At 39.2% G+C, this 139,536-nt stretch overlaps 1 protein-coding gene across 2 annotated transcripts; it reads right to left on the bottom strand.

The window, feature by feature from the left end:
* Positions 1 to 6,020: 6,020 nt before the first annotated feature.
* LOC101941277 (sodium channel protein type 2 subunit alpha-like) lies at positions 6,021 to 120,206 on the bottom strand. Of its 2 annotated transcripts, XM_065561782.1 has the most exons (28): positions 119,960 to 120,168; positions 113,204 to 113,279; positions 99,922 to 100,238; positions 93,744 to 93,862; positions 91,577 to 91,666; positions 89,829 to 89,957; positions 89,028 to 89,119; positions 87,876 to 88,148; positions 87,547 to 87,610; positions 84,862 to 85,003; positions 82,832 to 83,038; positions 78,883 to 79,182; positions 71,567 to 71,914; positions 69,083 to 69,215; positions 65,503 to 65,741; positions 55,341 to 55,514; positions 52,296 to 52,652; positions 48,878 to 49,363; positions 33,516 to 33,636; positions 32,340 to 32,494; positions 30,493 to 30,666; positions 22,383 to 22,505; positions 18,577 to 18,858; positions 15,384 to 15,437; positions 13,534 to 13,671; positions 10,700 to 10,804; positions 8,539 to 8,809; positions 6,021 to 7,345 (listed from the first exon to the last, which is right to left on the bottom strand). In XM_065561782.1, exons 3-28 carry the CDS (start codon positions 100,186 to 100,188, stop codon positions 6,156 to 6,158), a joined length of 6,033 nt encoding a protein of 2,010 aa, XP_065417854.1. In that variant the 5' UTR covers positions 100,189 to 100,238; positions 113,204 to 113,279; positions 119,960 to 120,168; the 3' UTR covers positions 6,021 to 6,155. The 2 variants fall into 2 exon arrangements, with proteins under 2 accessions (XP_065417854.1, XP_065417852.1); XM_065561780.1 differs by lacking the exon at positions 113,204 to 113,279 and having other exon boundaries at positions 91,577 to 91,657; positions 93,731 to 93,862; positions 119,960 to 120,206.
* Positions 120,207 to 139,536: the final 19,330 nt, after the last annotated feature.

Consider the following 139,536-nt stretch of genomic DNA (forward strand, 5'->3'; position numbering starts at 1 on the left):
TTTCAATCTACAGTGAAGATTTTAAAAACATATTGGGCTTCATTGTGCACTAATTACCTGCCAAATTTTGTTTTATACAAATTTTGTGTATGAGCAATGAAGTGCTGAAGAGTATCTGAAACTATCTTATAAAAGATTTCAGAGTGGCAGCCGTGTTAGTCTGTATCCGCAAAAAGAACAGGAGTACTTGTGGCACCTTAGAGACTAACAAATTTATTAGAGCATAAGCTTTCGTGGGCTACAGCCCACTTCATCGGATGCGTAGAATGGAACACACAGAAAGAAGATATTTATACATACAGAGAACATGAAAAGGTGGGAGTAGCCATACCAACTGTAAGAGGCCAATCAATTGAGATGAGCTATCATCAGCAGGAAAGAGAAAAAAACCTTTGAAGTGATAATCGAGATGACCCATAGAAGGTGTGAGGATGTTTTAACATATTTTAACATGAGGCAATAGATTCAATTAGTGTAATGACCCAACCATTCCCAGTCTCTGTTCAAACCTAAGTTACCTTATAAAATAATTTCAAATATCACTGTACATTAAGGGTGTCTTCCCTCTAAGGCTTAGTGCAGTATTGTTCTCCCTTGCTATTTATATTTGTCAAATGCAGTTCATTACTGACCTTAGGATCCAAAGCCCTTAACAATTATAAAACCCTCAGTTCAAGCCACAGGGGCTCATCCAGCCAAAATTACACATAAGCAACTTTTGAAGAAATCGTAAAAGTCAGTTTCATTCTACAAATTACCATCATTCCTCTGGCTTCTGAATTTGAAGCAATACAGCTTTAAAATTTAGATCTCCTTCCAGCTTTTGGAGCAGGAATTCCTTTTGTATATTCATGTGGGCTTTTCTATTCTATTCAGTCTATTCTAGCAACTTCCTCACCTCCATTGACCAACAATTAGGAACTTCCATGTGTCTATAGATCTTGTGCCATCTGAAGTTCTTGAGATGCATTTGCAGTTTATTTCTTCTATTCTGTTATTACTTGTCTCTAGGTTTGGCCAGTCCTTCTTGAAGTCTTTCCCTGACAATGACGATTGATGATATTTGATAGAAGGTGTCCTAAAGGGAAAGAAGGTGTCAGTTTTTGCTCTGTTTATATGATTGGTTCCTACTAGCTCCCTCTCAAGATATGGCCCTCTTATGTTCCAATATCTAGCCCAAAAATTCATGATTTTCTCACTTGGATTATCTTGTATACCATCTTTGAGTAGTATTTGATATCTCAGCAGGAAAGGCTGGCGTTCCCTTCCAAAGATGTGATATACATCATTAATCAAATTAGCTGCTTCTGTTCACTCGCAGCTGCATGCCAAAGGGATTCTGTTGATTTTTTGTTTGTTTGTTTGAAAAATTATCACTCCAGGCCATCTCAGATATTGCTTATTCTCATCATATTGGAAAACTTTAGGTTAGCCACACAACACCTCTAATGAACCAGAGTACCACCTTCTCCAAGGTGATCTTTGGACACTCAGACATATTATATTTGGCTTAAATAAAGACATAAGGGTTTGATATCCACTCATGAGGAAAATCACTGACTTTTCTGCGCTTTGCTTGGAGGCTACTAACAACATTCTACTACTGCCAGTGCGAATTTTCAAATCAGGCTAGGGAATGGGACAGAAATGGTGACGATGATAGGTTACCTCCTTCTGTAAGGATATCCATCACAATAGTAAAAATGCTATATGAGTTAGGGGGTATTATTTATTGTTGACCTCTCAGCAGCTTTTGAAGCCTTTGATCATTTGGTGCTGCTGGCTTGTAGGTATAGGGAGAACATTTTTTAGATGGCTTCTCTCACAAGTACTAAATTCATTACATTTTTGAAATCCTTCAGAGTGGAGGAAGTTCACTATATAGTTTAAAATCCCTCTTCTGTTCAAGATCAGGCCTTCTGAGCTAAGGTTCTGAGATGCCTCATTAGAGGAACTTTGTAAAATAAAGTTTATTTGTATGCCTAAGACCTTGCCAGAAATTGTAGGTTAGATATCTTTGCTTCTGCCGTGTTTGGCTGCTGCAGTATAGATTATGACTTTATAAACACCTCCTTTTTGGGTGATCAGATGATGAGATCTCACCAGTTCCAAGTTCATAGTGGCTAAGAGTGCGGAAAGAAGAATGTATTAACTGCTAATGATTATTCTGTATCTCAGCTTTGTCAATATATACCGATCCACCCTAAGGATTACACTACAGGCTTTGTTCAGTTACATTAAAAGCATTTTTAAATTGCACTTTCATTTGCCTGTTTGTTAGTCTTGCTGTCATGGGAACTTGTTCTCCGGAAATAAGGCTTTAAGTGGAGAAGAGGGAAGCATCCAGAAATTAAAAACATCCAAAGATAGGTAAGAATGCTTGATCTGGAATGTAGGAACATCACTACCAGGTAGCAAACTCTACCCTCTATATTCCTATTTGTGAGAAATAAAAAAAAAAAAAATCAGTGAGTGATTTCATTTAAACAATGATAATTATAACTTATCTGTAGAGATTTCTTGTATTTGATATAAAGCAGGGTAATACATGTTTTTATTTTAATAAATTAGGGATGACCTTGCAGGATTTGTATTTTCACTCTTGAGTTATGCCTCATTCTAGTTGGCAGAGAGAACCTACTACTCTGCACTGTCATTTCCATATAAATGCATAAGGTATAGACAAATACAAAGCATGTTTATACTGATTAGATAATGCCAGAAGCAGGGTATTATGGACACATCCACATTGATGGGGTACTAAGTGTATTATAGGCAGGTAATTATACCTTTGCCAAACGTAATTGTTGAACTTAAAATTTTCTAACTTAGGTCTCTTCCTTGTGTTGTTTTGGGTTTTTTAAAGTTTCAGCAAAAGCAGTCCAGCCATCTCCATGAATGAAGTTAGGGAAAAAACAGGTAATTTTGCCAATTAAAAAATATTTCTTTGAACCATTTTAACACCGCCGTACTTTGAAATAGGTACTTGAAATGTGGCAGAAAGAAGACTGTGGGGTGAAGTAGGTGCTTTGTGCTGTCCCTGTTAAATCTGTTGGCTATCAAATAGTGGAGGTCCACAGAGCTTCAGCAATGTAGCAGCCATAGAGGGTAACTTATTTAATGGTGAACACTGCATTAAACTCTCTTTAAATATACACTTGTTTGATTTACTACTTATGCATAATATTTTTATGACGTGTGAAGATGGACGCATTCCTTGTCAATATGAATCCCTCTCTTTTCTTTCTTTAAACAATAAAAGCACAGAGACAAAGAAAGTAAATACAATAAAAAATGAAATCTTTATTTTTTGGCTCGATTATAACGTAGTTTACGTTCTTTATGGTAACAGCAATTTCCTGCATGCAGTTCACCAACACATTACAAGTCAAAAGCTTTAGTAAAAGAGTCTACCTTTAACTTTAGCTTGTGTATGAAACACAAAATGTCCTGATCTAGATTATACAAGTGTGCCATTTTATTCCCGGAAAATATTGTGGGTCCCATATTGTATTTAGAAGAGTTCTAGCGCAGCATGAATCAAAAAGATTAAGTATAATCTATGTCAGGGGTCGGCAACCTTTCAGAAGTGGGGTGCCAAGTCTTCATTTATTCACTGTAATTTAAGGTTTCGCATGCCAGCAATACATTTTAACGTTTTTAGAAGGTCTCTCTCTCTAAGTCTATATTATATAACTAAACTATTATTGTATGTAAAGTAAATAATAGTGCAGCAAGGTGAGTGGGGCTGGCGGCCAGTATCCCAGGCCAGCAGCAGGCTGAGAGGGGCCGGTGGCCAGGATCCCGGCTGACACGGGGCTGGTGGCCGGAACCCCAGACCGGCTGTGGGCTGAACGGTGCAGGTGGCCAGGACCCCAGCTGGCATGGGGCCGGTGGCTGGAACCCCAGACCGGCTGTTGGCTGAGCGGGGCCAGTGGCCAGGACCCCGGCTGGCAGGGGGCCGGTGGCCGGAATCCCAGACCAGCAGTGGGCTGAGCAAGGCCGGCGGCCGGGACCCCGGCTGGCAAAGGGCCGGCGGCCAGAACCCCAGACCATCAGCGGGCTGAGCAGGGCCAGTGGACAGAATCCACAGGGCTTAGCCCGCTGCTGGTCTGGGGTTCCGGCCACTGGCTCCTGCCAGCTGAGGTCCCGGCCGCCGGCCCCACTCAGTCCGCTGCCGGCTGAGGGTTCCGTTCATCCAGGCTGAGCGGGGCCGGCGGCCGGGACTCTGGCTGGCAGCAGAGTGCCACTAAAAATCGGCTTGCGTGCCGCAGGTTGCCAACCCCTGAGCTATGTAAACAAACAGTGGAAAAATAGCAAGGATTCCATGAACAATAAGACTATCTCAAAACTTCTGATGCAAGCAGTGCTAGAAATTCAAACATCCCCCCGCCACTTCCACTTACTAGCTATAACTATTTGGAACCAAATAAACTTGGTTTCCAGTTTTACACAAAATATTTCACATTGAAATGTTTGCAATATTAAAACAAAGTAGCCTACAAATACTCACTATTTTCTTTATTTCTTTCATTGTGAAGTTCTCCATTGAAAATTAACATGGATAGAAAATAAACAAGTGACTGTGGAAAATAACTTAAGAAACAATTACATGAATCTGATGACAGTTTTCTTATGTACAAAAATGCTGCCAAGTAATATGATTTATTTTTACATTATTTATATATGCTAACCACATTTTCAACAGGTTAAACAGTTTGTAGGAGGCCCTATACAGTCTGGCTTTACACCAAATAGTAACCATTTAAAATGCAAAACTAAAGAAGCTGGTAAATAACTGCAAACTATTGCTTAATGATATGAAGGAATGAGGTCTGGTTGAACAATTTAATTCACTTTACCACTGACATATGGCTTCCTACAGTGAAGAACTCTGAACAGTAGACCGAGCAAAATACAGCAGCAAAGGCAATATTAACATGCATCAGTGATACCCTCCAAACTATCTATAATGGTACAGAATACAATAGATTACCTGTTGAAAGCTTGCAAACTAAATATACTGTGGTACTTATTTGATACAAAGTACTGTGGCATGACCACTTATTTGTATGCTCAAATAGGCACAACAGTGTAAAATAAGTATTTACATAACAGAGGGCATTTTATTGACCTATTAGATGTCAGTCTAACTGAGAGAAGAACATACGAAACAATACCTCAAGATAAAGTAGAATTTCTAAACAAGTGACTTGTTTTGGTGAAGTCACTTTTCAAGGGCAGATTCCATATGATATTTTTTTCCTGTGGAACATTTAACAAAAACAAAGATTATGTGACTGGAATTTGGGATGAAGTTTGCACTTCCTGATATTTAACAATTTGCATTAAAATAATCCATTTCTAAATTCTTGTAAATTACAGGAGACTTTGCAGGCACATAAAGATTTGTCTGGATGCGACAACATAACTAGTTAAAACACCTCAAATTTTAGAGCCACCCTGAAATGTGGAAGTAATTAAAACTCTGTTACTTTGTCTGATGTCATTTTTTTCCATGCGTGATCTAGAAGTGCAGCATGCCTTCATGCAAATCACTGCTGTCTGTACATTATAGAGAATTAGAGAGCAGAACACCTGGTCCTCGAACCCTCTTCCCCAACATAAAACCCATTTACAAAAATAGTCACATATAATAGTAAACAACCTGTGAATTAAAAAAACAATAAATTCACCAAAACCAATTTTGTAAAAATATGGCAAATGTGGCAGTTGAATTACAAACAGTGGATACAGTTACTGTACTAAATATTTTGCAGTATGTTAAAACCCACAAAAATTATAGCTTTGCACACCTTTCATAGTCCCTAGAGACTGTAGCCACTGTGTGTCTCCTCTTCAGCAGTGTCAGCTGTAGTGAAAACAGAAACCTCTTGTCAAGGTTGTTACCCTGTTTTACAGAGTCACAGGTTGATGACAAGAGATCACTGTCTTGTTATAGGCACTGACCTTGAGTGTGTGTATATATATATGTATAATATGTATATACACACATATATATATATATATATATATATATATATATATGTAAAAACTGTCAGTTTGGCATAAACCTCCTTCAGGAGTCCTGTTGACACAAATACATCTTTCAAAGGCTGTAAACAATTTGTCACACAAACAGAATTCTTAGTTTTTTATTTTTTACTTTCCCTAACATTTTTACCTTTATAGTCTTTCTCTATTTTATCTTTTTCATATTTCTCTTTGTCTGGCTTTGTAACACTATCATAGGAAGGTGGAGAGGTTGTAGAGGAGCTCTCATATGTTTTTTCTGGAGTGGAGTTTTCATTGAGTTTATCAATAATCATATCTTTGACAGGTAAGCCATCCCCTTCGGTTTTATCTTTGTTATACATACAGGAGACTTTTTTAACTTTTTGCTTTAAAATGTAACATCTGTAAGCACGCTGAATAACAGTAGCAGATACCTCTTCTTGTTTTCTTTTTAATGTAGTTGTAATTGGCTCATAGGAGACTTTAGAAGGATTTGCTGCCATAAACCGGTCTTCCATCTGTATTCGAAGTGCATCCATCTCATCACTGTCCCCCAAAACACGCTTTGTAAAAGCAAACAAGATGTCAAGGCAGTGAATTCTGTCACCACTCACCATGGGCAGATCCATTGCAATAAGCTGAACTTTGTTTGGTTTTGCTATAAGAAGAGGAGGATCCAGTGAAGCTGCAAAATCAGACAGTTTACTGTATTCTATGAACTGGGTGGCGTCTGGATCAAACTTTTCCCAAACCTCATAGAACATCTCAAAGTCGTCCTCACTCAAGGGCTCGGCACTTTCTTCTGTAGCAACACTGAAGTTCTCCAAAATAACAGCAATATACATGTTTACTACAACTAGAAATGAGATGATAATATAACTGACAAAAAAGAAAATCCCAACTGAAGGGTTACCACAGTCTCCTTTAACCGAGCTTCCTGGGTGATCTTTGTAAGGGTCACAGTCTGGCTCTCCACTGTTAAGAATTGGCGCTAACAAACCATCCCAACCAGCTGACGTGGTAATTTGAAATAGGCAGATCATACTGTTGCCAAAAGTTTCAAAGTTGAACATATCATCAATCCCAACTTCTCTCTTAACGTAGGCAAAGTTGGACATTCCAAATATAGCATAGATAAACATGACCAGGAAAAGCAGGAGACCAATGTTAAACAAAGCAGGAAGAGACATCATCAAAGCAAAAAGCAAAGTACGGATCCCTTTAGCTCCCTTAATGAGACGTAGGATTCGGCCGATTCTGGCGAGTCGGATAACTCTGAACAAGGTGGGGGACACAAAATATTTTTCAATCACCTTAGCTAGAAACATACCTGTTAAAACAAAAAATTCACACTGTAAAGTAAATAATACAATAGCAGCTCTTAAAGTATATTAACTCATTATTTGTGGAAATATTTATCGCTGCGTCAGAAAAAATCAGAACAGTAAGTTCTTTATTTTAAATGCTGAAAGTTAATATCAACCTTCACTGAAAAGAAGATAATAGCTTTCACGTCACATGGACTGTTTTATTTAATTGTAAAAATGTTACATTGGAGGCTGTGACACTGTGGTTTCCTTCTGTACAGATTATACCAAGTAAAGATACCCTCCAGGAAAAGGGAAATGAGTGAGAGAAAGAAGGTTGCTTACAGCAAAGATAGCTCGTTCCTATCTAAACTTTGCATCAACTCATAAGGAAGCCTAGAAACAGACATTTCTTTCTGAGTGCATTAGTTCTTGCAACTCAGTCTCCTACAAGCCTTTTATATCAAACAGTAATAATTAGATGAAAAGTAGGGTGAGCTCATGCAAGTTGTTGGAATTTGTACCTCAGGCTCTGCAGAGTGCTCCACAAAGCCACTATGGGTATGTCTACACTGCAATTAGACACCCACTGCTGGCCCATGCCAGCTGACTCAGGCTAAGAGGCTGTCTAATTGCGGTGTAGATGTTTGGCTCAGGCTGCAGCCCGGGCTCTAGGATTTTGTGAGGTGGGAAGGTCCTAGAGTTTGGGATGGAGCCCGAGCCCAAACGTCTACACCACAATTAAATAATCCCCTTAGGCCGAGCCCAGCTCAGGATTTTTCATTGCAGTGAAGACATACCCTATGAGGTCCATCAGAACATCTGCAAAAACAATTCCACATCACCTTGAAGTGTCGTGAACTGTCACAAATTGCACCATTGAGATTCATTGCCTTTTCGCTAACTGAACTCTAAATATTTAGCCTACATGATGATTAAAAAAATCCCTCCCTGTTCACATACTCAGTTTTGCTCCTGAATACAGATTCTGACATTTCAAATTACAATAAACCAAATCAGATTGGTAAAAATGCTCTTACATGCATCATTTTATGCACATTGTACTATAAAAATGAAAACTGAAGAATTGCTATCTAAATTGAATTGTAGGCCATATAGCAAATGACAAAGCTATATATAAAGCATCATAAAATCATTAAAGGAAATGTTCACTTTCTGCTCACATAGCCCCTTGATAAAAGTGAACTGTTCTTACCCACAATGGAGAGAATGACAACCACAAAATCAAAAATGTTCCAGCCTATGGTGAAGTAGTAATAACGGAGTGAAATCAATTTCAGGACACATTCTCCAGTGAAAAGGACAATGAATACCAGGTTTATCCTGTGTAAAATAGTTTCCATCTCATCACTCTGGTCATCTGTTTCTATCATCATGGTGACCATGTTAAGGCAGATAAGAATCATGATGCTGATGTCAAATACTTGTTTTGTTACAAAATCAAAGACCAGGCCTTGGAATTTGTTCTGCAAAAACAAAAACAAATACTATTTAAAGTTTGAAAATATGTTTTTCCTTACAAATTGCAAATTCGGGGAGAGCAATTCTCTGTAGCTTGGCAGGAATTAGCTTTGTAGAAGAGGAGTTGGTAAACTGATCCACCTTCACAGCCCAGAGGGTAACTTATCCTTTCCCCCCTTTTGACTTGTGGCTGAACAAGTTGTCAGAGGTGAGCAAGAAGGGAATCACTATTGGCTGGAGGGTTGATGGCAATGCTGTGAGGAATAAAGATTAGGAAAGTCAAAGGCCACCTTTTTCACCAGTCTGTGCTCCAGGAACAGGAAATGTTATCTCCCAGCCTCTATTCTGTGTAACTGCCCTTCACTGATTGTGCTCACTGACTTAGTTGAATGGTTAAAGTTATATCCCTTACTTACTGGTTCCATCACCCCAGGTTATGCATTACTTAGTTTGATGACTACATACGTCCTTCCAGTTTGACTATTATTTAATTTGCTGTAGTGGATAGCTTCTGCAAGAAGTATTATTTTCCAAAAGTTGTAGGGGTTGAGTGGAACAGTTCATCAAACAATACAGTATCTGGTTCACCACATCAGGTAGCTCACATAAAGATTTAGCCTCGTGGAAATTGAACATCTATGAACACAGTTTCATCTCTTCCCACACTTCCTGACAGGCCCTCCTTAGTTGTCTTTGAGGTCGGGGGTAATTAGGGTCTGCTCCCCTCTGTCTTTGTCTTCAAAGCCCACCAAGTTGCCACTATCACTCTCCCTTATTGCAGGTCTTTATGGAACTCCCAGTAAGGGCCAGTGCATCCCCATTTCCTGCAAAGGTCTTCTGGAGTGAGAAGACCAGGAAGTCAAGGTTAGGAAAGATCCCCTCTCCCTCCAGGTTAGCAAAAGCAATAAGCAGCCAGAATTGACTGCAGCTGCCCTGGTACTCAGCTAAATTACATAGTGCATCATGAAACTTAGCACAGGTATCTAGGGAATTCCCCATTTCATATGTCCAATGTATATGTTCTTAAAGAAAATATGAGAACAGCCCTAGTTATTCAAGTAAGCTAACTCTCAAAAAAATAGGGGCAAGGAGAAAATTCTACCTCTTTAATGAAAATAATGGAAAAAACTGGTTCCCTCTACCACATATATACTGTACTTTGAACTGCTGTGGGAAAGTTGCATGGATCAGGCCATTCATGCTCTGTGGAAACCAGTGTCCAGAGTGGCAGAGATCCAACCTGGCACTGGCTACTGAGAGCCAGCTGACACCAGGAAGCCAGTGAGGCTGGTAGCAGCCAGGAAAAGACTCTGCCCCACCCAGGGGTTAAGTAAGGGGACCCTTTTTTGTTTAAGCTAGCTAACATTCACAGCACTGCAGCACTCATCTCTGGACTCCTCCTCAGCATACCATCTACATGGGAAGTGCTAGGGAGGGAGGTGGGGGGTGGGAAGAGTTGTGAATGTTGCGAGGTAGGAAATTAATTGATTTGTTAATGTTTAGTACCTACTAGTTAACCCTAATCCTTTCATCCCCAGTTCTTATTTTCCTGTTTCCAGTAAAGTCCCCCTTTGTTACACAGTTATTTTTGGGTGCGTCATTCCTTTGCTGAACTTTGAGTTGTTATATATTGTTTCTTGTGCATTGGGTTTTATACTCCTTGTCTGTTAGTAGCATTATTCATTTTCCCAAGGGACTGCACTGCTTGTGTCTCAGACACAATGTGGTGTCACTTTGGGTAGAGGCACTAGGTGTCAGAAAAAGAACCCAAGATCCAACCCATGTGAGGAGAGGGGAGAAGCCACTAAAAGGAGTAAGCATCAGGGTGGAGGCTTGGGCCACTACTTTAAAATGGGTATTTAATGCAGGAGGCATGAAAATAAAGGCACTCTTACCGCTGGCCTAGGTATAGGTTTTTGTGGTTTCTTGGACCCCAGTTTTTTCATTGCATTGTAGTATTTCTTCTGTTCTTCTGTCATAAATATGTCTTGACCTCCAAAGTAAGGAAATGAGATCAAAACTGGTTACAACCATGTTTACAGACATAACCTCTAACTATTGTATGTCACCATATAGTTTAGTGATGTACATTTGAGTTTACATTTGATTTATATACTAAAAGGGCAATTTTCAGGTATCATACGAGTGTTATTGAACAGCTGTCAGCACAAAGTATATCCCAATGATCACTTCCACTGGTAGTGGGACGATTCCTCCAGTGTTTGCAAAACCACCTCTCCCTACTCCCCAGTAACATAAGACCACTACAGCAGTTTCTGCTCTTACCTGTTCCCAGTCCCTGACACTGAGCACGTGTCTGCAGGAAAGGGGCATGGCTAGAGCATTTCTGTGCCCTCACAGTCTCAGACTGCTGGAATGATTCTTCAGGTGACAGTGAGCCAGATATAAATTAGGGCATCTCACTAGCCCAGGAGTTCTGCACTAGCACTAGCCCAGGGGTTCTCAAGCTGGGGGTTACGACCCCTCAGGGAGTCACGAGGTTATTACATGGGGGGTCACGAGCTGTCACCTTCCACACCTAGGGGGTCTCACTCAGAGGCTTGCTGTGTGAAAGCAGTCACCAGTACGAAAGTTTGAGAACCACTGCACTAGCCTCTTCCTGGCTAGCTCCAGGATTGGGGGGCTTAATGGTGGCACAAAACCACCTTAGAACCATCCTCTGCCTCATTCCTGAACTGTTCCAAACACAGCGTGGATGCGGGTCACCATTGGGATCATAGTCTATACAGTTAGTTTACGAAACAAGCAAAATGGAGTGATACTCTGGGGGATCACGGAGCATTCTGTCATAGGAAGACATGAATTAAAAAAAATCCAAACAAACTGGAGCCCCTATCCATTTTAAGGGTTTTATCTAGACTAGGAGTGCTTTACTTGTATAAGAATACTGTAATCTATACCAGAAAAGTGCTTCTAGTGTGATGCACCTATACCAGTAAAGCTGTGCTTTATACTGGTATGGCAAAACTAGTGCCCTGGAATGAAACAAGTTACTCCAGTAAAAGTTCAGTTTTGCTGGTGTAACTGAGTCTGTACAAAGGACTTCTGCCAGCACAGCTTTGTTGGTTAGGGATCACCTCTTCACATCCTCGACTAGGGTGACCAGACCCCCATCCCTGTCCCGATTTTTCACACTTGCTATCTGGTCACCCCATCCTCGACTGACATAGCTATATTTGTAGAAGTCTTTAGTGTAGACAAAGCCTAAGACTTTCGGGGCCTGTTATTTGTTTTTCACATTAGCCTCCATTTTGCAGGTACAAATGCTACCAGTCAAATATCTGACTATTTGATTTGTGGGTGCTTTCAGCATTCTAACATTTGTGTTAGTTGATTATGGACACAATTCAATGGAAGTCCAGTGTTAAATTTAGAGGCTGTCAGTGTCTATTAAACTGGAAACTTAAGCCTCAAGTCTTGGCATTTGCCCCTTGAAGCATCCGAAGAAGCTGCAGGTTGGTCTGCAGTTATTCTGAAGAGAAATCCTGACTGTTTAAAGATGTTCATTCACAGCCGAGTTTTGCCTTAGACTCAGCTGGGAGTAGAATGGAAACGTTTTATCTCATTAATTGATTAGAGTGGCCACAGCTGAAGCCAAAGGATTTTCACAGCAAACACAGACATTTAAGATGATACTCAGGCTGCTAGTTCCATCAGACATCTGAAGAATTACCGTACTAAGGATCCTAGGGTCTCCAATTATTTTTAAGTAAATTATTTTAAAATTACTTGAAAGTTCAACAGATTCAGAGAAAAAAAGAAAATTTCCCATTGTTTTCTTATCTTTTTTCCATCTTTCCAATGAACTATAAATTAAAGGAGGGTTAAATATGGTTTACAAATTCCTCCCATTTCCTATAATTGAACAGGTCAGAATCATGTGGCTCATTCCTACAGATCCTTAATAAGCTTTACTCCTGTGATAAATCCTGTTGGAATTAATGGGACTTATTCTTATAAAGGCTTGTAGAATTGGATTTGTAGTTGCTTACTTGTTTTTTTTCTATTTTATTTATGTTATATACACTTTATTTATGTTATGTCTACACTGGAGCTGGAAAGTGTAATTTTCAGCCTGAGGAGGCATACCCACGCTAGCTCTGATCGAGCTAGCACACTAAAAATAGAAGTATAGTCCCAGTGGTGCGAGTAGTGGGGACAGGTGCCAAGTACGTGCCTAGGATCGTGGATGGGATTGTACTTGGGGTGGCTAGTCCCTCCCGCCACTTGTGGCTATACTTCATTGAATGATAATTATTTAAGTAGTAAGCACATCTGATTAATTTTAAAGAGGGACTTTTTCCAAGAGGCTAACTTTCCTGCTAATCAGAGTGATAACACACATGTTCCTCTTTTGCTTATTTATTGTAAATTTTCTTGCACAATTTGCAAATTTCTGTGAACATATTTGTACAAAAATATTGTTGCCTGCTTTCTCTTGTCTTCTTGCAGTGAAGTCAAAGTGCTGAAATTATGATGTTGCAGTCATATCCATGGCAGCAAATTTTTTCATTACAAAAACAGGACCAGGCAGAAGGTGAATTTATTTAGATACTTGAAAATAAATTGTGTGTTCATCATCTTTACAGAGAACAAGTCATTGGTTCTCTTTAAGGAATGTTTAAAAGGGAAATAGACTTGGGGATTCATAGCTTTTATTATATCTTGTTCACTTTTAAAGTAGTAAATAAATACTTGAAATACTTATCTTCTTTTTTTGTTGATTGAAGTTGTCTATGATGACACCAATAAAAAGGTTCAGGGTGAAGAATGATCCGAAGATGATAAAGATGACAAAGTAAAGATACATGTACAGGTTGTCCTCATACTTAGGCTGATCTAGTAGCTATAAAACATTATACATTTATATATTATCTGCATGAACACTGAGAATCAAAAATTGCATTTAATTCATAAAGCAGCAACTCATGGCAAGAGGCGATAGATAGATACAGATACCATAGTATAGGTAGATAGTATACTTAACTACTTTATATTAGCAATATATTTTATTTGCCTAGCAAAGTGAAGCTTGCACTCAACTAGATGGGATTTCTCTCTGTCTCTCAGTCTCTGTTTGTGGGGAGGGGGAAATGGGGACACCCAATTCCCAGCATAGGGGAAGAATGGGGGACCCTGGTACATGGGGAGGAGGAAGTGGGGGCCGGCACACACATCAGCTTTAACTAGGTCTGTGATTGACGGCAACCATTAACAACTTCCAGTGTAACAACTAGGGCTGTCAAACAATAAAAAAAAAAAAATTGCAATTAATCACGAAATTAGAAAAAAATAGTCTCAATTAATCGCAGTTTTAATCACCCTGTTACACAATAGTAGAATACCAATTTAAATTTATTATAAATATTTTTGGATGTTTTTCTACATTTTCAAATATATTGATTTCAATTACAACACAGAATACAAAGTGCACAGTGCTCACTTTACATTATTATTTTTTATTACAAATATTTGCACTGTAAAAAAGATAAAATAGTATTTTTCAATTCACCTCATACAAGTCCACTCAGTCCTACTTTTTGTTCAGCCAATGGCTAAGACAAACAAGTTTGGTTACATTTACGGGAGATAATGCTGCCCGCTTCTAATTTACAATGTCACATGAAAATGAGAACAGGCGTTCGCATGGCATGGTTGTAGCTGGTGTTGCAAGTTATTTACATGCCAGATATGCTAAACATTTGTATGCCCCTTCATGCTTCAACTTGTAGGCTCTAAAGTTTTACATTGTTTTGTTTTTGAGTGCTGTTATGTAAAAATAAATTCTACATTTGTAAGTTGTACGTTCACGATAGAGATTTCTTTACAGTACTTGTATGAGGTGAATTGAAAAATACTATTTCTATCCCCCTTGGATACCTTCTCAACCCTGAAAAGTGATTTGCATCGAATAAGTTGGGCAACATACAGTGCCCAGTCTACATGAGCAATGAAGTGTGTGACCTTCTAATTATCAATTTTGAAACAAGGTTGCATGTTCCTCTATATTCAATGTATGCGTTTCCTGAATATCACTTTTTTTTTAACAATTCACACAGATGATTATCAAAGGCTGTGTTTAATCCATCACCATTTGGCATCTTTAAATTGAGGCTAGATGGTTTTCTAAAAAATAATCTAAACAGACTAATTCAACTACAATAGGGTTACCATATTCAAACATTTAAAAAAGAGGATACTCCACGGGGCCCCGGCCCCACCCCCGCCCCCGCCCCAACTCTGCCCCTTCCCCGCCCCGCGGGAAATCCGGATGTATGGTAACCCTAAACTACAAATTATCGGGCTTAATAGAAATAAGGAAGATTAATTCCCTCGATTGCAGGAATTGCTTTGTGAAATTCTATAGCCTATGTTATGTAGGAAATATCATTAGTTGATTAAAATTGTAGTTTTGGCTTTATAATCAGTGAATCGATGTCATTACTGTTCAATATTTACAATACAATTCAATATAGCTATTAAAATTTCATTACATATGCGGAATGTCAGAATATATTCAACAAATATAAATGGTCTTAAAAGTTATATTCTACTTACATCTCGTGAATCAACAGCTGCATACATAATATCCATCCATCCTTTAAATGTAGCCTGGAAATGGAACACAAGTGTTTATTTACCTGTAAAAATCCAGGCCCTACAAAATTACTAGAGCACATCTCTTAATAATCTTTTTTTGAAAACACAAATTCCTGCCAGCACAGTTTATACCACAATAAAAACACTCATATAATACAATTACACCTCTATCCCGATATAACGCGACCCGATATAACACGAATTCGGATATAACGCGGTAAAGCAGTGCTCTGGGGGGGTGGGGCTGCGCACTCCAGTGGATCAAAGCAAGTTTGATATAACACGGTTTCACCTATAATGCGGTAAGATTTTTTGGCTCCTGAGGGCAGCGTTATATCGAGGTAGAGGTGTATATGTATCTAGTATTAGTTTCCTACACTTTTTCATAAATAGTTATCAGCTATACTAAAAATGTTCCGATCATATGTATGCTACCACTTCATCCCTTCACCATGCACCATATGTGGCCCTTAATTTTTGCTAAAAAGCTTCAGTGATATCATTAGGAGGTTTTTTTGTATGGAATAAGTGGCAATTATTGCCCATTTTAAGTAACAGTATTGGGTAAAATGAGTATAACCAGGCAGTACCTTAAAATGTGATTTCTAATACTTCACTATTCATTTAATATATGGTAACTCCTCGCTTAATGTTGTACACCTCTACCCCAATATAACGCAACCCGATATAACACGAATTCGGATATAATGCAGTAAAGCAACACTCCAGGGGGGTGGGGCTGTGTGCTTCAGCGGATCAAAGCAAGCTCAGTATAATGCGTTTTCACCTATAATGGGGTAAGATTTTTTGGCTCCCGAGGACAGCGTTATATCGGGGTAGAGGCGTAGTTATGTTCCTGAAAAATGCGACTTTAAGCAAAACGATGTTAAGTGAATCCAATTTCCCCATAAGAATTAATGTAAATGTGGGGGTTAGGTTCCAGGGAAATTTTTTATTCTAAAAACTATATCTACATATAGCATACACACAGTATACGTTTTAAACAATTTAATACTGTTCACAGCTATAATGATTGTGAAGCTTGGTTGAGGTAGTGAAGTTAGAGGGTGGAAGAGGGTGGGATATTTCCCAGGGAATGCCTTACTGCTAAATGATGAACCAGCACTTGGCTGAGCCCTCAAGGGTTAACACATTGTTGTTAATGTAGCCTCTCGCACTCTACAAGGCAGCAGGAATGGAGGGAAGAGGAGACAGCATAGCAGACAGAAACAGACACACACCTTGTGTGGGGGGGAGAGCGAGAAATGCACACTGCCCCTTTAAGTAGGCTGACCCCTCTTAAGTGCATTGTCTTGTAAGTGGATCAGGAAGTTGAGACAGCAGCTGCTGCCCCAAGCTCTCTGTCTCTCTCCGTCCTTGTCCCCACCCTGCTCTATATGGAGAAAGGGTAAGCAGGGTGTAGGAGTAGGGGGGAGTGGGACACCCTGACATTAGCTCTCCCCTCCCTCCCCCTGCACAGCAAGCAGGAGGCTCGGGGAGCAGCTCCAAGGCAGAGGGCAGGAGCAGCACATGGCAGTGGGGGGAGGGGCAGTTGAACTGCCCGGCAATTGATAGCCTGCTGGGTGGCTGCCGCACAGGGAACTTAGAGGAGCGGGGAGCTGATGGGGGGGGGTCCACCCTGGTTACAAGCCCCCACCAGATAGCTCCACCGGGCTGCTCTTCCTGCAAGCGGTGGACAAAGCAGGAGGCTGCCAAACGATGTTATAAGGGAGCATTGCACAACTTTAAACGAGCATGTTCCCTAATTGAACAGCAACGTAACAACAAAACAACGTAAACCAGGATGACTTTAAGTGAGGAGTTACTGTACTGTGTAGAGCTGTATTATACATATTAATCCAATAGGAAAGTTATGAGTCTTTAGTACATTTGTCCTCCTTAAAACATTTTTAGAATGATCCTATTTACCTAATTAATGTTAGTGTAGTTTCCCTTGCTTTAATTATTTGTAAATGACAATTGTATAGATTTTTTAGTGGCAACCACTGTTTGTCCCAGCCATGCAGGAAGAAAGACAAGGCCCAAGGGATGTGATTTAAGTGGGCCACACATTTATTAATGTAACTCATCTAGGGACTATCCTGCAATAACTTGTCCAGAGCAGGTCATCCTTCCTTCCTTCCATGATTTGTTCACCTAGTGGAGGTTAGGTCTCCACAACTGGTTCCTGCCTGATGCTGGGATCTTACCACCCTCCATGTGTACAAAGATTAAGGGGCTACAGAAAAGTGGGTTCTCTTCTTGTTGAATCAGACATTAGGAGCTCCATCCCGATTCCCCATCTTCTTTAGGAGAGGCCGTCCCCTAACTCCACTTCCAATTACTGTCTACCAGGGAACTCGACTCCCATCCCATTGAATGAGTATCTGCACTGGACAACTGCCAAGTTATCAGTTTGAACTGTATCTCCTGACCTAACCACCAGATCCCTGAGCTGCTGTGGGGAAGACTAAAAAACCCGCCCTGCCCCTGCCAATCTGGCAGTGAGGGGAAAATTCCTTCCCTCTCCCAAACAGGTGACCAGCACGATGCCCACAGAAAACCTGTTCTTACTATAATCCCAGGGATGGGAGGGTGGGATTTGTTATTCTGGACATATAATGGCACCCTGGCCAGGAGAAAGGGCACACGTGCCCTCCCTTTGGGTGCATGGGGTGCCAGTGGGTTCTGGGGCACCCCTCCTCAGACCAGCCAATCAGCTAGGATGCCTGCCCTCTTCTCAGCTCCATTTCCCCCCTCCCAAACCCACAAGGAACTGAACTCGCATGAGGAGGGGGGAGAGGGACAAGGGAGGGAGGGGGACCCTTAAAAAAGCCACAGAGCCCTCTTTTTTGTGCCAGCCTAGACTAAGTCCCACTCCCCAGGCTGCAGGGGGTGCAATTGTTTTGTGCATCATCAAAACGCCTCCTTTTACCTTTTTAACATTCGGGACTATCAATACAAGAAGGAATTCCCTATGTTAGAGTGGGGAATCCCTCTTGTACCACTACTATCTTAATTGCAGTAATATGAATCTTTTTAAGGGTTCTGACTATATATGAAGAAATTAACCTGCTCTTTGATGAAAGTTGCCCATTTCACTTATACTTTTTTTCAAATACAGCAATATAAAATACAGAAATTCACTTACTACTTGAAGCAGTGCAAGATACCCAGCGCCTACATTATCGAAGTTTACTTTCACATTTTTCCATCGCGCACTTTCATTCTTTTTTATGAGGTCCTCGCACTGAGTATAATTGTCAACATCGCTGATATCAAACATCTCACCAGTTGTTGTGTTAACACAGTGGTAGAACTTGCCAGCAAACAGATTTACTCCCATGATGCTGAAGATTAGCCAGAATATCAGACAAACCAGTAGCACATTCATGATGGATGGAATTGCTCCTATCAGGGCATTAACAACCACCTAGCATACAAATTAAAGACAAAAAAGCCTCAATGTATCTTTTATAATTAAAGAATCACACAATGTTCTATTAATATTTCTATAAAACTAACACTTAGATTTTTTTTTCTGCCTATGTTTTATAATGAAATATTTTAGCAAATATTGAAAGAAAATAATATCTTTAATGAAACTGAAAAAAGCAAGAAATAAAAACCTACATGGAAAGCCAGACAATGAAAAAGTATGAAAAGAAATTAAAGAAAACCTGGTAGTGGTTAGATGGAGCCTTAGAATTTGTGTGCTCTAGAAAAAAGAGAGAAAGAAATGTTAAATATTAAGAACATAAATCAAAATCTATAAACAGTGCAACAAAATATATTTTTAAATAAATGTAAAGAATGACTGATGATGGAAGACTGAGCAAAAGAATTTTACACATAGAGTCGGCAGTACTGATGACTTGATTCTCAGACTGAATTAAAACATTAGGAATTATACACATGATATTCTAATTTTCACATAGAAAAGTTAGGCAACTCTGTACCATGCCTTTGCTTTTGTCATCACATAATTAATTTTAAACCTTGGTCTAAAATAATCTTTATATTCATTGGACTTACTGAGTGCAAAGAAATTCACACTTCTGTTAATTTGTTTTTCTTGGCTATGTTTAATTTATATACAATTAAGCAATTCTACAGGGAAAAAGTGACTGCAAAAGATCAGACCAAGTGCAACTGAGCAAAAGGTTATTTGAATTATGTATAATGATTCTATTTTACTCTGAAAAGAAGATTCAACAGCTGAGGAAACAGCAAAGAATCTGTCTGCGGTGAAGGTTTTAGGTGGTTAATTTTGTATCCAAAGACCACTAAAATCAAGAGGAGTCTTTCCATTTACTTCACTAGGCTTTTGTTTGGGGCCTATGGGGTGTGGGGAACGAGCTAATATTTTATCTAGTTGCCAGGCACAAAGGATCCAGCTTTTTTGCCACCCCAAGTGGCGAAGAGAAAAACAAACAAAAAAGCCACGATCAGCGTCACTTCAGCGGCTGCTCTACCGTGCCGTTTCATTCTTCGGCAGCAATTCGGTGGCCGGTCCTTCCCTCCGAGAGGGACTGAGGGATCCGCCGCTGAATTGCCGCCGAAGACCCGGATGTGCCGCCCCCTTCCATGGGCCGCCCCAAGCACCAGCTTGCTGCGCCAGTGCCTAGAGCCAGCCCTGGTGATGGGGTGTATCAGCCCCACACTGGTACAGCAGGGGTTAACCCTTCTCTTTTAGCCGAGGAGGCCACACACCCCCAGCTTTGCTGGGCATGCTCCAGCTGGAAGCAGGATATAAAAGCCAGCAGAGCAGCTCAGTCTGGGCTGACCGTGGAGGTGTGTCACCAACTCCTGAGGGAGGACCGCCTGCACTCCAAGATGCGGAGGCCAGCCCTGTGGAGATGGACCCCGACACAGGACATCAGAGAGAGGGGAGAGACCGGAGAATCCCAGAGACAGAGAACTCTAGAGACTCGGGTAGGAAGTGACTGAGGGAGGTTTTGTGGGGAAATGGTAACAGAACCAGGCCAAGGCTCAGCGTGTTTCGGTCGGACCTCACCTTGCCAGTAGTACTGGCTCTGGTCGTTGTGCCACACTGCCCCAACAACAGGGGCTATAGTATTGTCTCTGGCCATTGAGCTGCACTGCCCTGACAGCAGGGGCTGTAATATTGATTCTGGCCATTACACCACACTGCTCTGCTATCAAGGGCCGCATTAAGGACTGAGGCCCCTGAGCTGCGCAGCTCCGAGACCTGGGGCACCCCTTCAAACTCGATGTGATGCACCTCTCCCCTGCCCCCACAGGGTGACGGGGTGTATCAACCCCGCGACAATTGGAAAGAAACAGTACTGTTTGTATGTGAGCTTAAAGTATACAGATAGATTATAAAGGGAGTTTTGTAGAAGCTGAGTTTTCCAAGGTGAAGGTTAACATATGAATGTTATCCATTTTGTTACAAATCAGTTTTTTCAGCATTAGCATCATCTGTCACTGCAACAGAGATAACTGCTGTTATATTTAGGCAGATTGGCAAGATATGGAAATCTGAATAATTTTCTAAACAGGAAAGAATTGGAAGGCTGTGTGGGAAGAGAGGCAAGGTGGTGGAGTCACACAGGCTCATCAAAATTGCTTTGGTCCTTAGGAGAAACATACACAATAAAATTCAAAGTTGAGGGGCAGTAGCTAAAAGAACTCTGCTCCCATCTCTGTCTTCCATTTTTACCCCATCCTTCCCACTACCATTTATTGAGAGAGCCCTCCCCTCACTTCCTATCCTGTGTGGGTGCCTCTCAGAAATACAGAAATGTGTGTTCCCCCCCCCCCACCCCCATTCCAGCCAGCAGGGAATCTCATGCTCCTGACACACCTTACATCCCACTGCTGCCATCCTCTTCACCACCATGTTGCTTTGTGTCCCATGCCAGTTCTGATACGTGAGGCAGGGGATGGAGGCTGGCAGCAGAAGCAGGTGGAATTAGCATCCCAGGAAGACTGGAGGAGGAACTGGAGTTTCTCAGTTCTAAGGACAGTTTCTCCCCACTCAGGTCCCTAAATCCAATGGGAATTATAACAGCTCCAGGGCTGGAAGAACTCACCTCTGTAGTCATGAGTAGAGTGGGTACACTCTAAGTCTGACCTGCAAGAAGTAAACTACATGCGTGTAAAATCTGTGCAGATACCTTTCCCTCACACACTTTCATATACTCCATCATAGGAGTATTGTAGTAAGCCCCAGTATCATTATTTAAAACCTGATTGCCATACATAGTAGAAAGATAGCAACCACAGTTCTTCAAGCTAAGTGGCCACAATTTTTTTAGACTTTTTTTTTCTTAGCAGGAGGGAAATACAGAAATTATGGTTCTTTCACTCATCATGTGCTTGGAATTAACAATGCATCCATGGCATCCTGATAATTCCTTAATGTTTTACACAAAACCTCTGTAATTAGCTAGGCGGTAAATAACCTAAAAATATGTGTGATTGCTTGTAAATACTAATGCTTGCAAAGGGATATAAGTTTTAGTTATGTAATAAAGCAGAGGTAGGCAACCTATGGCACGCGTGCCAAAGTAGGCACGCGAGCTGATTTTCAGTGGCACTCACACTGGCCGGTTCCTGGCCACCGGTCCGGGGGGTTCTGCTCTTTAATTTAATTTTAAATGAAGCTTCTTAAACATTTTAAATACCTTATTTACTTTACATACAACAATAGTTTAGTTATATATTATAGACTTATAGAAAAAGGCCTTCTAAAAACGTTAAAATGTATTACTGGCACGCAAAACCTTAAATTAGAGTGAATAAATGAAGACTCGGCACACCACTTCTGAAAGGTTGCTGACCCCTGTAATAAAGCATCCTACTGTAGATACTGGTATGCAATAGAAAAGAGGATAGTGCAATATTTCTGCATGGATTTGTCATTCCTCATTTTGCAAATATGGTTTCTGTTTATGCATGGATTATTTCAGGTTCTTTCATTTGTCTCACCCGCATCCCTTCAAATCGTGACAAGGCTCTTAGAGGTCTCAAAGCTCTTAGTGTCCTAAGCGATTTAATGGCACCAAGTTCGGAATAGCCCAAGGCATTGGCTACTAGACTAACCAACGACACCTAGAGAAAAACAGAAAAACAATAATTATTCATTTCCTGAACCTGTTGATATTAGGATATAATATGTGTTATGTGGGTTTCTTAAGACTGGTTGGACCTCTTTCTACAGTATTCCTTTTTTAGCCCTAGGAAATATTTAAAAAAATAATTGAGGAAGGGAAAATTCTTATAGGACACCTGTTTATGGAACCTTTGTTGACATAAAAAAGTCCTTAAATTTTCACATATTTTGTTGGAGGGGCAAGGAACCATAATGGACCTAAAGAGGGCCTGTTTTTTAAAAAAAGAGTATACATTAGTCTGTACTGCTTGACAATTTGTCTTATCTTTATCTCTTCTTATCTGGTTAGAGTTCAATATCTAGACATAGCTCACTGTTCTCAAAGGATATAGTTTTCAAAAGCGCCTACGTATCTTAAGGGCCTGAGTTCTACTGACTTTCAATAGGTTTTAGTCGCTTTCAAAAATTTTACCCATGGTCTTTAATAAGGATACTTTTTACCTTTTTCTGAGGTTTTTAAGTACTTTACAGATGTGGCTAAGTGTTATTTATTATCCTCATTTTACAAAGGCACAGAGAGGTTATGTAACTTGCCCAGGGTCAAGCAGTGGCGAGTTAATAGAACAGGTAGGACTAGGATCTAGTTCTCCTAACTTCTGGTTCACTGCTCTAACCAGCACATCATGAGCCTTCCCTACAGACTTGATCATTTGGTCAGACTTAAAGGGCACGGATCCAGTCTTAGCTCCATGCCATACATGGAGCAACGTATGATAGCCATATAAAATAATAGTTCCTGTAAGCCACCATATCTACCTTAGAATCCAGGAACTAGTAGATAGAACACCTGGAGTGCAAAAATTTTTGGCAAAAAGTGGGCAGACACCCCAGTAATTGGTGCAGATTCCACAACACTCTTATTTATTCTTCCGCTTACCAACAAGTTTGGTAGGTTTCAGTGGCAGCAGTTCACCTGTGAAAGGCTGATGATTGCTGTGATAACTCAGCATGGACATCTTCCCATGGCCTGTTGTCAGGAAGACTTCATGAACCTTAGATATTAATAATACAGTCGCTGTTCCACACCCAGACATAAAAACATAGTGACTAATATCTGTGAAATTAGTATTGGTGGAGCTGCCATATTCCTACTTTCTTGACTATCTTCTTCCAAAGGGGAGATTTGAGAAGGATGATTAACAATATCACTAAGGTCCAAAAATGACTTATTGAGCAAAAGCCTAACCACAACCCATTTAAAGGCACATTCTTGTACATTATAAGTGTTATGAAAGTAAAGATAGCAGGATTTGAACTACAGTGATTGCCATTTAAAAGGCATTGTTTACCAACAGATGAGCAATTGAGGTTCCCAACTTATTTCCTGTTCTAAATACAGGAAAGTACGGTGCTACCTCAAATACTTGTGTGACAGCTATTGGCGAATTTCAGCTTTTTATTGACCACGACTGTATATTTACAAAGACACACGGGCAATGAAATCATATTGGTACTATATCAGAAAAGATTGCTCAATGTAAATTACTCCACCTTGAGAGAGGATTAACTTTTATGTCTGAAATGAAGCTAATTTAAGCAGTCTTTAAGTGGAAGAATTTGCCACAGTTGTGTTTCTCTTGATTAAACTACCTATTCCATTCCACCACCAGAAGTATAGAAGACATGTATACCTGAATATATGCATATTTCTTTCCAGTACTTGAAAGAATCCTGAAGACCTTCACTTAATCCCACAGAATTTATAAAATAAGTAACTTTTCAGATATAAGTATTCACTGATATGACAATAAGGAATACCCCTTATGTGCTATAATAGCACCCCTGTTTTATTATATATATAAACAAAAATGACTTGAACCACAAATATGGGAGTATGCATCTAGAAATGACAATCTGAGAGCAGATAGTAATAAAACACCTGATTAATTCTATTTTGCTATATAGAGTAATCTGACAGAAAGTAATTTTGTAATTAATTCACTCAACATACCTTTCAAATGGATTATGTCTAAGGAAGAATGCATTTTTACCAAAGGAAAGGCTTATATTATTTTATTAGTGCCATAATGGATAAGGTTGTAATGGAATTTACTGTGCCTTAGCACGGTATTAGCAAGAAAAATCTTACTGATGACTGTTCAGTAATAAGAGAAAATATTAATATTTCTGTCCTTACAAGGCAGATTTAAAATAATCTATTTTCTTTCTAAATCTATAATGAAAAAGTATTTTTTTATACTGTGGCATGATTAATATATTCTAGAGGTGACAAAATGTGGAGTGCATTGTATTGTGAACAAAATATTTATAATTCATTCCTGTCAACAAGAGATAACCAGGCCCAGATGAGGGATAATACATAGTATTGAAAACACCACATTCTGTGTATGGATTCAAGAATCAACTATAAACTATAACAATATTAAACACATCCACAGTTAGGAGGACAAAACACCTCCTTTGAAACCGTTTACATACTAATGGCAGATTCATGAGCTACTCCTCTCCCACATTGGCCCCACTTTTAGGATGCTCTCAGCCCCCTCTCTCAATTAAACAGGACTCTTTGGGCAAAATCTTCAGCTTGTGTAAATAGATGCAGCTCCATTAAGTTCAGTAGAATTGTGCCAATTTACAAAAGTGAGGTCGTGGCTGTTAAGGTCATTTCTCAACCCACTTTGTCTGTAAGGTTCTTTGTGCTACTTATAGAGTCCTCAGCATCACTGTAGCACTCTTACTTTCATGCCTTATTAGTTTCTTCATAAAAAATATTGAACTTACTGTAAATTACAACTGTATGACTGAACTAGTCAAGAAAAGATGGACAAAGTAAGAGGACATAATTTGTTTGTAATCATTAGGATTAGTTTTATAGTATATGTAGTGTGGATACTTATTGTAATCCATACACTCTACTGCTTCAGTATCCTTAGTTTGAATTTTGGCACCAACTCTTTTACTGCTTAGGTAAGAAAATAACTTATCTTTTAATACCTTAGCAATCAGAAACTGTTGTTTTTTTTATATTAATACATTTATGTGTATAGATGCAGTAATGAAGAGTGGATCTTAACAATAAACTTTTAAACTCATCCTAAAAATGTTAGCAGAAAAGTGAGGGTCAGGGATGTGTGACTGAATTTAGGAATAGGGATCTCCCAATACAAGTCTAATATTTTGAAAAAGTTTTTAAAACTTTTTGGAGGGATTTAATACCCACAAGTAGCTCTTCTCAGGATGACCTTATGCCTCCAAGACTCCATTGCAGGTGAAGTCTGAGAGGAAACCTAGATCTTCCACACTATAACAGCAGGAGAGAATGTGGAAGAAGGACCGGGAATACAGAGGGGGCATGTTCAACCACTTTCACAGCCCAAAACTATCAGAGGGAAGTACTGCAGGAAGGGGCAGGCACGTCCGCTATAAGCGGCAGGTGAGAACTGGTAAGAGGGAAGGAGAGGGAAACCTGCCCTGCTGAAAGGGAAGAGGAAAGAAGAGCTAGAGAGCGGGTAACAGGCAGGACAGAACTGGTGGGAAGAAAAGGGAGTGTATTCTTCCAGCTCAGGCCAAAGAGAAAGTGTTTTCTGGGACCACAGCACAAGACTGAGCACCGTATCAGAGAGTCCCAAAGTTACCTATATTCTACACAAATGTGGTGTCCCTTTACTTTTGTTGTTGAAAATTATTTATATCAGAAATGCAGAATCATGAAACTGAGGTGATATGAGGGAGTTATAATGAAGCTAAAGCTTCAGGGTGGGATTTTCAAAAACACTCACCATTAGCCCAACTCTGTTACCATTAAAGTGAGTGCATTTGAAAATCTGACCGAGAGCTGTGAGAATAATTCATTACATTCATTAGGAGATGAATTTCACTTCTGTCTATTTGCAAATTGTCCACAAATAGATTGTGATTTTCTCAAGTTTGTTTTTCTAAATAATTCACTCAGTACTTTTTGTGAATAATTACTGGTCTATAGTTTGTTCCTTGCAAGTATTCAGAATTTAATTTGATTAGACACATAATTCACAAACTGTATTTCTGTTCCCTGACTGGTTGAGCAAAACTGTTAGGATTAGGTTTACTGTGTAAAGAGTCATAATTATGAATCAGAAATTCACTTTCAGCAACTGTTTTGCAATACCTATCTTAAAATGGGCTCTACCATAGATTTCCTATGTGGGCACGTCACTTAATCTTTCTCTACCACTAATTCCCAACTATAAATGGAGATAAAACTTCCTTTCTCTGGCCCTTTTCCTGTTTTGTCTATTTAGATTGTAAGCTCTTTAGGGCAGGGATTGTCTACTGCTCCGTGTACATATAGTACTAGACACTATTGTACTACAAATAATAATTAATAATACTTTTGGAGAACATTCCTGCTGGGAAATTAATTTTCATAGACAGCTAAGAGTCGTGTGTATAGTCAAAGTGAATTAATTTAAATATTTGAACAAATAACCATGGAACATTTTTAGGTATGTTCACCCAGATCTATTAATAATATATAAGTCAGCAGTATGACCTATCTTTCTCATGGAGCATCTATTAAGCTTTTTTTTTTTTTTTTTTTGCTTAGTTTAATTGTTCTTTTGGAATTTAAACCTATATGAGTTGTTGAGATGCTGGGATACAGGAAGGTCAAATCAGTGATTGTATCCCAATTATAGATATACTAGTGCCCAGTAGTATTCAGCAAATATGTTATTTGTTTAATATGATTATATCTTATTATATTCAGATTTTATATACTACAGTTTAAAAAATTGGCACACTCAATAAAGTTCTAAAGATACATATAATAAAATCAACAGACTCCAGAAATTGCCCAAGATAACACTGCCCCAGCAGCAACTTAGATAAGCACAAATGTAATAGCTAACAAAATCATCCAAGTGTTCCCCAACTTCACTCACCTTTTAGCTCACTATGGGCCAAGAAGAAGGTATGGGCCTGCCAGCCTGCCATAAAGGCTACAAATTCAGGCTGTTCTGGACCAAAGGGGGAGAACACATTTTGAAGGTTCAGGACCATCAGAGAGTCCTGCCAGACGTCCCTTTACTTTTATACCCATAAAGCTCTGGTTTGGGCACTTCCACTTCTGGTTTGGGCACTTCCAGTTGTGGCAGTTTTTCCCAGGGAGAGAGGCCATATCCTACATAGGTTAAAACCTTTGAGGAATGTCCCTGTTCATCCTTAAAACAATTTAGCTGATAGTTGTTTAGGCAATCAAGCAATTTTTATTAGGTGCAAATTTCAGTCCTTTACAATGGGAAAAGAGGTTGTAGGGAGAGAAGCATAAACCCCATAAATGGGAGAATGTAAACATAGCTTCTGTGTCACAGTCTGAATCTGTCTCTATTACTTTCCCTCGTACTCTCAAGTGAGTTCATAAGTTTTTTTTTGGAAGTGCTGATTTGCAGTGCTCAAGAGGGAACTGCTGAATTAGCCTTAGGCACAGTAAAACATTTGTTGACTGCATTCCAGAACATGGAATATATTTTTTCTAGGAAGGCGGGATGTTCAGCTGTTGTCTGGTCATTCTTATTTTTATAAAATTAAGGAAAATGGGGAAATTTTAAATTAGATTGCAAAATATTTATCACTTCTGAGGACCTCATTCTGAGATTCTTTTCTTAGGCAACGCTATTGCTGAAAAAGCACCAAAAACTCTACATCAAGTATGCTCTTTAAAAAAAATAAATCAATTGGAGCCTTCATTATAAAAACAGAGCAACTGAAACATGATCTATGGCTCATCTATAAAGGTGTGAGTACGTTTCTTCTTTAAAATTCCCAGATAGAAGCCCCTGAATTCTGCATTACCATCCTCTTATTGAAACCACACATTGAGACTACCACATAATGGCACTGGCGCTTCACCATGGTGTGGCATACATTATGTCATCCAGGTGAAAATTATGTTTTTCTCCACTTCCTAGCTGCATGGTAGACCAACTAAGCCAGTTTGTCATGTGAGACTCCTGAACCTGACAAATTTCTAGAGCAGGGGTAGTCAATAGGCGGACCGTGGGCCAAATCTGGACTTCCAGATGCTTTTGAATGGACCCAAAATCTTTTTATTTACTTATTATTATTGTTATTGGGTTTTTTTTAATTTTCTCTGAAGTCTGGACCTTCACTATACCTTGACTAATAAATTTGGACCCTGACAAAAAATAATTGACTACCCCTGTTCTAGAGCATACTAACAGAAACATTACAGTCAAGGGACCCAAATTTGGACTGCCTAGTGAAGCAATACAATAACTTAGTGGCAACAATCATAAGCACCTTTGCCTCCAAGGTACTCATTCTCATTTGAACGCACACATCACTTTGGCTCACTAAAGAACTGAGTCAGATAATATGAGAAGGCAGGAGACCAAAATATTCTGGGAGCACTGATCCCTTAAGACAATGAACATAAGAACATAAGTATCAGAGGGGTAGCCGTGTTAGTCTGGATCTGTAAATGCAGCAAAAATGCTGCATCCGACAAAGTGGGTATTCACCCACGAAAGCTCATGCTCCAATACGTCTGTTAGTCTATAAGGTGCCATAAGAACATAAGAACAGCCATACAGGGTCAGACAATCACCGTCCTGCACTTTAAGAAAGTGGGGGGGTTATCTGGCTGGACTGGGTAGGAATTTTTCCCTTACCATCATATTGGCCAGGTGCAGTTGGGTTTTTTTTGCCTTCCTCGCAGCAGGTTCAGGTGGGCTCTGTTCATGCAGAGCATGACGGGCTGTAGGCCATATGTTGCAACTCTTTATTTAAGTGTATAACGGATGTTCAGTGCAGGTACTCCAAAAATTAAGGTACAAAAGAATGGATAAATGGCTTGGGAAAGGAATTAAGGAGAGGTGCTTGGTAATTGAGCAAGCCGGGGGCAGTTGGGGACTCCTATGATTGGTACAGCAGGGAGCCAACCCCCCATCATTATAGTCTATGTTAACCCATCCTACGAGGGCGGGTGGTCAGTAAGGTCCCAGCAAGGGAATTGTTGGAGGGACCTGGAGGGGGGAGCTGGTGGAAGGCCCCCCCTCCCTGGAATTGGTTGGAATTGGAGGGTCCCAGCAGTGGGTCTGCTGGAGGGACATGAACGGAAAGGTGTGTGTGTGTATGTGGGGGGAGGAGGGCGGAAGGGGAAGGAGGGGCTGAAAAAAAGCATTCACCCCGCCCCTCGGTGAATTGTGGGGGTTTTCACCTGCACTGCACATTTTATCCACCGGGTTAATCCCAGACATCTAATAATGAAGTTGCGGCCTGATTAAACCCATATCTAATGTCTCCTGTCATTTTTTCGGCATAGCCAGACAAAGGTCCATCTAGCCCAGTATCCTGTCTTTCTACAATGGCCAATGCCAGGTGCCCCATAGGGAATGAACAGAACAGGTAATCATCAAGTGATCCATCCCCTGCAAGGACTTTGTACATATATGCCATGGCTGGGAAGGAAGCCAAGAAAGCTTCTCTCCTCTTCCATCATAAACCCTCCCAAATCATAGCTGACTTATTTATTACAAATTGTCAAACTGCTAATAAAGCTTTGACAGCATTTGGACCAAACATAATTTCTTAGATGCAAAGTTTGGATGGCTGTAGAAAAATTCCATGATAATATAATGTATTATTTGAGAAACAACATGTGATCATATAATAAGACTGTGTCATAATGTATATGCACAAATTGTGGACTTTTGCATGGGACCTTAACTTTGGTATGTCCTGGCTTTAGTTTAGTAAGTAATGTTCTGTTAGTTACAGATTTTTCTTTTGAATATAAATGTATGTTTAGTAACACCATCGGATAACAACAGGCTGTTAGTAAAATTTTCATTATTTTTTGCTGAAAGTACTGTGTTCATTAGAAATCTATTTCACAATAGTGAGCTTTGTAACTTTGTTGATAGGAAAATCAGTCAAAAAAGACTCGAAGAATAAAGAACTTACATCAACAATCAAGAAGTCCAGCCAGCACCAGGCATTAGTGAAATACATTTGAAAACCATAGGCAACCCATTTCAGAAGCATTTCCAGAATGAAGATGTAAGTGAAAACCTTGTCAGCATATTCCAGCATGGTCTTGATAGTCTTGCGCTGCTCTATATATATGTCTTCAAAAGCCTGTGAACACAAAGTTTGCAAGTATTCATAACACTTCCTGGTTCAGAAAGATCAATTAGATAAATGAAAAAAGTGGCGGGATTTAAGTTGTTGTCTCTTCTTTGTGCACCATTTTCAACTCTTATGTTACTTAGCTCCCATTTCACTACATCTGCTTCAATGGAATCCAACTTTGAGAGAGGCAGTCTTGTTTTGTGCTTTCTCCAATAGAATACGGAGAATATGTTTTGAATACGAATCCTTTTCTTAAGCAAAAGGAAAAGTCTAGTCTCTTTTATTTTGAGAAACAAGAAATATAGGGACTCCACATGTAATTCTGTGTACTGTTTGTGTGACCCTCAATTGGCTGTGACTTTTTTTGACAATTGAGGTTTTACAAAATCAAAGTAAATAATTCCAGGCCAAATCTTGAGGCCCTTAGTCAGATTTTTACTCAACCTTTAAATAAACCCTCACAGAAGTTAGTGAGAAATTTGCCTGGGTAAGAATTATTGCCTGTAGAGACTTCAGGATTTGCAATCCTATTTTATTGCTGAATCAAGAAATAAATACAAAGAATGATGTTCTGCCAAAATTTTAATATGGGGCTTAACCCAAAAAAATCCTCCTGTTCCAGATACGTATATTCTCTCAGAGAGGAGTAGTGAGGAAGATTTTATTTACTTCCCCATTTAAATAAAACCTTTTTCCTATCAGCATAATCAAGAAAAAAAGACAGTGTTAATTGGCAAGAAAATATATATTTAAGTGTATTTATGGAAATGTTTGTAATTCGTTTTTGGAAAGTATACTATGCCCATTGATAGGGTTGCAAGTGCAGAGCTTATGTAATTTGAAATGGGATAGTGGTGAAGAGTGACGAGCTTTTTAGAAACAATTGCCATTTTGTGAAATCTTATACATTCCAAAGATGACAAAAAATTTAGAAAATCATAATAGTAAGACAACAATGAGCCAGGGTGGAGCATGAAGGGGATGATTTAAGCAGAATGAGAGCTTCACCAGATAGTTCAAATGGCCCCAAATCCTAAAGTAAAATAATTTGAAGCCATAAATGTGTACATGTTTTCATGTCAAAACCATGATTTGCATATGATTTTGATGTGCACTCATACATCGGCCCAGGTCCTCTCAGAAGTAGAGATGGGCTCACAATTTAAAATTTTGGTCCAAATCCAAACAGTAACAAAAGTCAGTAGTATTCAGGTCCAAAACTTCTGCAATGAGTAACCACTATAAATTCTGGGTAACTCCACTGGCTTTAATAAAGTTACTCCAGATTTACACCAGTCTAATTAAAAGCAGAGTTTAGCCCAGTGGTTTTGGTTTTGGTTTTGGTCCATCTCTAATCAAAACATATGTGAATTTTAGCAAGCCTTCCAACCTTGGTCCACATTTCAAAACTGTAATGAAACATGAAATGCAGGAAGTTTTAGAGTGATTTTGGGTTTCAGCATGAACATTTTGCACAGCTGCGATTAAAATACATCTATCAATACTTCTTTATCTTGCACATTATAACGTGAGTGTTTGCTTCTGCTGATTCCCAAATATTTCTTAAATTGAATAGATTTTCTTACTGATCAAAAACTATCCTGTATGCAAACATACTTTTAATAAATCACCCTTCTAAAAACTTATTTTTCAGAATATGTCATAATTGTTTCACTCACCAGAGCGCCACTGCTCAGAAGAATCATGAAGACAATGAATGTCTCAAACCAGTTGTGTTCAACTATGCTGTAGCAGGTTTTCCTAAGATTCCACCAGTTTTTGCCTTTGCCATCTTCTATACTTACTTGACAACATGTGAACTTCTGCACACAACCTGTAAACATATTAAATAACTAGAAATTGGAATAAAATAGCAACTTATTTTGAAGTAGTTAATCACTCTGGCATCCAAATTATTATAAAAATTCTTAGTTTGATAGCCACTCTCTTTATGAGATACTTATAAAATCTGATACTGGAATCCCCTGCTTGCCGTTACAAGGTTCTGAATATCTGAATAGTGATAGTAAATAGATTTAAACTACATTTAGGAGTGAAACCATGGAGAGAAATTGACAGTGATTTGCATTTACAACTAAGTATGAAATTGACTTTAAAAATATCTGTCTATATTACACACAATCTATGAACTACAGTAGAACCTCAGAGTTACGAACACCTCGGGAATGGAGGTTGTTCGTAACTCTGAAATGTTCATAACTCTGAACAAAACATTATGGTTCTTTCAAAAGTTTACAACTGAACATTGACTTAATACAGCTTTGAAACTTTACTATGCAGAAGAAAACTGCTCCTTTCCCTTTTATTTTTTTTTAGTAGTTTACATTTAACATAGCACTGTATTTACTTTTTTTTGTCTCTGCTGCTGCCTGATTGGTACTTCCAGTTCCAAATGAGGTGTATGGTTGACTGGTCAGTTCGTAACTCTGGTGTTCATAACTCTGAGGTTCTACTGCATATCCAAAACACAGTAGTGTTTGTGGCTGTTGGCCCATGTCAGTTCTGTTTCTCTCAGAAAAACAGAGTTGCTCCAAATTCTAAGGGCCTTCTCTATTGACTACAAAACACAATTATAGGATTGGAAAAATTAATACTGCAAGTACCTTAATATTGAGATATAATAGCGATTGAGCAGGGAGGAGAGTTAGCCACCTTCCAGAGAATTCCTACTTTGACAGTTGATTGTTATCACTGAGAAGGGAGTAGCTTCTCTTGGCTAGTGAAACCAGGAAGGCCCATGGTGTTTCAAGAGCCAACTGTTGTAGAAGCAAATTGTGATTGAATCAAGCCCCAGTTTGCTAACGCAATCTTTAGGCAATATTGTGTTTTGTTACCTTCTGTAAAACAGGCTATTGGTTCAAGAGCTTCTTCAGGTTCAATCTCAGCTTGTTCGCCCTCTCCAGGAGGGGCAATATCAACTGTGCTGCCTTCAGATGAGCTGGATGCATTTAGCTTCTGAAAATAAAATCCCACAGGAAATTTTTTTTTCTCACTAAGTATATATTATTCATAGAAGACATTGAAATATGTCAGTGCTCCACAACTTTTAAATAAGATTATCAGTAAATATATATTGATAATATGCATTACCATAAGTAAAATCGTAGTATTAAAATCTATGTAGTGTGGTTTTGATGTCTAGAATATCTTCTTATAGGAAATTCTAAAAAATAATTTGTCCACTAACCTGATCCATGTGTAAGAATTCTGAAATTAAGGTTCAATAATATTAAAATTGGTCAATTTGCATATGCCATACTGTTAGTTATTTCACTCCCTATTATATTGGATTAAACTGTGAATGTCACTTAATCTTTCCAGCACAATGACCAAACCAATAGAAATCAGCATATCTTCATGTCCACTACAAATGGTATTTTCTCTAAAATATACAGTGTATGGATTGAAATGTTGAAAATTAGATCTTTTTTCCGGTAGCAATCCTTATGACAGTACACATGACCTGTAGTATAAGTATCTTACTGTAATGTCAGTTGAGAGGAGCAGCAAGTTAACTTTAGGACAAGCCACTATTTTGCATTATCTTCCACTATGCATGTATTATCTTTATACATAGTCAAATCATGCAGTCCTTACTCAGGCAAAACTCCTACTGACTTCAGTGGAAGTTTTGCTGAGGACTGAAGAGTGCATGATTCAGGGACTGATCCAAATGCTCCTGAACTCAATGGAAGCCTCTCCACTGACTTTAGTGGACTTTGAATCAGGCCACTGGTCTATTGGCAGTTTAAGGCTATCTATTATTCTGGCACCTGTATTTGCTTTTAAATTTGCAAGTAAAACTATTTTTAAATGCATTTATTTCTGAGCACAACTAAAGTGAAAACAAGTACTCATCAAAGAGTTTGTAACATATTTTTAGCTGTTCATAGTTTGTTGATTTGTGTCTTGAATTACTTCAATCAGCAATACATTCTTATTCAGTTTTAAATAGGTAATGTAACCAAGTCTTCAGCCCTAAAGAAAGCACCGTAGTGAAATACATCATTATAGACCATGCAGCCGTAGAAGTAATATGCTACATCACTGTAATTTAGATTATAGTATGGGTAAGAAACTGTTAGTGTTATTGCCATATAATTTATAATGTCAGGAATGGCTACATACTCTACAGTTAATTTTACAGATTTATATAGGAATTGATGTAAGTACATCGAGTACACTACATACATGAAACATTAATACTGATAACTGGATGTTGATTGGGAGCATTATTTAAAGATTGATCCTGTATTGTATTAGAATACAGAATAACTTAGAGGCATTATTTATATTGAAAATTTGAGTCTGATTCCTGATCATGAAATAATAATCCTAGTTTAGGCTAAAGTACTTGGATGCTGATGTGCCTTATCCTGAGATGTTGTGTAAATCTGTGTAGCTCCATTGACTTCCAATCAAGGGGAGCATGACCTCCGTTAAGCTACACAAATTTACACCACCCTGAGGATCTAGCCTGACACCTTTATCAGCCCAGGATATGGATACTACTGAATCAATAGGCACCACTCTCAGGTAGTTGTTACCCTGCTGAAATATCTAATGAACAAATATTTAATTGAATAAAATGATAAACAAAATGATTGATTAAATGTGGACATGACAGCTCCCGAATCTCATGTTTGTGAACATATAGACATCAAATTCTGAGGATATCAATCAGAATGCTGAGACTTGCACAATGTATGGAAAACTATAATATGGTTGAAAGGCAGTGACTGTATCTGAGCTCTGACTGGCTGTGACAGTCTGTTTCAGTATAAACCTTGAGAAAATGTTACTTTATGATTTCTTGTGGCTTTTTTGGAATTTTGTGTAGCTTTTGTAAAGGAGATGAACAGTTGTGAAAACTACATTTTCTATTGATCTTTAGTTAAGGACTGATATTACATCCTTGCCTTCCATTAACTCAGGAGACAGCTTGCAGGATCAGGCCTTAAATTATTTGGAAACAAAGGACATGATCCATACATAATTGAAATTGATGTGACTCTTTCCATTGACTGCACTGGGCTTCTGTTATCTTGAAAGACATCAATTTAAATGTTTCATCTGATAGGTGTTGATGCAGCAGAATTTAAAATTTTCATTTGATAGTTGGTGATTGTAGCATTAATGAACATGATTTCTGATTGGAAGATCACATCTCTTTAGTGCTTTGACCTACAAGAGACCAGTTTGTCCACAAGTATTGCTTTTGAAAAGAACACTGGATAATGTATTTACTATTTCCAACTAGTGGCTGATTTTATTTTATTTTATTTTTTTTACTGGTACCTAAAAATCAGTCATTGAACAAACTGCTTGACTCACACTGGAGTAAAACACAACTTTTAAAAGGGGTGTTTTCTTGTTCTCTCTCTTTCTCTCTCTCTCTCTCTTTTCTGATAAAGAATGCTGTAAATTAAAACAACTTATTTGTAATGTATTAAAAAGTGTTCCATAAAGAAAAAGATATTGGAAGATAAGGAAATGATTTGGTTTTATGGTAGATCACATGGACCAGGCTGATCTCTTAATCAGGTTTAGGTGAGCAATGCCTCTCTCCCCAGATAAGATGGATCGTTTTAAGCATTTTTGTAAGAATTTCCAACTTCGTTGATAGAAAATTGCAGGATTACGTTTCGATATCCAGCCCTGCCCAAAGACACTGTTTCAGTGAATTAAAGTCACCTGTGCTACATAATGATTAGTTTAGCCACCTTTGACATCACAGTTGTATTGCATAACTATGATTGTAATGAAATAAAAATCAAATTTATATATAGGATTTGTCCTGAAATAGAAAAATCTCTAACAAATAGAACAATCCAAAAAATTCCATATAAAGTTATTTTTAGAAACCATCTTTCTCTTGTAAAATATTGTGTGAGCCATCATATACATGAAACATACAAGCAAGGTGTGAGGAGGGTAAGATAATTACCTCAGGATTTGGATAACATTGCAAACTATTCTAGCTTTACTTGGCTACCAGGATATCCTCACACCTCCCTCCTCATTCCCCCCATCCTGATGTGCATTCTTTTAGTTTACAGGAGGAATAACTAAGTATCAAGCATGCATGTATGTATATATTCTTAATTAGGCATAATTGAGCTCATTGTTTATTTTATATATATACTATATATGTATTATAAAACACAAAAAGTGCATGTATGTGGTGTAACACACACACACACATATATATATATAATCTCTCACACACTTTCTGGTTAATATTTTGCCATAAATCCAGTTTAACTCAGTTTTCATAATAGGCTTTAATAATAATATTAATTCAATGATTTCCAAAATTAAAATATGTTAAATAATTATGTGAGAATTGCCTCTAAATTGGTAACATTTATGAATAATTTAATTACTAATCTTCAATATCAGAACATGAGGAAGATCATAAGCATAAAAATATTGAAAGTAGATATATTTAAACCAAAGAAAGAATACGTTTTGTAAATAAGTAGACAAAGACATGTAAAACAAAAACAAAAAAATAATGTAGATTATATTGACATATTTTAGGATTTTGCTTTCATCATTTCATTGTGGATATCATCTATGTACCAAAGGAAGAAAAAATTGACAGTTACTAGCACATAACCTAAATGGAGGTGGAGGGGAAAGAAAAGGGGGGGAGGTGTCCCTTTAAAAAAGGAAAAGTAAGATTTGGGAACTCATACTCTAATTTTATATCTGTTTATTTACTAAGAAATAATTATAAGCCTGAATTTCTTCCTGTCACTGGAAATATGAGAAGTTCCTTCTTTAAATGATGAAAAGCTGTACATGGTCAGAATAAAAATATGATATATTTAAACTAGGTAGAATAGAACTCATTTGTGGCCTCATCCTTCACCACTGAAATCAGTAAGAGCTTAGTCACTGACATCAAGGGCCAAAGAATAAAGGCTGGTAACTATCAATCATTAATACTTCCAGTGATTGTCAATGAAAAGTAAAGTCAGTTCTTTAACTCTTCTTGCCCAACACAGGACTCTGTTGCCACTATTCCACACATCACAATTGTTACATTTGTTAAACAGCAAATTAGAGAAGTGTAGATTATTTTCATTAATATAACAAAGGGTGCAATTCCTTAGCATGCTCTTCATTTATTTTTCAGGCAATCTCAAGCAATCTCAAGTGTCGAAAATCAAGTGAAGTAAATTACAAACCCCCCTAAAATTAAGAAAGAATGTTTGTAGTTTAGAAAAGGCTTTAATGCTGATTTTTCTAATAGTAATATCAATAAAAATATCAAGAAAGGTCAAGGTATTGTATGAATTACAAAATAATTCTTTGTCAAATTGATCAGTACCTGCAGAGAGGTGTCTTATTCTATACAGGGATACATTTGAAACTATTTGTTTATGATGTAGCATTCTCAAGGCCTGTATCAGCAAAACAACCTGCTTAAATTAGAGCAGAACCTCCTCTCCACCCCCCAGAGTATCAAGGAAAAACTACTTCTATGAGCGTAGTGTTGTTCTGAAAAAATATATAATTATACACATTATTGTATAGAATGTGACAAATAGACATACATAGTAATGGTTTAGTAACAACCAGAATATTTGAGTAACTACATTCATTAGAGTGTATAGTGAGCCTACGCACTCTTCTTTTAAAAGTAGTTTATTTTCTGATTTCAACAGCTTAAATCATCAAAACAAACCTTGACCAACAGCATGTTGTTGGGCCCATTTCCATCAGAATGCATTCACTTAAGACCCATTCTTGCTCCCATTTAATTTTGCTCTAGATTTCAATGGGAGCAAGAGCAGGCTGCTAAAATTTTAAGCTTTACAAAGTGCTTCATGATTCAAAGTGACAATAATATAAATAAAGGGACTCAGCCATTACAAATTGCCTTTAATAGTCAGCTATTCATTTCAAACTTTGAGTTTTGACTGTTACAAATTGCTGTATAATTTGGTTGACAAAATATAATATAAATAAAGGAATTCCCTATTCAAAACCATTAATCTCAAATATCATGAAGTTTGCATGTATACTACAAAAATAACTTTGCTAACTACATCTCTTAGAGCTTTATTCTGGTCTTTTGGATTAGCTCGAGCATATCTTGATTTATATCATTATGATATTTGCCCTGAGACTGAAACAGGGTGTATGCCACACAGTACTGTGAATTTGTATGAGCCCATAAGGTCCAGTAAGGGAGATTTTAGTTATTGCCCAGTTAAGATCAATTAAAAATATAGACGTAAAATGTCTAACCCGTACATAATTTTAACAGTGAAGGCTGAGTTATGTCTCCCATGAGGCAAAATCTTATGAGCGGGTGCATGGTGGCATTTTTCTTTTGAAAGACATATTGTGCCATAATACCTCCTGGGTATGTGGGGAGGACAGCACAGAGTTAATCTTGCTAAACCTTTAACAAGATGGATCAAATGCTCCCCCCAGCACAGCCATCTTGTTACATAGGAGGATGGAAGGCATCCCTGTGACTTCTCTTTTCTGTAGTCCACTCAAAATTTTGGTAGTAACCCTGCAGTTGGATTCTTATCTGTGCAGATTCCCTTTGAAGCCAGTGGGGCTCCATGTGGGCACAACATTTTGTCCCTATGGGTCCAGTTGCAGGATTGGAGCCTTAGTCCTTACAAGGTCCCTAAACTGCTGCAATCATGTCAAATTCTACTCAGAGCTACACTGATGTAAGTCCATAGCAATCCCATTCAAGTAAGTAGAGTTGCTCCTGATTTACACTGGCATTAGAACAAAAATAGGTGCATAACTTTTATAAATGTTATAAACTTTTATAAAACTTTTATCAATTTTTGCATCATATTTGCTTTTATCTGTCCGTGAAAGTTCTGTCAGTTATGCTGCAATGTAGAGTACATTTGCCTTTTATTAAAAACAAACACTGTAACTGCAACTTTTTAAAAAGAAATGTTGATTGCTTAAATTACTGTGATTTACATTGAGTAATGTGAGTCCCAGGTTTGAAACACAGACTCAGGTATCATAACATGTGCATTCTAAAATAATTGTATTTGATGGAAGAATGTTATTATGCAAATGTTTTTTAGTTTCTTTGGTTTTTGGAAGAGAATGTTTGTAAAGGCTTTTTTTTGGCAGTTCTGTTCTCTCTTCTCTTCTGTGAAGTGTTTTTTGTCTATTTGCTTCTGCTGAATATTACTTTTGGCATAAATTATGTGTCCTGTTCATATGCAGTTTATGAAAATTCAAGATATGTGGGTGCCCAAATGAATACAGAATATTGCTCTTAGTACCTAGCAAGTTTGCATTAAACATTTCAAAATATAAATAAATGTAAATATTTTTGTGACATGAGTAGATTTTGAAATGTTCCAATTATATTCATTAAGGAATTTAAATGTGACAATAAGCATTACATAAATCATCTAGAACTTCCTTTAGTAAAACAATACATTTATAAGGGCTGAATCAAAAAGGGTTGTTTTTATATTTTTAAAAACTATGCATGCTCCCTTTTTTCTTTGTTCTTTTAAAAGTTGAACATTCCTTTAATGGTTTGATCCATATTACCAAAACCTGAAGAGCATGCAGTTATTGTTAAAGTACTTCATCAAAAATATCTAGAAGAGTCATTAGCAGAGTCAAATGTATGTTGGGGTTGCCAGTCTTGCCTGACCATGCTGTGATGTGAGTCACATGACTCAGCAGAGAGCAGCTGTGCATGTTTCTACTATCTTGCAATGGATGGGGAAGGAACATAGCTTAGTTGCATGCAGGCCAGTCAATAGCCATTAAAAAAGTGATACGTATAACTTGCTTAGGTAACCTGTGTAAAAGTGGTGATACGTTGCTCTACCTGGTTAAAAAGCACCAGAGCTGCGTTCTTGATTGCTCCAGCTTGGTTTTACCCCTGTGAGAAGTAAGAACGGTAGGCAGTGAAGTTCAAGATTATAGTACCTCTACTTTTCTTCTCTTTGGAAACTCTAATTCAAACATGGCTTCAAAACAGTAAAAATATATTTACTAAATATTTTATCAGTTGGCAAAAAGGAGGATACATATTGGCTGACAAAAGAGTTCAACAAACATTCCTAAGGATTGACTGTAAGTTTATATCTAGTATCATCAGATTCATATAAAATACAGGAGCTGAAGCTAATAACTGTTCTGCAAAATTGTGGCTCACAATTAAGAAACAAAAATGAACTAACTACATAATAATATGGCTAGCACAGATTTTGAAAGTATATGATAGCTTTAAAGATAAATCTTAACAAACATTATTTTAACGCTTGGCAGAATATTCTTCGAATTTTCACACTTAAATTGTTTACTCTTCATTTAATTGACCGTGTGCATATTTTATCGTTCTAAACTGAATGCATACAATAAACAAAATACTTTGAGGTTTTCTGTTTTATAGTTCCTGCTTCCATCCTTTTAACAATGGTAGAATTTACATGTAGAAATACCTCACAAAACAGTGAATTCTCCTTGAATTTCTATCCAAATTAGATATTGTGAGGTACTGTATTATGTAAAAAACTATTTTAACATTATTATTTTATGACTATTTGGCTTTCTAAAGTTTCTTGATCCATTTGGGAAGGAATGGGCCAGCTGGATGGTTGGACCTGGCCCATCAGTGGCATTTGAGACAGTGGGCTGACACGTTACAGATCCAACCTATCAGGCACTCTAAAGAAGCTGATACTTTGGATGGTGTAGTGCCATTTGGGAAGGAACTGGTCCTTTGAATTGGCCAGGTGGTAGGGAAGGGGAATTCAGACTATTGGTTTGCAAAGCTGTGAACACATTGATCAGGTCAGTACAGGTGATGATATACGATGATATCATAGTCATTCACAGCTGTAGGAAGGGGCAACACCTTCTCTTTTTCTACTATTTACTGATCTTGGGTGAAATCCTGGACCCATCAAAGTCAACGAGAGGCCAGGATTTCAATCTTTGTTCTGAGGATTAGGGGGCATCGATGTTAAAGAATCATTTTAATGTTGCTAACCTGAACTATTTATTGCTGATTTCAGATATTAACTTGAGACTTATTCCTCCAATTTTATGTTGATTCATATAAAATATATATATGCAGTGAATTCTGCTTAATAGCAATCCATATATTAACAACTTCTGGTTAGTAGCAACATTTTGGTGGGAACCAGTCCTGTCCAATTGACCTTAGTGTAAATGGGATTTGGATATTGGCAACAGCATGACGCTTATTAAGAAAGGCCCAGGTGCAGGTTTGCAAGGCTGCAGCCAGGGCAGGAAGTGTTGGGATGTGCTTTCTCTGCCTGCAGTCTCACAAACCTGCCTGCAGCCGGGTGCTCAGCCCATTCCAGTGGTTCTGGTGCTGCAGGGGCTGTGGAAAGGACAGTAGCAGGGAAGGAGGGTGCCACCTGGAAGCTGGAGCTGCACTGTCTCTCTCTATGCATTCTCCAGGATGTGCCCTGCTGAGGCGCTGCACCGCAGGAAGGAAGCACTGGCATATGCTGAGCCCCAATCACCTGAAAGTGCAAGGAGAGGTACTGTGCAGCTCCGTGAGCCCCCAGTGCCTTCACTTCCTGTAGAAAGTCCTGGCATCTGGGTTGCTGCTCCCCTTCCCGCTGCTGCCCTGTGCACAGGCTGGTTTACAGGGCTGAAGCCAGGGAAGACATGTCCCAGCACTTCCTTCCCTGGCTGCACCCTCACAAACTTGACTTCCACTTATTGGCAACTGCCAGATAATGGCAACTCTTTGCTGGCAATTGAGGGTTGCTAATAAGAAGAATCTTCAAAATAAGCATCACCTGTGGTCAGGAATCTTGGAATTCTGATTGATTCAGTCCTTTTCTTCAGATAGTCATGAATCTGCAGTTGCAAAGTCAGCTTTCCACTAACTGGAAAAATATCTAGAACTCAGTTCTTCTTCTCTGATGCACCAAATACTAATTCTGACTTATGATCTCCCAGATTGTTTACTTAATAGTCTTCTTGCTGGCAGGGCTGCCCAGAGGATTGAGGGGGCCTGGGGCAAAGCAATGTCAGGGGCCCCTTCCATAAAAAAAAGTTGCAATACTATAGAATACTATATTCTCGAGGGAGCCCCGGGGCAAATTGCCCCATTTGCCCCCCCCCCCGCCCCCCGGGCGGCCCAGCTTGCTGGCATTTTAATCCACTTAATATTTGCTAACTGGTACAGAATACAATAGCTAGGATTCTGATGTGTGCGAAGGTTAACCCACTCCATACATTGTATTGATCAGCCATATTTTATACTCCACAAAGTGGCACTACGATAGTTCCACCTATGTTCAGGGTCTTCTATGTTCACATAGGGGTTGGGGGAGGGCATTCCCAGTGTTATTGGAAAGTGATTTGTGATGTCTCAAGGCACTGTAAAAATTGTAGCTGCTTTCATTGTTGTAAATGAAACAATTTCCAACTAGGCAGTTTTATTGTTTAAATGAAGACCTGAAATTCACAGGCAAAAATGTGTGTGCAGCTGCCCAGAGTGCATGTATAAGTATATATAGGGGTATTTTAGGGTCCACACGGGAAAGGTATGCCAGGTGCACTAAGTAAATACTACCAGGGAATCTGTCGGAGATATAGATGGGTAGTGACAAAAGAACTGCTATATTTTCAAGTACATGTAAAAGAGAAACATATAGCTGTCTAAATGTTTCAGAGTAAATAACGATCATATTCATTTAAAAGTACAAGTATATCTCCAATATGTCAGCTGTCGAGACTTTTCTTAGGAAGACGTGACGAGCCTGTGGGAGACAGTCATGTACCAGCCAAGCTGGTATTATCTCCTCCTATGCGCAATGTTTAATTGAACCTATGAAGAGATAACCACACAAAATGCCTCTTTTGAAGGTATCAACTGATAAAGAGCTAGCAGACTTCTAAAAAAAGTGGTGTGTGTTATGACTAGGAGGAACTTAGATACTGTTTTGAAGTCAAATGGGACATGTCTCTGGAAGGTCTATGAGTGCAATATCATGAAACAGTTGTAAAATACAGGGACGATACAGAATAGACAACTTCATTTTTCCAAAGTCCATTGCTGATTGTACTGAATATTTAGACTACATCTAGCATAGCACTGAGTACTCTGATACTCCGTCAATAAACTGTATTATGAAGAGACAGTTGCCTCTCCAAAGTTAAGATTGTAATTTAGTTTCCATTCTAATACCTCTTACCCTAATATCCTACAAATGTCATTTTTCCTTTAATATTTGGCAAATGTAGGCCAGGGAAACTTTTTTAACCAAATCTGAGATGATTTGGATAAGTTACTTTTGGAATATGGGACTCAGAAACAATAAGTATTTTTTGAAAGAATGTCAAATGATTTTGCCACATTTTATCTAAAACACAAATTGTCCTAGAAATTTCTAATGAGATTTATTTGAATGATTTTGGTGAGATCTCTAGAGGACACAACCCTTTTAAGACAGGGAAAGGCACATTTGGTAAGTTATTTATTCACTGGCAAATTAGTCACACCTTTCTGTCTTTCTCGTTCTTTCTTCTTAAAGTAAATCTCTAGCCTGTTTCCTGTGGAGACAGCCTTCAAAAATAAAACTGATTGCTAGAGGGTTTTTGCACTCTGATTTATTTGGGTGCAAAACCAGGAAAACTGAAGTCCATTCTCTCAACTACCAGCAGCTGTAATTTCCAACTCAATTACTTGCTCCTGTCATCTTCCTCAGCTTCCTCCACCCCACTTCTGTTATGTCTTGTCAATGGAGACAGATAATCAAATAAATGTTTCTAGTGCTCTCCCCTAAAGTACTGCTCTTAGAATCAGTGGCTATGCCACCAATGACACTGGAAAAAAATTGTTAATACTTTAGTACCTGAGCCAACATAGCTTTCCACAACTCCTTCCTGGTAAAATGAAGTTCTATTGACGGAGGTGTCTTCTGAGGGCATTCTGATGTGCTAAGAGTACTCTAAGAACCCTGTGATGTTTGGGGGAAGGGAAATGCTGTCTCATCCCTTACCCCTGGTTCTGAGGTACCAGACCTTCTCCAAGCAGGAGTTATGTTTTAATGGAATCCCTTGAGAGAGAGTAAGTGGAGCGGATGATATTGTGTGTCTCCAGAGGTCTAATTTTTAAACACTGGGATAGAAGGTATGTGTAATCTTCAGCCTCCTGTGTACGAAAGACAGCGAGTAGCAGAATCGTCAATATGCATGGGTTAGGCTGGTGGCAACAGAATCTTCACAACTTGCTCATCAAGCATCAGAATTGTTTCTCACATACTCCCAGCAAAGGGCAGGCAACAGCATTTCTACACATACAAAAGAGGTACAGATAGTGACATCTTCCCCCACAGTAAGAGACAGAGCTAGTCCAGTAGGGAAGAATGGAAAGTAATGGGGCTTGAGATAAAAATAAACATGGAACTCCTAACTACCATGGTACCATTCCTTAACTACCCAACACTCATTTATACACACTGTAAATGTGCATATTTGAATGTTAGGTAGCTAACCGCTGCCAGTAATAGTGCACGAGCAGAGACCAGCACAAGCAGCTGGACTCCAATTTCTCTTGCTACAGTGATTACTACAGCCCTATGGAAATCAAATTTCCAGGGCCATCCTGCCCCCGATGCAGAGTGCTTGCAGAGCTCTTAAGCTCCACATGCTTGTGCTGATGAATTTTGCAGCCTTCACCAGCCAGCTTCCATCCAGCCAAAGTCATCTGACCACTTCTCTCTTAGGTTCCTTGTATTGACTCTTGCTTGCAATGCCAGGTTTTCCTTCCTGAAGACTTAATGATTCATCAAAAGCCTGCATGAGGACTCTGGCTCATGTGGATATACTAAGGTCTTGGGGACTATAGAATAGCTGAAGGGAGAAAAAGCTTTGATGGAGAGATGAAATGGAAGTATGGAGCCTGAAGAAGCAAACAGAGGCTGGAGAATATGGAGTAGCTAATGTGTAGAAGTCAACTGGGAAGTCAAAATCCATATAGAACTTCTAGGCAGCTTTACTCTATCCCATTCCCTGACTCCAAGTGCCCTACAGAACTTATGAGCCTCCCTAGTTCCTAATGCATATCATAAACATTTTAAAAAAAAATTCTAAGGAATTTCTCAGAAAAATAACTTTGCTAGATTGGAGAAAAGCACATATCATTGTATTTATCAAACACAACCATTAAAAAAGCAGAACATTTAGAAGTAAATGAAAACATACGGACAATGTCACACAAACAATATTAAATGTGTGTGTGGGGGGAGCTCTCAGGCGACCTTGTCCATTCATACCAAAAATGTTGACCACAAAAACCACAATGGCTTATTCTTAATCTTCAAATGGGTATGCTGACAGGCTTTCTTTAAAACTATGTGTAATTAATAAATAAAGGCATACACTTCACATTCCTGATTAGACATATAGCATATATAATTATGGGAATACCATCTTTCCATAAATCATATCTGATATTGGCTGTTGAAATATATGGCATTCTTTGAAAATATGGGAGCTGTATGACACACTGAGCGAAACTGGTCTATCATTTAACATATAAGCAAGGGCATTCAGAGACTCTCTGCAGGCAATGGAAAGATTGTAATTTAGCTTGGAATACAGAGGTAGCTACATATTTAAGGACAAGCATCAGCAGGGGAGAAATTCTGAGTGTGTATATGCAAGTCCAAAGGAGCATTAGAAATAATGTATCTCAGAGACAGAAGTTGGTAAAGAAGGTAACATACAATATGGAATAAAATTGGAACACAGAATGGACATCGTGCTGGAGGCCAAGTTAGTGACACAGATGCTGGACTTGATCAAACTTATCATCAATATGCTAATGAAAAAGATTACTTCAGGGCTAGAATTCTAATGCAGGTAACTCACCCCTTGACTTCAAAGACTCTCCAGGGTATAAGGGAAATGAAGGAAAGGAGGAGTGAGGTTCTAGGGAGAGAAACAAGGAAGTTCCTCTGAAAGACTCAAGGTCACAGAACCAGTGACTAGAACTTTGGTATGCCAGAGTGAGAAGAAAAAGGGGTTGAGAAACTAATTGACACAGCTTGCTAATGCTGTGACCATCATAATTTCTTTAAACTGAAACGATTAGGCCTGCCTAGTTGAGTGTATGGAAGCCTTAGATCTAAGTGTGTGTTTGATACCATTTAGATTTATTCTCCTCTCAGTTTTTAGTACATTTTATTGTATTTGACATTTTTGAATCTCAGACTGTTTCTGAGATAATCTACAGTTCATCCTGTTGAGAGGTCCTTCAGCTCCTGAAGGAAGTTAATGATAGGGGATTGTGCCTAAACCCTATTTGGATTCTTATTCAAAAGTGCCAACCAAGGTGTTTTGATACTAAGGCCTGGTCTACACTGGGGGAGGGGTGGGGAGGGGGAAATCGATCTTAGTTACGTAACTTCAGCTACGTGAATAACATAGCTGAAGTCGACGTACTTAGATCTACTTACTGCAGTGTCTTCACTGTGGTAGGTCGATTGCTGACACTCCCCCGTTGACTCTGCCTACGCTTCTCACTCCAGTGGAGTACTGGAGTCAACAGGAGAGTTCTCAGCGGTCAATTTATCGCATCTTCACTAGACACGATAAATCGACCCCTGCTGGATCGATCGCTCCGGAGGTAAGTGTAGACATGCCCTAAGTAAGCCATAAGGTACAGTTGGTTCTCTGGCTGTGGTGAGCCTGAACCATAGGAAGAGGCTGAATACCACAGACAAGAGACAAGTTTGAGGGGCCAAGGTGACACATAATAAAGAATTATTCCTCACAGTTCAGTACGGTTCCAGGTGCCATCTATTATATGTGCATCATTAAACAAAAAATAACAGACTACCCCTCCATATGCAGTCATGAACGTGTAGCTCCTAGATAGAAAAAACAAAACATACTATAATGATGAAGCATCACTCATATTGTATACTTTCTGCACTCCACCCACAAGCCGTACAAGAACCAGGTCCATTCTAAATTGAGGATGCTTATAGCCATAGATTGTAGACATCTTAAAGCCCAAATTCCTGGATTTCTAATATTTTTCAAAATAATTATGTCCTTGAAAATTTGTTTTGAATTTACTTACCCTTAACTTATAATATGTACTCTGAGTACTCCACTGTACAAAGTTTTTCTTTGTCTGAGAATCAAGTATCAGAGAGGTAGCCGTGCTTTAGTCTGTATCCACAAAAACAGTGAGGAGTCCGGTGGCACCTTAAAGACTAACAGATTTATTTGGGCATAAGCTTTCGTGGGTAAAAAGCCCACTTCTTCAGATGCATGGAAGAAGTGGGTTTTTTAGCCATGAAAGCTTATGCCCAAATAAATCTGTTAGTCTTTAAGGTGCCACCAAACTCCTCGTTGTTTTTGTCTGAGAATATTATCTATACCCATTAATCTCCAGGGCATCAGCCATGTCTATTTTGAGGAAGCTGTTGGTTTTTTGGTTCGGTTAAAAAAAATCTTTTGTCTGCTTTTGCACAATAACAAACACTTAGTTACATTAATAATAGTATCATTTTTTCATGTAAGCTACTGCTACAGTGCTATACAATATAATGGTTAGTCTGTACTCCTGCACAGTTTTAAGGTACTGGTCTAAATGACACTTCAGCTGGTCTAAAAATTGCTTCATTGGTCTATTTATTCTATGATGTCTTAGTATTCATCTTTAGTAATTACCCACATATATATTTTTACTTTTCATATATATATATATATATATAATAAAAAATTAGCTTAGGTATGTGCAGAGAGATACCCTTGAGTCATCAATTATAATATTCGTGGGCCTTCATCAATACTCAGATTTCACAAGCTCTGATCATTGTTATAATTACTACTGAAATGATGTCTTATGAAATTTGCATCATCTCCTAAAACTTCACATAATAAAATCTGAAAGAAATGCTGTATTTATAAATCACACAACTGCTGTAATAAGTAAGCTAATAAGTAGACTATTACTTTTTCTTTTTTCCAGACTGACAGTGAAAATGCAGCATCTAAGGAATCCTGATGCATAATTAGGTAGATCAGTGCCAAATTATCATACACATTACTCTGAATGTATAGTATATTTATACAATACAGTAAGAGATTTATTAAACAATACTGAAAATCAAATTAAATAATGAATAAATATGTGCATAATTACTTATTTTTCATATATAAAAAGTCCTACCTCTTTGCTTTCTTCCATATCCGACTCACTGCTAAACTCTTCTGTGTTTAAATTTTCAAAATCTGATTCTCCAATAGCAATAGGTACTGTCACAGTAAGGCCCGGATTGTTTATGAATGACATATAGTCATTTTCATCAATTACATATTTTTCCACACTGCTGCCTGTTCCTACACCACTGGTCGTTCCATTCCCATCTCTGAGACAATTAAGATCTTTGCTTATTTCAACGACAGTATGGTTGGAAATGCAGCTGTCTTTCTTGTTGTTTAGATCTTCAAGTGCTTTGATTTCCTCTAATGCTTTTTGCTTTCTAACAAAGGCTTTTTGCACGAATTCCCGTAATTTTTTTTTCACATAATCTATTCCCTTCTGAATCCTTGCAACAGCAATCTGGAGATTGTTCATTTCATTATCATCATCTGTAGCAGCAAGGTTATCTGAACTAAATGAGCTCAGTAGCAAGGCCAGAAACAGGTTCAATACCTAAAAGATGAGAAAACATAGCTGTATAATATATATGTGTATATAAGAAATTAGTATTTTTAAAGGACACTATCTAATTAAAAATTATACACACTATTTGTTTTTAAAAAGAAACGTATTTAATTTATTTTGGATAATCAAATAACAAACAACAATAAATATGAAAGAGTTTTACAAAACTTTACCCACACAATGAAAATAAATCAGTTTAGCTTCCAAAATTCTCACATACTAACATATTACTGCTGGTGTTGGATTCTAAATATCTCAAGACAATGTTTATTCATTTAAAAATAGCTTTAAAAAGTTCTGTGTGACTGTATCAACCAGAGTGTTGAGAGAACACTGTCCAAGCCCTTTTGAAAGATCTGGTAGAATTTAACAAGGATAGAATTGGATTATATAGAAACTATTGTAAAAAACTACATAATTTAATGGTAAAATTATGTCCTCCTTAGATTGTCTAACCACTCGTAAGACATTTATAGCAGGAATGTAATTTTCAGCCAAATCCTATAGGATGGCTTAACAACTATATAGAAAGGTTAACAATCTTTATTAAATCCTACAGTACTCCCATAAGGAGTATTTAAAAATACTTTTTAAACACCACTGCTTAGAATACTACTTAGCAAACAAAAAATAAAATTATTATAATTTTCAGTTTTGCTTATCTTTCCATTTAGCACACAATGATTTCCTCTGGGTTTTTTTCGGAATTTGATATTACAATGGCCTTCTTTGTTTGTTCGTCAGAAACATTAATGAGGCTAGTATCAATACTGCTCTGAGAATATGGTTTATTATTTATACTGTAGGCTAGAAGATAGTACACAAAAGAACAAACCATTTTTATTATTTTATTTTACCAAAGTCTTCCATAAACTCGGGCTATTTTCTTTTAAATCTTCATAGCAATAGACAATTATACAGCTATATGTCTATATCTAGATAGATATATACAAGATTGATATATATCAAACAATCTGGTGTAAACTTCCTCACTAGAGTACTCTTTTTAAAGTAGTGGTCTGGATAGTTTAAAGGTCATGGGATATTCACACTTTCACATCTTGGAGTAGAAGCTGTCATCTGATGGCTGACTAGTTGTAATCTCAGTCAGTCTATTTCCTAATGAACATGTGTCCACAAAAATTTAAGAAAAACACAGGGCTCTCAGTCAGAGTGTAAATCCAGGACAGATGTCAAACAAACAAAAAAACCAATCACTGTACTTTTGGGGTGATCATACTTTCCACATGTGCAAGTGTGCCAGACATCTCCTTTCTGTTCTACTAAAGGGCCAATTCTGCAGACCTTGCACATTCAAACCTTCACTGAAGTCACAGAAATATGTGGGCACAAAGAAATGCAGGATCAGGCTCAAATATTATGCCTGAGGAAAAAGAATATTGTTGAAATGCAGAGCCGGTTTCTGCTGCCTAGCAAGCCATCTAGAGCTCTGCACACTTCTGCTGACTTCATTGATGGCCTAATGACGAGGTTGCTAAGTCAGAGAAATGAATGGCAGTAGCCATGTTGATTGCTGTAGAATCTCTCTCTCTCTCTAATATATGCAATAAAATATATGTCCAAAAGAGGATGAAATATCAACAAAAAAGGACATTTTCTTTTCAATCAACTCAAAGTATGTTACAAAAATGGACAATAAAAAAAAAAACCTTAAAACTAAAATAAAAGAACAGGAGACTCTTATCTTAAACACTACTTCCCAGTTAGAAACATATTTTTTCAAAAGTTCTAAATTGGCCAATTTAATTTACATTGGGCACAAACTTGGCACTCTAGCTGTCAGCTTGGATGCAAATTCTGTTCTGAAAATACAGCTAATCAGTATGTCATTCTTATTCTTCTAGTTTGTCATGAAAATAGTTTAAAGCAATTTTAGAGGACTCCACAAATGGTGTAATTTTAAAATAGAAGTTTTACAGGCACATGGTGGGTGCAAATGCATATTGCTCTGGAAGTTTGTTTTATAATATATACAGGTATCTTGAAAAAGTAACAATAGCCAAACTTTGAAAACTTATACACCTAGTTAGGTAGATAAAGTTGGGCATCTGAATCCAACATGTACTACATAATTAAGCACAACTGAATGATTTATGAAATTTAATTGTGAGTTTAGTTTTTTATTAATTTAAGCTAAAATCACAGTTGTTGACCATTAAAGACCTTATACAATCCATGCAAGAGTCTTGTGTTTATAAGGACACCCCAGTATTCTTTGGAGCATATATTTTCTAGTACAGGGACAAAAAGGGGATAACAGCTGACAGAGTCACAGAGGGCTAGATTTTGTCTTCATACACAACTCTAAGCAAGGGATAGTGCAGCATACACAGCACGAAACCAGATTAATAGATTCCAAGGCCAGAAGGAACCATTGTGATCATCTAGTCTGACCTCCTGTATAACACGGGCCATATACTCTTCCCCAAATTATTCCTAGAGCATATCTCTTAGAAAATTATCAAGTATTGATTTTAAAATGGCCAGTGAGAGAGAATACACCTAAACCCTGGGTAAATTAACCCAGTGGTTAATTATCCCCACTGTTAAAAATGTACACCTTATTACCAGTCTAAATTTGTCTAGCTTCTACTTTGTGGGAGACACTCTGACTCAGACAACACCTCTGAGTTAATTATTTGCTGCTCACTCACTCCATGCATGGGAATAAGTAGATGTGCAGTATCTGCTTACTCCTGCACACCTGGACGCAAGCTTAGGGTACCCTACACTGCAGTGTAAGGGTGGGGTGGGGAGCTGTTCCTCCCTCTCTCTCCTCTGGTGGGAATGTAGTCCGAGCCATACAGAGGTTTTTACAAAGTAAGCATGGAAAACCTTTATTTGTTAAGTGTTATATATACTTTTTTGTTGGAAAATGAATATCTGAAAAATTACATACCACAAGGTTTCCAATGACCATGACCAGCATGAAAACAATAAGGCACATGGCTTGGCCTGCAACCTCCATACAATCCCACATAGTCTCTATCCATTCTCCACATAGCACTCGGAATACAATCAAGAAAGAGTGGAAAAAGTCATGCATGTGCCAGCGTGGAAGTACGCAGTCTGTAGCAATCTTGCAGACACAGTCTTTGTAGCTTTTACCAAACAGCTGCATACCAACCACAGCAAAAATGAAGACAATGATGGCCAGCACCAACGTCAAATTTCCCAAAGCCCCCACTGAGTTACCAATAATCTTTATCAGCATATTCAGTGTTGGCCAAGATTTTGCCAACTTAAATACTCGGAGCTGAAAAACAAGAGCAAAGGAGCATTTTAGTACTAATTACAATGAAGGTGTGTCTTGCATCTCCATTTATAAAAAGTTCTGTATTGTAAAATATTTCATTTTATAAATTTAGATGCCATTTTCTGTGGATGCAGTCTACACTATATTTGTAATGCAGAACCTGTAGGGCCTGTTCCCAATTAAAGTTTAGAAAATATAAAAATGTCTTTTAAAATGAACTAAAGAAACTAGGATGTGAGAATATGGCTTGTAATAATACTGGTAAGAGAGCTAGAAATGGATATTTTTAATGTGTAAATAATACATCAGCTGATAAATGTTGAGATAGTTAAAATTTTCACAAAGATTTAGGAAAGTTTAATGGATTATCTGGGGATTGAGAAAGACACAGGGGAGTGAATGGGGAGGAAAATTCCATATTTAATGCAAAAAAATTGAATTGGGGTTGCATTTGGTTAGTTTGCTGCAGTGCATCCTCCATGTGGCTACACATGAAAAGAACCCAGAAGCTTAAACTATTGCGTAATGCATTAGCTCATCTCTAATGGAGTCTGAGTCATTTTGAATTTACAGCACTGTTACTCCATGGACTACACTGACAACCTTTCCCCTTTTGATGCCATTCAAGGGATTGGTAAGCCCTAAATGGACTTGGATCCACTACAGTACACTAGATAACATTTCCTGTCTGATCATAGGTTTAAATAATCCAAGCCAATCCAAGCTAAAAATGTTCTTAGCAGAAGCTTCCTACCTCTATTCTCCCTACAGGTCTTTGAGAGTGGTTTTTTTGATGAACTTCCATCCTGGGGGTGATCTCGAAACAATCATTCTGAGAGGTGTGACCTATGCTGTTCAGTTTACTAAAGTGTCAGTTTAGAAACCCAATTATGCTAATTTAAAGGTTCACATTGTAAACTAATCACTGCTCTTGAAAGCATGTGGAAAGATAGAGGAAGGATCATAATATTAAAATCTTTACAGTCTGTTGCAAGTGACAGCTCATTGTGGTACCAGCTCAGTGTGTGGGGGGAGGGTATGGTAGATAATCAGCACTTTCTCCTCTCTCTCAATCAAGCCCAAGGAGCCTAGTAGAGCCTTGCAAGGCATGTGAGCCCCACCAAGAGAAGTCAAATCAGTGAGCACACACAATCCTATTTTTAATATCTGCACAAACTGCTGTGGGCAGTTTTGGCAATTCACACAGGAGTGTGGTAGGGCCTTTTGGTTGGGAGTGTGGAGCTGTTTTCCATTTGAACTCCTGAACGGAGAGGAATATGCTACAGTCCTTAGAGGTGCATAGTAGTTTGCACTTCCCCACATCAGATGCAGTGCTCAACCTGCAGCAGCTCCACCCTGTCCTCAGTGCGCTGTCCTGCAAGTAGGGTCTTAAAGGAATGATCTAGTCTTAATTAACAGTGGACAAATTTTAAAGCAATATTTTGATAATGATAAAGTGACCCAGTATGGCCGTTCTTATGTTCTTATGATCTCCATTTAAAAAACAAATCAAAACATTTTCTGTCCATAAACATAATATGGTATTTGAAGTTGCTAGATGCCACAGCAATGGATGCCATAGAAAAACCTAAGCTAGTTAGTTATATTTCCTAGTCTTAGTATTGGGAAGTATTACAGTTTTTGAGAAACTACATGTGGTATCAACTGATAAAAGTTGACTTTTTAATAGTGCATATTGTGGCTCCAGTAACTATATGTACATTGGCCTGTAAAAACATGACGTTTGGATATAGGGTGATAAAAAAGCAAACATTTACAATGGTACCATATAAATATTTCACTGAAACATACATTCTTAATTTAGGTGATGCCACGGTAAAGTCAATACTTTGATATGGTACTGTGTTACCTCTAATGGAAATCACTGTAATTATTGCTACATTTTGTCCTCTCTTGCTCCATCCTTTTTCCATTGAAGCAAATATATTACAAATGGTGAATGGAGGTGAGGAAATAGAGAGAAGGCAAAATGTTTGGAAGGCTGGGGTCAGGTCAGGACTTAACTGATGATTTTGTGTATTTTTTATGGTTGTATTAGTAATTATGTGCTTGCACGACCTTAACTAGCTTTTAATAAATGTATTGGATTGGGGGAAGACAGATGGATAAGGTACATTAATAAACATATATGTATATATTGTATGTACGTATATTAATATGATATATGATACTGCCTTATAATTTACATGCCATATTTTACATTCTGATCATATCTTTAATAATATCTTTTATCACTCCATCATTTGCTGTATTGTTGATAAAAAGACTTGAAAAGTACCATGTTTTGCTCCCTCCCTTGATAAATTAGATTAAATTATTGACAAAAAATTGAAAATGTGATCGTATATCTCACGCTTAATTAATCAAAGTTATCCATCAGTGGATTTTAATGAGAAAATATAAAAATGAGATTAAAATATAAGGGGTTTGTACATGTCACCTGAACCTTGTGTTAAAAAAACAGATTTATTACTATTGGACCTGATTTTAAAAATTAAGCATTCACAATCATTCTTCCACCAGTATTATTCCACATCACATTGTGCATGCAGTGAAAATAGAAGTTTTTTGAATGAGCCATATAAACATACTGTGTCTGAATTATAAGTATAATTAGGACCTGTAAATAAAAATCCCCACGTAAATGTTATTTATTAATATATTTACCAATCTGAATGAGCGGAGAACTGATAATCCTTCAACATTTGCAAGACCAAGTTCCATTAAACTAAGGCTGACAATAATACCATCAAAAATATTCCAGCCTTCTTGGAAATAATAATAAGGATCCATGGCAATTATCTTTAAAACCATTTCTGCTGTGAAGATCCCAGTAAATACCTAAATGCAAAATGTAATCAATTAGTCTATTTTACTAGAAGTTTGTTTATAAATGTATTTGAGCAAATTTCTACAATCCAACTGTAGACTCATAGACTTTAAGTCAGAAGGAACCATCACGATCATCTAGTCTGACCTCCTGCACATTGCAGGCCACAGAACCTCACCCACCCATTCGTGTAATAGACCCCTAACCTCTGGCTGAGTTACTGAAGTCTTCAAATCATGATTTAAAAAATTCAAGATACAGAGAATCCACCATTTACACTAGTTTAGACCTGCAAGTGACACGTGCCCAGTGCTGCAAAAGAAGGCAAAACTTTCCCAGGATCTCTGTCAGTCTGACTGAGAGTAAAATTCCTTCCAGACCCCAAATATGTCACTCAGGCCCTGAGCATGTGGGCAAGGCCCACCAGCCAGTCATCCATAGGCTTAGGGTTACCATTCGTCCGGATTTACCCGGACATGTCCTCCTTTTTGTTCTAAAAATAGCGTCCGGGGGGAATTTGTAAAGCACTCAAAATGTCCGGGATTTCCCCCCTCCCCCGGCAGAGCAGAGCGAGCAGCTGGGAGGGCTGCAGGAAAGTCCCGGGCTGGACTCCGGAGCAGCTGTAGAGGAGCCGGATCCGCCCTACATTCTGAGCCGGCAGCTCTCCCCTGCAGCCCGGTCCAGCAGCACTGTGCAGGGCCAGGGACCGGGTTTTGTTGCGCTGGGGAGCGCAGCCACGTGTCCGGCTCGGCTCGCACAGAGCCCAACACCCTGTTCTGAGCAGCAGGGTAAGGGGGCCAGGGGGCAGGAGAAGGGGCAGGGAGGTTCTGGAGGGGGCAGTCAAGAAACGGGGGGGGGCTTTTTGGGGGGAGTGGAGAAAGTTTTGGGCAGTCAGGGAACAGGTAGGGGGTAGGGTCCTGGGGGGCAGTTGGGGGGGGTCTTAGGAGGGGGCAGTTAGGGGACAAGGACAATGGCTCTCTTAATGGCTCTCCATGCGTCTCTGGACCCTCTCAGCTGTTGGGCTTGGACGGAAACATTGCCTGAGGGTAGTGAGAGAATGGGTTATCGGTGAGGTGGGGGTGGGCGTGAGCCCGGTCAATAGGGGCAACCCCTACCAAGATCTGAGCCTTTTCTCACACGCCCGTTAGAGCTCGACATTATGCTGTTTGGGACCCCTCTTTGAGGAAAGCCTCTGGATTGCAAGTCCAACCGCTACCTCCTCGTGGTGAGAGTCGGTAACTGGCTTGGATAGCCAGGCGGATTGCGGAGGATGAACCCACATCCCACATTCAGTGGGGTGTGGGACGGGGTTGGGCAGCCCCATATGGTGCCACATGGATGCCCCCCTGGTAAGGGTAGCCTCCCCCAGGTACGGGTTGACTCCCCCTGGTAAGGGTTAGATTCCCCCTGGTAAGGGTAGTCTCCCCCAGGCACGGGTTAGTTTCCCCCTGGAAAGGGTAAGTTTCCCCCAGGTACGGGTTAGTTTCCCCCTGGAAAGGGTTAGTTTCCCCCTGAGAAGGGTAAATCTTTTAGCTATGGAAAAAAGTAATTTATATTTTTATACCGGATTGGCGCTGGACCGGGTTAATAACGCCCCCGCTGTTGGCTTTGATGCCCCGGCTGACAGTGTTAAATATATTAGGGGTGTGATCAGGGTCGCTGGACCAATGGATAAAATGGTGTGGACTATAATGAAGTCTCATGAGAATGAGAGTGAGAATCAAATCCTCCCAGTGGAGCATGGAGAGGAGGTAGAGGAGAATGTTTGTGATGATCATGGTGAGGAGATTTTATCTATCTTACCGATGGTTTTTACAAGGGACACTTTTAATGATTTAACTATGGACAGTTTTAATCCAGATTTTAAGTATTTAAGTACATTTGATGATCCATATGTTAGGGAATCAAGTACTGATTTTAATAGGGATCGTAATAAGGATCTTAACAGTATTGGTAGTAATATAAATATATTAGAAAGTAGTTCGTGGAAGGATGGGGTTTTTTATTTAGAGTATCCCGTTGATAGTTTTAATTGTCCAATATGTCCCCAGATATTACCAACATTTGGTAAATGGGCCAAACACATTAATGTGGTTCATAAAAGTAAAGCCATACGAGTTGTATGTAGTAAATGTGGAAAATCTTCTCAATATCATAATATAGCTTGCCACTACCCCAAGTGCATACCCAAGAAGGCGGATACCCAAATGAAGAGCCATACGTGCTCGGTCTGTGGGCTTGGTTTTCATACTAGATCTGGATTGAGCCAACACTGTAGACATAGACACCCTGCTGTGAGGAATGAGCAAAGAAAAGAAGATATGGCTGCTAAAAGTAAGATCAAAGAGGGATCGACTAGATCTCGTATATGGACTAAAGATGAGGTTGCGCAGCTTATACAGTTGGAAAGGAAATATATTGGGAAAAGGAATATAAATAAATGTATTGAGAGCGAGATGAGGACCAAAACGAATAAACAAATATCAGATAAAAGACGAGAATTAGCAAAGAAGAAGTTAGTGGTAACAGGAGATAGGGAGGAAGTGACTGAGGTAGAGGACATTAGAGTAAATATATTAGAAATTCCGCCCCCAAGAGAGAGGATTTTCCCACTAAAAGGACATCCAGAAGTGGATTTAGTGGAGAAAATATGTAAACGGGGAAAACAAAGTAGGGAGGGAAGAGAAATAATAAATAGTTTAGGGGAAATTGAAGGATTATTAAAGGAGGATCTAACAAAAGCTCTCGGATGGGCAATGTTGGAAAAATTATGTTATTCATTAGTAGAGGGACAGGACCCTAGAAATGAAAGTCAAATAGAGTTGAGGAATAAAGGAAAAGGGAAGATTAGAAAGGAGGGGAGAAGGAAGCAATTTAATGCAATTAGGAGATATGCTACAAAGAAAGCTAAGTATAAATTCTATCAACAATTATTTGATAAGGATAGAAGAAGATTGACTCGCATTATAATGGGAGAGCCAGATAAGGCTAAGTGTGCTATCCCTATGAAAGAAATTGAGGAATACTATGTAAATATTTTGGGAACAATTGGACATGGTAATATGATAGGGTGGCCATCATCCACAGAGAATGCGGATAATGATATATTAATGAGTCCGATCTCTGTGGATGAGATTAGAATAGCTTTAACAGAAATAAGAAAAGATAGTGCTCCTGGCCCAGATAAAGTAAAAGTGAGCAATTTGTGGGATATTTTTAATTTAGACTCCTTAATACTTACAAAAATTTTTAATATATGGTTTCTAAATAGACAGGTACCAGATGAATTTAAGAAAAATAGAACGATTTTAATACCAAAGACACAAGATGAGGAGGAAATGAAGAAGTTAACATCTTGGAGACCATTGACAATTGGGTCAGTTTGGATTAGAATCTATACCAAAATATTAGCAAAAAGACTGGTGGAAACAGTTAAGATATGTAGTAGACAAAAAGGGTTTATATCCGCCCCTGGGTGTGAGGAAAATATTGCTATATTAGATAATTTGATTAAAGGGGCTAAACGAAATGGGAATGAAATTGCAATAGTGTTCGTAGATCTGGCTAAAGCATTTGATTCTGTGGGACACGGACATATAATAGCCGGGTTGAGAAGATTTGGTATAGATGAACATTTTATAGATATTATTAGGGACCTTTATGATAATTGCACAACTAGGGTATGGGTGGGTGATGAAGCTACTGAGTCTATTTTAATTAGGAGGGGGGTCAAGCAGGGTGACCCGTTGTCCCCAATTTTGTTTAATATTGCTATGGATCCCCTTTTAACTAGATTAGAAGTAGAAGGAAGTGGTTTTTATGTTAAGGGTAATAGTGTCACGTCATTGGCTTTTGCCGATGATGTGGCAATTTTAAGTAGCTCATATAAAGGAATGATCAAAAATTTGGGTATCTTAGAGGAGTTTTGTAAAAATACTAATCTCTCTGTTAATGTGAAGAAAACGAAAGGCTTTCATATTTTAACTAAACATAAAACCTATGTAGTTAATCCTAAGGATAATTGGCAGATAGGGTCAGAGAAGATTGAATATGTTCAACCAGGGGATTTTGAAAAATATTTAGGGGCTAGAATAGATCCCTGGATAGGTGTAGGGGGACCGGTACTTAAAGAAAAATTGAAAGATTGGAGTGAGAATTTAATTAAGGCCCCATTAAAACCGGCCCAAAAAATATTAATTTTACAGACATACATCTTACCGAAGCTATTTTATAATCTTCTTTTAATAGAACCCCCTTTTAATCTTTTAGACGATCTTGATGTGTTAGTTAGAAAAATAGTTAAAGAGATTTTACATTTACCTCAGTGTACCACAGATGGGATATTTTATTCTAGAGGTAGGGATGGTGGTTTAGCTCTCACTAAGTTTAGTGTGCAAATCCCAAATATGTTAATTCGTAAATGGAGGAGACATATTGTCTCGAGAGATGATTGGATGGACCTATCTTATCTATATGCAGGAGAAAATCTTGTGGATAAAATATTGTCATTTAGTGCAGTAACATCTCATCCCAAGAAATGGAGGGAAGAGGAATTTTTAAGATGGTCGGAACTGAGATGTCAGGGAATAGGGATAAAATATTTTAAAAATGATTTAATTAGTAATTCGATTTTTAGAAACTCTAGTAAAGTTAAATCGTCAGCGTATATCGCAGCATTGCAGCTTAGGGCAAATATTTATCCTACTAGGGAGACATTAGCAAGAAGAAGAGGAGGTGTGAATGCTCTTTGTAGATGGTGCGGTAAAGTGCGGGAGACTGTTCCCCATATCTCAGGACAATGTTATAAGACTAAGAATGCTAGGATAAAAAGGCATAATAGAGTAGTGTCTGCAGTTGTAGATAAGGTTGGTAAATTAGGGTGGAAGGCAATGATAGAGCCCCATTTGAGAAATAGTAAGGGTGAGTTAAGAAAGCCGGATATTATATTTATAAAAGGAGATACAGCAGTGGTGGTTGATGTTACAGTGCGATGGGAGGATAATGCCGGAAGTTTGGAACAAGCCCACAGTGAGAAGGTGGCTTATTATCTTGAGTTAGAGGAAGAAATTAAAAACTTAACGGGAGGTAAAAATATCCACTTCTTTGGTTTTGTGCTTGGGGCGCGTGGCAAGTGGAGTGAAGGTAATAATGATTTGTTACAATTATTGGGAATGGACAGAAGTAAAAATTTTAAGGAGAGTATATGTAGACTTGTTTTATATTCCACTATTGGTATGATGGCTATATTCAGTGACAGGTAAAGATCCCGGAGTTTCCATTCCGTGTATCTTGCCAAAACTAAATTTTAGCTATTTTGGTTTCCATGCTCTAAATTTTCAAATTTTTAATATTGTTTTGAACATTAACATATTTAGTGTTATTTAATATCTGCCCTTCAATAGAATGGTTTTAACTATATAATAAATACTTATTAATGGATGAAATTCCAATTTAAATTATTAGTTTATTTATTTATTTATTTTAGCTACTGGATGTGGATGCGGACTGGCCGCGTATAGTAACCAGGAAAGGGCAGGTAGTCACGCCTGTACATAAATAGGGGGTGGGGTTCTGGAGGGCAGTTAGGAGCAGGGGTTCCAGGAGGGGGCAGTCAGGGGACAAGGAGCGGGGGGGTGGGGGGCTGGGAGTTCTGGGGGGGAGCTGTCAGGGGGCAGGAGTGGGGAGAGGGATCGGAGCAGTCAGGGGACAGGGAGCAGAGGGGTTTAGATGGGTTGCGAGTTCTGGGGGGGGCTGTCAGGGGGCAGGAGTGCGGAGAGGGATCGGAGCAGTCAGGGGACAGGGAGCAGAGGGGTTTAGATGGGTTGGGAGTTCTGGGGGGGGCTGTCAGGGAGCAGGAGTGCGGAGAGGGATTGGAGCAGTCAGGGGACAGGGAGCAGAGGGGTTTAGATGGGTTGCGAGTTCTGGGGGGGGCTGTCAGGGGGCAGGAGTGCGGAGAGGGATCGGAGCAGTCAGGGGACAGGGAGCAGAGGGGTTTAGATGGGTTGGGAGTTCTGGGGGGGGCTGTCAGGGGGTGGGGAGTGGTTGGATGGGGCGTGGGAGTCCCAGGGGTCTGTCTGAGGGTGGGGGTGTGGATAAGGGTTGGGGCAGTCAGGGGACAAGAGGCAGGGAGGCTTAGATAGGGAGTGGAGTCCTGGGGGGCAGTTAGGGGCAGGGGTCCCAGGAGGGGGCAGTCAGGGGACAAGGAACGGGGGGAGGATTGGGGATTCTGGGGGGGCGGGAAGTGGGAGGGGCAGGGGCGGGGCTAGGGCGGGGCTCCTCCCGTCCTCTTTTTTGCTTGCTGAAATATGGTAACCCTAATAGGCTATAACTGTTACATATAACAGCTTGTTATATATCTTCATAGTTCCTTAATATTTTCACACAGTTATATTCAGTAATTAAAATCAGTGACTGAAAGACTTTACCTTCTGGCATTTATCTAGTAACTTATGTTTTATGAGTTGGTGCTTTCAGTCCAGTTCCTACAGGATACATCAAATAAAAATAACACAAGAATTGACAGTAATTTGCATCCTTGCTGGCAGTCTCAGAAGAGAGTCTGAGATAACTTCCCCCTAATGGTGGTTCCTTCAGGTCAGAACTGAAGTATGGAGGTGGAATAGTACAGAGAAGCTTGCTCTGTCTGGGCTGTTCCTGTTCTGTGGATAAAGAGAGGGTTCGATCCTTCAATGCTGCCAATCTAGCACCTTCCGAGAGCTCCACATTCATATGGAAAAATGTGGTTCAAAATATTTGAAGGGACCAAGGGTAAATGGCAAAACCCCATTGATTTTAGTGGGGCCAGGGATTTCACCCCGAGATTTCTTCTGCACTACATACTGATAAGCAGCATGTAAAGCCCTAGTGATTCTGAAACAATTATGTAGTGCCAGATACATCCCAGTGTTCTGCAATACCACAGAAGTGTGTCCAGGATTTTCCTAGTTATCTGCTGAAGCAGGAATTGTGCATTCTGCCACCACACTGTGATTGTGCAGTTCCTTCATCCCACTTGCTCTCAGCCCCACAATAGTTAATTCTGTGGCAGCAGGACTGACTTTTTCAAACCACTATGCAAGTGTGATGCTGTGGGTGACTGGACCTAAATCTGGGAATTTCAGAATTGGGAGTACAGTACCTGAAACACCATTAAAACATTAATCACTGTCAAATGGTACAAATCAATATTTTTTACAAGTATTACTTTTCAGAAATAACAAAACTATACAGTTAGACAAGATTTAAGGGAGATTACAGCATAATCAGAGGAAAAGAGACAACTCTGCAGAACAGTTACAATTGGGGTCAAGGGATTTAGGTAGTAAATGAAACACAAATTTTAAAAAGTCTTTCTTCCCGAACACACATGCCCATCACCCACAAATAATTTTTCTTGAGCTTTTGCTGCACCATCAAAACCAATGGAAATAGAACATCTTAGCTGAAATTAATCTACCTTTTCTGATTATTACTGGTCGTTCTTAATCTGAAATGACTAATAAATTGTGTAGAAAGTAAATCATTCCATTTCATAACTATTTCTTCCTTCTCATCACAATACTGCAAGAGCACAATCTTCTGTTTGCCATATCATAATCAATCCCCTAACAATAGAATATGATATCAACAAATAATAAAACATTCTTTGGATGCAAACCACCAAATGAGGAACTGAGGATTTAATTGAAACCAGTAGAGAGGACATTCTCTGCATGCACATACCCTTAATTAAGGTTAATGAATTATTAGAATGGATAGTGCAAAGCCTACTTCTTGTTAACATGCAGAGAAAGGAAATCAGGAATTCAAAATGGGGGATGGGCGAGAAGGTGGAAAGCAGGACCTTGGATTGGCAAATGGCTGGAGTGAGAGGGGTCTAAATTAATCTTTTGCAAGACAGACTATAATGTCTTGCGGAAGAATAATCTGGAATGTGTAATGAATACAAGGAAAATATGAGTGATTTCAGTTGTTGCATGAGGAAGGAAACCCTAATTTATAGAAGAGCATCTCAGATTGTCATTTTAATTTTCTCTGTTTTTATATTTTATTAATGTACTATTTTAAAGGGTCATTGCCAAAATGTAAAGGCTACAGAAAATGGTTCTGTTCTTTAAAACATCTTCTTACAGAGCTATATGTCAGACCTCCTGAAATCAGTGTTCAAAATGAATAGAAGCTAGACTTCTCAACATCCAGCAATGATAATTAGGGCACTTGGTTGATTTTGGTTCTCAGGCATGCATATGACGAGTCTGTGTGTCTCATTCCATCCCTCTCCTATCCATACTTTCTGCAATCTTGTGCACTGGCAAGGGATTAAAATTTTATAAGAATCCTGTTCTCAGACAAAGAATTCTTGCAACTAAACATGAAAATGGCAAGTGGAGTGAATGAGACAGTGTATATATATCTATAGATATAGATATAGATATATATTCAGAGAGAGAGCGAGAGAGTATATATATATACACACACATACACACACACACACACTCACAAACAACAAAGTTGGCAGGTCTTACTATCCAGAAAGGCAAGCGTGCATAGCCGCAAGCCTATGGGTGAGGTTTTAACAGAGTGTGTAGATAAATATGTAAAATTGACACAACACTTCTGCACACACAACTGTCAAATGTACTTAGCTATTCTTTATGGTGGGATTTGTTCAATACAGTATTAGTATCAATGCTACAATACCATACCACATTTCATTTGGATTACAAAAATGACAGCAAAATTCATAGGAATTTTTTTTAATGGAAAATGCCATTTTTGTCTAAATCAGAACATTTAGGAAAATGTGTTTACTTTTATGAACATTTGCACAAAAATTTCCATTTTGAGACTTCTGAAAATGTTTCAGAATTCCAAAATGTTATGTTAAATGTTTTTCATTTTTATTTTATATTATTTCATACTATGTCAGCACTATGACTGCTATTGACAATGCACAAAATAATGGTGGACATATTCTATTCTATTGTTTTATTTTTATTTTAAACATCATTAAGGGCAGCTGCTACTTAGTACTGATTGGAGTGACCCTTTGATGTAGAAAAGATAAAATGTTTTATCAGTAGTAAGTAGAAGCTGCCCTAAATGACTTTGAAAATTAAAAAAAATAGAATATTTCAATGATTATGTCATGTTATGACATGTCAGTTAGCACACAATGTTATGAAATAATGTAAAATATAAAAATTGGAGAAGAGAGAATAAAATAACATTCTAAATAAAATTTCAGAATTTCAAAATGAAGATTTTCTGAAACTGATTTTTTTTTCTTGGAAATTCCAGTTCATGAGAAATTTAAAAAATATTTGTTTTTTGTTCTGAAATTCCAAGTTTCAAATTCCAACTTTAAATGGCACCCAGTTTTTCTAGTGATATTGTTGGTAAATTTACAAACACTTGAGCACTTTCTGATACGCATTAAAATATAACCTTCTAGTTTGGCGAGTATTTTTCCAGTTACCTAAAGTGGCACTGGCATGTTAGTAGCAAAAGGAATGCCATTCCAGTATTACTACTTTCATATAAAAGTAACTGAAGACAATTCAAAGAGCTATTCTGATAGTGGAATATTTTATTAGATTTCTGACATTAAAAAAATATTTTCTATGCAAAGAGTGTCAGCACCAACGGGAGAGAATTAAATCATCATCTAGCAGCTAAAAAAGACAAAATCTAAGATAGGCTTCAAAGAATCTGTCAAGCAATTTACCTAAACTGAAGATTATGCTGTCAAACAATATTCAATGATTTCATTACAACTCAAGATTATTGGTCTGATCATGCTCCTGTAAAAATCAGCTGCAACGCTGGCCTCAATGGAAGAGGCCATTCTTATCTGTGAGAGTCCAATGTACACTTTCTAACCTGCTTATAAAAGGCTGTCTGGAATGAAGTTAAAACAAGTTTTTATCTATCTAATGAACACTTTCTTTTAGGAAAATGCATTTTTATCCACTACATGGTACATTAGAACCCACTTACCAGGTTTCCCACAGTAAGCACACTGCTGAACTGTTCTGTCATTGGGTAGTGTTCCATGGCCATAAACAATGTGTTTAGAACAATGCAGATAGTAATAGCAAGATCAACAAATGGATCCATCACAACCAAATTGACTATATGTTTTACTTTTAACCATGGGCTCCAGCAGTCCCAGATCAAGAAAGTGTTTGCAAATCTGTACCAGCATGGTGGACATTTTTGTCTGGATTCTTCAAGTTCTGGGGGGAAAAATGTTTAACATTAACTTATAAAACCAACAATTTTCCTAACAGAGACACTAGTAGTTCTTAGTTTAAAATTAAAAAAATATCCCAGAGGTTTATGTGCGGCTAAAATATAGTATATGAAAGAATTAGCCATATGCAATTTGTACACTAAACACACACATTTCCAAATGAGTGTTTATATCTTTATAAGTATAATGATACTGCTGCTTTCACATTAACTGTGTAGTACATGATTTTCTCAACTAAAACATATTCACTATTACAATAAACAATAAACAATACTGAACCACTACTTTCACATACTGCAATGTGAGGGATACTCTCATTCTTTACTCAAATCAGTAGCGGATTACCATTTTGTGGGGCCCTGGACTAGAGTAAGTGGGGGCCCCTCCCCACCTCTTCTGCCTGCAGTCCCCTCTCCGGGCACTCCTCGGCAAGCCCCCATACCACAACCCTGCTCCCTGGCAGGAGCATCAGGCAGGCAGAGTGGGGCAAGCCCCTGTGCCCCAACCCTGCTCCCCAGCAGGAGCACCAGGCAGAGCAGGTTGGGGCACAAGGGCACCCTTTTTCTGGGGGCCCCCAATTGGCCGGGGCCCCTGGGCATGGGGCCCATTGGCCCAGTGGCTAATCCACCACTGACTCAAATCACTGTTGTTGTTTTTTAAAACAACAGCAACATGCAGTATGTGGGTTAAGACAAACACAACCCTTCCCCCACTCAGTTTTAATAGGAAAAGTTGTCTTCTCATGTACTTACAATAAATCTATCAATTAAGAAGCAGATCTATTATGAAAGCCTGTGTCCTCTGTTGGGAATATTTGATTCCTATTTTTCCTTACATTTGACATCATCATAAAGGTCAGATTTCCAGAAGCCAAATTGCCTCTAAATAGTGTTTAATTACAAGGATGAACATCCAGTGTGAGAAATCAGACCTTAATGGGATGTTTGGGGATGGGGCAGAAGGAAGATGGAGATATTCTGGTTTAAGTGAAAAGAAGTTAGCCTAGTGAAAAGCACCCCACTCCCCCTTTTCCCTCCTTCCCCCCCAAAATGTCATGGCACTGTTTAGTAGAAGTTGAGTCTGAGTGTGTGCATTGCAAAGGGCATCAGTAGGTGATGAGCAGTTTCCAAAATTCTATATAAATATTAGTAGTGAAGATCTTCCTGCAGTAAGATAGAACAGGTTGATTGGGTGGAATAACCAAATTTCTGAATGTTTAGCTAGTCAGAATGCTGACGGGGGAGGATTATTGTTAGGAATCAGGGCCTGCAGCAGAGCCAGTCTTCAGGTAACTTAACGAGTGCAGCTGGCCTGTAGTAGTCTGCATAATTGGCTATACCACATGATCAGTTGGAGGAGTCAGCAGACCAGTTCTTAAGCTGAGCACCAATTCCGTGACTGTTCAAAACATTTGCCCCTGGTTGCGTTAGTTCCTGCCCACCCCCCATTCTAGGTAACCCAATTCTTACACTTGACTCCGGTTCCTGACTTTGACTCTGAACTTTGGTTCCATCTCCTGGCTCCTGACCCTTGACTCTGACCTCTTACTGACCCTGGGCTGCAATTCCTGGCTACTGATACCTACTCAAACCACTAGCCCCAAATGACCACATCTCGGTTACTGACAGTGATCCTGAACTGGGATGGAAAATGGGCTTTCAGAGAGAATGATTGGGAGGACAAGGAAGACAGGGTTTCCCTAGCCATATTCCAGAGGCTGAAAAAACACTGCCTTTGAGGCTACAAAGGAGCTATCAGGATGGTATAAGCTCAAATCTTCTGATTTTTCTGCCTGTCCTTGCTAGTAAAGGAAGAGGGAGAGAAAGGTAAACAGTGAGAATCTTCTTCAGCTGAAGGAAGAGGTGACAGAGGTGAGAGCAGAACTTGCCCAGAATTTTGCATAATGGGAAGCAAACTGGCCCATCTACACATAGTGCTTCATTTAGAGACATTGGAAAATTTGTACTAACTTCTTGTATTAATCAGTCAAATTTGTATGGACTCAACTGACATCAAATCTAGTAGAAAGGAAGACTCTATTGTGATCTGAGATTTGTAAAAACGCATTGGAAATATTTTTACAGGAGGATAGGTAATGTACACCTTCATCTCTGATTATAATTAAGCTTGGATTGATTTGCTTCTCTGAGAAATGAGAAAGTGACTTAGGAACTCATTTTAAAAAATGTGTTGAAATTTTGACTTTTCACAAATGAATTTGAAGAGTACTTTGTAAATTTTGTTTATACATGTTCTTTAACTTTGAGATAGAAGACACATTACAAAGGAAATTAAATAGGCTTTGTCTGACTTTTTAGAATTGCTGTTAAAATTTTTCCTACCCATATTAATCAGTAATACTGTGCCAAAAGGTATCATGATAGATCTTTAGAGCAAGTCAAAATGTTATGTTATTTGAATGAAGTTCCAGTATATTCAGTTTTCATCATGTTTCCAAATCACCTTTCATTCTTCTAGTTTTTGTGAATAAATATTTTATAGGAGGAACTTGCAATATATGAGGTTTTTATACTTTTGTATAAAATGTTATTTATATTTTTGTCTGCACCCCTCAAGTGTAACTCAAGAGAAGAAGTGGATGTCTAGGGTTGGAGGGACCCAATTTATTTTTATATGTTTTTTTTTTAATCAAAAGACATCAATTGTTGTTCACTTTCCATACTTGTCTGTCTTTGGACTTTAAGGTAAGGACTTTGGGTAAGGACCATGCATAGCACGTCTCTGGGACTACCATAAACAAATTATTAATATGTAATGAGAGTTTCTGTGAAGGTTTGCTTTAATCTCCTATTGATCTGATGTTTTAGAAAGAAATCTCGTTCTGCGATATTAGCTCTCTCTTTGACCTCTACCACTTCATCATAAATGCTAGTATCATGGAATAGTCTTTCTCCTTCTGCGGTTAAAAAAAAAAGACATAATTAGTCATCTGCCCTTGGATGGCTGTTACCCTTCAGACCTGATCGCCCTTTCAGTGGCTGCACTAAGAGAAATTATCTTTCTTTCTCCTCACAGGGGAATATTTCCCTAACAGTGTTTATTTTGTTTCTCCTACTCTGTTCTAGACTGGAGCTAATATATAAAAATATATAGATTGGGACTAATATCATAGGAGGTTTAAGATAAATCAGGGTAAATGATTAAGAACATGTGCTGGAAATGTTCATTATGTACTTCCAATGCCATACAGACTTCACCTGTCCAATTATACAATTACAAGTGAAATTGTGTACATCTTGTCTTAAATGCAGCAACTAACACAAATGGAGTGAAATGTGTATAAAAATGAAATTCGTCACATACCTTCCATTGTGTTTGTGAGTATGCTAGCTATACTCATTGCTCTTTGCCTTGCAGCAGAATCTTCCAACATTTCCATGGAAATTTGATAAGAACTCAATCTTCTTTTTCTTATTTCTGTTTCTGTAGTGGTGCACTGCAAATGAAATGCTGGTGAATTAAACCATTTTCAGCAACTTATTAACAACACAATATACAAATCCTATCATGACTTTCAAGTAAAGTCTGCTATGAATAGCTTCTTATCCAATATATTAGACTTTCCTTACATACTGCAAGTTTCTGTCTCCACTAAGATTATCTTTGCTGTTTCCTAGATGTCTGGTGGGAATTTCAAACTGCCCAATAAGCAGTGAGCTAATCGGAAGTGGGTATATGCAAATACACGCAGTGTGATTAGATAGAGGAAAAGGAGGATTTTAGGTTCTAGCAGAGATTCAGGTTCTCTCATTGAAGGGGTTGTTTGAGAAAGTATTTGCAAGATGACTCAATTTGGAGAGCAAATTGCCAAGCAGTGCTAGGAAGTTGGGGACCAATGGTTAATTTAAATAAATGCTGTGAGTAAACTAAAATTTGCTGCCAGGTATCTTTTTGCTAAATGCTTATTAATCTCTTAAGAAATTAACCGCACTTGTAGCCTATTACCCAAAGTTCCTGACAGATGTGCATATTTGCCAGTCATAAGGTAGCAATGGCAAAAAAGCTAGTATTTAAAAGGGTAATATTGGTGCATGAAATACAGTAGTAAGGAATTAATGATGACTGTGCTATTAAATGTTGCATTCCCATCCTGCTAAGAAATCTCACAATTTCTATAAAAGCATTTCTGATGATGGAAAAATCAAGTTATAATCATTGCTTTTTCATCCACCTAAATCTCACTGTTTCAAAAGGGTTGCAATAAATATGGAAGTCACCACATATTTTCCTAGTCCATTCAAGTTTATAAATGTTTAGGATATATAATATGATGGTCTTGGACTTTTGCCTTCTGTTTTATATGATCTCAAGTTACCTTTATAAAGCAATAAATATTAAACTCTGAGTTAAACATTCCTTAGCAGGCTACTGCTTCTGAGCCTGTGTATATTTTTTACAATTTTTTCTTTTCCTCTTGCTTGAGACATGGTGCACTGGTCTGAACATAGGAGTGGGAGTAAGGAATTCGTGAATCCCAATTCCTGCTCTCTCTCACCAAATCACTGTATGGCTTTGGCAAGTCACTTAGGGCAGTACATAGTGCAGTGATCTGCATCATATGGAGTGTAAATTCTAAAGCACAGCAGCATGTTATGCACTAACTAGCCAGTGTTGACCCTCCTGGCGGTTACTAAAAGTCCCCTAGTGTGTGTTAATGTAGTACTGCTTGAAATAGGATGACATTAACGTGCAGTAGGGAGCTTTTAATGTGCATCAGCAGGGTCCACATGGGCCAGTTAGTGCACAAAACGCTGGTGCATATGAGTATTTACCTCCCATTCCCAATTGGTGCGGACTAATGTACTGTGTAGACAAGCCCTTACTTTCTCTGCCTTAGTTCTACCACCTGTAAAATGGGGATAATAACTCTTGCTTACTTCACAAGGGGGTTGCAGTGATTAATTGGTTAATGTTGGTTTAGCATGAAGATAAAAAGCTCTGTACAAGTGAGGACAATTATCATTCCTGAAAAGGAGACTCGACATAAACAGGCTGAATCTCTTTTAGATGAAAAGATCTATCAAATATGCACAAGCAAACATGTACCAACTGGCAGTTTCCTTAGTTAATTTTTTGAATTTCTGGTCCAAAGACCTATTTCAGGATAGGAAATAAACATAGAAACAAAACAAGAAATATATGGTGGTAGTGAAATTTAAATACTGCATTGTAAAGAAGATGTTTGTGATTAAATTCAGTATCATTAAAAGCTAGCCAGTGTCATTGCCAATACATTTTGTATAATATTATACTGTATATACCATCATTTTTTGTAAATATTTTAAATATCTCATTTGGGATTCCAGAATTTTACAACATCAGCTGAAATTAATGCAATTGGATGGGTGTATAATAAACACATTTTCTCATTAATATTATGTATCTGGTCTTCCTCCCATTGAAGTTCTTGGTATCACCCCTTATCTTGTTAGTTCTATGTGTTTGCAAGTACTGTACTTTTACTTAGTTGTGGACTGAAGGAAGTTTATCTATTTCAATCTGTTTTGTTGGGGCAAAACTTAGATCCAGATGAAAACATTCAATTAAGATATTTTTCTCTCCATATCCTATATGCAGATCTCCCATTGAAGACAGTGCATGTAGGAACAGCAGAATATTTCAGTTCAGTTCTGCAATATGTATCTGAAATTCCCCCGCCCCTTTACTGTGTTAAAAGAATTACAAGATATAGATGAATTTGCAGCTGTAGAAACACCTGCCTGAACTATTTCAAACTTGATTATATGACCTTGAAGTTACTATGATCAGTGGTTTGTCTATGATCACCTCTGGGAGAAGTTGTCCAGTAGGCGAAGTGAGAGCTGAAGGTCCTCCAACCAAAGAAACCACCCCATTGCAATCTACAGTGCTGTGCATCTTCCCATTTGGTGGAAGCGCTGGTACCATCCTGGATGACGTACTGGCTTCACTAATGTTACTGTTGCGTCTTTCACCATGTCTGTTTGGAGCAAAGAAAGACTCTCTTCTGCTCTCGTTGTCTTCAAGAGTGCTGTGCTCATCATCAGCGAAGTCATTTTCTGATCCTATATCTTTTGCTCGACCTCTGAAGCTGAAAATGCTCGTTCTGCTGTTGCGCCTTGGGGAAAACAGGGAGCCACGAATACTCAGCAAAGACTGTAGAAAACCCCGCCCCCCACAAAGAACAGCATTAGTAAATGAAACACTTTAAAATACAATATCTTGTTTTCTCATGATAAGTAGTTACCACGCTCTAGAGAGAGAATATTTATTTGTTTTTAAGCACCAACAATGTGCTCACAGGGCCACGTTATCTACGGAGGGGGGGGAGTGATTGTTTTCAAAGTGTTATGGAGGCTGTAGTCAGAAAGAGGGAGGGGAATGAAGTCCAGCCACTGGTATCAAAGTGTTTGGTTGGGCGGGGAGGGAAACAGGAAAGTTTAGCAGTTAGGAGCATTGGCAAAAAGAAAAGGGACTGAGGTGGTGTCCACCATTTTCTGGGTTCTGGAGAGAGGCATGCTTCCCACCTACACCCTGACTGTTTATGTGCTCTACTTTTTTCTGTCTCCCACAAGATTGCAGGGATGAGGGGTCCTTGTACATTTTTCTTTCCATTCCTTGTGGGAAACAGGGACTCTAAATCACAAGGCTCATTACTCACAGGGCTGGCTCCAGGCACCAGCTTAACAAGCAGTTGCATGGGGCGGCCAAGGGAGAGGGGCGGCACCTGCGGCAATTCGGGGGTGGCAGGTCCCTCACTCCCTCTAGGAGTGAAGGACCTGCCGCTGAACTGCTGCTGCCGATCGCGGCTTTTTTTTTTTTTTTTCCCCAAATGCAGAAATGCTGGAGCTGGCCCTGATTACTCATCGCATCTCACTCTACTTTCCTGAGGGATGAGTGTTCTAATGATCAGTGCTAAAGTCACTCTGGATAAGCCTGGGCTGTACACCAGTCTGTAGTCTTCACCAGCAGGCCCCGTGTTGTGGGGGCCGCATAAGCAGCACTCTCAAACTACCACCCAGTGAAAAGTTTGGAGAAGACGTGCTGGAAACTGTATTGGCACATGCCCGCCCTCACTGTGCTGTGAGGGAATGGCTGCAGAGCCCTCGTAGACTGCACAGAGTTCCCAGAAGGCTGCCACTTATGCATTACGGTTCTAAAGGTGGGTTTTGCATATAGTTGAAATTACTTTTAATAAAATTTTAGGGCCATGAGTTCTAATTCTGCCCTTAAATGTGAATGTGGGACTTGGAAGGAGCTTGCATGAGTGTCCCAGGCAGGATTTGACTCAAAGCAAGTATACAGAGATCAGCACTGAGAAAAAGCAAATCAAACTTTGTTGGTAATTCTTCTATTTAATTACAGTACAAGAAACTGCTTCATAGAACCTTTGTCTTCCTTTCTGCATATTTCATTAGCAGCATTCATGAATAAATAAAACTAGTAACAGTCTTGGAGAAAACAAACCCTGCATTAAGCTTTCTTCAAGCTTCCCTTTTTACCAGTCATGTCTTGGTATATTAAGTCTCAATTCAGCCACTATTTTTTCAGGAAAAAATGAGTATTTACGTGCATAAAATAATAGCATTTACATTCAGATTTTATTGTGAGTGCAAGAAAGAATATGAAAAGCAAAGGCTCCTTTAAAAAAATATTTATCCCTACATCTGTACTAAGAACCTGAGCACAAAATACTGTTGGAAATATATATATATTATATGTGGGACTGGTAGCACTGCCTTTTATTAAGGCTACCCAACACTTCCAGTTATAAGACCCAGACTTATAACTTTGCCAGACTTTAACCATTTGGGTTGAAAACTTCCATGCCAGCTATCTGCCTCAGTCTAAATGTTTTTGGAAAATTCTGCTTAAAGTTGCAGAGCCATTTCCAAGAATGAGGCTAAGAAAATATGTTGTTTTGCCCATGTTAAAAAATTCTGGTGTCCTTTCCTTTGAAAAGCTCTAGTGTCGTGTGTCCCTCCTCTGCTCCCCCCCCCCCCCGCTTTGGGGCATAGACTTAAAGTTTGGCATGGGGGTGGTCTTCCTTCCAAGGATGTTTCTTTTGCTATCCCCATGAAAATCTGCCCAAATTTGGTAACATTATAAAAATCACAGATCACACATCTCAGTAGAGACTTCTTAGGTTTTAGCAGCTAAATTCCCTGAAGAGTCTGTCTACCTGGAGCATGCTCCAGCCTGGAGCTGAGCAGGACTTTCCCTGCAATTGAAGCTCTTGAAGCTGTGGGCTATGCTGGGTCCACTTGAACTGACACTTGAATTGAGAGCAGGGAAGCTCTCTGTCCTGTGCTCTCAATGCTTCCCCTGCTGTGTTCAGGAGGAGGAAGCTGACAGATTCCAATGTGATGGAGAGAAGAGCCAGACCTGCAGAGAACTTGGGAGAAATTGATTGGGACAAGGAGCCTGGGGTGGCAACTAGGAACAGGGGTTGATGGAGGTGGGATGAGGAAAGTGAGAAGAGGGTAAATGCAAATGGAAGTTGGGGTGGGCAGGACACTGGGACTGGCTGGGTAAGATGATTGGGATTCAGTGCTGGGGAGGGAATGTTGAAGGCAGGGGAACTGGGAGCCCAGGGGTGGGGGAGATGACTGAGATTGTCTGAGGAGCCAGGTGGAGAGACTGCAACTATCTGGGCAAGGAGACTGGAACTGGAATAGGTAGTCTATAAGGGTGAGACTAGGACTGATCTGAGAAGCTCCTGCTGAATGACCCATGGGGTATCAATATGGTGCCAAATGATGGAATTTCTGTTTTTTCTGTTTGCTTTTTTAAAAACCAAGTAAATGACACATAAACTACGTTAGAAGAACAATATTAAGGTTGCGAAGTCAAGCACTCAAAAGGTAGGAAATGCCAGAATTAAGGTTGTCTGTATAACCTTCATTCAGCCCCCTTGAGTGTGTGCATTAAGATACAATTGTGACTTACACAATCATATTCTATTTTTATCATCATTGAGTGAATAGAATGGATGGTGCTCACTTAAGTGAGCAGCTATTTTGTTTTTTCCTCGTTCAGAGTGTGGCTCCATGCTTATTTCCTGCACACTATTCAAACCCTACTGTGAAGACAGAATTATTAATTTCCTCCTGGGCTTTTCTGTGGCATTCCTCACTGTAATATATCCAAGTACTATACAAATGGTTATGAATTTATTTCACAAAACTCCTGTGAGGTGAGGGATTGAAATTATTCCCATTTTACAGATGGGGAATTGAAACACAGAGAGATTGAGGTCAAAATTGTCCACTAATTTTGGTGTCCAATTTGAGACCTCTAGGACCTGATTTTCAGAGTACTTATTATATATAGTGCTTTATATGTTCAACACATATCTCCCATTGACTTCATTTGCAGCTGTGAGTGCTCAGCACTTCTGCAAATGAGACTGAAGGTCTCCAGTCAGACACCCAGAAAATTAGGAATGCACAGTTAGTGACAACCCATGAAAAGTTTGCTTTAAGTAACATAATGTATCCTTTATCACATAGCAACTCTGTGGCAAAGGCAGGGATAGAATCCAATTCCCCAGGGCAGCATTCAGCTGCCTACATCAGGAGATCCTGCCTCATTCACTACCTACCGTTCACCTCCTGTAACATATGAAGCACATATCCTACAGACAACAGTCTCCTTCACTACATAACCCTGAATCATGCCCAAAGAAGATCCATCCTGTGCACTGAATGAAGCAGGGGTCCTGTGGAAAAAACAGTATGTGGTCATGTAATTGTATCATAATGCGTACACACAAAGAAGCTGAAATAAAGTTGGTGTATTTCTGGCATTTAGTAACTTTTGAAAGCTTGACATTGCAAATGCTCTTATAACAGTTTGTGTGTGTAATTGTATATATAACTTCTTTCCTGCATTGCATCCACTAAAAAAGGTTTTCATTTCTGTATGTTTTTAAGGTATACCAAACTTTTGTGACTATTGTGTGTGTGTGTGTGTGTGTGTGTCCCTTTTTAGGAAGTTATAGCAATTAGATAGAGGTGCTCTCTTTGACTAATTTTGATCTTTCTTGGCAATTAATTATATTTAATTTTGTATTTTTCATAACTCAATTATACATCATTTATATTCTGCAGTTATACCTTAGTACTTTGTATAGTTACATATCTACCAAAATGAATTGTTACAGTTATTTACTTGGTGGCACTGTAATTTGTTTGATAAATAGTATAACAAAGACTGCAGTGCATTCATCTTTAATTTAAGTTATACAACTCAAAACCTGAGATAATCAATTTTTGTAATAATTTCTAAGGCCTAACTCTGCAATCCTTCCATATGCTGGGCTCCCGTTGATTCTGAGCCCTAGGTTGAGCCCTAAGGGAGTAACTCCAGAGGGAAAAGTGCACAGTTGGTTTGAAAGAGCTGTGTGCTTCTCAGACACACATGCTCAAAAGATACATTCAGAAGAAATAGACCCCTCACTCCAAATCTGTAGCAGTTGCTGTGCATGCAGGGGGACACATGGGATACACGAGCTAATCCAGCTCCCATTGAAATGAATGGAGACCTCCCCAGGGGAGCTGGAGCAGATCCATAGTGAATAGGGTGTGAGAGGAGATCTGTGGATGAAGACTGCTGCTCCTCACTCATATGCACACACATGGAGTCTTGAGCCAGTGGATCAGAGCAGCACACAGACCCAGGGCCGCCCAGAGGGGGGGGGGCAAGTGGCGCAATTTGCCCCAGGCCCAGGGCCCAACAGGGGCCCCCACAAGAATATAGTATTCTATAGTATTGCAACTTTTTTTTATGGAAGGGGCCCCCGAAATTGCTTTGCCCCAGGCCCTCTGAATTCTCTGGGCAGCCCTGCACAGACCTATTCGCCATGTTTTCTCTGATCTTTCAGCCTGTTCATCATGTTAACCATCGCTACTCACACTATAATGTACAATCACTAGGGAATTCTCTGTGTGGCACGAGGCACAGAGTATTTCCAACACAGACTCTTCCCATCTCCCTTCATTGCACAACAGACAGATGGCATTTCCATTGCATTTTGGCCATTCCCTGGATATGCAGAGGGGCAAGATTTGCCCCGAAGTACTGATATTGCATCACAAAAAGTGACCAAGTTAGCTAGTTAAATTGGTGATTTGATACTCTTTAGATCACTAGCTCCCTTGATAAGTTCAGTGGTGAAAAGTTTTACTTTAGGTGGTTGTTCTTCTGGCTACTTTATCCCTGCTTGTGTAAGTCGTGGCCAGTTAAGAAAAGCCATTTCCCTTTTTTTTACTGTACCTTTCCCTTATTTAACCTGAAACCTAAAATGTACCATGTTTGTTTCTATCTGATGGGTTTTCATTTTTCATTTTACATGATGAATTATCATTTTGTTCAGTGTTCTGGAAAGTATTTAAAGAGCCTTGAGATTTTTAAGCTTGCTAAGGTTCTATAGTAGTTTCTTAGCTCTTGCTGATGGGGGACTTGGTGGTAAAAGGCAAGAAGGCTTTCAGAGAGGTGAATAAAATATGATGGACTAGTCCATGCCAATGATACTTTACTGTTAGAAAATAAATCCACATCAAGTATTTCCCATACCATCTCTGTCCTGTAAGTATACAAGAGAGTTGCAGGGCATGGGGTTAACTATGGGAGGGTGTGTGATTTAGTAGATAGAGCTCAGGACTAGGATTCAGAAGTTTATGGTTCTACTGGCTCTGTCACTGACCCTTCTGTGTGACCTAAGCAAGTCATTTAGTATCCCCACCTGTGAAACAGGGATGATAATATGTATCAAACTCAGACGGATAGATGAAAGGCATTTTATGGGCCTGATCCAAAGCCCATTGCAATGAATGGTAAGACACTCATCAACTGTAATGGGCTTTGGATCAGACCCAAAATACATAAGTTCAAAGTACTATTGTTATATCAAATCAAATTATAGCTACCCAAGAATTTTTATCTCTAGACATTAAATGGGCACCTAAATGCATACAGTATCTGGGAATTTGAATTGAGTTATATAAGCAAAGTTATCCCAGTGTGATAGAAGGGATACCTTGACTTAGGACTTGTCTACATAGGGAGGTTAGTGTGCAGCAAGCCAAGGGGTAAATCTACAGCACACTAGTTTAACACACAGTAGTTCACTGTGTGGACCCTGCTACAGCGCACTAAGTTTGTAGTGCGCTTTGTCATCCTACTGTTTCAAACATCAGAGCACACTATTGAATTTTTAGTGTGCTGTAGCAGGATCCACAGTGTGAGTTAGTGGATGTCAAGGTAGCGGACTATAGATTCACATCCTGGCTTGCCATCCGCTAACTTGCCATGAAGACAAGCCCTTATTGTGGTGGAATATAATGATGCTCTCATATAGAATGAATTAATTTAAAATGAACAGTATGTCTAAATTACTTATTGGTATAAGCTTAAATGTTCCCCTGTCCCATTCTCATTATTTTGGAAACTCAGAAATATTTTTCTCATTTGCCACCATTTAAAAATGCATCTGAAGAAGTGAGGGTTTTTTTAATCCATGAAAATGTATGCCCAAATAAATCTGTTAGTCTTTAAGATGCCACCAGACTCCGTGTTGTTTTTGTGGATACAGACTAACATGGCTACCCCCTGACATTTAAAAATGGGTTCAGTAACACAAACAACAAAAGTTAAGGGTGGTCTGGTATTCCTAAAATACAGAGAATACATGGGGATGTTGTCTCCTACAAAGGTTTTATTGTTTGGGGCTTGAGCTGATTTAGGAGTGGACAACCAATGAGTGACTTATGTAAGTTTTCCTAATGAGTTCCAATCAAAAACTTTTTAACACTCCACATCATCAAGTGGTCTGTGTATGCACGATATTTTATGGAAATACATTTTTAGAAGTGTTTTAGCAAAGTTTTGGGTAAGTAAGCCCATGTTAGATGATTTAACAGAAACATCCAGCTAACTGTTTGAAACACTGCTGATTATAATGATTACAAAAACTAAATTTAACAGAAGCTCTTTTCCCCACATTTTCCTTTTCTTCTCTCTTCATATAGTCATAGTCTTCTACCTGTAACATTGCTGGAATTTCCATGATAAACAGATCATGGTAGTAGAAGAACATAAATTATTTAGTAAGAGCACTGTACCTGGTGGGGGGAAGTGAACCTCTTTTCATATGTCAGTCGACTTGCTTCCATCGAGAATCGGAAACTTTTCCTTCTGATACTGTCCTCTGATTCAGATTTGGGGAACTTTTCAACATCTCCCTTGTCTTCTGCTTCAGACAGTTCCTTCTGTCTTCTTTTCTTCCTTCTGTTTCTCCTTTCTTTAGCACTCTTTGAGCTCAACTTCGATGCTTCTGAGGAACTTTCCAAGAGCTCCCCTAGTCCCCCTACTCCACTCAAATCTCTTGACGCAACAGACGCTGCTACTACTGCTGCCGTTGCCTGTTGGTTTACAAGGTGTGCTATTTTTAGAATGTAGATAGCTAACAATTTTATATACTTGTACTGATTTTTATTATTATCAGTATAATCAGTTGCAATTTGTGAGCAACATTTCAATCAGGCAAACAGTCTCAAAAAAATAAATTCAAGACAATTTTGTTCAGAGAAATATTTAGTTCCCTATTATATAGAGCATAAGACAACAAAAGAACTAATTTAAGTAGTACCATAACAGCATAGCTCCCCAAAGACAAAGGTAGAGTACATTAGCTTAAAATCAACGTAGTACAAGAAATCATGAGCATTGCATCCTCCATGCACTTCAGATCTATGTGCTTCTCCATCTCTCACGAGAAAGGCAATACATCCTACTCCAGAACAACTCAGCTGGTCCCCTCTGCCTGTTCACAGTGAGAACTACTGGTTGTTCTTCCTGTATGGAGATATGTAACTCATACCATGTGACTTGATCCATTAGAATAGGTAGGGGGATTGATTGACTTAACCATCAGGGCAAAGAGACATTTAGGGCAGATCCACGCCCTTTTCCCGGGTGACTGTAAACTGTTCTGAAATGCTGTGGTGGAGGATATGTTGGGGAAGCTGCCAGACCTCCACAGGTTGACAAGGTCAGAAGATGTGTGACTCCAGAAATGGCTAATTTTCTGTGTGAAAGGGGGATCAGTAATTGTCCACCAAAATAACATCATATTTGGTACCAGAGTTATTCAGGGTAGATGTGGTGTACCTCTCTGACAGGGGAATGGCTATATTTTTGGCTGATGTTAGAGAGGGAATTGTTAAGCTATCTGAGAACCTGGCTTCAGGTGAGGGGAGGCAGCCAAGCTGTTTGCTGGCTTTTCCTTGTGACATGTGTTCAGTGTAAGTACTCGTTTGATAGGGGAGCTGGTTCCCTGATAAACTGGAATTAGAAGCAGACTTAAGGGAAGGCATCCCCAGAGAAGCTGGGGAATGGGGTTGTGGCTCCTAATGTACACCTAATGTGGTGTAGCAAGGAGAAAATCTACTTTCCCAGTCCATTTACCTTCACACAAGAAAAGGGCATTGGAGTCCTAGCCACGGGCTTGGATCAGATGCCGTGGGGCTGGGGGGGGGGGGGCTGATGACATCCCTCAAACAGGTGGAAAGGAGTGATGATCCACGCTATATGAGTTGTTGCTGAATAGTTCCCAATGAGTACATTAATAAAGTTGTGGCCTAAATAAACCATATTGCAAGATGTTGCATCTTGTCTTTCTTCCTGTGTGTTTGGGACAAAAGTTCTACATCCTGCTCTAAAAGTACTCAGCTGGTTCTTTTTGGCTATTCATAGTGAGGATTAATTGTTGTTCTTTCTATATGGGGTTAGGAAACTCACAATATACAACCTGATCCATTAGAATAGGTTAAAATTAACTAGTTTAGATCTTCATTAACGTTTGCAGACTATGTAATGTTAAAAAGAATCTCAAGCAGATAGTTTATTGAGAAGAACGTAACAGCCAAAATGTTGTCACAAAGGTTTAAGATTATCCCACTCAATTGCCTACAATAAGAATGTGGGGCCAGATTCTTGGTTCCCCATCTGGCTACTTTTTTGCTCTTCAGGAAGTAGAATGATTCACTAACAAGACAGATGGGGATTCTCCTGACACAGCGAAATTCCTAGGTGGTGTAAAGATGATATAAGGTTCTATGCCACTTGCTCTTATCCTCTTCCTCAACCTCAGAGTAAAGAGGGGTCAGAGACAAGGGGGGATGCGGCCAGAATCCCTTGAGCTTTGGTGATACCCAGGTGGTGCCTACCAAACCATTCCAGTTTTTGCAACTTTGAACAAGCTGAGGGCTGCTTTAAGTTTTGTTTGGGGATGAATTAATCACTGAAGGAGTGAAAATGTGACTTTCTACCCTTTTCCACCTCCAGCCTTGCATTGATCACAACTCAACTGGATCCAGTGACCTGCCCTGAAATGGGTGAATCCTTCCCACTTTCTCATACACACAAAGAAACATGGCAACATCACCCCTATTGTCAGATTACTCCACTGACTCCCCATTCATTTAAACAATAATTTTGCATAGACTTTATCCAGCTTTTGTTTCTCTCTGTTCCCCCCAGTGCTTGCTCATCTAGCATCAGTCTCTGTTGCTTCATGCAAATGCACAAGTACAGTGGCAGCTGTCTGGAATAGCCTCCAGATATCCTTCAATTTAATTAATCTCCGTCAGCTTTCAGATATTGCCTGAAACCTTATCTTATCCCCCCCACTTGCCTATAGAGCTTTGTTTTTAACTTTGTAGCTGCATTTTTTAATATAATGTATGAAAAGTACTAGAGAAAGTAAAGTCTATATTAAATGTTAATAAACACAACGGCTAAATTTTTGAACAATTCCATATCAATGACAATAAATATCAATACCAAATGTGAAAAAAGGATGTACCATTGCTAATGTACATTTTTATTCTCCACAATTCTGGTCCTTTCTGAATGATTTGAAGTGACAGTGTTTAATGGCTAATATATATATATATGCTAATTCAGATAGTGAAGAAATCTTTCTTTTCAAGTTAAAGATAGAGGGGCCTGATTATCCATTGCCTTGCATCTTATGGAGTCATTTATACCTGGTCAAAGTATGTGTAAAATAATACGAGTGTAAATTACTAGAGGATTCTGATTTGCTTGCATTTTATACCCATTTTGTACTTCTGATTTGCAAGGCAGTGGAAATGCAAGCCCAGAAATTAGATGTTGGGTTCTCACAGATAACACCTTCTCAGACCATTTGTCTTTGGATAATAAACCCTCATACAACAGGTGTATATTAAAAATTACATTTTCTTGTAACATTATTTACAATGTCTGCTTTTCCCAGTAAACAAGATTGTTATAAGAGATTATCCAAGAAGTAATTCCATCCATCAAGCCTTTGTTACTTAAAGGATTTATATCCTTTTCTAAGGCCCTAATAGACTTCAGTGTGGTTACAAGTAGGTATGTGCTTAAATACTTTGCTGGAACGAGGCCTATGAGAATATGCTAGTACTAATACCTTTCCTTCAGTCAATGTTTGAGAGGGATTATTAAATAGAGCAGCTCTGAACATTCTCTCACAGACTGTAAACCAGAAGCAACTTTTTTTAATGCCACCCAACTTTTTCACAACTATTATGAGATCTGTAACCCCAGGATGTCATCGATATCATGCATTGTAATTCTCCATTATTTCTGTAACATTGTAATCCCCAATCTTTTACCTGTAGAATCCTATGGTGAACTTAAGGCTTGTCTACATTACCCACTGGATCGATGGGCAGTGATCGATCCAGCAAGGGTCGATTTATCGCGTCTAGTCTAGACGCGATAAATCGACTGTTGAGCACTCTCCCATCGACTCCGGTACTCCACCAGGGTGAGAGGCATAAGCAGAGTCGATGGGAGAGTGTCAGCCATCGACTTACCGCAGTGAGATTATAAATTGTTGATTCACTTTAGGTGATAAACAAGGATTCTTGTTTTTCAGTTCACTGTTAAGTATATTAAATACTATTACACGTACTAATTTCTGAGAGTAATTTATAATTTTAGGCATAAGAATAAGGATGTGCAGAAACAGACAAAGTACATTTTCTTCACAAAAAATACCTGAGCGTCTTCTTGTTGTTTTTTTAGCTGTTCAAGCATCTGCTGAAATTCTGCCTCTTTCTGCTCTGCTTCTTCCAGTGTTGCTTGATTCTGTTCTTCATAGGCCATGGCGACCACAGCCAGGATCAAATTCACCAGATAGAAAGAGCCCAAAAAAATCACCAGAACAAAAAATATCATGTATGTTTTGCCAGCAGCTCGTAGTGTCTGGGGGAAAACAATTCCATATAAATGTGTAGTGTCACTGCTAGTCTGATAGTATGTTAGTGATGCAATTCATGCTCTGATAAGTAGTAGTTTAAAGAGTTTTGTCACAACTAGGGCTGTCAAGCAATTAAAAAAATTAATCACAATTATTTGCGCAATTAATCGTGCTGCTAAACAATAATGGAATACCATTTATTTAATATTTTTTTATTTCAATAACAACACAGAATACAAAGTGCACAGTGCTCACTTTATATTTATTTTTATTACAAATATTTGCACTGTAAAAAACCAAAGAAATAATATTTCTTCATTCACCTCATAGTAGTGTAGTGCAATCTTTTTATCATAAACGTTGAACTTACAAATGTAGAATTTTATACAAAAAAATAACTGCATTAAAAAATAAAACAATGTAAAACTTTAGAGCCTACAAGTCCATTCAGTCCTATTCAACCAATCACCCAGACAAAGTTTGGTTACAATTTACAGGAGATAATGCCCGCTTCTTGTTTACAATGTCAGCTGAAAGTGAGAACAGGCATTCGCATGGCACCATTGTAGCCGGCATCACAAGATATTTACATGCCAGATGTGCTAAAGATTCATATGTCCCTTCATGCGTCAACCACCATTCCAGGGAACATGTGTCCATGCTGATGACAGGTTCTGCTCGATAACTATCCAAAGCAGAGCGGACCGACGCATGTTCATTTTCATCATCTGAGTCAGATGCCACCAGCAGAAGGTTGAGTTTCTTTTTTGGTTTTTCGGAGTCTGTAGTTTCCACATCGGAGTGTTGCTCTTTTAAGACTTCTGAAAGCATGCTCCTCACCTCATCCCTCTCAGATTTTGGATGGCACTTCAGATTCTTAAACCTTGGGTCGAGTGCTCTAGTTATCTTTAGAAATCTCACATTGGTACCCTCTTTGCGTTTTGTCAAATCTGCTGTGAAAGTGTTCTTAAAATGAACATGTGCTGGATCATCATCCAAGACTGTTATAACATGAAATATATGGCAGAGTGTAGGTAAAACAGAACAGGAGACATACAATTCTCCCCCAAGGAGTTCAGTCACAAATTTAATTAATGCATTATTTTTTTAACGAGCATCATCAACATGGAAGCATGTCCTCTGGAATGGTGGCCAAAGCATGAAGGGGCATATAAATATTTAGCATATCTAGCACGCAAATACCTTGCAACACCGGCTACAAAAGTGCCATGTGAATGCCTGTTCTCACTTTCAGGTGACATTGTAAATAAAAAGCAGGCAGCAGTATCTCCCGTAAATGCAAACAAATTTGTTTGTCTTAGCGATTGGCTGAACAAGAAGTAGGACTGAGTGGACTTGTAGGCGCTAAAGTTTTACATTGCTTTGTTTTTGAGTGAAGTTATGTAAGAAAAAAAATTTGTATTTGTAAGTTATACTTTCACAATAAAGAGATTGTACTTCAGTACTTGTAGGAGGTGAATTGAAAAATACTATTTCTTTTGTTTATAATTTTTACAGTGCATATATTTTTAATCAAAATATTAATATAAAGCAAGCACTGTACACTTTATATTCTGGGTTGTAATAGAAATCAATATATTTGAAAATGTAGAAAAGCATCCAAAAATATTGAATACATTGCTATTAGTATTCTATTGTTTAACAGTGCAATTAATCGCAATTTAAAAAATTAATCACGATTAATTTTTTTTAATCACGTGAGTTAACTGCAATAAATCGACAGCCCTAGTCACAACTGAATATGTCCATTCATACAATTTTACCATATCTAATAATACTTAGCACTTGATTCACACAAGGTTCTTACCAACTGGTAAAGATTTTCCCAGAAGTCCTGAGTCATCAGCCGAAAGAGTGACAAGAATGCCCAGCTGAATGTGTCAAAGCTCGTGTAGCCATAATTGGGGTTTCTACCAGCTTTCACACATATATATCCTTCTGGACATTGACTGTGTGAAGACAGAATATGAGGTGTTATAGTTACTTTCAGTCCACTCTGACTCTGTGTTATGTTTCAGAACAAAATGCATTGTTTTCATTTGCCATATCATCTATTATTTTTGGACAGTTGTTCTTTAGGAAACTCTTGTCAATTAAAATTTTGTGTTTTAAGACAACTCCAGAAAGCTCCCAAAAACCTAGCTAAGATAAACATAAATGATAAATGCCCCTTTAGTTTGTATTTTGTTGCTAAATAGCACTTGCTTGTTTTCCGTAATGAAAACCCGTCAAACTATTCCATTCAGAATTTCACTGGGCACATTTTTCAACAATAATCTCCAATCCAAACTAGTAATTCCCAGACAAAAAATATTTGCTAAAATGGAGGTTGTAAATAAAGCTGGGTGAATAACTGATTTTTTGGTTCACTGGCAGATCTGGAAAAAATACTGGTTTGGGTCAAACCAAATCTAAAAACTATAAATTGAAAAAAATCTGTTTCTGGTTGAATGAAACCTGGGGTTGGACACAGACATTCAGGCCAGTGGCACTCATGTGGGTTGTGAGAGACCCTGGCTGAGTTCCCCGACCTGCCTGTTATGGAAAAGTAATTTGAACTTCAATCTCCCACATCAGAGGGAGACTGCCTTAGCCACTGTTCTATAGGTTAGTCTAAGGCAGGGCACTCTAAGTCTCTCTTATTGGAGCTGTTCCATTTTGTATAAAGAATTAGGGTTGTCAACTTTGTTTGGATGAATTCCTGGAGGTTTCATCACATGACATTACCTTTAATTAAAGATTAAATCTTTAATTCCTGGAGACTCCAGGACAATCCTGGAGGGTTGGTAACCCTATGAAGAATTCATTGGAGCAGCAGCTTGAACTTGGATCTCCCACATCATACATGAATGCTCTAACCATCAGGCTATACCGTCATTCTCATGGTCTTTCCAAGGCCTAATTATGAATGACTGTGAATTGCCACTATGAATGATAGTGTGTCAGGAAAAGAGAATAAGGATGCAATAAGGATGCAAATTCAAGTTCCTTTTTGCATCCCAGGCAAGTGCACTAACCACTGGGTAAAAGTTATAATGGAGGTTATAACCTCAGCTTCCAGGCATAGGCCTCTATTATTTATTTGTTTTGTTACTGTTGTTATTAGTGGCCAAAAATATTTGGCAAATTCACAAATAGTTTCAGCTTAACCAAAATGGCAATTTCTAGTGAATAAATTACTTGTTTGAAAATTTTCACTCAGCTCTAGTTGTAAATATCCAGTAATTTAGAACATTAGACAAATGTGGCTTTAAGTCAGGAAGTCCACAGCTAAGATTAAGAAACAAATGTTTTCTATAAATTGTTTCACTCTACACATTCAGTTTCTGGAGCTTAACTGGCAAGTAAATTCCTTCAACTCTGCCCATTTGATTGGCAAAGTTGGCCACTCTGCAAGACCTATTTAGAAGCCTGTAAATTGCTGAGACCTTGTGGAGTTTTCAAAGGTTCAAATACTTGTATAAAACAAGTGTTGAATTAACCAGCCAGACTTCCAAAAAAGTATTAAGCTGTTCTAGCTCATGCTCAGGAAAATAAATTACAACTTCTAGACCAATCTGGACCAACCTAGTTTGACTCTTAAGATTCAGTTGGAGAGTGGAGTGCCATATAGCTGTTCTCCGCGAGGCAAATGCACCAGGAAGAAACTGTGAGACACAGAGGGTGGAATAATTTACTACACCTTTTTTATGATGTAACTATTACACCCGTGTGTTCAGCCCAATCTGCTGGCTAGTGCATGCAGGAGGTTCTTTGTGAATGGTGAATAACAGGCAAACAACCTCTGCTGTCCCCTCAGTGCCTTGCTCCATAATCCAAAAAGGTCCTAGGTGACTGCATAGGAGATAAGTTCTCCCCCTTATCTCCTTGTGCAGTCAAGCAGGATCACGATGCAGCAAACCCCTAGATGATGAAGCACAAACTTTGTACAGAACTTGTTTTTTGGTAGAAGTTCACACACAAAACCATTGCAGCAAAAAGAATTTTGGGGAAAGTTAAGCAGCAGACAGAATCAGGGTTGAAATGGAAGTAAGGTACATCCTTGAACTATGCAGTCACCACTGTGCCTTAATTATATTAATAATTTTGTATTTTATCTTAATCATATTTTGTATTTTCTCTTTCTTGACTTTATTCTTCTCAGCTCACACCTTTCATTCAATGTTACTTGTCTCTAAAGGGACTATACCAAAGTGGATATTTTTACCATGAATATAACATCACTTTTCAAGCAGGCAGGAACAAACGTTGATAGTGAGCATTTCATATGACCAGAAATTAGACTACCTTGACCAGAGAAGTTGAGTCAGTTCTTGTGGTAACTTAAGTCCAATGTCAAATTACTACAAAAACTTTTCCAATGTTACAAAATACGGAATCGTAAATGTTCTAATTAAGTTAGACAGACACCTGATTTTATTTTGGGTTTCATCTCCAGTTACTGCATCCTGTTTCAACAAAACACAACAGAACATTTTTGAAAGTGTCTTACCCTGCATCAGAGCTATTACCACAAAGTAGGGCATCTCGTTGTCCCTCCAAAACGTAAAAATGAGCTGTTGAGAAATAATTTTTAAAAGTATCTGAATAAATGAAAAAAATATTAAGTCAAAGTACAAATAAATATAATGTATAATCAAGTCAAAACTGTTCAGATGCTGAGTGCTCCCCAGTTTATGTAGGAACTTTTCTATTTATCATATCTGAATTACTTTTGACCACTGTATGTCATACCATATCAGTATACAAGAAAATATATCCCTTTCTGTATTTGCGTCTGTTTTGTTGATCTTTTAGTCACAGTTTAATAGTAGTTCTTACTTTCATCCTCAATGTACTCCTTCCAGTTAAACGTGCTCACAGTTGTATTAACAAAGGTACCATTTACGTCCATTGTGCTATTCAAGTAGGAAGTAATGTTTACTTCAAAAGTGGAATTGTCTGGAGGCCACTGCAAGCATTTATGCCTCAAGTTGCCCATGAACAGCTGCAGTCCTATTAGTGCAAATACACTCAGACAAAACACAGTCAGGATCATTACATCTGAGAGCTTCTTCACAGACTGAATTAGGGCTCCTACAATAGTCTTCAAGCCTGCAAACGCAAAGGAATTCAAAGATGTATTAAAAAGTATCACATGTGCTGCCTGTACATTTAAAATTTCATGCAGAAGCCCAAAATAATAATTTTCTTATTTATAAAAAAGTAAAGCTTCATGAACAGCCTCATAGCTTGTGAAGATGAATGAACAGCAAAAAATTCTTGTTTATGTATATACAATGTACGTATGTTCCAAATACACTTAATGCATTATTTTATTCGCAAACAGGGAAGTTTATCAGTCATGGGTTACCCGAATACATGAACAACATGTAAAGAAAAATCTTCCTATTTTTTAATTTTATTTATTTATTTATTTTTAATGTTCTACCATTGCCTCCATTCCAAACCATTATTAAATAGGAATCCACAGCAATATGTAAAACTAGAGTTGAGAGAATTCAAATTTCCAAAGGTAATTACTGTAATTCTCACATGCAGTGCCCGTGCTAATTTTTTGACAAATCAAACTCCCTTTTTCTCTGTTTGGCGATCAGTTTTTTAAAACTGATTTCTTTTTTCAATGATTGCAATAAATGGTAACATTCAAATCAATAAGAAAGCCACAGCACTAAACCTTTGACAATGTGAAAGAGAAAACTTGTCATAATAAAATGCAAAAGAAAAAAAAGTGTCCTAACAATCCACAGGCTATATATTTTGTAGATGTTTCATGCAAGAATTTGTTAAACTCAAAGGCTGATTTTGCAAAGAAAAAAGCTAATGTTAAAAAGGCAAAGAATCATATTGCTGTCTGATGATTCCTGACTTTTTATATAATATGAGTGGTGAGTAAAGAGGCTTATACTAAAAAGAAGTGAATTCAACTTCAATGGAACTAAAGTCAGCCTCAGTGTTTAACCTAGCTCTCACCTGGAATAACTGATATTGTTTTCAATGCTCGGAGAACTCTGAACGTTCTCAACGCTGAGACATTGCCCAGGTCCACAAACTCTGTCACATATCTGTAATAGGGGAGTTCACACACAAACACAATGACAGCACACAGATAACAGTTGGAGATACAAGGGGCCTAACACCTTACACCAATTACTTCTTACCTGGGATTACAGAAATAGTTTTCAAAGCTCTCAATACTCTGAAAGTTCGAAGAGCTGAAACATTGCCTAGGTTTACAAATTCTGTTACATACCTGTAGGATTAAATCACAGTTATTCAGAATTTAGGCAGTGTTTTTGCTACTTACTTGGGTCTTTCGTCAAGACCTCTTTGGTGATTTTAGCAAATAAATTAAGTCAGCAATTTACCTTTCTCTGTAGTTCATCTCGCTTTATTACACGCGTATTGTCATCAAGTACATTTAAATTTCATTGAAGTGAAACTCACTAATTTTATATTTGAAAAGCTAATAAAGCTAAATCAGTTTAGTGATAGTAGTACGGTGGCATGAAGTCAAAGGGATGGCTTTCATTCTGGTGAGCAGAAAGAATGCAGGACATGAAATTAGTGTCCCTTAGTGACGGACATGCCATGCTGGCTCCTGCATTATTTTACGTCGAACTATGAATGCTAAAATGAGTGATACATACAATAAGTAAACATTACTAGCTGGAGGAATTCTATACATTTAAATCAGAGCATGCCTGATAATATGCTATTTGCTGCCACTAATTTCATGCCCTCATAAGCTTAAAAAATGGTTAAACCACTTACGCCATCAAAATGACACTGAAGTCAAGCCAATTCCATGGGTCACGAAGGAAAGTAAAACCTTCTAAACAGAAGCCCCTTGCAAGAATTTTTATAAGCGATTCAAAGGTATAAATTCCAGTGAATGTGTACCTGAGGAAAAGTATCGAACAAGAATTACAGACACATGGTCTTGGTATGTCTGTTGCTATATACAGTATCGTTTTTACAATAGGTTTATATTTTCTATAATGAAAAAAACAAGAAAATTCTTTTGAATTGAATGGAGAAACCTATAAATTTCATGTGTCTACAAAATTATATGAAGGCAATAATTGTAAAGTAAATGAAATTAGACTTCAAAGTGTATATATTGTGCTGATTTTCTACAGGCTTGATTCAGCCTTCAGTTTGTGCCCACATATTTACACCTGCAAATAATTACAGGCACAAATATTTATAGGTACATTTTCTAGCACTTACATGGCTGGTTACCTGTTTGCATTCACAAATCATGTAGGTAAATGTCTATGTACTATAAAAAGTGCACAGAATTGTTTGCAGTGTCAAAATCAGAGCCCTCTTCTGAAAAACTGGTCTTGTAACTTACTATATTAATCACTATAGTATATATACATTTCATAAATAAGTAGAATTTTATCATAATAAAGAATGCCTAGATCTTGTATTGTTCAAGAACAGTCTGAGACCATGTTACCATAAAAGGGATGTGATTTAGTTCATGGATCTCCTGAGATATGGCGAGCTCTTGAAGGATCCACAAGATCATGTATTGTGTGGAGGCCCTTCTGCTCTGTTGTCAGGCTCCAATCAGCCACAAAGACCATGGCCCCTGATGGATATGTCCTTGTAGAGATCCCCTACTACATCTGTCCCTGGAAGTCCCCAAATGGGGATTCCACAGCGTGGTGAGGCCAGCCAACATGAGTCAATATAGAGATAAATGGGGAGTGAGGAAGGAACTGAAAGTGGTTAAAACATTATTTAGAGTCTAATAATATATTTTAAAAGAATAATTCATAGCTGTATTTTTGTTAGCACAATTGGACTAAATTCTGTCTACACAACCATGAGCCTGTGCAGCAAAGAGAAGCAGACATGCTTCCTGGTGTCTTCACTTCACTAGGAGTCCTGCTAACACAGGGCAGCATTCCAAATGTCAGGTCAGAACAATGTATTGCTTCGCTGCTCTTTGAAATCAGGAGCTCATTGCTTATTGTTTTGTGTCTGGTTTCTGGTTTTCCGCTTAATGTTGTTTTGGGGGAGAGAGGGAGTTTGCCTATTTGATGGCAGTTTGTGACTTCATGAGGGTGAGAGTCAACCCATACATTTTTTGCCTGACAGCCATATACTCTCAAGCCAGGGGAATGTCCACATGCACTAAGATGCACTCTGGAGACACAACGACTGGCCTCTCAAATTAAGCACACGAGTGTTTGCATGCATGTTTGCGGCTATCTAGGCTTCTTTTCCTTCTTGTAAATCAGTGCCACTAAGGACAAGATTTAGTCTGTAATATCTCACAGGAAAGCTTCAGCTGTTCATCAGACAGAAGGTTGAAGAACAAGGTACTATTTTTAAATCACTTAAATAATTTAAGAGAAAAGGCCAGAAAGATATTGATGATCTCATGGAATCTAATCTCTTATGAGTGTAGAAAAGCAAGTTTTCAAGTAAACCTTCTATTAGTGCTTCTTGAATGGATCTACATCAAACTAAAATTGTTGTTCCAATAAGTATGTTTAACTTACTCTACATTCTTTGTCCATTCCGGAGGGTTACTCATGGTCATAAACACACAGTTGGTCAAAATAGTGCACATAATAAGCATGCTGAACAATGTAGACAGAAGTCAAGGAATGTAAGCCATTCGTGTATTATATCATCGAAAAGACACAACAGTATTTTAATACCTGGATTAGTAAAATAGATAGTGTATAAATATATATACACGTAATATAACTTATACTAAATAAAACTTTAAAAGTTTGCATGTAATTTCATCTATCTTAATTAACACACCACCCAGCACAGTGGTTCTGTATTGTGAAACAATGTATTTATCTTTCAACTCTATTAGGCTGTGGATTTAAATGAAATCCACAACATCCTTAGGTATGAAAAAATATGAAATAAGTATAGTTTTTCTCTTGATCTAAACACAATACAGACTGGGACAGGATGTTATCTTTATCTTCCCATATGTTTGTATAGCACCTAAAACAATATGGACTAATCCTGATTTAGACTTCAGATGCTAATGTAATATATGAACTTCATACCCACATATCTCAATGCCTGTACTTTGACCCATCAACCTTTTACCCCCAATCGGGGATATTGCAAATTATGTATTCCTTATGCCACTTGATCTTAAACCAAACTTTGCACCCTCGATAATCTGTATGTTATTCCTTGATAACCAGAAACTTCTATGCTCAAACTCTGTTCACTATTTTTTTTAACATCATCTTAATAAATTTTTTAAAACAATAAAATAACAACAACAACAACAACAAAATAACAAAATAAGGATTACTGATGAGATCTACTCACATGAGTTAGGACTCACATGAAACTAGCTACTTGCATGTATATTAGTTGTGGTTTTCTTCAACATTTGCACTGTTGTTCAGTTGAAGTCAGAGATATCAATAGGGCTGCATGGAAGCTCATTGCAGGATTGGAGCATGAATTTTAATTGCATAAATATACTGCTTAATATAATATTTCAGTGGCTTGCACTTTCTTAACTGGATTAAAGTGAATTTGCAGTCATAAAAAAGAATTTATAATACTCTATGGACTATGGTTATTTTACACTCCCCTAATATTACAAGGCTCTGAGTGATCTGAGACATTTGTAAAATTGGGTTGTAAGTGTGCATGCTTTATTTGTATTTTACCATTCCATTTTCTGATGCTGACTATTTTCTTACAGTGTAAATGACCAATGACTGATGTCAGGTACTATAAACATACTGTAGCTGCAAACATGAACCTGGCCTTTAGTTTATTGTTTAAAGCTGCAGTTCTGCATTAAGTTACATTAATGTTGAGCCTTATGTGTGTGTGGAGCCAGTGGGACTCTGCACAGGCCCAGGGGTCAAAGCTAGCAGATCATGATGCAGGAGGATGTGTAGAGCCTAAGTTGTTACTCTAATAATTGACAGGTTTCAGAGTGGTAGCCGTGTTAGTCTGTATCAGCAAAAACAACGAGGAGTCCTTGTGGCACCTCAGAGACTAACAAATTTATTTGGGCATAAGCTTTTGTGGGCTAGAACCCACTTCATCAGATGCATGGAGTGGAAAATACAGGAGCAGGTATAAATACATGAAAAGATGTGAGTTGCCTTACCAAGTGTGAGGTCACCTCTATTTTCCACTCCATGCATCTGATGAGGTGGTCTAATAATTGAAAATGTCTTCCTTTTCTCTGATTCTGATCACTTATGCAGCACCTTCTCACCTAATGAAAAAAACAATACCAATGTGCCCATACAAATAGCTCTTTACTTATGTAAGTATTCCTCTAAAGTGAATTAGTGTCATCAGATTTAATGGGAGTATTTGCATGAGTAACAGGATCAGACTCAGTTATTTCTTATTAATGAAGTCACTGGGGCTCTGCATGGATGCAGGAGTTTCCCCACATAGAGCTCATTGAAGGACCTAAATTTGTATCTAAAACCAAATATTTAAAATCTGACAGTAGTGGGTGATTCAGTGATTAATTCTGTGGTTTGGGATGAGCTGCAGTTGTGACACTGATGCTTTTTAAGAGTGATTGAAGTATGTTCAGTGAATGTATATACAGACACAAGGGCATTTATTTGTATATTTAAATGAAAAATGTTATTTCAGTAATGATACTTTTTAAAACAGTCACATTTAAAATTAACCACTTGAAAAGGATATGAATGTACCAAAATCTTAATAGCAATTTTTCTAACGGGGTTGACAGGAGTTAAAATGTACAAGGCAGATGTGGCACTGAATCGGAAAATTGTCTTTCCTTTATTCAGTACTATGAAAGTCTGGAAAAAAAAGAATATACAATGAAAGTACAGTGCACATAGCATTTTCAACTCTGGCACTTTGTTCCCCCCCTTGGATTTCAATGGAAGACAAAGGAACTGTCCACCTTGTAGAACTGAGCCTTTAGAAATGAAAGTCCTATTCTGTTCATCACCTGTGGCAAGTAAATGTCAGATTTCTAAGGAAACCGCTGATTTAAGTTATCCATTGTTAATTTTCTAATGTTCTAAAATTTGTGTTATAGAAATTTTAATGGGATCAGGATTCAACGCATATAGTATCAATGGGAATTTTTGTCATCAATGTTAATGGCAGCAGAATATGGCCTTTCATCACTAAAATAAACATGTATTTTTATTTCATTTATATTACACATTTTCAGACATATAAAGACAATTTATAACAATAAAATCAAGTATTTAAGTAAAATCAAGGTTACAAATAAAATCAAATACATTATATTGCACTCAAACATGAACAACATCTAAATCAGCGGTAGGCAACCTGTGGCATGCATGCCGAAGGCGGCACGCGTGCCGAAGGCGGCACGCAAGCTGATTTTCAGTGGCACTCACACTGCCTGGGTCCTGGCCACCGGTCCGGGGGACTCTGCATTTTAATTTAATTTTAAATGAAGCTTCTTAAACATTTTAAAAACCTTATTTACTTTAAATACAACAATAGTTTAATTATATATTATAGACTTATAGAAAGAGACCTTCTAAAAATGTTAACATGTATTACTGGCATGCAAAACCTTAAATTAGAGTGAATAAATGAAGACTCGGCTTCTGACCACTTCTGAAAGGTTGCCGACCCCTGATCTAAATGCTAAGGGCAAATTCTAATATACTAACTGTAGCTTAGCAGTATCTTCCTCCACAAATGGGGCTACTTGTAAAGTACTGTATTCATTGTGACTAAAGGTATGAGAATCTGACCCTAAATAATTTAAATATAATTAGAAAATCACTGTATTTTGAGTTCAGACTTTAAATAACAGTAGTATCAATTATATGAATTTCCTGAATTGGTATGTCCATAGGCAAATGAAGGGAATAACAAAAATGCCAGCTGATATCAGTCCCAGCAGCCTGAGACCATGAAAGAGATCCAAAAGGACGAACTCTGTTCTCAGCTATGGCAGTGCTACCTTACTGACTTTGTCTGTGAACATTCAGTTTTGTGTATTTATTGTCATTTACATGTTGGCTTAAAGGACACGCAGTCAGTGTTTTCCAAATGGTGCCTTTCCTGTAGGTGGTTCTCTTCTAGATTTTTGTCATTTCTATTCTAAATGTGTATGTGTTTGGGATTCACTTTGATCTTTGGTCCTTCCTGAAACTTCTTCAGGGCATTACTACAGTTCCTTTCAGTCTTTGTCAAATCTCTTTACTCTGCTCTGTAATATCACAATAGAGTCTCTGTTATGCTCTCAGCAGAGCTATCTAATATCACTGCTTTCTAAGTTGCTTTGCACTCTGTAAAAACTAGCATGTGATTAGAGATGCTGCCATCTCCTTAACTTCCTCACTCCCACAAGGTCTCTTATCTGGTGGGAGGTAAACTGGACTCCACTTTGGTGGGGGAGAAACCAAGGAAGCTGCCCTTTCCCCAAGGTCAATGGTCTGGTACATATAGTGGGGAAATCAGGCTGTGAAAGACCACCCACATGATGTGTCTGTTGTTAGGAGGGAGTCATGCTAACACAGACTGCCTCCCACTCCCAGGATTGACTTTCTGTCAGTGGTGGTGCGAAAATACTGCTCATCTTAAGGTCATTGCTGCAGCAGAGTCAGTTACCGATTCCAATTCATACACAATTTTCTCCTGATTGCAACAACCTCTATAATTAAAAGTACTTTCTGCTAATTAGATAAGTGATAGCAACAGGAAAAGGGATGAGTAATTCTAATTAGTCACTTATGATGTCCATTCTTCTTTTGTTCAAAGAATCAAGCTGCTAGACATTTAAGAACAGATGCCATTTGTAGTAAACAGAGTCTGAAGTTTACTCATTACTGCTAATGGGTTAGCTAGTCCCTGACTAGTTTGTCTTTTTTAACCTTTGTATCCTACATCTTTGTCCCCACATGATGTTTTGAGTTCACTAATGATCAAAAATTAGCTTTAAGTTTGTTGAGGATGTCCTCTACTAGCTTTTAGCTATGTACTCTCTTTCCACATTAATTAACTACACAAGTGCAATTTATTTCATCTTCATTAGTAAGTGATGGGTTTTGTAATCACAGATTGGAATCTACTTTACTTTCCACTCAAGTTAATTTTTAATATTGAACTTGGAGCTGTAATTTAAAAAAAAATACCAATGCTGCTAAGGAAAGCAACTCTAACTACAGTAGACCAGCAATGTTAGTATCATGTGATTATTCCAATGAACAATATAAGGGGCTGTTTACCTTTTCATTTCCTCCTCCTGTTACAGGTCTGTGAAGTTCAGACCTCCCACAATCACCAAAGACCAATTTAGTATGATGCCCCTGCTGGAAGAGTCACATATAGTCCAAAGCCTTCTCTAGAGGTTCTCTTCCAACAATTTTTCTCCTATACTCATATTTTTGTAAATTCCTCTTTTTTGCTATTCAACTTATAATATGGTACAATATAGAAAAAAGGTGACTTATCTTACCTCTGTGAACTATCTACAGTTTTGCCAACTTCAAGCATTTAAAAATCAAATTCAAATTGCCATAAAAACATATTGGCTTAAAATTCATAAGTATTTTTTAGATATTTAGATCATTTGTAGTGTTTCCTTTATCTGCCATCTGATTTTTTTAGTGGGAAGCTGCCCACTGCTCCCCAGCCTATTGTATGGCTGTGCAAAAAGAATGACAGGAGACATTAGATATGGATTTAATCAGTCCGCAACTTTATTATTAGACAGATGTCTGGGACTAACCCAGTGGATAAAATGTGTGCAGTGCAGGTGCAAAATTTATGTCCCTCCAGCAGATTCACTGCTGAGACCTTACCAATTCCAGCCAATTTTGAGGCAGAAGGGCTTCCACAGCCCGCCCCCCATCCCGTTTTCATCCAGGTCCCTCCAGCAATTCCCTTGCCGGGACCTTACCGACCATGCCTCCTCATAGGAGGGGTTAAGGTGGACTATAATGATGGGGGGGTTGGCTCCCTGCTGTACCAACCATAGGAGTCCCCAACTGCCCCCGGCTTGCTCAATTACCAAGCACCTCTCCTTAATTCCTTTTCCAAGCCATTTTTTTGTTCTTTTGTGCCTTAATTTATGGAGTACCTGCACTGAACATCCGCTATACAGTTAAATAAAGAGTTGTGACATATGGCCTACCGCCAGTCATGCTATGCATGAACAGAGCCCACCTGAACCTGCTGTGAGGAAGGCGAACACCCTCCCCCTTACCTGGCCAATATGGTGGTAAGGGAAAAATTCCTTCCCAGCCCCCCTTAGTGGAGCAGCTAGCGTAATGCCCACAGCAGATATAGCTAAACACCCAGCATATTTGTGACCTAATTAGAGAGGGCGGGTGGGTGCTGCCCAGCCTGTTCAGAGTAAAGAAGGGAGGGGCCAGGCCCAGCTGACCTTTTTAAACCCCTCATTCCTAGGTGGTGAGTCATCCACCACGCTGACTGCTCTTCCAGCAGCTTTACGTCTTCCCTCCTCCCCAAAGCCAGAAAGCATTACCTTCTCCCAGCCAGCCAGCCAGCCAGCCAAACTCCTCCCTGCTCAAGTGCAGGGTGGCGATTAGTCAGTCACCTTCCTGTATCCATTGCTGCCAACTCTTGCAAGTTTATCTTACAGGTCTTACAGTATTGTTTGTTTGTGGGTTTTTTAAGTTTCGAATAATTTCACAGTACTTGGCTTCACACTCAGCAAATTTCCTGTATACAAAGTGGCCACCACTCGAGTTGGGCAAAAATTTTTGGACGATTCATTTTTTTCACTTCAGCAGGTTACATAGGCTGCTTGAACACTATTTCATTTAATTCAAATGATTGTAATAGATTATAGTAGATGTTAGCCTTAATATAGTCATACATTCAAATTTAGTTTTAAATAGATTTATTTTAGAAAGAAAAATGTATTTTATTTAAAAAATCAGATTTTTTAATTTAAATCTGATTTTTAATTATCAGTTTTTATCTACCCTGAAAGCAGCAGATGCTGCATTGTACCCTTCTCCTTACTTGCAGGTATGCGGTCAGAAAGGAAATGTTGGATGGAGCAGTAGTGGGGCAGGGAGGAGTCAGGCGTAGAAAAGCCAGTGTGTAGGATCGTAAGAGAACAGAGTACCAGCCTGTGGAGAGAAGTTGGTTAGGGCAGAAGCAAGGCTTGTTTGTGAAGGAGAGGTTCAGTCATACCATGGAAGGACAGAGCTGTGGGGGAAGTGGAAAAGCAGGGTAGAGGGTTTACAGGAAGGGAGTGCAAAAAAAAAAAAAGTCTAAGCGGGAGGGACAGCAGAAAAGAAAGAGACAACTTGGGATCAGAGGGAGAAATGAAGAGGACAGAGGCAATAGTGAAGAGAAACAGAATGAGGAGGGAATGGGAAAGAGAAAAGAAAGGAGAGCAGAGAAAGAAAACAGAAAATGCTGAAGATAAAAACAGACTGGCTGGATCAAAACGTGTCTTTTAGAAAGAGAGAGCTTAAAAGAACAAATAAAAATGAAAACCCTGAAAATAAATTTAAGAGAAAAAAAGGACACTGAAAAAAGTTGATGTTTCATGGCTTGAGAATATAATAAGACAAAGGAAAGGTGAAAAAACATAGTCACACCAAGGTGATTGTTTGCTTACTTGTCCATTTCTCCCACATACATCTTTGTACCTGTTGCACATGGTCCCTTATGCATGGCACACCCTTACTAAACTAGTCTTCAAAGCCACAAAACTCTTCTTCAAATTTTTCCTCAAGACTCAACTTCACTGTGATGCCTATAAGAGGTTTCCTCCATTCAGTATTTTGATTCTGTTCTTTAATGGTTGTTGGCTATTTACAATCAAAATTCAGAAGTTTTCCCAGACTTTTAGCCAGCTGAATCAGTCCCCTCTTTTACTGAGTGGTGTTTGTTATCAAAAGCAGAGTCAAAGTGGAGCTATCAGGATCCTTTGGAGATGGTCAGGATATTCATTTACCAGATCTTAGGATGTATGGTGCTACATAAGGTAAAGTGTATAGTAAGTTAAAGGGATGGCTTGCATGAGTAAGGGGTTGCAGAATCAGATCTTAGGTGAAGATGGAGAAAATAATAGGAGGAGATGACAACACAGGAAGGAGTCAGAGAAGGGTACTGTCAGGGTGAGGACAATATGATTATGCAGTTGGTTGGGGCTGGAGTGTGCTTCTTGTGGGTTACAAACTCTTTTTCAAATATAAATACATTATGTGGTACGGAACTACTACTTTATATCCACAGCCTTATCCGCTTATTTGTCCACTTCTCCCACAAGCATATTTGAACCCTTTGCACACTGCCTCTTATGCATAGAACTCCCTTCCTGAACTAGTCTTCAAAGCCATAAAACTCTCCTGCATATCTCAACTTTACTATGATGTCTACCACAAACTGCCAGTTGAAGATTGGCTGGCACAACCCTATAACCTACAACCTTCTCCATCCCAGACTCTGTTTTCAACAATCTTCAGGCCAATTTTGTGCCACTTACCTGGTGTCAATCAGGCATAACTCAGTTATACCCTGTGGGGTTACAGCAGTATAGAAGTGGCATAAATCAGATTGGAGTCAGGCCAATAGGCTTTCAGTATAGTGTTGTGGTTTGATTGCTCTAAAAATACAGTGATTAAACTTTAACCTCTATCATTAATAGTTGATAGAATAATGCTACTCTGTGTAGAAGTTTACTCTCCAGTAATTTTTCCAAGTATTAAATACTGAAAGGTACAATTAGATTAAAGGATCAGATATAGTATAATGAAAATAACATAATGCATTTACTTTCACAGAGGGAGAGAGAGAATAGGGAAAAAAATTCAATTGCTCTAGAGAATTTTACCCGACTGTCAACAGAGGCATCCAAACAGCAGTCTTAATAAACACTCACTTTTTTATTGATATAATATGGGTCCAGGTCCTCCAAGGGCTCGGACACCATTCCTGGAGGTATGTCACCATAAATAAATGGCAGTGTCTTTCCTGCTTCCAAGTCACTATTTGGCTTTGGGCCATCTTCATCATCATTGTCTGTATGATCTTGTTTGGGTTTTTTAGCTTTTTCTTCTGCAGCACGCTTTTCAATAGCTGCGAGAGATTCTCTAGTAAAATAGCAGAAGCTGTCAGGTCCTGGTGGTACCAGCAATGCCTGTGCCATCTTTTCATCCTGCAAATTTAATTACGTTTAGCCTCTTGCATAAGAATGTCCTACAAAAGAAAATGCAGACAAGTTAGGAAAAATAGTGAAGGAAAAAAACCCACTACATCTGGTTATTTAATACCACACCTAGCAAATACAAATTTATGCTCACTATAACAATAAATGCTGATAATTTAAATGCCCAAGTAGTTACATCTCATATATTTTACCAAACTGATACCACTCTGTGAACCAAACCTCTGAGCCTTTTAGATGAGAGAAAATAGGAATTTTGATCAGGGCCAGCCAGGAGCAGAATGGTGCTCCTAACTTCTGGTCTGGGAGTTGCTGCAGCATTAACTAATTTTAAAAAGACTTTGAAGATCTTCTTATTTGCTAAAGATTGGGGAAATTTTTAATAGTTATTTTTAACAGAGGGAAAAGAGAATGATTATACATATTTAGTTTTTACTGTTTGGTATATTTTAATAGACATCATATAAATGTGAAATATTATTTTAAACATTGAGTGAATTTTAGTGCTAGAAAAGAGGACAAAAGACTCCATTATCTGTCCATCCACAAAAGGCGCACATCTAACAAGGTGGAAAAAGCTACTGGATTGCCAACACAAGTACTCCTCACATTTGGTGTGGTTACAATGCATAGCAAAACAAAGCAAGAGGTACCATCAATATTACATCGGGTATAATGCAAAAAACAGAATGGGGACTCCTGGTGAGAAGCTGCAGCAGATGGTAGAGTAATATAAAAATGGAGAGAACTTTTCTCAAGGAAAAGCCTGGACAACCATGAAAGGTAAAGTAACAGCGGAGCCACAGAGATTCTGGAGAGGGCAGAAGACATTGATACCGGGGGGAAATGGTTAAGGCAGACTGTGAATTCAGCAAGCAACCCAATAACATGCAGCTATGCTGAAACTTTTATTCTTTTAAGATTTTTTCATGCTGGAATACAAGGATGTGGCCTTTGCTGATATCTGCTAGAAACAGCCTGACCAAGACACCTGCTTCATATTAATATACCCAGCAATAATAAGGATCCTGTAGTCAAATCCACACCTTATTTCCATTCAAAAGGGGAATCTGAAAATTACTTTAACAGGCTTTCTCTGGAGACTGAGAATTGAGCTGCCACATTTGCCCAGATAGCTGTTTGAGACTCCCCTGGGCCTTGCTGGCTGAGCAACACTTTTCTGCCACACCTTATAGGTTTGAGCACTTGTCACTTGAATCTGTTGACCTAGGTGCCTTTTCCTTATAATTGGTCTTAAAAAAAAACATGGTTCTTCTTAGGATCGTTATTGGAACAATAAATGATTGTTTATTTGATTAGGTTGTTTTCATTTTAAAACACTGTCATTGTTAACATTATGCTTATAGTGCCTTGTCTACATTGGGAAAAATGTGTACCCCATATTATAGCAACTACCACCCAGGGCAAAGCTAAACCAGTGGTAGGAACAGTGTGAGGTTAGCATAGACAGGGCTCAAGCATTTTCACCACCATAGCATAAAAACATGCTCTGAAAAAGTTTTTATGACAAAGTGGCAAAATTTCCTGAGCCCTCTCTCCAGTAGAGATGTAGAAGCAATGCAGCTGCATTGTTGATAACTAGTGCTGTAATATAGATACCATAGGTGTTTTGTAATCAATATTACACTATGTTCTTTAATTATTTTGTGAATCACTCTAAGACCAAGGCATCATTTTCCCTACATCAGTCCAGCTGGTACAAAGAGGCTGTTGGACAAGTATAATCTCCTCCACCTCTGTAAATACTCCAGCTGCAGGGACCTCTATTCCAGGGACAGAGCTAGCTCCACCAGCTCTGCATAGAGTTTGCAGGGATCCTGGCACATGCAGCATTTCAGGGTAAGGAGAGGGAAGACTGGGGACAGGAAGAAGCATGATCAAGGCAGTCCTGCACTCCAGAAATTCTGTGGCCTTACCGGGAGCTAAACCAGTCCTCAGCTGCCCCTGAATAAGGGAGGTTCAAACCGCTTCCTCTCTATTTCTAGTGCCAGCACAAGTATGAATCTAGCCTTCCCTGTTTACTGGATGAATATGGACATTTTTAGCTGTAAATCTCACTGCACTTAAGCTTAGTTACTACCATTCAGCTAAGATGCAATTCAGTTGCTGGAATGTGAACAGCACCCGTCAGAATTCAAAGAGAGATGCAGAATTTTAGACATTTAGAAACTTAAAATAAGTTCAAATGTCCTTCATGCAAAAAGTGCATTTAAAGAGGGATATTTTAAAAAAAAACCTGTAGGATTTGGACCAAGTAATAAAAAGGTGGCACCACACTTCTCTGCAGATCTGTTCTTTCACAGATAATAGGCAGCATGTTGCAGCAGCTTCGGGGTAAGAGGGGTGTTAAATGTTTATAACATACTGTAAGGAGTAGGACATGGGCAGTCATGGTTAGAGTCAAATGCCAGGAACCAAAGCCAGGTGTCAGAGCTGGAGGCAGAGTCAGGAGTCAAGTCAAGGGTTAAAGCCAGATTGGAGTCAGAGTCAGGGGATGAGCCAGTGGTCAAGCCATGGGTCGGAGCCAATAGGGTGTAGGAGCAGGGACCTGGAGCAAAGCAGGAAAGAAGGAACCAGGAGCAGATGGGGATCTGGGATAAGGAGGTAGGAACAGGTTGGGAGGGAAAAAACAGGAGTCGGGTCAGTAGGCAGGGTCCATAGGGACAGCCAGTCAGGGATTCACCTAGTTGTTCAGACACCTTCCTGTGCCTCATTCTGGCTTTAGTACATCTGGGCCAGCCAGCAGGGCCGGATGTCTCCCCCAATCAGGAACTTTGTCAGAGGAGCTCTTAGTGAGCTAACGCTCTGCTAGCCCCTTTCTCCCAAGGTTCCAGTGAGCTGCCAGGTGTCCGCCATGGGCTGAGCACTGCCTGGAGGCCCAGGTTCGAGATATGTGATTCCTCATGTATACATCCCAGTCCATGGAGTTAGTTAGAAAACCTAATTTCTGGGTGACTACTATATCATAAGATCCCATATTACAAAAAAAAAGCCATAGAATACGTTGGAGTATATTTTAGCATGACATTTCATGATATACCCTATTGCACTTTTCTCTCAGTCACTTTCCTCCATTAACTGGTGGCTGGAGGAGTTGAGCAGAACATATAGCCACACACTTGTATCCAGGTATATTCTGTTTAAATGTGTTTAAATTAATTTTTTCACTAATTTATAACAGTGGTTTTATATTAAATTATTTCTGCTGCTGAGTGGATGCATTATATTTCTTTTATATGTGATTCCTTTTTCCAGTATTTATATTTGAAACCTCTCAGAAGTGAAGTAAAATGTCTTTGAGCTGAAGACATGCCATCAATGTTTTTTTATATCTGAATAAGCTAAACTAAATTGCCTGAAGGCATCTACAAAGACTTTTATGACATCTGAAGACAAGTTACTGGTGAAAGTGAAAGTTTCAGTGCAGAACCTTATAGAATCTATACTTAATTATTTAAAATAATGTCATCTACCTAGAATGTAGATAATAAAACAGTGTTATCTAATTATTGCTATATTCTATCTACACCATTCATATCTTACTCAAAGAAATGCACAAGTAACAAAAATACTCAACTTTGTGATATTTGTCATGGCTCTGTTTTTGCCCTTAGAGCACTGGGACTTGAGTTATGTCATCTGGAACCTAAGAAAAAAGCTGACTACTGAGTTTTTCAGTCCACTAAAACATTGGCACACAGATATGTCTTTGATTATTGTTGGCATAAGTGCAAGACTAGCAAAGGGATTTTGTAAAATGACCTTATGTCCTCATTGTTTCTATTCTATTCCTTTATTTTCAAGGACTTATAATTAGGCAACTTGCTCTGGGCTAAATAGTACACTAGGCTTGCAGATGCAGAGACTCTGGGTTTAAATTTCTCTTCTAAATGACAAGTGATAATGAGTTTAGCTATCTCATCATAGTCCATAATAGACATCTGTTCACCTTACAAAACCAGAGTTGCTACTATGAGGTGTTGGGGGTGGGGGGAGGAGGGAGGGTTGAGGAACAGGACTGACTGCAGCAGTCACCCTCACTAATAGCAGCAGCACGCCTAGCAAGCGTTGTCTTTTTCTGCTGCTTTGAAGAACCAGTACATAGAAAGTTCTGTTAAAGGTGACAGAGTCATCACACAGCACCTTCAACACAAACTAACAGTGTGCAGAACCCTGAACTAATGGCCATCCTCACCTATGTGGATCAGCTATGGGGTGGGACTAGGAAAACAAGAAGCAAAGCACCCAGAGAGAAGGAGGAAGCAGAAGAAAAAAGTGTCCAGAGGAGTGAGCAGGAGAGGAGGTCTACCAGGGGGGATAAGCCTAGAAAGAAGAGGGAAAGATTAAAAATGAAGGTGAAGAAAAACACCAAGGTGGCAGACACAACACCTTGTGAGTGTGAGGGGGTTGAGTGCATGGGGGTGCAGGAATGGGAGCAAATGAATTGGTGTAAGACTGCTGTTTTAGAGGACAGAAGGTATTCTTGCTTCTATTTTTTGTCCTGGGCTCTTTGGCCTTCAGCTGTAGCCCCCATTCAAAGCAAAAAACCACCTCTGGCAGAATTCAGAATAACTGTCAGTCTCTGGTAATAGCAAGAGTGTTGCAAGTCAGGAATGAGATACATTTATTTGCAGAGATGTGTGGAAATACACGAATAGCACTTACTAGTCTATTCCCCCAGGCCTTGAGCTAGCCAGTGCTATTAACGGGTTAGATTCACTGGCATCACCATTAAACAAAAATAATTACAAAAATATAATTTGGATTTAAATTTGTTTATAGATTTTTCATCAGGGATACATTTTTACTTGAATAGTTAAAACTAAAATAAAATATCCACAAAATTGTGGTTTGCAGAAACATAAAAATAGAAATTTGTCATCATAGGATTCTTTATAACTTAACATCCAAGTGATTAAAACAATTAACATTTTGCAGGTTATATTGCTCAACACAGGCTTTAGATTTTGGAAGCAAGATAAGTTCTCTCTAAACCAGGGATCTCAAACTCAAATCACCATGAGATCCACATGAGGACTAGTACATTGGCCCGAGGGCAGCATCACTGACACCTTTTCATATAAAGATACAAAAGCCCCCACCCTCTGTCCCCAGCCCTGCCCCCACTGCACCCCTTCCATGAGGCCCCACCCCTGCCCCGCCTCTTCCCACCCCTGCCCCGCCACCATTTCACCCCATTCCCCAAAGACCCCACCCCAACTCTGATCCCTCCCTGCCCCATTCCAACCCCTTCCCCAAATCCCCGCCCCGTCCCGTCTCTTCTCCGCTCCTCCCCTGAACACACGGCTCCCCATTCCTCCCCCCTCCCTTCTAGAAAATGCTAAGTGCCGCCGAACAGCTGTTTGGCAGTGGGAAGCGCCTGGAGGTAGGCAGAGGAGAGGGGACGTGGTGCGCTGGAGGGGCGGTGGGTGCGGGGAGCTTGGTGGCTGCAGGAAATAACTCTGGGGGCGGGGAGCCTGGCAGGCTATAGACAATAACTCTGCAGTCCGCATGCAGCCCACGGGCCACGTGTTTGAGACCCATGCTCTAAACCATGGTGTTCTGGGCAAATTCCCAACTGGGTAAATAGTATATTAAATTCACCATATAGCCTCCTTTAGCAAAGACACTTCTTCATATACTTCTTATCCCAAATGACTGTATAGGGTTGCCATGAACTATTTATTAAACGGTTGCTCTAAGAGCTGGCCACATTTCAATGGTGGATAAAGTTTTTATGAGTTTGTTGTAGACTCTTATTTTATTAAACATGTATTAACTGTTTTTCACAAGAATTTTTAACTGAATATGTGTGTGTGTGTGTATATATGGGAACATATATATGCGCCTATATATGGGAACAATTTTGCATAGAGCAAAACTATATAGTTACTTGCTCAAGCAAAAGCCTTGACACATCTTTGTTACAGTAATCAACACTTAGCCTTTTTATGGTTGCCATTCTTGTCTTTACACTTACTTTTAAATTTATTTTTTACCTTTTTTTTAAAAATAGGAAAAATAAAAAATAAAACTCCAAAAAGAAAAAGATTCATGAAATGTGACCACTGTAATCCAAACTGGCGCAAGCATGGTCATTCAGAGTTAAGGCAGACACTTGAAGACAGATCCAGCTGAAAATATCCATGGGCTTTTGAGCCATGTGAGCTCCAGAAGGCCATGGATGTTGGCTCCAAAGCAGCAGGTGTATTCAAAGGAAAAGTTGACCTGTCATGGAAGCTAAAAACACTGTGCAGCTTTGCAACCAAGATTTGCTGCAAAGCAGCACAGAGACGGATGCTTCTGTATTCCAGTAGTCAAGATTAATGGCACGGTCATTGGCCCACACTTGCAGTAGTGCAACTATTTGGAGTTAAGTCTGAGAACTGGGAACACTGATTGGTTATGAAGTAGAGATGAACTGAAACGTAGTGTTGAGTATAGGTCAGGTGTGGCCAAACTGTGGCTCGTGAGCCGCATGCAGCTCTTTCACAGTTAAAGTGCAGCTCCTGGAGCCCCCCCCCCACACGCCCCCGAGACTGGGAAGTGGGGAGCTTGGGGCTTCTGCCCTGTAGCAGGGTGGTGGGACCAGGGACTTCTGCCCTGCATGGTGGGGGTTCTAAGGGCTTTGGCCCAGTGGGGGGGCATCGGGGCAGAAGTCCTGCACCCCAACAGGCGCCGCCCCATGGGGCAGGTTGTGCATGTCTTGCGGCTCTCGAACTTCTGAAAATTATTGTATGAAGCTCACGTCAGTGAGTTTGGCCACTCCTGATATAGGTATTTAGCTGCATACAAGGTAAATTCTGATATTTGGCCTTGGACAAATATTTTTTCAAAATCCTATCAGAAGCCAAATAGAAGGATGTTCAGCTTCCTTCCTACTGTATCTGCAGCATGCTCAGCTGGACTATTGCTTCTCCACTTTTCCCCTCAGCCATTTCTGATGGGGCTGCAGCCCAGGCTGATGAAAGGTTTTGAGGAAGTTCCACTTCCTTCATCTTTCCCTAGAATCTCCATCCATCTCTTTTGCCCTGTTCAGGTTAACCTCTGACTGTCATTCCTATCCCACCTACCACCCCAATATTAGACACCTTCACCCATTCACTCTCACTCCACCTTCCTCCACTGTATCAGACAGTCCTAATCAGGAGTGAATTCAGAAACCCTGAAAGAATACAGGTTTAAGTGGTTTCAGTAGCTTTTTGTACTATTTGTATCATTCTCCACTCCTGCAATTTGTATTAAAACACTAAAATGAGAAAAATATGGTTTTAAATATAGGGGTCCAGTAAAGAAAGTTTGTGTAATTAACAATGATGGCCTGATTCTGATCTCACTTCAGTTTTACACTGTTATAATGCCATTTACTTCACAAAAGGTTTCCAGGTTTTATACTAGTGTGACTGAAATCTGAATCAGGCTTATTTTATTATGGTCACAACAGCAAGGTATTAACAAAATATAATACATTCTGGTGAATGAGATTGTGAGGTTGATTAAATACTGTTTTTATTACAAGCATTCTGCTGCAATAAATGGTCAAGTAAATACATGAAAATATATTATTTAATGTTTAAGCCACAATTCAGCTTGTAATTCAGCTTTGGCTGAATAGCATTTTTCCAGCTGTTTGGTATTTGCCCAAATGCTACAGTCAGACAACTGGGAGCCAGACTTTAGTTTGCTGATGTAAGAAAGCTTTCCACACTTCCCATTACTTTTCTCACCAGCTTTCCAGTTGCACTGTTTTGCACAAGAGATTGTAACTTCTGTGGTCCTTGACGCAGTATTCAAGCCATTAACCACTTAGCTCACTCTGAGATTACTGTTCAGCAGCCAAGGACACCAGCCTTGATGTCTCATTTGTCTACTTCCGTTCCAATGTTCATGCTTTTTTCAAAGCCAGCTGCTGTACATGTAATTCCTTCCCCCGTATGCCATCTCATCACCTTCTCCTTATTCAGATCCCTTCTAAAGACACACTTTTGCTACAATGCCCCAAAAAAGTGAGTTAAAAAGCAAAACCAAACAATACTCCCCTAGGGGGGACACAATACTATTCCTTTCCCTGATTTTCTAAGTGCATCTCTCTTAGACCTATCTTTCTACTAGACTGGAAGCTCTTTGGGTAAAGGAGAATTTCCTTTTTGTGGTGAACAGAACCACAAACACATTTTTAGAGTTTAACATATAACAAAAAAACTCTCTGTCTGACATGTGCGTCAGTGATTATCCCCCATTTAGTGGTCTCCACATCCAATTATCTTCAATAAAGCACAGATTTTATTGGCAAGTACAGAAAATAGAGAGAATGCAATATAAATTGACTAAATTATATATATGGCTAGAGTAATTAAGAAAAGATTTGTTAGCTAGGCTTAGGGTTTACAGTACAAAATGTTATCTAATATAGCTGAAATCTGAAATTTTCCTTTCACAGTGTAAAAACCACCAGTGTTAGGTGCTGTGGTGGACAGGGGGTCATACTCAGGTAGCTTCAAAGGTCTTTTAGGGTTTTGGTAAGTCTTTGGGAGTGGAGTCTTGTTAGCATTTTCCCTCTCAGTTACTCTGTAACAAGAGTCCACTCCTTCTGAGACACAGCAGCTTTCCTCCTAGCTAGGGCCCTTTCAAGTGACCTGCTCTCCTTTTAAAGTTTGCTTCCTCCAACTGGAGCAAGCTGTGCAGGTGAGTCTATTTGGTAGGGATTGCACCCAGCGGCGCTCATTAGCCTTCTCCTGATTGGGGTGGGGACATGCCCTATTTCATTTGCCTTTAAGAAAGCTGAGCTTCTCACTAAGGGAACAGAACCTTAAGCAAGCATTTTTTTCACTTGATTTCTGGCTATACTTTAGTTTCCTTTTATACACATTAACCAATGTGTAAAAGTCCTTGCTGACTTGAACTGTTTTTCTTTTTTAATTATCATGCAAATCTATAGAGCCGCTTTATAGGCAGCCTATGCCACACAGCTATAGAACACTACACATTAGAATTAGCAGGTACTGTCCACATAAAATCCATGGCCAGAATTTTCAAAATTGTGCTGGGGAAAGGAAAAACTTTCAGAATAGCTTAGCATTGACCTAGCTCTGCTTCTGTTGAAGTCAATGGGTTATCATTCATTTCAATGAGAATTGACTTCAGTGGTAGCAGAATTAGACCAACGCTGAGCTTTTTTTTTTAAACATACCATAGGTGCCTAAAGTTAGATGCCTAAATAAGAATTGAGAAGCTTAACTGTAGGCATCTATGGTATGATTTTCAAAAATACTCAGCTTTCATCTAATTCTGCTCCCTTTGAGGTCAATTCCCATTGAAATATGTGGCTAGAGTTTCAAACATAGCACCTTGTATGGTCAGAACTCCTTCTAATCAGGTGACTTAATTAGATGCCTAAATACTGAAAGTAGGGAACTAGCTTTAAGCTAGTGGGAGAACACTTTAACCTGTCTGGTCATTCAGTGACAGACCTGCGGGTGGCTATATTACAACAGAAAAACTTCAAAAACAGACTCCAAAGAGAGACTGCTGAGCTAGAATTGATATGCAAACTAGACACAATCAACTCCGGTTTGAATAAGGACTGGGAATGGCTGAGCCATTACAAACATTGACTCTATCTCCCCTTGTAAGTACTCTCACACTTATTATCAAACTGTCTGTACTGGGCTAGCTTGATTACCACTTCAAAAGTTTTTTTTCCTCTTAATTAATTGGCCTCTCAGAGTTGGTAAGACAACTCCCACCTGTTTATGCTCTCTGTATGTGTGTATATATATCTCCTCAATATATGTTCCATTCTATATGCATCCGAAGAAGTGGGCTGTAGTCCACAAAAGCTTATGCTCTAATAAATTTGTTAGTCTCTAAGGTGCCACAAGTACTCCTGTTCTTCTTTTAGCTTTAAGCAGCCATTCTTGAAAATCTTGGTCATTATATTATATATAGGTACTTACATGGCTCTTGTCATCATAATATTTAAACAGCTCATTATTTGGATTCCATGCATCCATACTCAGTTTGTTTGTAAATATCTGGCAGTGTTGGTGCTATATCAGTCAACTCTTTGCTAAAAAGGGCTTTGTCCTGGCCATGCAGGAATAAAGACAAGATGCAAGGGATCAGGTGAGATAGACTTCTGTCTGGAAGGAAGGGGGTGTAAATACCCTCCCTCTCCTGGGTGTACATAGTGGGTCAGAGTCCCACCTGAACCAGCCTCTTCTGGTCCACATGTTTTCTTCCTGCTAGCCTGGTAAATTCAATTTGTGATGAGCGCATTTTCTTCAGTGATAGTCTTTTCCAAGTATATGCCAAGCTGCACCAAATGTGCTCAGATGTGTTTACAGGACTAAAAAGATTTATGTACAATGCACTACTAATTTCTAGGAAGCAGCTACATCATTTTCAGAAGTGGGACAAAAGAAATAAAGATTTCTATTCCAGTCTATGAGCACAAAAACTTATGTCAATAAGATGTGGTGAAAAGATTTTCACTCTGTTTTTAATGCTTGATTTTATGTTAGACATTATGGGTGCATAATCTGACATGACATAACCATTCAAGCATTTAAAAATGCTTCAATTATAATGTTAGGTATACAGTATCAGAAGTGCATGCAGCTTCTTAAACTAGGAACATAATAAGAGAGAAAACATGGTCAAGTAGCCTTTTTTCATTCCTGGTTGTAATTGCAAAAACTAACAAGTTCCAAGAAATCCCTCTTCTACAACAGTGTGATACAAAATAGTACATTTCTTCCAGGGGGCAGAAGAAATTGCTTGAATACGCAGCACTGCTTATTATCACCAGCATATGATTCCTCCCTCAGATTGCACATCATCACTGCAGTTCGTTTTCTCTGCAACTCTATTAAACCAAGAAGTTCTCTAAAAGGATCTAATTTTTTGCAACATAGGGATGCCATTATATACTGTGCAGTTTAAACAGTTTTCTCATATGACTTCATTATTTTGCTTTGTGTGATGAAATTTTGTATTGGTCTGAGATTGCATTTAAATATGGATTACCGATGGGTGACTTTGCTTGCTAATTTGATCCATGCCCCCAATCATTTAACAAATCACTCATCAGTAGTTAGTATCTAAATGCAAAGTGGTTTCACTAATTCATATAAAGTATTTGTATGAATTCATTCGAATTAGCCAACCGTTTTGGTTTGTAAAACTGCTTTAGAAATCACAACATAGGCATTACTTTTAGGCATTACCACAATATAAATATTAATAATAAAAATAATGGAATAGTAATCAATAAAAGTAATATATAATTAAAAGTGCTACCGGTATATGTGAACTAGAAGTTTATTATTATTTGTCACACCAGACAACCATTTGCTTTTTTTGACAGGATTTACAAAATTAATTGATGTAGGGAATGTAACAAGTATAAGACATTTTTATTTTAGTGAAATATTTGACAAGTCTCATGAAATCTTAGTTGAAAAATTAATTAAAATGGGTTTGTATATGACCAGTGTCACAAAGTTTGAAAACTGGCTGAAGAGCAGTAAACAAAGGAAAATACCAAATAGAAATGTATGAAATCTGAAAAGGTGGTATTAAGAGGGGTGCTACGGGAACTGATGTTAGGTCAAATCTTCTTTAACTTCCTCATTAATGACAGGTTTCAGAGTAGCAGCCGTGTTAGTCTGTATCCGTAAAAAAAAAAAACAGGAGTAGTTGTGGCACCTTAGAGTTAGTCTCTAAGGTGCCACAAGTACTCCTGTTCTTTCCTCATTAATGATCTGCAAGAGAGTGTGAAAGCATGTTAATTAAATTTTATGAACCCCAGTCACGACAAAGTATCAGGGGGTAGCCGTGTTAGTCTGTATCTACAAAAACAACAAGGAGTCTGGTGGCACCTTAAAGACTAACAGATTTATTTGGGCATAAGCTTTTGTGAGTAAAAACCTCACTTCTTCAGATGCACCCGAAGAAGTGAGGTTTTTCTCTAGTTAGCACTGTGTCGTCACTGGCTGTTCCATTGCAATGGTTGCTGAGGATGTCTAAAGAGGGACCAATTTATGTTCTGACAATCTTGCTGTGACAAGCAGAGCACTTCGGCTATGTGAGCAATCGTATGAGTTCCCCATTCCTGTAGACATGCATCTGTAATTACTTTAATTCAGTCAGGCTCTGTAAGAGTCTGTCTGCTCATAATCCTTGCTTGGAAAAAAACCCTTGGAAGAGTAGCTGATTAGATTGGGATAGGTCACTAAGGAAACCTTCTCTTCGTGGTCCCAGACTGACAGAAGAAAGCTTGCAGGTATCTTGATTCTGTATAAGACTTTGTTGACCCTTGCTTTGTTCCTGTAGGTCCCCAGAAGGCAGCAAGAATATAACCATGAAATTGATAAGATAGTAGTAAAGGTGGATTTCTTTGTTGAGGGATGCCAATTAGATGAACAGAAGTATTCCAGGGGTCTAAAAAGAGGTCAAAGCTTAGGTACTAGATGTGTCTGAAGCAGATTTCAAAGTGGAGGAATCTGAAAAAGGCTGAGCGTATGGAGACAGACCTCAATGAGTTCTACTGATCATAGGACACCCCGTGCATAAGGGAAAGTTTGCCATCCTGAACCTGGCCAATATATAATTAAGTGGCTCAGGGGGACAACTCCAACACAGAATGAAAGCTCTCCCAACATCTTCAAGTACTAAATGTCTGGAACAACTACCTAAGTTCCCCTGATAGTAAATAACTTCAGTAAATAGCCTAATAACCAGAGGCTTCTGGATACCTTAGCAAGGGTGATCATTTGCCCCAGACAAGAGGAAACATGGAAAGTAGATCAAGAGAAATATTGTTCCTTGCTGAGAGCTGAGAAGGTAGACTTGGCCTTACCTTTGTGTTTATGGACAATGGCAGATCTTGAAATATAGCCACTGAACCTGTTGTTCTAGTAAGGATAGAAGGGCCACTTCTCTGGGTGAATGTGGAACTCAAAAGATTACAGACCTGGAGTAGAAATGCTCCTCCTCTGAAGCTGAAGCTTCTTCAAGACTGTCCCACTTTGTTTGTATCCAATGTTTATCTGAATAGATCAAAATAGACAAAGGTATGATAAAAAAGAGGAGAGTAGTTATATGTTTCTCCAATCTATGACTGAAGAATCTTATGAAAATGCAGCATGAAACACTGATTATTTCATATACCACATCACAGATGACTCAGACTTGTGAAGGGTCTCAAAACTGTATATGTTTTGGATTCCTAGGTATTTGTTAGGTTTTTGTTTATGGTTTTAACCGAAGCCATCGGGGTACTAAAGCATCTAGGGCATGCATCAAGAGAGCATATAGAATAACTGTATTCTTTCTATAAGGAATGTTCCAGTTTTTTATCTAGAGAATTTTAGGGTACCATAACACCCTCCATAAAACTTTCTGTTTTTAAACAGGAGAAGATAGAAGGATCCACTCTAGATGTGGTGGAAAATTTTGTATCCCTTTCCACCTTTTACATCTTAAGACATACCTTTATAATGGACTCTTTCTTTTTGTGCGTCTCCTATTTTTTAATCTATCCCAAGGAACTCAAGAACGAGAAAGTAGTTTCCTCTCAAGTTTTCTCATTTCAAGGGGATTCCTCTTCACAGAAGCTGATCAGAGGGTTCTAAGGCCTTGGAAACCTTAACAATGTGTCAATCTAGGATAGGTCATTAGTCTACTAACACCATCCAAATCAGTCCTCACCCACTGAGGTTGTGGTGCAGTAGTTTTTCTCCTTGGAGTAAGATTTTTTTTCTGGCTCTTTTCTTACTTCTTTTGACTTTGTCATTATTTTCTTTCTTGTTCTTATTAACAGGAAGAAACAGAGGAAGAAGATGGGGAATCCCTAGCTAGTTCAAAGGGATATGCTCCTGCCAAAATAGTCCATACCAGAATCCACCCCCTGAATGGGGCCCACTACTACAGAGAGAATGAGAATAAGCTGCTGGTGCATACAACTTGTAGATATAATAAAGGGAACCTGTGCTGACCAAAGGTCAAAAAGAAAAAAAAAAAGGTATGTTTGGGGAGGGGAAAGTTCCTGACATGTTAAAAGCTTTTCATTTAATCTTTGTATTTTACGTGGTCTTTATTTGTTATTTTTAATTATATGGGATCACCAAACACACTAAAGGAGACATTTTAAATTCAATATTAATCCAGAATTACATTTCCCCAGAGATACAGTAGTTGATACTGTTATTAAGCTTGTTCTGTTTTGTTTGGCACTGAATTACAAAATCCATTCAGGTTCAACAGAAACTCAGCAAAACATTTTCAAGGCCAGGTCAGATGAGTCAATGCACATTTTCTGAAGAGTCAGAAAGCAAAGCTCTATAGGACAAAATTTAGAGCTGCCTTCACCCAGCACAATCTTCCCTAAGGGGAGAGTGACTCTCCTACCACCACCTGCCATCCACCAACACAAATCTGCGTTGAAGTGCAGCTGCCCCAGGGTGCAGTTTTCCTATCCCTTTACCCCTGGGGTGAATCCAGCTGATATCCTCAAAGTGGCAAACTGGATGAAATCTGACATAGTCAAATTCAGTACTGGTAGGCAAAAATTGTGATACTTGACTCTTGCAGGGTTAAAAATTCTGAGAAAGAGACATTATGCTCTGCTAACAAAATAGTAATAATTAATAATACTTAGCACTTATACAACACTTTCAATTTTCAAAGCATGCTATACACATTATCCAATTATTCAAACATTAAATAAGCTGCTAAAAATAGAGGAGTTCCACCTGCAACTAGTGGAAGGTGAACAATTGTAACAAATTTCAGAGTAGCAGCCGTTAGTCTGTATCCTCAAAAAGAACACGAGTATTTGTGGCACCTTAGAGACTAACAAATTTATTAGAGCATAAGCTTTCGTGGGCTACAGCCCACTTCTTTGGATGCATATAGAATGGAACATATATTGAGGAGATATATATACACACACATAGAGAGAGCATGAACAGGTGGGAGTTGTCTTACCAACTCTGAGAGGCCAATTAAGTAAGAGAAAAAAAAACTTTTGAAGTGATAATCAAGATAGCCCAGTACAGACAAAGATTGTAACAAAGATTACAGTATAGCTGAGTAAAGTTAAGTATATCTTTATTTTGAGAGAGAGTGAAAACTCCTTCCTCCACACTTAACCCCCTGGCACATCCACTGTGCTCCCTATTTATAATTTACCTGCTACCCAATTAACAAGTTATTAAGCCTAACATCTGCATTGGCTTTAACTTCAGCCTACTGCACTGTATCCATTAACACTTAACATTGCAATAATGGGTAGTCACTGCAAAAAAAGCTTGTTGACGGTACGGTGAGCCCTTTGTCCTGCAGAGAACAGATAAATTTTAATGGGGGCTGGATTACTTCAAGGTAATTTTTATCACAGAATTGCAATTAATAGTTAATCTCATTTAGCTGCTGAATTAAGCATCTAATTTCTCTGTAATGCAGCTAATTAGAAGTACATTTAAAATAATGTTCTGCTCTGGTTTTCCTTTATTTCTTGTTTTTATATTTTGCAAGTTTTTAATCTATTTTCCTTCGTTCTCACAACAAACTGTTAAAACTCCCACACTGTGGACATGTCTACACTACACACTTTTATTGTGTTTGAATATGGTTGGGCACAACTCAGTTAGCTGAAGTGATGCTGACCAGGACTGCCTGTCAGTGTGGACCAAAACAAACCAGCAACATAACAGCTAATTGTGATTAAGTACCCAGCAGTGATTGCTATAGGCAATGGAACAATGGCCCAGATAAGCCCCTCCTTTGAGGAGTCATACCCCAGCTATGCCCCTTGTAGATTGTGCCCTTTCAGGCTTCAGCCTTTCTCCTGCTGGGGGTCTCTTACAATTCTAGTCGTATCAATATTATGTCACAAAAAGCTAAGGGTCAGATCCTCAACTGTGCTAGAACTCCGCTCAGTGCAGACAAGGAGTAGGGGGTGGGCAGAGATGGCTGTGCTCACCTTTGCATTATCCTAGTCTTCAAGGCTCCCGAGGGCGACTTCAGCCACTATGTAATTGAGGGTATGTCTACACTGGAGGTGGAAGGTGTAATTTCCAGCTCAAGCAGACATCCTCATGCTAGCTCTGATTGAGAAAGCACACTAAAAATAGAAGTGTAGGGACCGTGCCACATGTGACTGGGGCGAACCCCAAGCACAAACCCGTCGAAGACTTTCTGCTGCTTGTCCAACTGAAGCTACATTGCTGTTTTTAGTGTGCTAACTCAATCCGAGTTTGTGCTGGTATGTCTACGTGAGCTGGAGATGACACCTTCCAGCCCCAGTGCAGACATACCCTTAGAGTATAAGACTGTTCTAAATTAAGCCAGTTTGTAAAGGCCGCCAGTAGGCTACTATGCAAGTTGTGGATCACCAGAGTGCACCCCAGCCAATTCTCCCCAGTCATGCTCAGGCACCTTTGCATCCCCTTTGTGTTGACAGAGCCTTGCAAAAGAGACCACAGCATGGGCCAGGATCTGATCCTCTGAGTTCAACTTTTAGACACGGAAAAAGTTGAAGATGGTCATATACTCGTTGTGAAAGTTAATTCCACACTGGTGTTGAACAATGTCTATGGCTCAAACAAGTAGCATTCTGACTTCAAATACAAACTAACTGTACAACTAATGGAGATGGAGAGTGGTCCCAAAGTGTTAGCTACATAATACTCAACCCTATTTTTAGATAAAACAGGTACAGTTTCTCTGCAGGACTCACCCTCCAAATTAAACTCTCGCTTTACAATTGAGGATTACATAACATTTGGAGATTAGTAAATTCTTTAAGGAAAGATTGCTCAGTCTTCTCAACCACACACTCCACATACTTTCCATTTGATTATTTTCTAATCTTTTTATATTCTGATATATGTAGCATTAGATGTGAGGACAAGAGTAATTATCTGATCATGCTCTGGTATCCATTGCCTTGTTGCAATATGAGCCACCACAGAACATTAGGAGATGATAATTGAATGAACGAGTCACAATTTTTACTCTTCTTTAAAAAAACTAAGAAATAACTCTCTATTTGAAAATCAATATTCCATCAGCTCCTTTACAGATTGGTCTAAGGGAAGCACTAAAAACCGATCTGACAGGAAAAATTATTGCTTATGTTTCTTACAAAAATAATAATCTAAACTCAAAATTATCTGAAACATTAAGAACCATAGATTTGGAATACTTCTGTTTTCCTATCCCAACTAAACTCCCGCAACTACTCAGTATAAGACATGCAGAGAGCAAACTCCACATATCACAAGATGTATGGACTTTATTTAGACTTCAACAGTCCTATTGAGAGTCAAGAAAATTAAAAAAAAAATACAGGAAAACTTCTAGCAGATATTCTCCCAGCTGAATACCATAACTAACATTTGAGGGGGAAAACCCAAAGCTTTGTTTACCTCACAAATAGATATAAATATTCAATTTCAAAACTTCTATATGGTGCTCTGTACCTACAAACCATCCATTCCAAGGTCTGAATTCACTACCTTTTCCAACTCTATCAGAAGATCAAGTTGATTTCTTGGAGGCATTCAGGCAGAGTAGATTAGAGTGTCTATTAAAAGTATAAAAAAAAAAGCCAGAGGGTTGGACAGATTTCTAATTGAAAGGTATCAATCCAATCTTGACCTGGTCACTCCTTTACTACTGTATGTTTGACCAGGCAAAATCTAAGGGAAAGCTGCAACTCCTCTCCAAAACGCCCTTGTCAGTACTATATTGAAACTGAAACAGTCCGGACCCGACCGCACCAGTCAACCAGGAACCTGGATTCCACTACGCAGGCTGGCCTTTAGCACACAGCTGAGCTGTGTGCTAATTGGGCCGCAGGTTGAGAACCGCTGATCTAGATAATGCTTAGTCCTGCCTTGAGTGCAGGGGACTGGACTAGAAGACCTCTTGAGGTCCCTTCCAGTCCTACAATTCTCTGTTTCACCCTAAGAGAAAGGGTAAGTCAAACAGTGCCATCCGATGGGCCAGAAGAAATAGAAATATAGAGCAGAAAGTCATTAGCATACTGATGAAAATGCAGCCCACGCTTCGTCACTAATCCCCCAAATGAATGTTAAACCATAATAGTGATTGAATGGGACTCTTTGAAAAGCCAGAACTAAGTTATTTTGGTGACTTTATCTTCTCCTGCTAGTGACCACTAGAATGTCAACAGTATTTCATGGACAGCAATATTGAATCCAGTTGTTAGATCTAAGAGAATCAATATGGACATATAATTTTGACCATCAAAAGGAAGAGATCATGAACTAACAATATAAGCACATTTTCTATAACATACCCAAACCTGAAAACCAAAATGCCTGGGAACAGAGAGAGCAGAGAACTCCAAATTTTGTCACTGCTGCTCTACAGCCTTCTTGACAAGCTTCCCTCAAAAATGGAGATTTTGAGACAGGGCAACAGTTAACTAGATTGTCAGTGTCAAAAAGTGATTTCTTAAATCATCTCCTTGCCAAACCCAAATGAGAAACCACAAACATATTAAATTCTTAAAATCGTGTATTTATTTATTTAAATTGTGTTAACACATAGATGCTTCAGCCACACTGAGCTAGGCACTGTGGAAACACTTAGTTCTTCCATATCCTCACTTGCTTTGAGCACAGGCCTCAGAAACTGCTCTATCCAATATCCAGGATCCAGTCGTACTTTACATACCAACCTAAAAGTGCTCTTGTATAGAAGACCTTGCTTTGTAAGCAGTGTTCCTTATAATTCTGTGTTTTATTGATTTCTACAGCTTATTTTTGAAAATAATTTCCAAATGAAAGAACATCTTAATATTGTTATACACAGATATTTGTAGAACTGCTATTTAAAAATAATCCCATTTATCAAAGTGATAGCTAAGAGATATTTTTCTCCATTTACCCTTAGTGGCTCACTCCTAGAATTATTAATAATAATATTGAATTTAAGCAGCTTAATGGGGAGTAGTAACACAGAAGGGACATGAAAACTCTTGTGATTGCTTTCTTAATAGTCCTTTTAAGAAGTATATACTAAGAAAAGGAATTAATGTTATACACTGTACAACGTCTGCTATATCATGAAAAATGTGGCCTCTGCTTTATTAACTGTTGGTAAACTCCTCCTCCCATATAAAGACTCACACAACCTGTATTCCAAGAAACAAATAATTGTACAGAACAACAACATTTCCTTAAATATCTTTTTAAAACCTAGACAATTACAGGCTTCTTCAAACATCACCTGTCTGAGCTAAGTATAAATTAGTTGCATACTGTCTATATCCCTGAATCTCTAGAATTTGACAACCTTATTAAACCTGCTGTTTTTAATTGCTGGGCACCAATATATTTATTCCTCTTCCTAAAGATCAATATCACTTCCACTGGGGACATAGAACACTCCAGATGAGTCAATGAAATATATACCTTGATTATAAGAAAATATACATTTAACAAAAATCAGTTTTTGTAAAGAAGAAATTGCAACACAATGTCATATTTATAGTAAGAGGCCAGATATCAGGCTTCACTCTGTTTAAAAAAAAAATCACACCACAGATAGTCAATTCAAAATGGCTTTGAATTCCCCATTCTTTCTTTTGCTTTACATTAGCAACAAACAGATGCTGCAATATGATTTTGAAATGTGAAAATGGTTACACTGCTCAGATTTCTTAGGTATATAATGAAATGTTTTGTCAGCTTACCTGATGAAAAGAGAACAACAAATCACAGCAAAGCCCAGCATCCAAAAATGATATGATAATATAATATGCCTCCTCCTGAAATTATCCAGATTTCTGCCTACAAAGGTTTGCAAATTAATTACAATTTCTGCATTCTCTTTGGAAAAGAAAACACAGAGACCTTTCCAGAATCCTCTTTGCTTCTGCCTCCGCTTCCTGTTCTCAGTCTCACTCTATGGTACCCAACATATATTAGAAAACAGCTTATTAGGAGGGGCGGTAGGGGGAGAGAAAAGAAAAAGGTGGGGGGGGGGGGGGGAGACAAGCACCTAACATGGCAGCTCCACCTACTGGCAAAGAGAGTGAATAAATGTAAAGCATCAATTTGTGAAGCTCTTTCTTCCAACCTACACTTGACTCCTACATAACTATGCTCCTCCATGAAAGAAATAAACAAACAAAGCAACAAGATAGATGATTGAATACAAGCACAATACTGCCTAATCATGTTTTAAAAATTGTAATTAAAGTTTTATTTTATTTGAAATAAATGCAATTGTCTAATTTCTTTTTTTAAAGTACTTCATTATAAAAAGTTATTGTTTCCATAAATGATAAAAATACAGAAATGAGAAAAATGTAAATAAGACAGTGCAGACACTTGGATATTCAAATAGACGCGTGTCACCCTTCTTGTTTTCATAGTGTCCTTCTATTTCAGTTGCCTATCCTTTATTTTATGTATCATTTTTATTCTATTTATATATGTATTGTACTAATATTATATACAAGCACAGACACAGAATGATGTGTGAGAGAGGCAGGGCCGGCTCTGGCTTTTTGGCCACCCCAAGCAAAAAAAAAAAAAAAAAAAGAACCTGCAGCGGCCAGAACGGCAAAGCAAAAAAAAAAAAAACCTGCGGTGCAGCCAGAGCCAGGGTGCAGGGGGACTCCCTGCACCGCAGATGTGTCCTGGCTAGCGGGGGGAGGAGGAGGGAGCGGGGTGAGAGAGAGAAGAGGGGCGGCCAGGGCTTCAGTGGGGCGCTGCCACGTGGCCCCGACCGGTGCAGCGCCTGCCAGGAGGCTCCGCGCTGCTCCGGTCGGCTGGGAGGGAAGGACGCAGGCTGCCCTGCCGGGCTTGCTGCAGGGCGCTCCCATCCTCCACACCACTGCCCCCTACAGGGCGGCCGGAGTGTAACAACACACACACACACACACACACACACACAAAGCGGCCGTGCCGCCCTAGGATTGGGCGGAATGCCGCCTCCTACAAGCTGCCGCCCCAAGCACCAGCTTGCTCGGCTGGTGCCTGGAGCCAGCCCTGGAGAGAGTGATCGGTCTGTGTCCTAAGTTAGAGGAGCCTCAAGGAAGCTCTAACTTACACCCAACTATCTAATCTTCCCATGGACCATACAGGCAGCTTGAGAATTATCAGGGCACAGAGATGCCTGAGCCACATCCCCTTTCTGCTGGTCACATTCCTTAAGCTGGAAGCTAGTAATGATGAGGTAGGAGCTGCTATGACATCTATAATTCATGCAGAAATTCCCTCATCCTGGAGGTATCCTCTAGCTGGTCAAGCCAGCATTACAACTGAATCACACCACCAGAACAGCACAAAGCAGCAGTGGCAGAGGCAAGGAACTGGTCCATAATGTTGTATCCATTATCTATAATCTACCTATATCATCCATATAGACCCCAGTTTAGCATAAATGTCTGTAATTTTAAGTATATGAGTAATCCTATTGATTTCTATTAGACTATTAACATATTCAAAGGGTGTAAGTGCTTACAGGCTTTCTTGAATCAGGGTCATAAAGGCAGACAAATAAATATTTATTTCTGACAGTGATCCCAAAATAAAGACATTATCAGTTTCGATCCCCTTCTCCCTAGAGAAGAGGATGCCCACATAATTTTTATATCTAAAGCCTACAGTTGTGTAGTTTCACAATTAATACTGATTGCCATCTTTCTTGGTATTTGCTTTGCTGTATCGAAAGGCCTGATGCAACAAAGAAATACATGCAGGCAGATCGACTCACCCATGTGAATATCTGTTGACTTCACAGGGCTCTGCACTGGCACAAGGGTTTGCCTGCATGCATCTTGCTGCATAGGTACTAAGGAAGCAATTCCTGATGTCCTTATCCAGGCAAGTCTCTCATTAATTCCAGTGTGACTCCTAGGGTCTGAGTATGCACTGCACAATTGAGTCCAAAGAAAAATTGAATTGCTTCTAAATTATATTTTTAACATACAACTTTTCCAATTTATGTACAAATTAACAAAGGACATATTTAAAAAAAAATAAAAACATTCCTGGTCCCTGTGGGTTCTTGTAATTTGTTTTGTAGGATTCTGTTTGCTCAGCAAATCACATGACTATGTAAAAAGCAACAAAGAGTCCTGTGGCACCTTATAGACTAACAGATGTATTGGAGCATAAGCTTATCTGTTAGTCTGTAAGGTGCCACAGGACCCTTTGTTGCTTTTTACAGATCCAGACTAACACGGCTACCCCTCTGATACTTGACACATGACTATGGTTTTTAAAACTTGCAGTTTTATTTCAAAATAGTTAGGAACCATTGTTTTGTGGTGGTACTGTGGTTCAGAGGCAAGCTGGTTAGTCCCCAGATAGGACTTGCATTCATTTACATGCTGTATTCCTTTTATTGATTTATTTTAAAAGAAATAAAAGCTATCTGGGGTTGGTCTTTAAAAGACTTTTTTTTAGAAGGGCTCTGAGTCCCAGTATGAAGTATGATCCTCAAGTAACATCATAGCTATAAAATATAGCTCTTTTATTTCACTAGATGATAGTGGGGATTTTTGCAATATTTGTTAAATATATATCACCTGAAAAACATTTTCAAGGTCCAGCAAAGCTAAATCAGAAAATAAATCACTTCAGCCATATAAAGATAAGGGACCCTATCCTTGGTTAGGGTGAGGAACTCACAGTGCAGTTCAAGATGGAGGGTGTATATGCAAAGGTAACTGTACGCCATTTTTGTACACCCTCGATTCTGGGTTGACTAGGTGCCAGATCAGTCCTAGATTATACATGCTGCTCTAACTTAGGCTGCATGCCACTGGCCTCCAGGGACTGTTACTGTTACAGCACTTGAGTATTGTGAAGGCACAGGGAAGCCCTGCTCCTCCTTCCTTCTGGTTATGTCCCTTATAATGACCGTAAGATGCCAGGTGATATAAGAGTTGTTCAATATCATGGATCCCTCTGTGCTGAGGTGATCCTCCCATGAATGGATATGCCGACTTTAGAGTGGCACAAAGCTGCTCCAAAAAATATAAGGAAGACTCTGGTACATTATCTCTATAAAACCCATCCTAGCCATGTTAGAAAAGGTTTAGCTAAGTAAATAGTCAGGTTAAGCCACAGAATTGATATTGCCTGCCCTTGTTATATGGGATCTCTCATTTAAGTCCTCAAAATGCTGAGTTATTACTACTTAAGAATTGCCCAAGAATCAAGGCTGTTTCGAAAGGATAGGAGAGAAGGTTGAGAGAAAATAATTCAAGGTCTAACGGCAAGATTTCTTCAGACTGTCTGAGGAAACCGTGTCTGCAGCCTTTTGTAAGAATGTGCTGTGGGCATTGCTGAAGAAGCTTCCCTTTTTTCCCTGTCTGTGAATTAATTAATTAATTTAAAAATGGCTATCAAACATTAAAATATTATATTATGTGCCAGATACAGTAGTGAACAATAGGAAACATGATGCAATCTAATATTATGATCGAATGAAGTGATATCTAAAGTCAACTTTAAGTAATGCAGCTTTTGGCAAAATATTGTAAACTTTAATGGGTTTACCTCAGGGGCAATCCTGTTATGGAAAGAAAGGGGTTGCATTCATATTAATTTCTTTTAGTTTAGTGACACAGTGAAAAAGTAAGGCTAACATTTGCAATTAAGCATGCTTATGCTATCAAATTAGTGAAATGCACCTGTGCTGAAAGAGGCAGTAAATAAAAGGAACTGAAACCAAATAATGTGTTTATAAAAACACTTGATCACAGAGTGGAATACTCAGAAAGTATTGCATGCACACAGCTCAGTCAGACATACCAATTGACCTGCCATTGTTTTTAAAACAGGGAGAACAGAAATAGAAGATTTATATAGCTGTTCTGACCTGCTGGAGAATGAGAGTTCCTGATGTGACTTTGTATTTTTAACCGTCCATTATACAAGTTTAAAGAGCATCAGAATATATGGGAGGACTTCATAACTATAAACTGGACATTTTAGCAGCTAGCAGAGTGTTGATGGAGAAACTGCAACTTGAGCAAGCATAACTGTGAAGTTGGCCAAGGAATGCACCATAGTAGCCCATGCAGCAGTAAGATGCTGACTGGAGCAAACCAGCTGGTTTTCAAGGTATGTCCCAATGGAAGTATGGGTCACCCTCTGAGTGGTCCATGCCAACACCTCCAAGAAGTGGAACCAAGCTGGACCAACCAGCAGAAATGGAATAAAACAGCCTGTCTCCTTCAGCATAAGACAAAAACATCTGGAAGGAAGAAGACAGGTCCTGGTCTGCCACCTACAGCAGTTCCTATTTCAGGCAGACATCTTTAACTGTCTCTTTTTATTTTCCAGCAACTTGGGTTGATCACTAGCGCACCTTGAAAAGACTATAGTTGTGTCCATCCTTTGCTCCATTTGTGTTTTCAGTGTCAGCTCCTGCTGTGAACAATATCTGAACTGAAAGCTGATGGCTAAGCAAAGATCTGGTGATAAGTAACACGTTGGGTGACAATCCACATCTGTCAGTTGACCACTTTCCGAAACTGGGTATCTACATTAGTAAGGCAGTGTACATGCTTGTGTATTGCTGTAAAGATTGTCACAAAGTTACAGTGTGTGCCCTTGTTTTGTAACTGCACTCAGTCTATACAGTCTGTCAAAAATGTACAAGTTTATGTTAGATAGTTAGGAGTGCTAGTCATATCCTGGGGCTAATATAATTTGTGGGATTTTTGTTTTCTTCCTCTATTACATTAGCAACACTGGAATTGATAAATCTAAACATAGTCACCTTCCCAAGATAGACACTAAGTATTATTTTCTCTTGTGATTGTGACTTGATTCTGAAAACCTGAATGGTTATATCGACCAGTTTTCTAGTTCGTTAGCCAAATCATAGTCTAATACTATTTTTGTCTTCTTATAGTCGATACTAATAGACTTTAAGGCCAGAAGGGACCATGATCATTTAGGCTGATCTCCTGCACATTGTAGGCCACAGAACCTCACTCACTCATTCCTGTAGTAGGCCCATAACCTCTCTCTCTCTGTGTATTATTGAAATCCTCAAATCATGGTTTAAAGACTTCAAGTTATGGAAATCACTGTTCACTCTAGTTCAAACCAGCAAGTGACCTGGTCCCCAAGCTGCAGAAGAAGGTGAAAATCCCCAGGGTCTCTACTGATCTGACCATGGGGAAAAATTCCTTCCCAATCCCAAATATGGCAATCAGTTAAACCCTGAGCATGGGGCAAGACTCACCAGTCAGACACCTGGGAAGTAACTCAGAGCCCTCCCCCTCTGGTGTCCCATCTCCAGCCATTTTGTAAAACCCTGTTGTATATTATCCCAATTACTGTTTACTTCTATGTCCTTAACTACTCTTTCTTTCAAGATTTTCATACAGTTGATGTCAAACTAACGGGTCTGTAGTTACCGAAATCGCTTTTTTTCCTTAAATACAGATAAAATATTTGCAATTCCCCAGTGATAGGGCACAACCCCTGAGTTTACAGATTCATTAAAAATATTTCTGGGCTTGCAATTTCCTGTCCCAGTTCCTTTAATATTCTGGGATGGACATTATCTGGCCCCCAAATTTGGTTCCATTAAGCTAGTTGAGTTTGGCTTCTACCCTGAATGTGGTAATTTTTATTTCCATATCCTTGTTCCCATTAGCCATCCTACCACTACCCCCCATGCTCCACATTATGCTTATTAGAAACTGAGGCAAAATATTTGTTTGGGTGTTGGGCCATTCCTAGATTAGCTTTAATCTCCACCCCATATTCAGTGCTTAGTGGTCCAACTTCTTCTTTCCTTGTTTTCTTTTTATTTATATGGCTATAGAACCTTTTACAATTCATTTTAATTTCCCTTGCAAGGTCCAACTCTGCTTGGCGTTTGGCAGTTCTGACTTTTTTCCTGACACTTTCTGACCTCCAAGAGATAGCTTGCATTACTGGTCCATCCTTCTTCCATTTTTTGTCGGCTTTTTGCTTTCTCTTAATAACCCATTTAAGATCCGTGTACATCCAGTTTGCTCTGCAACCCTTCCCTATGATTTTTTCCATTTGCTTGGGATGCAGACTTCAGATACTTTAAGTCAATGTTGCAGAAACTAATTCCAAACCTCCTCCACATTCAGAGCCTTGAGTTCTTCAGTCCAGTCCACTTCCCTAACTAATTCCCTTAATTTTTTGAGAATCTTGGTTTTTTATTCTTAGCCCAGTCATTAAGGTTGGTAAAACCACAGGGTTGTGAAGGTAACACACTCAGTGAAGTAACCCCTTTGACATATTAAGAAAGGTCAATGACTAGCTTGAAAAAGAAATTCAACCACTCTTCCTCAGTCAGAAAATTGGAGGCTGTGCATACAGAACCTTCAACTTCTGGGGAGAAGGTAAATCAGAAATTTAGCAGACTGCTAAAGGCTATAACATGATTGCAACGGACCTGTTGGGGTAAAAAAAGGCAATAAAATATATCTCCTTCTCATACCCTTCTATAATAGTAATCCAAACATCAGTAAATATTACAATAATTTAAAAGTGTAAGGATTTAATAGAAACCTCAAACCCCAGCCTGCTAATATAACTTAATTGGTCACTGAACATGGTGTCTGAAAAGTTACATCCTTCAAGGCATATACAGTATAAATATCACAATATTGTTGTGTATTTAGGCTAGCAGTACTCTTTACTTTTACTAACTGTCAACTTTTAAAATAATCCCAAATTATTTCAGCAATTGTGTTATTAAATACCAGCTATAGCCTTACTGTCCTTATATAGAAATGCTATTGAGAGATGAGTGGCCTAATTCTGATATCAGTCACAGTATAATTCTATTGAGTAAAGTGGGGTTACCCTGGATTTTCACTAGGAAAGAGTAAGAATCAGGCCCAGACTTTAATTAAACTAAAAACAGCATGCTTAAGTGCTGAACTCCAGATTCAGACTGTACGCTTATTCAGGTAGCCTAGAATCACAGCAATAAAACTATAGAAATTTGAACTGTATATTCTAATTGCCTCATTCTCCCTCAGAATACTGTGGATGCCTAGTGATATTTCCCTATGTTCATTTAGTTATCAGAAAGACGGCAACAGTAGAAAACTTAAATAGGAGCCACCTATAAGCCCTAGGTCATGTCAGCCCAGTCTTCAGCTTTTACTTTAATTGGCCTATTCTGTGCACCCAGTAATACTGATCCTTTTTACGATCCGATCGCTCCCATGTTAACCACATTTCATGAGAATTTAATGAGACTTTGTAGTAGGAGAAATCTGTGTCTTCTTTGTCCTATTTCACAAAATAAAATGTAAATGTATCAGATTCCTTTGAACCCCTTCTGGAACCATACGCTAAAGTAATCATTATCCATCATGACATCTGAGAATGCTGAGTTATTCAAAACAATCACTGCTTATAGTGGAGATACAAAATTCACTGTATATATAAATAGTCTGAATAAATAAAATAACTTAGAAATTGTTATACCAGGTCAGACCAATGGTCCGTCTAGTCCGGTATTCTGTTTCTAGCAGTCTTGTGATGGGGCAGCTGCCACTCACTGGCAGAAAAGAGGTTAAAAGCTACTCTGGAGGCAGCCAATCAGAAAAGGGCTGAAGGGAGCAGCCAATCAGGGCCAAGCAGGCCAATATAAAAAGGGAGCTGCAGGGCAGAGGAAGGCAGCTCTCTGCTGGGAGCCCAGGGAGGAATGACTGTGTCTCTGGAGAGCTGAGAGAACTGCCAGCACCCTGGACAGACTTGTGCTATGAGCAGGAACCAGGGGAGTGAGAGACAGCTCCTGGCTGGCTGTTGGGATTTGCAGGCTGAGGCCCTGAGGCAAGGGCAAAGAGGATGCTGGGGCCATGAGGAAATAGCCAGACAATTTGCTGCCGTAGCCACTAAGGGAAGTGGCTGAACTGCGGACTGCAGGGGAGCACAGTGTGTGGCATGGCCGGAGGGCTGTGTTGCTGAAGAGGATGCAGTGGTCCTTGGAGAGATGTGGGTCCTAGAGCATGAGTGATGGTGGCGAGGCACCACCTGAAGAGGGTGCATTAACATGCAGAGCTAATTCCCAGAACAGCCAGCGGGAGATGCCAGAGTAGTGAGTGCACCCCATTATAAGTGACCAGTATCAGATGTTTCAGTACTGGAAGAAATGCAGTGATAGAATTCCAATTATGGAATAACTTGTCCACAGAAGAAGGTTCTTTCTAATCTCTTTCAGTTAATGGTTAGCGTATGGCCTGAAGCATAAGATTTATAACCCTTATAATTTTTTTTATCCTGCTTAATCCAACTAGATATTCTCATTATCCAACATGAAGTCTATTTAGGAATACCATCATAGCGTTTCAAAAGGCAACAAATTTAAAATTGATCAAAGGAAACACTTTTTTGTGCAACCTATAATTTACTTGTAGAACTCATTGCTAGATCTCACTAAAGCCAAGAGTTTATAGTAGGAGTCCAAAAAATGGATTAGACATTTTAGCTGGTAAATAAGGAAAACTGGGAGGAGGGATGGACTTGTGGTTCAGGCACTGGACCATGACTCAGAAAAGCTGGGTTCAATTCATTGCTCTGCTACAGACTTCTTGTGTGACTTAGGACAAATCATGTGCTTCCATTCTTCATCTGTGAAATGGGAATGATAATACTTTCAGGGTATAAGTTGAGGATACATTCGTTAATGTTAGTCACTCTACTGTGGAGATGGAAGTCATAGATGTATCATTGTTCTTTATATTTTCATAGCATGCACCCTATTGTGCTAGGCACTGTACAAATGTTGAGTAGAAGACAGTCCATGTCCCAAAGAATTTACCATCTAAAAGACAAGGCAGACAAATAGACACAAACAACAAGCAAACCATTTGCAAAATACTTATCATTTAAGACAGATAAAGATTTTAAGAAATGAACAAATGAGGCAAACAATGCAACAGCAACAATTGCAGTAGTGCTCTCAGAGCTAGTCACAGAATCTAATAATCCTCTCCCAGGACACTTATAAACAAATAGGTTCCATTCATATGCTTCCATTCCATTTATTACCACTGAATCATGCAGTTTAATTGATCAGATTAATCATCACTTGGATGGAGATGTTTTGTTAAGCAGACCTCAAGTTACAATTTATTTGTAAAGTATCTTAAAGCTGAGTTCTATTAGCCATGCTGTGAGATGTAGAGAAATTTCTAACAGTTATCTTCATAGAAAATAGTATCTTTACCATTAAATCTTGCATAAGTGCTTGTCCAAAAGAGACGGAATGAATAATCAGACACTACTGATCACCTCTTGTCTCATAAAAGAAAAATGACCTTTCCCTGGCCTGCCTTTACCTATGAATAATATGGATATAGAAAATGTTAATTGTCTTGAGTAGCTTTTTCATGAGCAACATTAATGCATACTTAATGGTCCTGCATTGTAAGAAGGAAAGGTATAGAAGCAGAAGAGTAGCTAAAAGTGTTAAAACCCCAGAACACAAAGATGCATTTTAAAATAGCAACTTAAAAATAAAGTGCATTTTAGCACTGAAATACATATGTCATATATGGGCTTGATTGTCTAGCCCTCCTTGATCTGTAAGGACAGAATCAAACTATTTGTACAGTGCATATGAGACAAGACTGGCACTAGTATATACTGTTGATTCATCACGGAAGTCTAAGTAGAAGCAAATACAATCTGCTGTTGCTGGGCAAGGTAGAAGTTTCCATTCTGAAGAGGGAAGCAACAAGGGGATTTTTCAGCAAATCGACACCATCTTTTTTTGCTTCTATATTCACTGCATCAGCATGACAAGGAAACAAAAAGTGACATCAACAATTCAAGCACTGGGTAGCCGAAATGGAGTGACTGGCTTTTATATTTTGAAAATACCATTAATCTGATTAGAAAACATTCCATGCAGTAGCTTTTCTTTAATCAACACAGAAGTTTTCTTTTTTCCTCCCATTTTGTCTTAAGGTTGAAGTGAAATACTGGCCACTGTGTTGTAAACTTGGACATAGGCTAATACACACCGGAAACAACTATTTTTGTTGTACCTGGGAAGACTAATTTTTTTTTAAAAGTTGTGATAGCTGACATGTAGCAGAGACAGCCAGCATAATTTCCACTGCTGATGTGGGATATAGGGACTTTGCCATGATCATCCATCTGGCATGCTACTCTTCTGGCTTTGCTCCCTGCATGGAGATGAGGGAGGGTGGATTGCCAGATCTTCCCCAATCCTGCTAACCTCTTCCTGCCAGAGGGAGTGGGATGGGGGTGAACCCCGTCTGGCATAGGCTGCATATTGCTTGAGACTGGTTCTCTAATCCTTTCCTGGCTCCTTTCCTGCCCAGGGAAGACAGCTGAGGTGACCCCCACCCAAACAGGACTGTCAGGGCACTGTGTAGCCTGCAGAGCCAGATAAGCTCCCCAGTGAGACACTCAGTAAGAGGAGGGAGCAGAAAACAGAGCTTTCCTTTTGCCTCTGGCTTTTCTCAGCCCCTCTCTTTAGACCAGAGGGCAGCAGCCATCACAGATGCCTCAGAAGGGGAAGAGGAGCTTGGGATAATCTCCCCAAAAATCAAACACCGCTCTGGGATGCAGCTGGAATCAGACACATTGTTGAACTGAATTGTTAGTCAAAATATTTGAAATAAAACCTGGCATTTCCCTCAGAAAAGCTCTGCAACAGGTAGATCCACCAGCCACTGTGGAGGGGAAAAAACTGGTGGGAACTATGAGAGCATTCCCCTGCTGCCAGTGACTGACCGGTCTGGTTCTGCCTCCATACTGTAGACAGGCTGGAGTACCATTGTAGCAGATCTGTGAACCTCATTGCATAAAGAAAGGAGATTTTCAGGTAAGTATAGATACATTTTCCTTTTCCTTTGGTAAATTGTACCAATGGTTAACTACCTCGCTGTTAATTTTCACTATTTCCAGTTTGAATTTGTCTAGTTTCAACTATTTAAGATTAATTTGTCTGTTTGGAAAACAGAGCAGGGAGAATGCCTTTGGGAAGATAGAGCTGCACATGCAGAATCATAGGACTAGGGCAGATCCCAAACTAGGGAATTTTTGGTTTACTCTTGTGTTAATATGTTAGCTGTGTTAGTTTGTTATAAACACCATGCCTTCAGGAGAAGACCTTGCTAAGTGGAACCGTGGTTTTGTTTTGGGGTTTTTTTCGTATGAGTTATTCCGTTAAGTTACACTCCTCTTTCATCAGCTGATGTTTTGTCTTTGCTCAATTCATATGGACACCCTCCCATAAATCCCAGTATATTGTGTTCAGTAACATTTACATTCTTTTCTCTTTCTTAAAAATACCACATTTTACATTTGTAAAAAGCACATTCACTGGCTTGCTGCTAATAGCTCCATCCTGTCCATGAGCTGGGCACATTGATTTTTGTTGTTGTTGTTGCCCACAACAGCTATCAGCTTAGGATTGAAGAGCTCTAGCTCTTGAAACACTCACATGACAGTGCCTTGCACACCAGCTAGTCCACTTAACCAACATAAGTGAAATGTTTCAACCCCAAAATGAAAGCGGCACTATGGCTAGATTCCCCCCACACACTGATCTGTTCATCACATATGGGGAGATGGGGGCAGGTGGCTAAAAGTGACTTTAAACTGCTGAGCAACAGTTCATTCCAACATGTAAGTGAGAGCAGTCTGACAGGTGCTGGATGCCAACAGCCAACAAGGGACCAGATCAGCCCCCACCACACATGCCCTGATCACATCCCTACACCAGAGGGCAGAAGGGGGATGGTGTAGGACAGTGGGTTCTCAAACTTTTGTACTGGTGACCCCTTTCACATAGCAAGCCTCTCAGTGCGACCCCCCTTATAAATTAAAAACACTTTTAATATATTTAACACAATTATAAATGCTGGAGGCAAAGTGGGGTTTGGGGTGGAGGCTGACAGCTTGCAACCCCCACCCCCGTAATGACCTCGCGACTCCCTGAGGGGTCCTGATCCCCAGTTTGAGAACCCCTGATGTAGGACCTACTATGGCAGCTATATAACCCAAAGAATCCCCTAGGCAGGAGGAATTTCCCAAGTGGCTGAATACTCTAGCTTTGGGATTACTTTGTACCAGTGGAGAGGTACAAAGCAGCCCTAGCACTCCAGAGAATCAGGTCTAGGGTGTCAGTATTTGTTATGGCTTGTACCAGTGCATAGTTAAAAAATAAGATAAAGGTTCTGAATGCTGCAAGTTATTTCTTTGAGGCATGTAAAAGGCAAGTGCAGACAAATCTACTTACTATAGAAGCTAGAGGCATACTGCTCCTCACACTTGATGTTCTGTGTATAGGCTTGACAAAATATATTTGGTGGATAATATTAATATTTGTTTTTAAATTTTTGATGTATCAATTTGAATTTTCAGAGTTGTAGGAAACAGAGGGTCTCAGGCAATTTAACAGTTGACACTGAGATTCAAAATTTAAATCTGTTAAAAATTGTCAACATTACATATCAAAATATACAAAGTAAATATTCTTAAATCAACAAACCATACCTCTTTTTCCATGGAAGCTGGAGTCTGACCTTTTGCTCCATCTCTTTTGGGTAAATGTTTTTGCATGATTTAATAGGTTATTTTCTATGTAGATGACTGTTAGCCATGCTCTGAGATGCAAAGAGATATTTCTAGTGTAAACTAGTTCTACCAGCATGCTCGAATGAGCAGAAAGATTCTTCTAGCTATCCCAAATTCAAGACACTTTACCAATAAGAACCAGAAAACGATTTGTTCAAATGACATTTATTTTCATCCAAACAGTGATTGCTATTAATCTGGTAAATTAAATCATGAATGAAATCCAGTTGCTTGCAGGTGTTCTGGGGAGAGCATTATTAGATTTGTATTAGCTAACAAATCTTAGTTTTGAGAAATTTACTATCACAATGCCTTTTGCCTCTATCTTTCTAGCAGAACTGTTTTGTTTTTATTTTCTCACATTATCTGGTTGTTGTAATTTGGAAAGTGTGTAGCCATTATGAAATTAAGTTTGTTGCACAGATGTAAAGTTTAAAAGAGACTGCATATTTGTGGAAGTTACCTGTGTTTTTATTATGTCGTTTTGTAGTTTCCAAAATTGTATCATGCTCTTCACAGAACACAAACATGATTCTCTCCTGAAAGAGATTCCACTATAAATTTCATCTGTGACATGAATGCAAGTGACAAAAAGCAGGGAAGTGTGCAAAAGGATGAGGCTTACAGAATTTCAATAATGCAGTTACTCAGCTTAGGCTTATGTGTGGTGGTCCAGTTTTGTTTTTAAATATGTGAAACAATTATTGACTCACTTATTGTGGGCTTTGGGGAAGAGTTGAGTTTTCAGGATGGATTTAAATAAGGTATGATGGACCAAGTAAGGAGTGCATACCACATGTAGACAAATACTTCAACATGACTTCAGCACTTAAGGGCTTTGCTGAATAGGGATGGATTAAAGCAAATACTGGCATAATTTTTGCATTCTTTTTTAGAAGAAAGTGGTATATATTTTACTTACTCCCATCACACTCACAAAACAGCTAAAATAGTTTTGTTCAAACTTTGCAAAAATATTTGTGCCAAAGTCACTGATACATTCTGTCAGCCTTGGATCACTCCATTGACAAAAAGGAGCCATAAACCCAACTTAAAGATTTGCATCATTTGAGTGGTACAAAGCAGTCAGAACATGCCACCAGATCTGTGGTTTGCATTTAGGCAGAGACCAATGCTGGAAAACTTCAACTGAAGTGAAAATTTCAGAAATGGGCAAGAGAAAAAGACTATAATAGAAATTATACTACTGTTCCCACTTCAATAAATGCATTAATTTATAAATATGTATCTTCAGTGAGTCTCTTCCATCCCTAACTTCTGTTAAGTTTTTTAGAATTGATTAAACTTGTCATCTTATCATTGGGTTCAAAGAAAGCTAGTAGATTTTCACCCACTTTGTGCAATAGGCCAGATTGGTATTGAATCACTATTATAGATTTCAATGAAATATAGCTTGTGTGAAAGTGATTATTTTGTGAAAAGCGCAATCAATAACTGACTTAATTAGAATATAGACATCCAAGACTGATGCTTTAGGCCCATGTTATTAGCAGCTAGAAGATTTATTCATTCTGGTTTAGCTATCTAGACCTGTAGAAAAATTGTACTTAATGTGACAAACTCAATGTACTTGGAAGCATTTTTTGCATGAAAAGTCCTCTGTGCAGGCAGAGCTGTAGTTCAGCACCAAGGACAGCAGTTATTTTAATTAAGGAAGTAAACTAGTAAAGATAAAATGAACTCTGCTTTTGTTTAGGTGCAGCCATAAAAATTAATTCCAGAAGACTGCAAGGATATCATTTTTAGACTTCTTTAATGGTGATACATTGTACAGTTAGATATCTCAAGAATGCTGGACAAAATTATATCTTTATAGTTTCCTTATCTTAGGTGTCATACACATACTCATTATAATCTTTCCCTCTTTTATAAATTTGACAATAGCAACAAAACACTTCCTGAACTGCATTTTCAGGGTGATGATAGTACTTCTTATTTATGTAACAAAGAAGGAAAGTGAAATCTGTAGTCTGCCAACTTAAATAATTCTTACCCTTTACAGTTTGCTGTTCATGTAAGTGATGGGGATGACGAAATAGTCTCATTCTGCTATCTTCACCCACAGGCATGGTCTCCTGGGTGTTCATGGAATACCTCATGTATATATATGTTGCAGAATTCAATGGCAACTGTCCATCTCCAAAGACAATAGTGCAAACACCAAAGCAGTTCAGTTACTATGTCATGCTGCAGCATCGCAAGTAACAAAGTCCAATTGTCAAGTGACATCCTTTCTCGCATATAATGCATGCATAAAGCGCAGGGTCAGAAGATGAAGCTGGTGTACTACTAGCATTTGAGGCCTGCTACACTTTCCTCTTTTCTCTCCATGATCTCAACCATCTCTCTTTAGCTTCTTTGACACCCTGGTGCAATGGACCCATCCAATTTTAGATGCATCTTCCCAGCTTGCATTGTCAATATTGAAAGTTTTCAAGTCTCTTGCAAATGTCCTTAAACCTGAGCCTAGTTTGACCAGTGGCCTTGGAGATTCAGCAGGTTCTCCATATAGGACATCCTTTTGAATGCATCCATTGTCCATCTGGTGCAAGCCAATGGAGGTATCTGAGTCTGAGAATAGTGATTAGACTTGATGATTTTGCTTTCTCAAGTATTTCCTTGTCAGGAACTTTGGTTTCCCACTTGATATTTAGAATATAGTGAAGACAGCAGATGTGGAAGGGTTTAGCCTTCTCTCATGCCTGCTGTAGGTGGTCCAGGTCTTGCCACCAAACAGCAGTGTGCTCAAAATATATGTTTGATAGGCTCATATCTTGGTCTTAAATGTCAGTTTTCTGTTATCCCATACATGCTTGGTCAGCTGGCCAAATGTGGTGGCTGCCTTTACGATGCTAGAATTAACTTCTCAGTAGATGACTAGCTTATCTGATGCAATTGATCTTAGATAGCAGAACTTGTGCACAACTTCTAGCATGGTGCTAGCTATTAAAATTTCTGTTCAGTCAACACACCTTGTGCCTTAGTTATTGTCTTCTTTTAGAGTGATGGGGCACTCTACTCACCACAGGTGGTTTCCCCTCCTGGCCATGCTGGAGGTGGGTGGGCTGATGACCCTTCCTGCAGTTGCACTCCTTGCATGCTCTCTCTTTTGCCATCTGTGCCCCCTCTCTTGCTCCAGCAGCTGCTGCCTCCTCTTCATGACTCAGCCCTCTGGCCCAATCACTCAGCATATTTCCACCTTCTGGGGTACAGTCATGAGGTCCACTCACTGCGAGCAGCACCTCCTGCTGTCCATCCTCCACTCTCCTTCTGGTATTGTATTCACCCATCTTGTCTCGCTCTACTATCCCACTCACTCCTGGGTCTACAGCTTCCTCGCTGTGACTAAAGTCCTCCTCCTTCCAAAATATTCAGTCTTTCCAGACCTGCTGTCTGGCGGGCATCTTCAATGCCCTTGCCACTTCCCAGTGGCTGCTAGGGGAACCCAGGCCCATCCTCTACACTGGGGTCCAGTCCAGGGGCCCTATAACAAGCAGCCAAGGTCTCTGTATCATCCTGCCTCTTGCTTCTGTTTCCCTGCTCTTCTTCCTACCTATCTGGCTTCCCCCCTCTCTGGGTATGCCAGCCTCCCAATTCCCTCCATTCAGGAAGTGACTGCAGCCTTCTTCCCTACAACCTTTCCAAGTAGCAGCTGCTGTCTGTAGCCAACTAACTGGCTTTATGCAGGCCCCACCTTTTCCTGCACAGGCGAGCCTGTTCTTCTAATCAGGGCTTTCCTTTCAGTGTTTAATCTACTAGGTTAATTGGCTCATCTGGCCTCCATTAACCCCTCCAATTCCTGTATGGCATAGACACCCCATCACAGGTACCAAAGTCCTTCTGCACAGTTGGTCTCAGACACTCTTCTCCAGCACTGCCCTGATACTTCCCCAGTGGTCAGTAGAAGAACCTGGGCCCACCCACTACTCTGATTTCCAATCAAGGAACTCCATACCTGGCAACCATCCTGTTGCTCCTTCCTTGGACTCATTCCTACACCTCTGGCTGTACTTGCTCAAACTCCCTCCTCACAGTGAGTAACTGTAGACTACTGAACCCCTAGCCTCAAACACACCTCCCTACTTCCAGGGAGTGACTCAGCCTAATTACCTGCAGCCCCATCTCTGTGGCCAGCTTCCTGGATTTATAAGCCTAGCCCAGCTCCTCCCCCAGCTGGACTTCATCAGCAAATTAGGCCTTAGCACACCCTGGTTTTCCTCCAGGTGCAGCCTATAGGTTAATAGGCGTAATTTACCCCTTCAGGCCTTGTGTGGGTAGACACTCCATCACAGATGGTTAGTCCAAATTCATCATAAGCTGGTACAAAGCTATTGCAAAGTTGCTGTAGCTTCTCTTCACTATGTGCAATGAGCACTGCATCATCAGCGAAAAGAAGCAGGTGTTTGCCTTTGCCTTTTGCTGTTAGACATGCACTGTTGAAGAGTTTTTTACATCGGATCTTATATAGAGATGTACACGCTCAGTGCTAGATGACAAAGCAGCAGAGAAAAGAATATACTGAAGAGTGTAGGTGCCAAAACACATCCCTGTTTGACACCACTGTGAATTTCAAAACTGTCAGATTAATAATCATAACACTGGACTGTACCCTTCATGGCATCATGGAAGCATTGAATCAGACTGAGGAGGACTGACATACCAGAGTACAATCCAGACTAATATGTAGTTGTGTCACCCTTGCCCTGTAACCTGGGTTGCCCTTCACAATGCCTTGCTGCTGTAGGCTCCAGCTTGGATTGCTCACAAACAGCCTCCCACATGCAAGTCACTCCCCACTGTGTCTCTGTGGGTGCTGCAGCCAGCTAGCCACATCTTGGCTCTTACAGCCTTAAAAATTACCAGCCCAAAACACTCCCAGTCCCAGATTTTCCCTTAGTAACATATGTCCTGTATGCCCAGTCCTCTCCTGGACAGTACACATCTATTAAGTCCATTATTCCTTTAAGGGAATAATATGCACACAACAACTTGTTACCCCAAATGGTGTTAAGCAGACACTTCAGTGAATGCACTGGATTAGATAAAAAAATTAACAAATGTATTAACTACAAAGAGATTTTAAGTGAGTAAAAATAATGATGCATAAAAATCAGAAATGGTTACAAGAAAAATAAAGATTAAATGCTTATCTGTGCCTAACTATATAAACTATATTAGATTCAAAGCAAAGTTTTCTCACCACATGCTTTCAGCTGTCTTACTGACTGAACTCTTTGGGTTAGGAACCCTCCCCCAGAGTCCAACAGCTGTGTCCTTTGTCTCTTCAGGTGCAGTGAATGTGATAGGCAGGGAGAGAGAGGGGAGGTGCATTGAGCTATTTGTCCCTCCTTTTTATTTCAGTCCCCCTTTTGAAAAACATTTCCAGATGAAACCCAGAAGACAACACGCCTAAATGGAAGGATATTCCCTACTGTGGTTTTTTCACCTGCTTGATTACTCTATTTACTTCCTAAATGGAAATTAAGGCAAGCACACACATGAACTTCTGCCTGGGCAGGGCTGTAAGGTTTGGAACTTGTGTTAATAACATCTACAGGGGAATCTTAACGTCACATACAATGTTGCCACATGTATTTTACCAGGACAATACTGACCAGCAAATTATGAGTTTTCAAATGATACCTTACAAGGCATACTTTGTACAAAGATTATTACAATAGGGTGTGAATACAGGATGTATTCCCTCACCAGAGGCAACCAATTCTTTCTAGCAATTGGAAGACTGCCCCGTGCAGCACAGCAGCTTCCTGGGAGAGCAGAGGCTCGGCTTGCAAGGACAGCAGCCGAGTGAGCCAGAGTGAGCCAGAGCCTCCCCTTCCCCGCCCCCACATCATGCTTGGCCCCTGTCCCCGGAAGCCAAGCCTGGACGGGAAGCAGGTTGCTACTGTCCCACTCCCTAGCCAGGCTCTCTCCCAGGACACTGGCTGTGCTGCACAGAGCAGCAACCAGGAGAGGCTCCGTCCCACTCCCCGCCCAGGCCTGGCTGCTAGGGAGAGCAGCCAAACATGATGGCGGGGGGGGGGGGAAGGGCAGGGAGCCAGCACAGCAGGAAGACAGAGCTCCTCCCCGCGAGGTAACATGGGGTGGGGAGAGCACAGGGGCCCCAGGCTGGGGGTGGGTTGGGGAGGAGACACGTGGGGACGTCACGTGTCCTCCCCTTTAGTGTGTGTCCCCCATTATGGGGAGGCACCAGTCGTCTATTCCACCCAGGTTTGCATCTGTTTGCTTATTACTCCTGGGGAAATTATGCACCACTGGCATGTACAGAATTTATGTCCCCCGCAGATTTCTTTGCTTCCCTGCAAAAAAAATGACTTTCTGATGGGGAAGCAAATGGAAGCCACAGGAGTGGTCAGGCGACCCTCCACAGCAGTATTTTTTGGGTGACCAGGGCAGCCAGCAGAGAGGTCAATCCCTTCTCTCCAGAGATGGAGGAAAATGTTTAGGCATATGTACTTATGCTGGCAAAGCCACTTGTACTAGATATTCTTAGTGACATGTTGCATTCTGATGCTGCACTTGGATATGTGACCACAGCCACTAATAAGTTTTTGACTGCAAAACCTACCTCATGTTTGCAGCAGTCTTGTTGCTTGTTCTGTGCCAGAAAATAGGTATAATGCATCTCCTGTAGAGTGCCTGT

Source organism: Chrysemys picta, chromosome 11, assembly GCF_011386835.1.
Source record: "Chrysemys picta bellii isolate R12L10 chromosome 11, ASM1138683v2, whole genome shotgun sequence".
Lineage (NCBI taxonomy): Eukaryota > Metazoa > Chordata > Testudines > Emydidae > Chrysemys > Chrysemys picta.

Excerpts from the sequence above, each read along its gene's own strand:
- LOC101941277 (XM_065561782.1), bottom strand. The coding sequence starts at position 100,188 with ATGGCACAGGCATTGCTGGTACCACCAGGACCTGACAGCTTCTGCTAT. Across the intron at positions 91,667-93,743 it reads ATTAAGATTTTGGTACATTC|ATTGTTCAGCATGCTTATTA; the intron begins ATATCCTTTTCA and ends ACTTCTGTCTAC. Across the intron at positions 49,364-52,295 it reads TGGTCATTGGAAACCTTGTG|GTATTGAACCTGTTTCTGGC; the intron begins GTATGTAATTTT and ends CTCATCTTTTAG.